The 125514-nt window shown below is 41.2% G+C and overlaps 11 protein-coding genes across 11 annotated transcripts; 3 read left to right on the top strand and 8 right to left on the bottom strand.

The window, feature by feature from the left end:
• Window positions 1–4372: 4372 nt before the first annotated feature.
• On the bottom strand, window positions 4373–9491 carry fbxl9 (F-box and leucine rich repeat protein). The gene is made up of 11 exons (XM_079223223.1): window positions 9425–9491; window positions 8818–8919; window positions 8529–8663; window positions 7652–7831; window positions 6478–6783; window positions 5959–6175; window positions 5578–5735; window positions 5278–5493; window positions 4977–5189; window positions 4660–4877; window positions 4373–4570 (listed from the first exon to the last, which is right to left on the bottom strand). The coding sequence occupies exons 1-11, from the start codon at window positions 9473–9475 to the stop codon at window positions 4402–4404; spliced, it is 1965 nt and encodes a 654-aa protein (XP_079079349.1). The 5' UTR covers window positions 9476–9491; the 3' UTR covers window positions 4373–4401.
• A 2207-nt stretch (window positions 9492–11698) lies between these two features.
• LOC306741796 (uncharacterized protein) lies at window positions 11699–31428 on the bottom strand (the record flags this gene model as incomplete). The annotated part of the gene is made up of 34 exons (XM_079224114.1): window positions 11699–11959; window positions 12062–12260; window positions 12464–12610; window positions 12816–12934; window positions 13063–13146; window positions 13296–13393; window positions 13483–13642; window positions 13814–13955; window positions 14333–14455; window positions 15139–15203; window positions 15449–15535; window positions 15655–15705; window positions 15928–16136; window positions 16823–17047; window positions 17953–18107; window positions 18278–18376; window positions 19938–19952; window positions 20208–20394; window positions 22256–22286; window positions 22783–23024; window positions 23311–23363; window positions 25235–25303; window positions 25410–25562; window positions 25962–26268; window positions 27848–27872; window positions 28046–28121; window positions 28352–28415; window positions 28692–28798; window positions 29115–29199; window positions 29341–29365; window positions 30372–30471; window positions 30557–30576; window positions 31099–31204; window positions 31307–31428. 34 exons carry the CDS (start codon window positions 31426–31428, stop codon window positions 11699–11701), a joined length of 4011 nt encoding a protein of 1336 aa, XP_079080240.1.
• A 5608-nt stretch (window positions 31429–37036) lies between these two features.
• Window positions 37037–49096, bottom strand: mmp15a (matrix metallopeptidase 15a; the record flags this gene model as incomplete). Its single annotated transcript, XM_079224112.1, has 10 exons — window positions 37037–38066; window positions 39109–39224; window positions 39403–39553; window positions 40829–40967; window positions 41214–41608; window positions 44719–44880; window positions 45419–45741; window positions 45832–45954; window positions 47056–47204; window positions 48974–49096. 10 exons carry the CDS (start codon window positions 49094–49096, stop codon window positions 37591–37593), a joined length of 2157 nt encoding a protein of 718 aa, XP_079080238.1. The 3' UTR covers window positions 37037–37590.
• Window positions 49097–50326: 1230 nt separating this feature from the next.
• On the bottom strand, window positions 50327–53256 carry zpd (zona pellucida glycoprotein d; the record flags this gene model as incomplete). The annotated part of the gene is made up of 10 exons (XM_079224111.1): window positions 50327–50448; window positions 50596–50701; window positions 50839–51022; window positions 51106–51233; window positions 51311–51425; window positions 51681–51787; window positions 51970–52178; window positions 52820–52927; window positions 53017–53068; window positions 53236–53256. The coding sequence occupies 10 exons, from the start codon at window positions 53254–53256 to the stop codon at window positions 50327–50329; spliced, it is 1152 nt and encodes a 383-aa protein (XP_079080237.1).
• Window positions 53257–56618: 3362 nt separating this feature from the next.
• Window positions 56619–81069, bottom strand: nup93 (nucleoporin 93; the record flags this gene model as incomplete). Its single annotated transcript, XM_079223062.1, has 21 exons — window positions 56619–56938; window positions 57217–57345; window positions 57447–57530; window positions 58026–58143; window positions 58236–58354; window positions 58490–58606; window positions 59930–59974; window positions 60454–60526; window positions 60723–60849; window positions 60943–61134; window positions 65100–65193; window positions 65351–65516; window positions 65626–65783; window positions 66067–66199; window positions 66370–66509; window positions 66670–66762; window positions 67850–67924; window positions 68992–69120; window positions 70877–70939; window positions 80090–80207; window positions 80891–81069. The coding sequence occupies 21 exons, from the start codon at window positions 81067–81069 to the stop codon at window positions 56828–56830; spliced, it is 2463 nt and encodes an 820-aa protein (XP_079079188.1). The 3' UTR covers window positions 56619–56827.
• A 5056-nt stretch (window positions 81070–86125) lies between these two features.
• On the bottom strand, window positions 86126–87496 carry steep1 (STING1 ER exit protein 1). The gene has a single exon (XM_079224204.1). It carries the CDS (start codon window positions 87392–87394, stop codon window positions 86717–86719), a length of 678 nt encoding a protein of 225 aa, XP_079080330.1. The 5' UTR covers window positions 87395–87496; the 3' UTR covers window positions 86126–86716.
• A 6005-nt stretch (window positions 87497–93501) lies between these two features.
• LOC306741606 (lathosterol oxidase-like) lies at window positions 93502–96537 on the top strand (the record flags this gene model as incomplete). Its single annotated transcript, XM_079223914.1, has 5 exons — window positions 93502–93711; window positions 93876–94008; window positions 94174–94274; window positions 95052–95180; window positions 95461–96537. The coding sequence occupies 5 exons, from the start codon at window positions 93502–93504 to the stop codon at window positions 95728–95730; spliced, it is 843 nt and encodes a 280-aa protein (XP_079080040.1). The 3' UTR covers window positions 95731–96537.
• A 56-nt stretch (window positions 96538–96593) lies between these two features.
• Window positions 96594–97486, bottom strand: anapc13 (anaphase promoting complex subunit 13; the record flags this gene model as incomplete). The annotated part of the gene is made up of 2 exons (XM_079223080.1): window positions 97351–97486; window positions 96594–96719 (listed from the first exon to the last, which is right to left on the bottom strand). Exons 1-2 carry the CDS (start codon window positions 97447–97449, stop codon window positions 96594–96596), a joined length of 225 nt encoding a protein of 74 aa, XP_079079206.1. The 5' UTR covers window positions 97450–97486.
• A 3265-nt stretch (window positions 97487–100751) lies between these two features.
• Window positions 100752–110016, top strand: rspry1 (ring finger and SPRY domain containing 1; the record flags this gene model as incomplete). The annotated part of the gene is made up of 14 exons (XM_079223906.1): window positions 100752–101149; window positions 103328–103380; window positions 104660–104772; window positions 105732–105858; window positions 106027–106085; window positions 106449–106515; window positions 107388–107519; window positions 107617–107732; window positions 107892–108035; window positions 108139–108250; window positions 108532–108634; window positions 108738–108890; window positions 109587–109691; window positions 109899–110016. The coding sequence occupies 14 exons, from the start codon at window positions 100752–100754 to the stop codon at window positions 109993–109995; spliced, it is 1779 nt and encodes a 592-aa protein (XP_079080032.1). The 3' UTR covers window positions 109996–110016.
• A 2674-nt stretch (window positions 110017–112690) lies between these two features.
• arl2bp (ADP-ribosylation factor-like 2 binding protein) lies at window positions 112691–116604 on the top strand (the record flags this gene model as incomplete). The annotated part of the gene is made up of 7 exons (XM_079224110.1): window positions 112691–112700; window positions 113204–113279; window positions 114005–114066; window positions 114606–114712; window positions 114927–115012; window positions 115266–115362; window positions 115639–116604. 7 exons carry the CDS (start codon window positions 112691–112693, stop codon window positions 115747–115749), a joined length of 549 nt encoding a protein of 182 aa, XP_079080236.1. The 3' UTR covers window positions 115750–116604.
• Window positions 116605–117993: 1389 nt separating this feature from the next.
• On the bottom strand, window positions 117994–124637 carry pllp (plasmolipin; the record flags this gene model as incomplete). The annotated part of the gene is made up of 4 exons (XM_079224109.1): window positions 117994–118101; window positions 119091–119210; window positions 119711–119884; window positions 124473–124637. 4 exons carry the CDS (start codon window positions 124635–124637, stop codon window positions 117994–117996), a joined length of 567 nt encoding a protein of 188 aa, XP_079080235.1.
• Between the last annotated feature and the right edge of the window lie 877 nt (window positions 124638–125514).

The raw sequence follows: 125514 nt of genomic DNA, 5'->3' as shown, positions 1-125514 counted from the left end.
TTCAGAAAAATAATTTCATCAAAGCCATCGCTACAGCTCACTACTTAAACAAACTCACTGTAAACATGAAGCCATGGTGAGATTTATTAGTGAGACTTTAAAGGTCAAATGTAAAACTCTGGTTTAAACTTGCACCGATGGATTCTCAGGTATTTTTGAACAAAAAAGTGACAGAAGTCTGGTTACGAAATGTAACAAGCAGGAAATGAACAGCAGCGTTCACTTCAGATCATAGTATCATTCTTAAAATAAATGAAACCAGTTTGGATCAAACTGTCAGTGAGTGAACAGTGTTGAGCTGCAACAGTCTCAGCTTCTTTCACTTTCATGTTTCCATGTTGTTCCTTTTAGAAGCTTTCTAAAGGTTTTATGAGCTGAAATGGAAGCTCAGATTCTGCAGAAAACAAAGCTTGTGTTATTTTGTGATGATGAGTTGTATAATTCTAGAAATTCATTAATTTAATTTAATGTTTGGAGAAAGATTATTCATCATATTCAATTCTCATTTATATAAATTAATAATTTAGTAAATACCTGCCGTTGCTCTCGACTATCAAACGGCTAAATAACACAGAAGTAGTCGGCACAGCCTTTTAAAAGACGTCTAATAGTGACAATGTAAATGGGTCAAATGATTGTAAAGCTGTTCTGAGGCTGTTATTAAAACGGACACCATTATAATTGTCACCGAGAAAACTGCTGCTTGATATGCTGCAAAAACTAGTCCAATCACCAAAATACAATTATCAACAGCGATAAAAGACTGCTGATCACGATGATGTCATTTTTATGTTTGTGGAGTTAAAAATGTAACAACTGTGTTGGTCCCTAGATGCTGCTACAGGCCGAGACTGCTGGGGACATCTTAGGATACACTGAGCTCCTCTCTCCTCTTCTCTCTCCTTTTATGAATGCATGTCCCATCAATGAACATCACTAACTCTGCTTCTTTCCCGCAGTCTCTGAGCTAAGTTATAGTGTTAATCTAAGTTAATGATCAGTTCAGTGACGCTTGGTAACAATTACCATAAACTCTGATTTTGAATATTAAGAAATAGGTTTGTTCACTCATCCATTTATATTTAGCTAAAGTTTAAAATAAAAAAAACACTTAATATGTTTACATTCATTTCAATAAAGTCTGAGTCATATAGAGCCGTGGTTTCCTCTTTTTATTTGACATTTGTGCATTTGAGGTTTTGTGGTCGTCAGCTCAAAGAGTGATATTCCCTTTTCAGACTTACATTTGACGAGATATATCTGAAGGCCTCAAGTGGTAAAATTAAACTAAAAATGTGGATATTCTTTTGTACTTTTTACTGGATATTATTTACTCCAGTATCTAAATTGGGCTTCGGACAGTAATTCCCAAACTGTTATAAAATAATTTAGAAAATGTAAATTATTTGATATGTATGTGTGTCTTATACATAACTACGGATATATACATATATCTTGTTTTTTCACGCATATATACAAACACTAACATACCTCAATAACACATCTTACTACTGGTAATATTGGCATATATATAATGTACATTCATAACTTACTGCTGGTACTACTGTCATCTTTCTTGTTTTGTTGTTGCTTCTGTTTGTATTTACCATGTAAAGTGCCTTGAGTACCTTTTTAAAGTGCTATACAAATAACATTTATTATTATTATTATTATTATTAGTAATATTGGCGTATACATATTGCAACGTCTTACAGCAGTAGCAGCCACACTTTCACATTTTCTAGTTCTATTTCATTATTTACAACACCAACATATTATTTACAAAGAAAACGCCACTCAAAAGGCCTCAGACTTTCTCCCTTGCAGCTCTCCTGCTCTGCTCACGTTCACCCCTCCCCCACAGGCAATCTCGGCGCTGTTTGTGACCATTATCGTTATTGGAAAGCTTCCTAAAGTTCAGAATCCGTTGGAATAATGTCGATAGCGTAAATTGACGAAGAGTTACGGTAATTAGAATTGTGCATGTTACTTCCTGTACAGGCATTTCGCCGTGTATTTATTCATGGCCCCACCTGTAATACCTCGGCGTCCCACAGTTTGAGAACCAATGATATAAGTGATGAAAAGGACAGCTTCACGATTTACTCAATTGTATTGACTGTTTTAAACGTTATGAAATTACTGCATTGAATTATACTGTGTATAATTCAACCAATTCAACACACTATAATACAGTACAGTGCACTATATTTTAAAAAGTCATAATATCTCATGTCTAATGTATGCACCTTCCGCCTAGAAAAAAAATCTTGTTTGTGTAAACATTCCTGGCAAATAAATGGTTTCTGATTCTGATTCTGATATTGCTACTATACAGACTTTTTGACACAATAAGATTACTATAGTATAACCGCTATAGTATATTGTGTCAAAAAAAGTATAATTAAGTCATAGTATAGTATGTTGAAAAAGGGATATAGTATAGTGAGAAAGTATAGTATTTACATGCATGGTTAGGTTATGCACGTCTCATAAGCTGTAGCTCTAACAATTTTGGTTTTCACCCAGGCGGACATTACTATACTAAGACATTGTATTGCAGAACACATTTCAAAAGACAAAAGTCTTGTTCATTATTGTGTTTTGTGTGATTTTAATAAATATCTGAGATTTAATTTACATTTGTTTTTTTTTGTATTTACAGTATGTTGATTGGATTCATGTTACATCACTGTAGTGTACATATTCTGATAGAGTAGTTTTCCCTGGAAAAAGAGTAAATAACATGATTGTGCATTACAGTGTTGAGATTATGCGTGTATAAAAAAGGAGACCAGATGGACGAAAAATAGGAATAATTGCTTAGACTTTTGAGGATTTTAAAAAAGTGTCTGAGTAGGGAGTCATTCTTGCCTAAGAAATAAATGAAGGTACCAAAGTGTCAATTAAACTTTTTATTTATTTATTATAGTTCTATAAATTGTAGGAAATTAAACAGAGAATGAATGGAGAGTATAGAAATGGGAAACATTTGAAAATTAAAAAGATTTTCCAAAATCTGTACTACATGGGATTCAGTATGCATCTCGGTCAAAAAAGTTGCTGAAACTAGTTGAGGACAACTATTTCACTTCATATCCATCTTAACTTCTCCTTTAGCAACACAGAACTGTCAGTTAGAAAAATATCTCTTCTGTTTTGCTGTTAAAAAAATAAATCAATCAAGAAAATCAAGTACATCCACCAGTGCTATACATAAGCCTCAAATTAAGTCTTTCCTTCCTTTAATGCTCAAAGCATTGCTCAGATATTTGCTTATGTTAAGCAATACAAAAATAATATCAGAAATTATTAAAAGGTATAATTACATTATTATAAAAAAAAATACCACAATGTAATTATTTCTTATGGGACAGCGTCTTTCATTTTTCTCTGCATAACGTTCAGCTGAGGAAGTATTTTGCTGTTTACCTTTAAGCATAGATAAAAGCACAGTGTTACTTCAAGACAATTTAAACTACGAGCAAAGTATTTAGCTTGAGCGACATCTGCCTCATAAAAACAAATGTACAAGACAACAATTCACATTCTCACTATAATGTCATACCGTGGTACTATTTCCTTCTTTTCTTTCAGGGTTTCTTTTGGTTTTAACAGATAATTGTACACATGCTTACACGTGCTCTGTGATGATGCACCACACTGAACATAAATGTAACGTTTAATCTTTTCCCTCTTGGTCCAAACAGTTGATGATCTTTGAATATTATGGTACGGGTGCATGTTTTTTCAGTCAGTAACATTTTTGTCTGCCTGCACTTTTGTTTGAATCCAAGCATAAAGAAACATGAAATGTTGACCATACAGGCAGACATGCTTCCACATTAGTTTCATACAAGTGGCATCTGCCTCACACCGAAGAGACTCATGCAGGACATCCTTACAGCATTGGTTCTCAACCTTTTGACAGTAATGTAGCCCCTGTGGAAAATAATTTCAGCCAAGTTCCCCATAACCAGTGCAAAGCATTTTTGGTTGAATAAAAGATGTAATATACAGTGCTGTGCCATCAGTGTCTGATTAAATATAGATTATATCAAATGCAGTTTATGAACTTACACTTATATTTGATTGAATATTTATTTTTAAAGGATTTTTGAATGGATGCTAATTTTAAATATATTTAAAAAAAATATCACGTACCCCCTGGAGTGCCTTCACGTACCCTCAGGGGTCCACGTCCCCCCATTTGAGAACCACTGCCTTACAGGAGGATGTATAGGTGACAGATTGCTCCTACTGTAAACTGGCAACTTTTTCAACATTTTCTTCAGTTCTTGTGCAAATTGCTGACCTGTAAAAGAGCCCAACTCACAGAGCAGGCTTTGGTCAGAAGGTGTAGTTATTAAAAAGGACCAGCAGTCATACAGCGGTGGACAATCAGAGCGTGAAGGTAGGATCAGGCCCACCGATAAATTTGTCGTGGACATTTTCCAAGAAGGGCAGCTTAGATTGAAGGAAGTCCACAGTTGTTACGGATATGTTTTTGCACCTTGAGATGTCGAGTGTTTGCAGGCGCTTACAGTGCTGCACCAGCAGCAACAAAGATCTGCAGGGTTCAAAAGGTCAAGAATTCAGGATTTTATATGCAAATCTGGAGCGACAGACACAGTAGAGGTGGAGCTGTGTGCCACTCACCTGTCGGTGATGTTATTACAACAGGAGAGGTAGAGATGCTGCAGCCTGTGTAGGTACGGTGCAGCTTGTGCCACTCCACGGTCACTGATACCCGGGCAGTGGCTGAGCGCCAGGCTGGTGAGGCTGCGGCAGTGCCAAGCTACCGACGCCAGGCTGGCGTCAGAGATGTCCGGCAGCATGGAAAGAGACAGACGGCGAAGGTCTGGGTAATGCACCACCTGAAGAGATGAGATACAGTATTAAATCCTGATCTTTTTATTTGTTATATTCTGGATTCCTACAGAACATTTCACCTTTGTCTCTCCTCAGCCTCCTACCTGTGTGATACTGCTGTCGGTGAGTTTGGGGCAGGCAGAGAGGTCCAGCTCCTGCAGCCTCTTGAGAGCTAAAAGTGAAGCTCCAGCCTGCTGTTTGAACTGCTGCAGGTCATTCTGTGTCACCAGCTTGGGTCGCTCCTCAAACGGCAAACGTGGAGGCTTGAAGAAGCCCATGTTGCCAAAGGTCCGGGTGAACCTGGGACCCTTGTCTCCCTGTGGAATGGCACTTTTATTACTTTACTACAAAAAGCACAGGTGCTGTAAACGTCTCCGACAGCCTTCACATGCCTCTGGTTCTCACCGTCTCCTGGTCAGGCTCACATTTGGTCGTTTCCACGATCCCGAGCAGACCCCAGTCGGTGACCTCTTTACACCAGCCGAGCCGCAGAACCACCAGCTTCTGCAGGTATGTGGATATTGCGCGCACAGACAAGTCAGTCACGTAGACACACGACGTCAAGTCGAGCTCATGGAGAGTTTCCCCGAGGAGCTGGGTGAGAGAGAAAACTGCAAGATCCTGAAGAGCGGAGAGAGAAGAACGTTTTTCCCATGTATTTTTTCACATGGACACACATGTAAGCACACACATATCCTGACTGACCCTGATGTAGGTGCAGCCCTTGAGGCTGAGTGTCTCCAGCTGTGCTCTGGCAGCATATGATCCCGTCAAGCCTTTCACTATCTCTGTTCCGCTCACATGCAGACACTCAGACAGATCCAGACTCCTCAGGGACGACATAGACAAAAGGTCAGCGAGGCCTGTGGATGACATGTGAATGGGTGAGTTGCAACCCCTGGCCCGAGAAAATCCCACCCCCGATTAGAAGGCTTTAACATTCTTTTATGATATACATTCGTGATTTTGCTCAGTTGTAATGAGCACAGGTTTCTAATGGCCACTAAGCAAAACTTTAAAACGTTTAGTTTCGCTATATTTATAAATTGTATGATACACCCAAAAACTAAAATATACTATCTGTACCTTTTTCAGTGATCCTCCAGTCGCGGGACAAGTAGAGGTGTGTCATTGACTTCAGGCCCCGTGATATGGCCTCTACAGACCTGCTGGTCAGCTCCGTGCAGGCACTGATGTCCAGTCTCTGGAGGCTTGGCTGGTGCTTTACCAGAACCTCCATTGAGTAGTCGGTCAGCTCCTTACAGCCATGCAGACACAGTTCTTCTAAGACCAAATCTTGAACCTGAAGCACAGCAAATAGAAGAAGAAGAAGAAAGAAAGTATCCTTTATTAATCCCCTTGGGGAAATTCTTCTCTGCATTTGACCCATCCCTGGATGGGGAACAATATAAAAATGTTAAGATATAAAAATGTTAAGACTCAAAATCCTACAATGTGCGTTTTCTCTGAGGACAAACTCTTATCTTCAAAGCAGTTAAAGAACACACTAAAAGCATGATCAGAATAAAGTAATGTCTCTGAATAAACCAGCACATAGGTACCGAGATATGAAGAACCTGTTGCAGGGACTCAAGGCAACCTGACCTGTGCAATAGAGCGTAGGGACTCAGGGGTAATAGAGGTTCTGCTGAGGTCCAGAGCTACGAGGGTGGATTTCTGCTCCGTTAACAACTTCCGCAAGTTCCTCAGTGACAGCAATGCCGAGGAATCCTTCACGTCTCCCACCGGGCAACCTCGATACGGGTCGAACTCAAAGGCGATATGGCAGCCGGCCAGCGAGAGGCGGCGGAGGCGAGGGGTACAGCCGGCGAGCCGATTGAAGGTTACGTCGGAGAGGTACCGCAGGTCGGACAGATCCAGCTCCTCCAGACCAGACAGAGCGGACCTGACCTGGAACGAGAAGATGGAGTCAGACCGGAATTTGGAGCATTACAACAGCTGGAAAAACAATGTTGTGCAATAAAAATGTACTGTGCAGAATTGGTATGAAAGGTTTGGCTACATTTATCCGATGTAATACTGTGGGGAATGCCATCTGTCACCCTTGTGATTACATTTATTATCACTAGTCATAAAATGGTTATAATGCCACTACAAGTAACAAAAACAGAATTACTGCACTCTGATAATTCAAAGACATGAAATGTAATGACTGTGTTTTGACTTCGAGGCCAGAATACATCTTTGTGTATATATATATATATATATATATATATATATATATATATATATATATATATATATATATATATATATATATATATATATATGAGGAACGTGCATTTAAAAGTAACAGGCAATTCCTTCAGTTGAGAACACAAGTCGTGTCTCGTTTATTTTACATGTCGTAACAACAACACAAGATGGCGCTGCCCTCTACCCTGACAAGCATTGGCACATACGTCATCAACCACAGTCCAACTCTTAAAGGTACCGCGATCCCGGAACAGTAATAGCTACGTGTATAACACATTACTTGAATAACTGCCTGAAACAACAGTGTATAGGACCACACTAAAAACAAGGGTGAATTATGAAATCACAGTCACTACATATATATATTTGTTCTTTGTGTCTCAGTAGCCAAAATGTCTTATGTCACAGTGTTCAAACAAGGTATACCAAAAGATAAACATGAAAGATTATGCTTGAGCAAAGAACTTTCAGGATGGCCTACACATGTCAGCTCAGGTCTTTTTTTAAACAGCGGTCTACCTCAGGCCGCCATCCCACTATTACATAATATAACGTTTAATACCTGCTGTCTGTGCTCCTCCCTGGAGAGAAAAGCTCCAGACATGAAGAGGCTGTCCAGGCCCCTGAGGTCCAGCCTGCGGAGGGAGGTGAGGCGAGGGAGGAGTGCCAGCAGAGAGGCCTCCGTCACACTGCTACCAGGCAGGGCCAAGCTCTGCAACTTAGGGCCCAAGCACAGACCCACCTAAAACAAGATTACAAAGACAAAAGAGATTGCAGGTACACTAATTCGTTAATGGGAAATTTTCACACACACACACACACACACACACACACACACACACACACACACACACACACACACACACACACACACACACATGCACACACTGATACAAGTGATAAGAGTCAATTCTGCAGAAACACCTTTAGCTGCTCTGAACTTTGGATTACAATGAGTCTTGTTATGACTGTACTATTGTCCTGGGCAGACGGGAATTCAAAATGATAAGAGTGCTACTATGCAAATACTCAACACACATGTACAATTCTTGTTTCTGGTTGACTACACTGTTAGCTTTTTCAGGAGGGAAGACCAGAAGGCAATGCGTTTCTTAAATAAAATACACTCGACTTGGGTCCGCCCAAATTTCTTCAAAAGGCTTTCATAAGCAGGTTTTATTTGGGATTCATGGGGAGCTTCAGGTGTTTTTCAGAAAAATTTGTAATATATATTGAGTATGACATTCATAATTTGAAGCTTTGACAATTAGAACATTTTACAATAGTATCTAGCGATAATCATGTAGTCAATACTAATCTCCTTAGCATTTACCTTCAGCTATAAGGCTGGAGAATATCTACATGTATGAGACAGTAACTATCAAAACTCATGCTAAACCCAGTCGTGCAATGTGTGTAATCGTAATAGCATACTGCACCTCCAGAAGCAGTGATCTGGACATACTGAACCCATCCAGTTGGCTGATAATAAGACTGCAGCGGGACTTTCTTCCCAGACCCCTGATCAGCTCCAGGGACGAGGCTGAAGCCGGGAAGCAGAAGGTGACATTCTTCTGCAGAAAGAGCGGTAGCATGGGGTTTACTTTGCCCTAGAGAACACACACTGATGCCCTTCCAACGTCAGCTGTCAAGTTACCAAAGCTGTGAGTCTACAGCATTTGAATATGTATGATGAAGAGGTATCCTGCATGCTTTGAAGCAAATCACCTGAAAGTGCGAGTCCTGGCTGGCATAGTACCAGCTGCGGCAGACCAGTGAGGCTTCCTTCCTGTCCGAAGTGTGAAGAAAGCGAAGGATGTATACTACGATCTGCAGCAAGGGATAGAAATACAGCATTGGATTACAATAAAGTGGAAAGTCCCTGGAAAAGAAAAATCCCACCCAGTGACATCTGACAGCATTTCAATAGGTCACATAACAGCATACTATATGGTGATGTATGTTTGTCCTCAACAGAGGACATGACACGAGACCTTTACTTCAAACACCAAGCATGCAGGTTATTTACTAGGAGTGTACTGTGATAACACACCCTGGGCTTTCTAGTGATGAAACACACACAGATCCCATCCCATCTCTTCAAAATGAGGGAATAGCAGCATGTTTTATGGCATAAGGGACTTACATGGTCAAATGTACTTCTTATCGATCAAATATATACATACAGTTGTGATGTGTGTGTTTTTTTTACATCCGAATCACTTAAATTATATTTTTAACAAAGTTAAAAAATATTTCTAAATAGTACAACCTGTTTTCTTCCGGGTCTCTGTTTCTGGAGAATAAACACAAAGCCAGCCCTGCAGTCACTCACCTCCAGAGGAAGCGCGGGGCTTTCCATGAAGTCCTCATTGCAGTCTTCCATCTCAGCTTCTCCTTCGTTGTGATGAACAACTCCAGACCATCACAGGTGGCTCAGGTAGACATTCACTAGCTAGCTGCACAAGTTAAGAAGCTGCAGTGACGTTTGCGTTTAAGCTAATGGCTTCTGTGCCAGAGGAAGCGGTTCATATCACTCCGAGAGGAATCGATAGCATTACCAATAGCAGATCGATGGAAGCGAGGGAGGAGCTGGTCGCCTGCTGTCATCCCACTAAGCTACTTTGCGTTGCGCGCTGCACCTCAGGCTGTACATTTCCATCGGCAGTTCAGTTGGATCAGCTGACCGCAGAGAAAACGCTGACGTCAAAGGGGCAGAGCATTGTGGGAGATGTGGTTTCCCCTCATGTCTTCCTGCTTCTGGGGGTCTAGTGGTTTTATAACACCTCCAGGAAGTCAGTTAGTACACTCTGACGTCAGTAAATGGAAAATGTATTCCACTGTGGTTATGATCCCATTTGCCTTCAAGGGGAAATTATTAAGAACTTGGTAGCTGTTATATCCAAAAAGTAAATGATAGGGCATCATCATTGCAAATGAGTATGAATACACAAGCAAACCAAAAAACATGTGCCTAGTTCATATAAAGCTGAATGAAGAAAACAGCACTATGTCCAACCGGTGATCACATTATAGCTTCAACAAACACATTATTGCAAATAGCTTTCTGTTTAGTTGTTGCTGTTTTGGTTTGTGGGTCAACTTCACAGTTGTCATGTTGTTTGTCATGTTGTTTGTCAGGCTGTTTGATTCTAAATGGGTCACTGCAGGTCAGACATAAAACTCATGACTATTTATGCTGAAACAGGTCATTTATTCACAAAAGACAGGCATACATATGTGACAAAATGTTAAGGGCATTATAATACACACATTTGAGTTCATTATGCACACGTCTCTCCCCTCTGACACACACACACACACACACACACACACACACACACACACACACACACACACACACACACAGATCGTCTGGCAGTATGGTCAGCTGGTCTATGGGCTCTTCTTCTGGGGCTCTATCGATAAAATAAACCATCTAAACAAAAATAATATATCTGACATCATAACGGAGTCCGTAACACATTTACAGCACAAATTAACTATGTACCATTGTTAGAATGAAAATGTACATGTCACGACACAACAAAGCAGGACAGTGACCTCCAATGAACGAGGAAGTGTGACTCATCTAAATTTCCAAAAAACTATTTACATTATTGTACAAAACAAACAGAAGAAAACAGGGACATACAATCGTTAACTATATATTGATATATTGACTGCATTGATTAGCATGTAAAATAGAGGTATAATAAGAGGCTAGGTGATGTTTTAGCTCGCAATGCTTAAAGCTTTGATAGTCAAAGACAGAATTTAAATCTATGTACAATAATATGGGATGACTTTACAAGGACCTGTCGACATGATTTGTAACATATCTTATGATGGAGGTACGTAAGATCATGTTACAACCTTAAATACAGGTCTACTAGGTCTGTGCTGTCGTTCAGACCCACTTGCAAATACATCAGCAGCTACTCACAGCAACAACACACAAAAGTAAATGACAAAACATGTAAGGCAAATTGTTATTTCAAGTTTACAAAAGAATCCAACAGTCAGCAGACAACAACAGCAAAAACATTTGTGTATGTTTTGGAAAGATAAGAAGTTCAATTCCATAGAAAAGACTGATCTAAGTTCACAGTTGTGGCCTAACGATGCCATCCCACACAGAATTCACTCATCGTCATCGCTACTTTTGAACTCAGTGTAGATGATGAAGATGTGCTTGAATTCTGAAGAGTTAACCAGGTGAGGAATGGCTTCTTGAGATCAATGAAGATAAACACAGTGTGGAGGTTGAAAGAACCTTCGGTGGTTAACGCAGATCATCCTACAACAGCTCATGTTATGTTGAGGATATTTGACACAAAAGGGGCAAAATATAGTGGACTACAAGAATATAAGTTACAAAATGGGTTTGTGGTCATGGGTCAGAGTGGAATACAGTACGACCTTGATATGTTTGCAATGAGATGACTTAGCAGTTTTGTACGTGTTCATGAGCAACAACTCTTCTCTCTTTCATTCCTCCATTCTGTCAATTTATAGAAGACGCATTGTTTATTCCTCTATTTTCTGATTTCCCTTCTCCTCTAAGGTATTGTCACCCATTTCTCTCGTTGTTCTTTAAAAATAATTATCACGACTTCTTTCCTTTCCTCTTCCCACCCTTGTTCCCATCAACCCCGCTGACTCCCTCCTCTCTTTGGTCCGCGGCGAGCGTTTCGTCTGCGTCACCGTGGCACCTTGATGCAGAGTGAGGCCTCCCTGAGTTGTTGTTGTTGTTGTTGGGGCAATGGGAGGTGGAGCCGGTAGAGATGGGTGATGGTGTGTCCACGTCTCTGTCAGGTCCGGAGCTGGAGGTGGGGGATGGAGGAGGCAGGGAGGAGGAGAAGGAGGGCTGAAAGATAAGATAAGAGATTAATATTACTCTTTAAAGAACATGTTCTTTCTTGTCTCTGCCACGTGTGCATATGTTTGGTCTTTGATTTGTTATGTTTACCTGTAATGAGACACTGGACTTGCTTGTCTTCCCTTTGACTTTAGACAGAGCTCCTTTAAGTCCAGAGGATTTCTTTGCCATCTCCAGGGCTGCTCTCAGCAGTTTGGGGGTTTCCGGTCTAACATGGGCTGCCGGGACCTGAGGGGGATCCTTCGCCTCTTCTTTGGGCTCAGGTTTCTTTCCCTTGGTAAGCATCTTCCTGTGAGACAGTAACAGACTTCAGTAATAATTACATACAAGCAGACCAAGGAACAAGGCTGTTGTGTGGTGGCCCTACTACATCTGTACAGGACATATATATATGTATATATATATATATATATATATATATATATATACACAAAGCAGAGAGTACAGTGATGTTTTGGGGTAATTGTTATTGTGCTTTCATTGATGTTTGACCTGGCCTTCTTGCGGAGCAGTTTCTTGGACTCGGGGTAGTGGACAAGGATCTCATTCAGGTCTTTCTTGTCGAGGATGAAGAGATTGGCAAATCCATGGGCGACTACATTAGCTGTGCGTCTGTTACCCCCGCCTACTGCGAGCAAACTGCCAATCAGAGAAATTATGGTTGAAAAATACATACACTTTTTAATTAATAATATTTGGGGATTTCATGCAAAATATTTAGAACCAAACCTTGTGAAAATCCCACTTTTTCCTGTTCTAAGATAGTTGTCAGAGATGGCAACTTAGATAGATAAGAAATCCTGTTTCTTTAATATTAATAAGAATATAAGAATAATCTCTTCACCTGATTTCTCCGAAGACGGATCCTGCTCTTAGAGTGACAAACACTGTCCTCCCATCCGGACCTCCAACCACCTGCACCTCCCCGGCCTTTATGATGTACATCTCTCGACCCACCTCGCCCTGAGCAAGAGAAAAGAGAGAGGCAGATGATGAGAGGCAGAGAGCAATACAAGTAGCAACAATTTAAAAAAGGTTGCCACAGACGGTTGTCTTCTACAAACAAATCCATAAGGGAGTTTGCCTTTTACCTTTTTGCAGACATAATCCCCAGGCAGGTAGACAACAGAGCGCAGGCTTTTCAGCATGTCAAAGATCATCTGTCTGTCACAACCCTGTCAAGAGGAAGGACACAAAATACAAGAGTAAACCGTGATCTCTTGTTGATCTCTATATGGCTGAGTGCACTAGCTTAACAACTCAGCTGGACCTCGCAGAAAGACTGTTTTCATTCGGATGAGACACTCAGAAGCTGAATTCCTACCTGAAAAAGAGGGACTTTGCTGACGATGGAGTAGTTGACGTCTATAGCAATGTCCAGACGCATTTTGTCTGGCAACTGAGTCAACAGCTCCTGCTCATCTGGAAGGTGGACAGTGATAGGAACAGTGTGACTGAAGGGTCAGATGTAAAAGATACGTATGAATGGGCACAGATAGTGCTCTCCTTACCCAGCATGCCTTGTGATTGCCAGGTGTAGTTGTACCAGGTTTTGACACGGTTCTGCACTTCTTTGGGTATGCGATAGGAGGACATATATTTGATAGTGTTGTCCATACATGTGCGGTAGTAGGTCTGACCTGCTGTAGCTGCACCAACCACGTCACGCATCTGAGAGATCAAAACACGTTTGCAAATGTAACACCACCCTTGCACAAAAGACCTTTATGACGCATGAGTGTCTTTGCTGCATGAAGTGCACGATAAAAAGAATAACACACCAGAGATGTTAAGGTTAAATGTATGTGGAAGGTGGAAGGCACAAATGTCTTCTCTACCTACCTGTCCAATCATGATAGAGAAGGCAAAGACTCCAACAAAGTAGTTGATGAGTTGAAAGACAATCTCGAACAGGGTGGTGGGGTCTGGCAGACCACCAATGGTGATCAGGGTCTTCACCGCAAAGTAGTAACAGCGAATGTAACTGAGCAGAGACAAAGACAGGCGGCATTAGAACGAGACAGAACAAGAACACGGCTAAAATTAACATGATGGGGTTTCAAATGAATGAGATGCAGAATAAAAATAAAAAGATGCAACTGAATCGACCATGGAGGTATACTGTAGAGGACTTGTGTGAATATCGCAGAGCGGAGTGAGCTTTCCCATTACATAATTTGACATCTTCCTCATTGGCCTTCACTTTGCCTCCTTTGGGTCTGAAATTTAAGTGTTTTCTGAACAGCACCTGTCAATGCCCTTTTAACCCCCATCCTGATCCTCAAAACCAAATCAAAAACAAGCTGTTGACTCGTGTGTATGTGTGTGTGGTTTGTGTGTGTATGTTTGTTTCCTACCAACCTGTTGCCTTCACCATTGTACACCCACTTGGTTGATCCAATTCCTGTGAAGGCGGAGCCCCAGTAGTAAAGACAGGCATTACAGTGGAGACAGTAAAGGAGATAGGTGGTGGTGCGGATCACCCTGAGAGACAGAGAGTGAGAGAGCAACACATTTACACAAACTGAACACCCGAAACCAGTGGTTTGTGCGTCTGAGTTAGTCTAGAGGAAGGACGGCAACATGAGGATACAGAGATAGGACACAGAGGATGCAGTGAGGCTGCATCCTCTCTTCTGTACTGAAGACACCAGTCATCCCATTCAGCCAACGTCACGCTGACGTTGACAATCATGCAACTGTCACTCAAATGGGCCATTCAAGTCAAGGGTTCTCAACCTTTTGTAACTTACGGTCTACTTCTGATTGTTCAAAAAAATCAGAGAACCACCTTCTCAAAAATAATTAAAAGCCTGACAGATATGAGGACAAAAATAAACTGGGTTGTAAATATGTGTTGACTGTTATCGACTGTTATCACCTAAATACATATTAGCTTTACATTCACCCATCACTGTCTGTCATTATCCAAATTGAATGTATTCAGGGTCATATTTAGACTCCCACATAACGTTTTCATTTAAAACATCACTGCATCTGAGGGAACGTTAGCTAACCTGTCATGCTAGCTAGCTATCATGTCCACATGATGATGTGTGGTTAAGAACAGCTTGACACTCCCACACTGCCACACAACCCAGCACTAATCAGCACAATGCTTGATTTGGTGTGAATGCAGTCTAAGATACCATCAGGCTCCAGCTGACCTGTAGATGTAGGCTTTGGTCAAGATGGCCTCCAGACGCTCATTGAACTCAAAGAAGGAGTTGATCTAGAGAGGCATTGATAGAACAGAAAGAAAAGAAAATTCATTTAAAGAGTTTGGTTTGAAAATGGTCTGAAAAAGTAAAATCTGAAAATAATTGCAACTTGATTTCCCATTGTAGGCTACAGGTGCCATCAGTGTGAAGTTGTTGTGTGTAGCAGCTTATTATATTTATGTGGGAAGATTCGTAGTGTGTTGGTCACCAGAATGCTGATACGAGAACCGATTAAATAAACTGTAATAAACCTCACCTTCAGCAGCCTGGGTAAACGAAGGAGAGGGTTGATGCCAGTTTTAAAATAGAAGAGCTCCAGGGGAACAAGACTGGCAACATCAAACTGAAAAACAAGAAGGTGCCACCTCACTCACTGAAATGCTTTCAAGACTGATTAAATAATATGTAAAATAAAGCCAAATACAATTAAAAATGCACTTTTATTCAGCTTTGGTTACTTACTTTGAATCGTTTGGTTGTCATGTAATTCTTTCTCATGTCTTTTTTGACACACTGTAATAAAGACATAACCACAGATATAAATTAAGTTCCTTAATATTGATGGTTTATTGGTTTTAAACTGACATTGTATTTGCTTAGCTAGGCCTGTCACAATAATTACGTTATTGACTTATCATAGGACATAACCTTTGTGCTTTTTGCTGACCTTGATATTCTGTCAATATAATGAACACAGCTGTTTATAACGACCAGGTTTATAACGTCACCACTCACCACTATGTCCCCTCCACGGACAAACTGCAGGCGCGGCTGGAAGATGGTGATGTCCAGGATGTAAATGAGGTCACACAGGTAGTCGGTCAGCAGCCAGTAATAAATGTTGTCTGGAGTCTGGTAGGGGAAGGCCCAGCGCACTGGGATGAACCACGCGTTCCAGTTCCACGCCAGAGCGACCAAAAACATCCAAAGCACGTACATTAGATCTGAGGAGAAAGGCAAAGAGGAGAGGATGAAGGGAGTGAGAGAGAGAGGGGAAGAAATCGAGGGAAAAAAGACAATAAGAGAATTGAAAGTAAGGAAAGGCAGGAATTACTCAGTGTTCACAGAAGAAGTGGTGGTCACTATGCAAGCACCAGCTACCATTGTATGATGTTCACTCAAATAAAAGCATTGAATCTGTATTATAAAGCTACATTTGCATAATTTGGAAGTGGTCTTTGTGCTAAAGGAGACAGGATGGTGATAGAAAAATGGACTGGCTCACAAAGTCCTTGTAAATGTGAAAAAAGGGAAGAGAAAAGGTGAAATGACAGATGAGTAGGAGGTGTATTTATAGTAACAAGATAGTGCAGCTGATTCTCCTTTACCCAAACCTCATAATGTTTAATCATTGCATTCTGTTTGCACATTAACAGAACAGGTGCAAAAAAAATAAAAATGATTGAGTGTTTCTTCAGTTGATTTTTGGATGAGCATTAGGCAGCTCAAAATATTTGAATCCATGTGTTATTTTAAACATTTCGCCAGAACTGTGTGGCCGACAAATGAGGAGCTACCAGATAAGACTCTGCGTGTTAGTCGTTCATTTCTGAGTAGTTTAGGAAAAGGAGATTCTACTGAACAGTGCAGCCCTGCAGGGGACAGCGGCGGCGCTCGGCTGGGTTCTCACTGGTGAAAGGGTCGATGCTGGCAGGGAAGCGGTAGTGCACACAAGCGTGTATCCACCGGGGAGTTTTCACCTTGCAGCAGCTGGACTGCTCCTCCTCTTCCCCACTCTCCACTCCTCCTCCTCCTCCCCCTCCTCCTCCTGATGGACCTGCTTGTGCCTCCTTCTCTCCTTCGTCCACTGGCTGAGCTCCAGGAGCAGAATGAGGAGCTGCAGCCGGAGGAGGAGCTGAAGGGAAGTGAGAGGGGAATTTCAACCAGCAATACATTTGCTTCACTCAGGAGATAGAGAAATCTAGTGTGCACGCTACCTTTTTGCAATGGTACAATGCAGATTTGTCCTAAATACTCAATTTAGATGTGCACACTTTCTCTATTACTAAATGTATACTATTGTACTATGAATGATATTAAGATAGAAACAAGGCTTAATCTTACTCTTAAATTCTTAAATTCTTAATTTAAGATTATCCTGATCTAAATCTGTGATTCACAAACTTGAAGCCACATGGCACCCTTGTCAGAAATGACACCATGTGTATGTTATAAAAAATATATATTATAATTCAATCCATTATTTGCTTTTTCTGACTGTTGTACAGGCTGAAAACATGTGCCAGAAAGCACACTGTGTTACTGGCACAAGAAGACAAGCTGTCATAATCACCAATGCATAACTGCATATTAACAAGGTTTCCTTACATTTTGATATGTTTAAAGAAGGAACAAAATTAACATTTTGTGAGAGAAAATTTGGCAGAGAGTTTTCATATGGGGAAATTATATAAACAATGCATTTACTGTGCAAATTAACAAATCTTGAGGAACCCTTTGGAACAATTTCAGGGATGAAAGCGCATGGAAAGACGCTACTACAGCTACTTCTCATCCATGTGTGTCTGTCAGTGTTGCTGATGTTTAGCTTTTTTAGTTTGGCTACGACTTCATTGAGAAGACATTTTTGGGGCTGGACAAGGCTGACTCTTTCAACCGGGAAATAAAATACACTATCTATAACCTACACTTGTACATGTTAGGATGCAAGGTTTTGAGCTGTGTGTTTCTTGCAGCACCAAAGACCAGCGCAGTAAGTTTGTGTGTAGCGGTGAAGAAGAGACACAGATGCTAACTCACAGGGGACGATGCTGTCTTCATCTGAGCTGTCCAGTTCAACGAGTTTCTCCTTCGCCTTCTCTGTTCTCTCTTTAAACATCCTGACCAGCTCCTGCAGACGCTCGTTGACCACTGTGCTGGTCTGACTGGCTGAAGATGCTGGACGTTCTTTCAGTCTTGGAAAAAAGGAAATTTAGATGAAGATGATTTTTTGTATTATTATGAATGTCCATATTACCTCATGTCAGCACTCCAGTGTGTGTGTGTGTGTGTGTGTGTGTGTGTGTGTGTGTGTGTGTGTGTGTGTGTGTGTGTGTGTGTGTGTGTGTGTGTGCACAGCGCTCACATGTCATCTGAATTGTGCAGGCTGGACTGGCTGGGCCAGGCTCTGACAGGGATGCTTCCTTCGTCATCATCATCTTCACTTTGAGAATGAAGGGTCCTACTGTTTAAGTGAAGTAGAGACAGCAACATCATTCAACTTTGAGACAGTGCTGCCGAACTTATATTATTGCTTCCTTTTGTCAAACTAGAGTCCACTGCAATGTGGCCGTATGTGTAAATGTTATTAATAAAATGATGGCTATGGATTACATCCCCTTTATATCCACTACTGGGCAGCATGTTGTGTGAATACAGAGATAGATGGACATTACATGAGTCAATACAGTTTTTAACATGGATTTATATCTTACATCTTTGTCCAGATAGTCCTATGATTCCTTCCACTACTGTCAGGGATGGTCAGAGCAGAGTGTGTGTGTTCAAGAAAAAGGGATCAGGAGAGAGAGAGAGAGAGAGAGAGAGAGAGAGAGACAGAGAGAGAGTTTGTGTGTGGAGTGTGTGCCAGGGAAGGCATGTTATTAATCCAAGAAACAGATGACAAGTGAAGATAATAACCTACAGTATTCCACAGGCATGGATGGATTATATACACGTGGAAGATTGTGATGCATCCATTTATTGATGTTTGCTATATTATGACAATATCCACACAATAGCCAAAAAGAACAAAAATCGGTGAAAACCATGCAAAAGTGAACAGGACATCACAACACAAAACAACAGAAACAATTTAGCTCCACAATGATTCACATGACAGACTGTGTTCTGCATAAACACTTTGTGCTGGTTTGCTTGTGTGTGTCATTTTGGCAGTTCTATACTACATTTTACTATGAGCTTTTCCACTAGTCCATTCTCAAAAAGTATTTTCTGTTGTGCAGGACAAACAACAACAACTACTACCACTACTACTACTACTACTACTACTACTACTACTACTACAACAACTGCTACTGCTACCGCTACTGTATCCGCCACTAATCCCAGTGGCACCAATGGTAAAGACAATACTATTATTATACTATATTATACTATGCGAAGATGGACTGTGTGGCTTTGTCGTTGTCCTAATATGGCTGACTTTTATTCAAAGAAATGTGTCGTTGGTGCTATTGTAAACAAATTTATCAATTTGTTTCACACTGTTGTTTATGTGCAGTCAAATTTTACAACCGTGGGACCAAACAGAAAGATATTTCCAATATTCCTAAGCAGCACACAATGTTTCTGCAGGACACTGAAATCCAGAGCGCACAACAGACAGTAGAGGGCAGTAGATCCATTTCAAACAGCACTAAGCAGAGGGAAAACATGAAGAATTTCAACCCAAAATGATACATTTAATGATTCATTAAAACCATAAATGATGATAAAACATAATTCTATCACTGATATTATTTTATAAGCAAATGTTTTGTAATCTATAATCTTCTTCATGTTGCATTTTGCCAGCTGCAAATATTGAATGTAATCTCATTTTGGTTGAAAACCCTTCACTTGCCAACAGAGAAGGTTGTACCTTGACTTAACACAAATCACATATCCTAATGAGGTTACTTTGCGTGTACGCTATGCGTGTGTGTGGTTTCACGGGAGAAAAAGAATAATGACTGTTGAAAGAAGAAGCACTACAACTCAAACGATCCATGCAGTTGTCTTACTCTTTATCTCCTTTACTGTAGATGAAAGCATGAAGGGAGAGGAAACAATTAAAAATAGTGTAATGCACACCCTGATTAACTGTTTTTAATATCTATATTTTACGATATGACATAAATGATCCAACACTGGTGTTTACTTAATACACAGCATAAACCGCTTGGTAAAACATTAGATGTGAAAAAGTAAATTAGATCATATTCAGTAAGTTAAAAGAAGCGTTGCTGTCCTAATAGCAGATAACAGAAGCCACTAGTGGCAGTATTTCATACCTTTGACGACCTCCGCAGGGGGTCACAGGGACTGTGAGGGTTGTAATTTTGGGGTCCTGGGGGGTGAGGATTTGGGGGGTATTGCTCTGTTCCTCCCCTCCTCCTCCTCCTGCTTCCCCTCCTTTCTCATGGTCTGAGTCGACATCCTCTACATTGACTGCTGGACGAAGGCTGAGGCTAGAGCTCTCTGGAAAGGTTGAAAAACAGGTTTTGTTGATTAATAAAGAGCTGCGCAAATGATATGTATGTGTATTTAGGACAAATGTGACGGTTATACAGCACTGCCAAGGGCGAAGCACGTGACAATACCAAGCAGAGGCGGTGCAGACAGTGTGAGAGAGAAGCAGATTTACCAGGGCCGACATCGGGCTAATGCAGGAGGATCCACCTGTGAACTAGGCCATGTATAAGAGTGCCCTGATAGCCGAGAGGACTAGCTTACTCATAGTCATTCAGTCGAGCTAATCAGGCTCATGGTACACTGGCACAATTCTATCGTACCTATGTAATGTCAGCAGTCAGAATGCTGCCTCCTCTGGTGCATTTCTACGCTTTGGTACAGACTGTAACAAAGGTATGGAAGTGGGGGGCAGTCATAGAATTTTTTTTAACCAAATGGCAACCAAATAATTTGAGCTGCTTTATTCACAACCTGCTGAGCTTATTTGAGAAATGACAGCGCGAGACAACACACAAACATACAAAATTCCACCACAACACAAAACCGCTACTCTTTTTCCCCTGACAGCGCGCTCATGATCCTGAACACACCTTCAGTAAATTCACCACGACATCTGAACTCAGTTGATCATTTACTGTTTGCACATTTCTTTGTTATATATAACCATATAGTTTAGGGGCAATCAAATGTACATTCAAATGTTAAAGCTAGTTTATCCTGATGCCACATATTACGAGCCAACTGTTTATGACATGTTCTGGCTGAGTTCAGGTATCTAGGAGAAACACATGTAACTTTCCACTCCTGCAAAGTCACCTGTGGGTCGTATTGCTGAAATGTCTGAGTCATCTTCAATGAAGAAGGCCGGGTTAGAGAGACCCGAAAGCTGGCGGGACGGTGAGTTGAGCTGCTTTGATGGGGGGCTGACAATTGGTGGCAGGCGTGGGTAGGTTGGGACATTGGGCAATTCGAGGGCGCTACCATTGGGGGAGGATGGAGACGGGGAGCGGGACGGATGGTGAGAAGGAAGGAGAGGGGAGTGTCGGACGAGCCGGTTCAGTTCAACATCTTGCTGATTCTTGTGTTGCTGCTGTTTTTGCTGTTGCTGTTGCTGTTTCTTAGGCATCTTGAGGCATAAGGCTGTTGAGGCGGTTCTGGATGTTGAGGAAGTACTGCTGCGTTCGGCTGGGGAACTGGGAGAGCTTCTGCGGGATGTTTAAAAAGCTCTGGGGAAGACTGAGGCTGACTGAACCCTCTGAGGTTTTGGGCAAGAACTCAGTCACAGTCTGGAAGAAGTTTCGGGGGATCTGCGTGAGTCGGATCTGGGAGAACTCTTGGCTCAATTCAGGAGGGAGGGAAGGCAAGAAGTTGGTAACATCAGAGAGCTGGGTGGGTAGCTTAGGCATGGAGGGTATTTTGGGAGCGGAGATGCCGTTCTCTTTGAAGAACGCGTTGATGTTGCCGAGGCACTCGGAGGTGTGAGGAATGCGCATCAGGCAGCTCTTAAATGCATCACAGCTGACGGGAGCTACAGAGGAGACAGGCAGATATACAGTCAGGCAGGATTCAAGCAAAGTGGGAGATGGCTTCAGTAGCAGCGTGGTCAGTCTGAATGACAAAGTCAGACTTCTTCTAGACAAGAAGATCACATAATGACCAGGGCCTGCAGTCGCCAGGCAACACTTACAATAACAGTAATGACATCAACATAGTGGGAGCAGCATGGATGTAGAGATGCATGCAAATCAGCAGCCAGTTAAGCAGCTTGTGAGTTAAACACAGCCGGCCAGTCTGCTAATCAGAGCAGTAATATAGCGGCTCTAACAGCAGTCATATATAGAACAAAAACAATTAGAATAGTACATACCACCACAGTCGTCCCCAGTAGCTTCTTCCTCCTACAAAAAACACAAAGTATATGAATGAATGGCAGGGGAGTGGTGAGCATCAGCTGGGTTCAGACATGACATCTGTGTATGAGGCTGAATCATTTAATTAATCAATTTCTCCCTACGGTCTTGCATGGGCTAAACAAATGAGCGTCCTATAGATTATTTGATAAGATAACGTGTGGGTAAAACAGGTGGAAAGAAGGGAAATCATTATTTACGAGAAAGCTTGAACATGTGTCTGATGTATGACTGGATGTTATCTGTTATGTTGAAGCTGATCAAGGTTGTTTCTAAAGGAAGACGTGAAAAGAAAGGACGGGGAAGGAAAATAAACAACAAATAGGCCAGTAGGGTCAAAGAACCCACACAAAAAAAGAAAAATGATATTCCTCAATAAGGTCAGGCAGTGCAAGGTCAAATGAAACGTGTCATGTGTACGATAGTCACATGGGTCATGAGCTGAAACATCCATCACCGTGCATGTTAAACTCGTGGACATTACTTTTTCACCAGCTTTGTCAGCGTCAGCGCTTTGACCGTCTTCCTTTGCTTTCTGCGGCTGCTGGGTTACAGGCTCCGCTTCTGAGTCGGCTTCCTGGGTCTTGGTCTCTGGTTCTGGTTCTGGTTCTGGTTCTGGTTCTGCTTCTGGTTCTGCTTCAGACTCTGGCTCAGAGATCTGAACCGGTTCAGGACTCGGAGGTGGAGAGGGGGAGGTCTGCTGTGGCTCTGCTTCCTCTTTTTGCTCTTCATTTGTGTTTCAATTATAGATTTCAAGAGAATTAGAATACGCAACAGTCACAAATGTACATCTTTCTGATGCAAATCCCACAGTAATATGCTATGAAATATAAGATATAGGGGTTAAAAAGAATTGAGATATTATTAAAAAAGAAAGTCTGTACTTGGAATATGTCATGCTACTTTGATTTTGTTACTCTTTATCTAAGGGGTTATTGTCAGTATGTAGGGAACTATACTGCCAATTCAAAAAAAAAGAAATTGCACTGCTGGATGTGTCCGGATTCTCTACCTGGTTCCTCAGTGTTAGGTTCCTCAGTCTCCTCAGCAAGGCCCGGTTCTGTTCTGCAGGACAGAACAGGTGACAAAAGAGTTGGACAAATCACGTTCCACTTTGTCTGGCAGTGTGAGGTTCTCCACATTGAACCCACTGCTTAGTAACTTGATCCATTAAATGACGGTTGTATTAAAAGAGGACTGCGGGTAGGATGAAAATGCTAGTATTTCTAGGGGACACCTAATACAGAATGTACATGGTACACTTTCAGCTATTTTGGAAAGTAAAACAACATTTGCAAACACAGACAGACATGTTCAGTCTATTTGCGTGGGCTCATTGAATCTTCTTTGCACACAATGTTTGGCTGCATTTGGAGAGGTTAAATCACATTGAAGTGGTTTTGAGGATGGAAACATGGAAATTGGATGTGGCGCACTTTTAAGAGTGTATGAAAAAAAAATTATGACACGAGTAAAACCGCGCTTCAAGCCCTGTGGTGGCTGCATATTACAGAAATTATATGATTTATTATCTTCAGCAGTCGCACACATAGATAATATGTGATATGTTAAATGAATGTCCCAATGTTGGCACAGAGACCCATTATTTTATAGACTGCACTTATGATGGTTATAATAGGCAGCATGTAAAGGTTTTTAAAATACATTTTGTTGTCTGCTCACTTAATATTTACTGAATAAAGGTTAGAAATAGAAGACACAGGTTACATCCTGACTCACATTGCATTTGGCAGTGGAAGCATGTGGAAGCTTAACTTTACTCAATGTCAGCTTGTTGCTGTTTTCTCCCCGTTGCTGACCATCTTTGACAGGCAAGCTTCTCGGCCTGTGACGCTCATTACGTCATGAAGTTAGGTTTAAATTACAGATCAACTTCATTCATTTCACAACATACGTTCGTCCAATATCTAAACACGATGATGGCGTCACGAGATACTCACTTTCTCTGTCAGTATTCACGTGCGTTCATCGTCAGCAGTCGAGACACAAAATGCCCACGAGCGTCGAGACACGATAAGAACCGTGAACTCTGAGGTCTCGTGAACCAGATCAGGAGGTTTTACACATTGTAGAAGAACAACAACAATGAAAAAGCCCAGTTATCTCTCCGTCCATCATTTCCCCTCGCGCGTGCGTCTCCAGACGTGAACCAGCAGCAGCAGGTGCACATTGTTACTGGGGTAACCGTGAAGAGGCGGGTGGGGGGAGATCAGCCGTTGCCAAGGGAAGCTGTGGTTGCTATGGCACGGTCGTGTGATGCTGAGGCAGCGCGTGGCGAAGATCTTATAACGAGATCCCACGGGATTTGGGGCCTGACAGCCAAATGACTGTTGGATCAGACTGGGAACTGAATTCACAGGACTGGCAGTGGAAGTTACTTGATACTTTCATGCAGCTACTTGCACTTTACTTTAGTTTCTTTCCTCAGTATTTCTTTACTCGACGCAACAAGGGAAATATTGTACTATTCACTCATTAATTGATCTGTTAGTTGGAGTTACTTTGCACATTTAAACACATGATCGTCTTATTACGATGCATTGTTCCAGTTTGAACTACCCAACAGTATATAAAGTCATTTAAATCCTCCACTAGTTGCAACAATAAATGCAGCTTGTATTCTTTCTACTACTATGATCAGGATAGTTTCTCTGTAAATGTATATATATATATATATATATATATATATATATATATATATATATATATATATATATATATATATATATATATATATATATATATATACATATATATATATATACATTTATAAACATCAATATAAAACTATTTTAAGTATCTATAGGCACAGCCCAAGAGCAAAATGTTACAAATTCTAGGTGAAAGACTAGAAGTCAGTGAAGTCAAAGGATTTCAAGGAAGTTGAGGGCGGGTGAGACGATATGCATTCTTACTCTGTGACTTTACTGTGGTCCACTTTGCTCTCCTCTTCTTCTGATCCTGATCCTTGTGACCCTGGCAGCCTGGTCACAGAGAACACACAGTGTCACATCACTTCACAAGGATGCTCGGCAAAATACAGAAATGCCGAAACAAACACTTTCTCTCTGATGGAACACCAGTTCTTACGCGACTTCAGGCTCCTCCTGCAGCAGATCTTTACTCCCCAGTGAGAGATTAATGGACTGCCCCTCACTGGCCATCTGTCTGACGGCCATCTCAGCTGTCTCTCTGGCCACCTCTTCAGCCACACGTGTCATCTCTATGCGCTCCTGCAGCAGACTAGAGAGACAGGACACACTGATGTGATTGTGCTGTGCGGGACATGTTTGTAAAATGAAAAGTGTGACATGAAAAGAGACTTATTTCTTATTGCAGTGAATTTAGATCACACAGCAACAACTCTCTGGCTCTTAATTGATGCCTATATTTAGGTTTGCAGAATTTGTTACTAAAAAGCAGCCTGTTGGCTTCACTTAAGATACTGGAAAAGTTGACTCGACAGGGTCCAGTATTGTGACTCCTCTGTAGGAGATAAAAACTCTTACCTAACTTTCAATGATTTTCATTATTATTTTACATGATAGGAGCCATTTACATTCAGCGTAAGTGACTTGAACATTGTTAAGGGCTGCAGCTCTGACCACCCTCATTCATTCCCTTGCACTCCACCCGTCTTACCGTTCCTCCATGGTAGCCATAGCAACACCTTCAGCCTCCTTTTTGATGTTGTCGATGAACGGCGTCCAGCGGCCCGTCTGGGTCTCGGCATCTTCTTGAGATCTTCCCCCGCTCTCTGGCCGTTCTGGCTCCGGGTTGGACTGTGTCTGCGGTGTGGCTTCCTGCTGCTGGTCTGCTGCCTGTGACGGTGGAGCGACGGGTGTGGATGGCGCTGCAGCGCTGGACTGGTCTTTACGTTTCTGCTGGCCCTCGTTGTCTGAGTCCACGTCTTCTAGGACCATGTCGGGTTTGAGTTTGATTGAAGCTGCTGGAGGGTGACAAGCACCGATTTCTGTGTTGACATTGGAAATGTTGGTGATGGATTTGGTTTTGGGTTTAGAAATATCAAGAAAAAAAACGGACACACATTACAGGCTGGATTTGAAATGATGACTTATATATCAGGACTGTTTATAATACAGGTGCAGTACTCAAGTACATGCTCACTCACATAATAGAATATTCAGGAGGTAAGGGAGGTGTTATTGATAAAGACAACCACATGAAATAATTTCACATTTAATCTTTATTAGTCCTGTAGTATCCTAACGTCACAGTGTGTAATTACATGAATGTGTTCCACCACCTTGTTGGTGCCAACATATTTTCAATGTGAGCAAATTATTGTTCTTTCAACTGAAGTCAAACCTTCTGAGACAACACCAGACCAAATCCCCAGGCCACAGTTCACAGTTCAACATAGAAACCAATCCAATGGATCAAATCGGCCTACTCTGTTTGCGAGTGCAACCTCTAATATACCTCTGAAACTGTGACATGATCAAGATCCAACTAAACACAACTTTCTACAAGCATAATACTTAGCAGATTCTTAATGAGTGGGACATATCAAAAATATATTAATAATATAATACATTTTAAAAAGTATAAATACCGATATAGTTTATACTTTGTCCAAAGATAACACGATCATAAATGAACATAGCTGCCATTTTATTATTAGTTACAGGTTTATGTTAATTGAATGAGGAAGACATATTGCGCTGTAATTATTCTTTTGTCTAAATGAATGACCAATGAATCATCTTATTTTTTCTCCTGTCGCTGTACCGTAAAAAGAGACAAATGAAAATGGCATCATGAATATATTGTAAAGGGTACATTGCCATAGCTTAAAGCACAATAAAGTCACTAAATGTTTCTGTTACACAGAACATGTGCAAAATTAAAACCACAGACCAAAACTCATCTAATTAGCGATTTGATATACAGTACACTTTTTAGTTTTACATCAGTGCACACATGTAAGTTGTAATACATTCATTTGAAACTGTACAAAGTACAGTAAGGTGAGTTTTTTTTACAGCTGCCTATAGATCTGTACTGAGCTGCATGCTGCACAGCGCCTGTAGCTCTCCCAACAGTACAATATGTATATTAGTATTTGTCTGTCTAGGAATCAGAGCGTCCCCCAGTCGTCTCCTCCTGCTGTTTAAGGGGCTCGCAGCGCCTTCCCCCCTGAAACAGAAGGAGAAGAGGGACTGAGTTAGGCTCCGACCGTCCGACCAAAACACCTCTTCAAAAACTATGGGGGGAAAAACAAGAGGGTGCTTCACCGGAGAACACGTGGAAAAAACTTTCCAAATATTACACAGATCCACGGGAGTTACTGAAATGGAGGAAAATAAATAATGACTTGAATAACATGCACCTCATGTTATTAAAGAGATGTTTTCTTTACTCTCCTGTGACTGAAACACACTTTGACTTGATTGAACTGTGAATTGTGGCATTCGGCAACAGCAATACTGACAAGAACATGGTCAGTACTCAGAAGGTTTGTGAATACAGGGAAGTATTATTAAGTGAATAAAGCTTAAACTCACCTTTCTGAAGAACTTCAGCTGCACCCTGAGAAAAGTAAATACAAAAAAATGTAATAAGTTGAATCGCTATAAATATAGTTCGAGAAAAATGTAAGTGACAACACAAATCAGAAAAGACAGTTGGCAAGGAAAGGTTGAAGGGGTTGAAAGACAAGAAGAGGAGAAGGAAGAACGTATTTATTTATTCCCAGAAGTTACCTCAACATTATCTTTGGATGGAAGTGCGGGCTGAGGCATCTTCAGGCCCAGTCCTGACACGAACCAGCCAACCACACTGTCAGGAGACACACTCATTAACAGCATGCACTTCAGCGGTTGCTCACTTTAGACACACGTTATACATTTAACCATGTTGCACCATCCCAGTCTCTTTACTTATGAAGGTAATTTGCAAGGAACACATGAATAAAGCCTGTCTGTGTAGACATCTCAGTGTCATTTTATCTTGGATGTTGTCTTGGATGAAGAGAGTGATAAATAATGACAATGATGGATAAAACCTACGCTGAGGCCTTGCTGTCAGTATCCAGTGAGATTCCACTGAGAGACTCGGGTGGTGGAGATAAAACTGGAAAGAACAGAAAGACATGAATTTCAGTGTACAAAGCAAGAATCCATCCAAATAAGTCAGAATAAGAACAACGGAGATTTTAGTGTGGTAGTGTGTAAGTTATGTCTTGTGTATGTCCATGCCAGAGCGTGTAGGTTTGTGCTGTGGGTAAACACATGCCCACGTGGTGTGCATTGGGACCACATTAACGTGTGTGTATGTCAGTGTGTGTGTGTGTGTGTGTGTGTGTGTGTGTGTGTGTGTGTGTGTGTGTGTGTGTGTGTGTGTATGTACTTTTGTCCAAAGAGGAACGGGATGCCTTGGTGGATGCTTCAATGGGAACAACACCAGGGGGCAGCATAACGGACTGAGGGACCATCCGCTTTATCCAGTTCACCACGCTGCAGCAGAAGAAATGAAATGTTATTCCATTACACGTTTATCGTTCTTTTAACTACCTGTATCAATGTGTGTGTGTGTGTGTGTGTGTGTGTGTGTGTGTGTGTGTGTGTGTGTGTGTGTGTGTGTGTGTGTGTGTGTGTGCGTGTGTGTGTGTGTGTGTGTGTGCATTTTATTCAGATTGTCCATTGAAATCTAGCTGATGCACTTTGGACTTCCCAAGACAAAGGACTCCATCAAACGCCAGGTGCTGTTTGGTGTGTGTGAGGGTTCAGATTTATCTTTGTGAATGTGTAGTAAAAGGTGTTTTGTACTCACTTTGGAGAGAACTGAGGACTCTCTACCTCCGACTCCTCATCTGACAAAATCTCCACCACTGGGATGTGTGGGAGGGGATCGAAATCTAGACAGACAAGCAGACATATCACACAGCAGATCAGCTCAGCAGTCGGGATTGTTCATTATTGATATTTCATTTAAACTTTCAAAACATGACTTTTGTACAAAAGGGCAAAACATGTAAACAAATGATCAAGAATCATACCTGGCATTGTTTCTACGTCATATATCTAGGACAAAGGAGATACAATGTACTTTAAATCAAGCCAACAGATTATGTTATAGCATTTTATTACATTTCTTACATTCTTCTCAGATTTATTATTATATAGTTTAATAATTAAAGAATTAAGATACATTATCTTTTTTTACTGTATGTCCAATGTTAATGTGATCCCCACAGAAGTTAATGGCTGTCTGCTATCTGTTTGTCCACACAATAGGCCAGATGTGCGTCTCCCTTGGTCAGAGTGGGCTACAAATGATGCTCATTGGAGCAATAAACCGCACACATGGGCCGCTGTTAAGACCACACTTACAGTACAGCATGTGGAGTGAAAGTCGGGCCAAGCAAGGCCCTTTATGGGCCAAAGCTCAAATATGTCATTTTCTCTTGGATTAATCCTTCATATAAATATTTAAATATTTAACTTTGGGCAACATGACATGAAATGACTGGATTATGTGATGCCTGCAGAGGAGCGAGGATCCAGGTAAGAGGGTTGCCACATGAAGAGGCTGGTTTAAAATGCAGTGAAGTTAATGGAGGAGTTTAACCTGCTAAACCCCCTGCAGATGCCTTAATAAACTTAATCCACACGATTAGCCTTCTACGCCTGTGGGACAGTATTAAGTTGCTTGAGTCAAGTGCCACACAGTTCCAAGACGGAGATTTTCTTGTTGTTGTTTGGATGAATTACTTGAGCTTTAACTAAATGAAAGACATAACACACACACACACACACACACACACACACACACACACACACACACACACACACACACACACACACACTGTTCCTATTATGTTAGAAGGACAGTGTCCTGGAGAGAAACATTCTAGTCTACTACCTTTAGTGTATTAGTTTATTCCTCAATGTGTGGATGTTAAAGGACTATTTAAATGCTTATTTTGTGTTTCGGGGCACTCATTTTGTGGCAGTACGAATGTAGTTAAGATATTAATTTGGTGTTGTGAAGTTTAATCTGTATCATGAGGAAGTCCTCGTGTCTCACCTCGGTGTGCTCATCATTGTTGTCAGTCTCTTTGTACTTTTCATCAGGCTGAGGCAACACCTTGGTCAGACTCTGAGTGACCCAGCCTATCACTCCAGACCTGGAATAATTAACAAATGTAATTTACCTTAAAGAATGTATTTAGTAAGAAACATGCACTGTTATCTAACTGTATCACACTGTACCTTTCTCCATCCTCTCCTGACTGTGGGATGGCAAAGAAAGAAATAAAGAGTGAGAAAAATGCAGAAGCGAATCTCCCTTCCTCCTATTTTGTTTTTATATCCATTATCCATAATTAAAGTAATACTGCAACATCTGCTGTCATAGTTCCTATGATCAAATGGCTTTTCAAGATAATTTGTGTCATTTACATGGCGTTATAACCCAGCACACCTTTGTTTTAAAATGAGATTAATAACTAAGAAGGCATGTGCCTGTGCTGTATTTTAAGAGTTGTATAGTGCATTGTTGTTGTCTCTATCCTCCAAAGTTTTATCAAAACGTGATCACCTCTTGTCTAAAGTGTCAACTTGACTTTGAAGTAGTTGTGTTGAAGGAGAACATGACGGGCTGGCACCTGTCATTTCATAAAAGCCATATTGACCATCAGGTTATCAGCAGGATCCTTTACTAGTATACATATTTTCTCATCGGATAACAAGGAGAAGACCTGATGTCCACCTGAACAGGCAACATGTTCACTCAAACACCGACACACACTCACCCTGACTTCAGAGTTGGACCTGCTGAGCCGAGGGGAACTAGAAGGTTGAGGCAGAGCGCTGACGAACCCATTAGACAGCCAGCCTAACACTCCAGTCTGTGTCTGGCTGTAGAGGAGGTAAAGAAAGACAGCATGTTCACACACACACACACACGCACACACACACTCATTAAGGCCTACAAAGAAACTAGTGGAAAGACACGTTTACCTGTCCTCTGAATTCTCGTCAGTGTTTTTCTGTGGAGGACGCTTCCCTGTGTGATTAGCAGCGTCATCTGTTTCAGGAGCTTCAGGGAGTTGAGGGACCACTTTCACCACCCAGTTAAACATCCTGTTCAACACACACACACACACACACACACACACACACACACACACACACACACACACACACACACACACACACACACACACACACACACACACACACACACACACACACACACACACACATAGTTAGCCTCTCAAAAGCCCTTCATCAAACATTGTTGATAATGCTGATAAATTCATAATAACTCTTTCTTAATGTCTTCATGAAAGCAGCCACTTCATCTGTCAACCACAGGAACCCTCAACTGGAGCTAATGAGCTCTGGTGAAGGACGTTCACCTGCTTCATCTCTGCTTTTATCTCAGGCAACATTTGATCCAACCTGAAATTTCTCTCTTGACTGTCGTTTCTTTCACATTTAATCAAAGAGCCTTCTTTAGTTTCTCAGAGAAGAGATAGACATCAGAAGTCAGAGGAGACCAACAGGTAGAGGGGCAGAGGTGAACTCTGCAGCAGTGCACCATAAGCTACTTTACCAACAGGCGACAGAGGGTCACAAATGTACAGGGAAAATACATGTTAACTGGCCCAGTGCACTGATTCAAGATAAGGATTGAATACAAAAAGAACAAACAGATAGATTTACAGAGTCAGCATAGAGTGCCACTTGTCCTTAATCTCAAATGTGCGTAGTCTCCGCTGTGAAAGTTCATCAACCTGTTGAGATAATCCACTTCAGCAAAGAGCCACTGAACCTGTAAGACGTCCTGTTAACTGACCGCAGTCGAGGGCAACCGGGACAGATGTCAGAAAAAAGGTTTCACAAAACATCACTTATTTTATATCCAATGGATTTAGAAAACACACCCAAAATGTCACAGTGATTTCTCTCCAATAATCCACCACTTTATTCTTGGAATAATGTCTGTTGCAGTGCAGGGGAGAAGTTTCACAGCTCTCAGGAGTTATCACATGCCTCAGCTGCAGGATTGGTTCTCTATCACACATGCACGGCTTCTTTACAGAGCGGTTTGAGCTGTTGTTGTGATCACAGTGTGTGGCACACTGTCCCAATCAGCAGAGATCAGGTCTGTTCTGGCCTAATTCCAAATGTGCAGCTCTGTCCCCCAACTAATCTAAAGCCTTCTTCACTGCTTAAGACCTGGATCAACTCCTGACATATGTCCTCTTCACACCGGATCATTCTCAGCCATCAAAAGAGCATAAATCAGTGGAAGACACCCAGAGGGGATAATTCCTTCTCCACGAATTGTGTTTTTAATTTAGGAACGAGTTGTGCATTGAAGCACAGTTTATCTGTCCTAAAATAAACTTTGGCAGGACAGATTTAGGCAAAAAGCAAATCAGAAGCTGTAAAACAACATCTAATCAGATCAACATTCATGATGAACAGCAGCTTCACCCGCTGTCTCTTTACCAAGACACCGGTCATCACAGCAAGCAGTCAGGTAATCATTTCACCACCCAAGTAATCTATCTGTTCTCTGTATAGAATGACAAAGACTTGCTTATCTTACCTGCGTGTCTACAAGTGGTTCTGCATGCCGGTGGCGTAGAGATCCAGAGTGCGGCACAGCCAGCACAGGTCTGCTGGGATTTCCACATTGGCTGCCTGGAGCTAACGGGATTACCCAGCACCTGAAGGTCAAGGCACAATCCTGGACTGTGAGCCATCTCAGATTAACAGCAGAGAAACGTATCACCAGGACATCATCCCTGTAACCTATAAACTGTTTTCACTCCCCAACAATGGAATAACAGCCACAAGCAACAAGTGCTGACTAACAGAAGAGACTGCAGGGATTCGAGATAGAAAGGGAACCCTTTTCTTCCAGTGACAGACCATGACATATGTGTTTTCATCTGGATCACAATTTGTAGTTTGTAATCACGAACCCTTTGTTACACTGAGTATTTCTCCCAAAGAAGGGATTTTTTTGGGTCTGTATACTGTCTCAAAAAGGAGATAATTAGTTGTATTGTATGCACAGAGCACTTGGTAAAGAACATGTGGCAGCTAGCGTCCCCTCCTCCCTCCTCCACCTTGTCATTTCTGTTCCCTATCATCTCCCATCCCATCCTGATTATAGTTTTATCCCCAGCAACTGACGCAGGGCCACTTGCTGACTGACCAGCAATGAGCTACATAAACCTTTTGACTAAATAGCATCCTGAGGGAGACAGCCATAGGAAGGTAAAGCTTATTAGAAAGGCTCAGGGTCAGACAAGGGCCCTGATGATCTACTTCCTCTCTTGTCCCTATAGCCTTTTGAACCCAAAGCTACACAAAGCAACACAAAGCTTTTCTTCTATTTTTGAAAATGTAGCCAACCGTGTCTCCAATATGGCATCAGCCATTTAACAGCAGGTGGAAAGCCACTAAGTCCAGGCTGTACAGCGGTGCTTTTAGCCGAATGCTAACGCTAACAGAACAATGAGGATGCTAACATGCACTTGCTTAGGTACAGCTACTGTTTACCAGTGTACATACTTTCAGTAGCTTAGGGTAATTTTTGCAGTTAATACTGCTGTAATTTTACTTAAATAGGATTTGAACACAGGAAGTGCAGACATTTTATTATCTGTAATTCTGAAAAAAGATCAAAATACTTCTTTCATGACTGTTTGACAGTGAACGTGCTTACAGGAAGACAAACAGTATGGGGTACGAAATGAGGGGAAGAAATAAGGAGTACAAATCAAGATAAAGATGGAGAGGATGGGGATGAATGGTGTTGATAATGATCAACAAGGATGCAGGACTGCATTCATTAACTGACTGTCTGGTAAACAGTATGGCACATGTCATATCAAAGGTAGAACTGTAACTATGAGAGCATAGCTGCTGTGATGGAAAGGTTCCTGTGTAAGCATCAGTTAGGGAAAATTATACATGCGGACATACGTTTGACCGACATACAGACAAACAGAAAGCCACGGACAGGTGGAAACACATTCACCAGGTCGGACCGGCGGATGGATCTCATCTCCTCTCCAGTTGGGCCTGGTGTTGTATTTGAGAACTACAGAACAATTTATGGTGCTGATGATGCAGCGGGCAGATCCCATTATCAGCTCAGCAGGGGATAAGCTGGGAGAGCAGGTCGGTGACACAGACCCTTAGCCCATGACTGGAATATGGCACCACCACCATAGTGGCCTCAATCCTAATTAAACATCTGCAATAAGACACGGGACAAGGGCGGTTTGAACACAGACTCATGGGAAAGGAAGAGAGTGAAGGTGAATGTGTGCAAACTGAACAACAGTTTCTAATTCTGAGGGAACCTTCTCAGGAAACCAAAGTTTGCACTATTCATGTTTTGGTTGTATTTGTCGATGTTTCATTTATTGTAGAAGAGATTGAAACGAACAATGAACTGCAATGGTGGCAGGAGAGAGAATTGCCATGAAGGAAGAAAAACAAAGAGAATAGACGAAAGAGAAAGATGCAGAGTAAAGCTGTAGTGGATGATCTGTGATGGAAGCTAATCCTGATTACCTCTGACATAAAGACATTCAGGAAGGTGCTTTAACTCTCTCTCTCTCTCTCTCTCTCTCTCACATTTTTTTATTGGTGCAATATGTACTCAGATCATTCACTATTTATCTATTAAAAATATGGACTGTTTTAAAAAACTATTAAATAGAGTATTAATGGAAATCACTCAACAAGTACAACTAGCTCCAATTTGTCCCTAAGTGTGTGTGCATTCCAGCCCTGCATCTGTGAACACAGACATGTTTTTACATGAGCTTTAACTTTAGTTTATCATCATTGCATGTGTATATTGTGCTGAAAGTGATGAACATTATTAAGATTTTGTTTTCAAAATTTCAGAAGAAACCATCCCCTCTTGTGGCCAAAAGTAGAATGAACTCCTTGAACTTGGCATTTGCACAGCTGATTAATGGTGTGCAGTTACAATAACATGAAGCCAAACACTGCAGCAAAGACTTGTGTTGCTTTTAGCTGTAAGTTTTATTGTGAAAACTTTAACATACTCTACACAGGAGTGCACAGGCCTTACAGAACATGCCCTGCATGCATCAGTTGTGATTATCTAATACTGTTCTTACAGAAAACCTGAACAAAAACACAATTTACATAACTACAAGTATTAAAGAGAATTAAAAAAGGAAAGGAACACATTTTTTAAAGATTTTCCCTTGTGCTATTTATAGTAAAAAAAAAAAAAAAGCCACCCTATTATTCACAGAAAAAAAGGCACAATACGGGCAAAAAAAAAATATAGGCACAATGTAAAGACACGAGTAAAAAGTAATGATTAGCATGTCAATAGTGGCTTTACACCGACACAAGCAAGGTAGAGACAGACAGATAGATAGGGAGACTCAATGAACACTTTCTGCAGATGTTTCTGTGCATTAAGTAGCTGTTAAATGCTTGAGCTAACTTTCCAGGAGAGTGGAGAAAAAAATGAATACATCTGTGAGCACATTAGTGCGGTAAGGTACAGCAATAAGACAAAAAGAGGGATTTAAAATGGAAAAACCAAAGAATAATTGGAGAGAAGGATAGATACCGGAGGGAGGAGGGGGTCATCTACAGCTCATGACAACTAATCGAGCAAAAACAAGAAGACTTGAAAAGAAGGCGTAGACTTAGTGTCCCAATCTAGGTCAGGAGGCACAACGCCAGCGCTGTTCCTCCCAGAGATCCTTCCTCCCTCTTTCCCTTGCTCCTCCTTTTCCAGAGAAACCTGGCAAGGACATTTTGGCAGAGCCCTCCCTCTCCCCTCCTCAATCTGTGCCTCCCCCCATTTTCTTTCTTTCCCTCGACATCTCATTCTCTCATTTCCCCTTTCTCCCCACCATTATATTTTATACCTCCTTCTTTTTGCATTTCCCTCCCAACTCCCCTCTCTCTCTCTTCTCTCCTCTCCTCATGCCTGACACTAATAAATCAGCAGCATGTGGGCTTAATGGAAACCAGACCCTCACCCATTCCTCTTTGGCCTGCAGGCTTTCTCCCATGTTCACTTAATTTGCTTCGACGCTATTTAGCTTTAGCATGAAAAATTTGACAGGTCGAGCTGAGATGGATATCATTTGTAATATACCACAGCACTTTTCAAATCTTCTCGTTAAGTGTGAATAAATCCCCCTCTGGCACCAGACGTATGTCAATGTGTCTCCACTGGGATTGTGTTTTAGTGGTGTAGTCAGACCAGTTATCAAGGCTCTGGTGGGAGGAGGGGAGGCTGGAGCCCTTGTGTCTGTGTGCAAAAACTATGTGCCTTTGTTTGGGTAAGTGGTCTCTATGTCTTGGTGTGTGCGTGTGTGTCTGCATATGTGGACATGCGTGCACACATGAGTGCAGTTAGAGGTTTTTTTCGAGATCATGTGATGTTGGTGCGTGAGTGTGTGAGAGGGCAGACATAATGGGCTCAGTGGGAGATCTGTGGTCATGGACGCACACAGCTGTCTGACATTCCTGCGCTGGTCGGAGGATGTGCTTCTTCTGCTAGTGTCAGTGTGTTTAATAAGCACACAAAAAAACGCACACACTCACACGTATTTGCAGTGAAGCAACCTCAGCAAAACAAAAGCGACAAAAAACAGAAGTGCAAATTATCTGTTCTCACCTAAGAGAAATTTCGTGATCGGTTGGGTCACCGTAGCCATTCATATGGAAGACTTGTTCATATTAATCCATGTGTTTGTGTCGTTAATCTTTTAGCCATAAGCACTCATGTTTGTGTGTATGTACAATATGTGTGCTTGTAATGTATGTGCATTATTGACTTCGTCTACATTTATACTACAAATAAATCACTGGTCCCTCCTCTGTACAATTAGAATGAATAGAAGTGGACCTTCCTAGAGTGTCATGTGTCTTCTATAGTACTCTGGTGGCTGACATCTTTTTTTTTTTAAAGCTGTGATGGAACAAACGTGATTTTTCTTTAGGAAATAGAAGTACTCTTTCAGACATTTGGAAGGCACAAAGGAGAATAACTTCAAGAGCCAGTAGAAGGAAACGTACACTGCAGCTCTACAGGTACCGATTTTACCACGTTTGCATTATTTCACATGAGCAATAAAAGTTCTCACAATGAATGGGGCCCAAAACGGTGACTCATCCTCTGCTTTTTTAGACTTAAGTACTGCATTCTGACGCCTGTAACGACTTTACCAAATGATGAATACCCGCTCTATCTCTTCTCATTCTGTGCCTCACACCCAGTCCTGCAACGAACGCTTGCAGTGCACCAAGGCCCTCGGGGTCTCTTTGTTCTGTAGAGTCTTGAGGATGGTGTAGACTAGGACGAGGATGCACAGGATGAGGGCCAGAGGAACAATCACCATGATCAGGGTCATGACCTTTGATTCATCGTTGGCCACCGTCACGACCACGTTCACCTCGTTGTCCTCCTCCTCCTCTGTGCTGTCAGGGTGAGAGGATTGGTCTTCCTCTTTTTTGTCTTTGTCTCGGCCCGTGTCTGGCTCTTTGTCCTGGTCTTTGCCTCGGTCTGAGGGGTCGACTGGTTTGTCTTTTGGTTCCTGCTCAGTGTCTGTATCGGGCTTGGGGTCGGAGGCTCCCGTACAGCCCATGAAATCCTTCAGGATGGAGCGAGGGTAGCCTTTCTCTGCTTCTGTCTTGCGGTTGTCAAACCTCCAGTAATTGGTGCCTTTGTAGAAGTAGGTGTGCGCTGCATGAGAGGAAAATAAAAGAGAATGAACTTATCCAACTAATGTACAATTATGATGTAAATATACTGTAGAATATGTGCAGTGTTGATATTTGGTGTCTCGGCTCTGAACTTGTCACTGAGTGACAATAAGGACTTCCATATATGGGGAGGTTTACAGGTGGGGCTTTTGAAATTACACAAAAACATATCATTTAGGGATGATAGAGCCAGGCTAGCCGTTTCCCCTTGTTTCCAGTCTGTATGCTGCCTTTGTATTGCAGACATGAGATTGATATCAATCTTCAGATCTAACTCTCGGCAAGAAAGTGAAAATGTGTATTTACCAAGATGTCAAACTGTTGCTTCAAAGCTTTTGGAGAAGTAGTGTTTGGCTGAATGCTTAAACACATACAATATGGTCACATTACTTTACCATTTGTCTTGACATGGTATATCCAAGTAAGTTTAGGGTTTTAGTGTTTTTAGTGAGAACAAAAAGCAGACGAAGGAATGTTATGGACTTGATAAGTATAATACCAGACTTTACCTAAAACGTGTTAATAGGAAACTACAAGAAGGCATAAACCAATGACATGCAAAATAACTACAAATACTCCTCTTGGTATTCTTTGGGTAAATTTATTGGAGTAGGTTTAGCTCTGTAGTGCAAACCAGACTTGCAGATCCATTCTGGGTGGAGATGAGATCTGACTGTTACGGAGTGCATTTAGAGCAGCTCTGCCACAAATCTAATTTCCAAAAGAAAGGACATGCCAACCCTCAAACCAGAGCTCTCATTCCTCCCTTCATCCCCTCACCCTTCTCTCTGCTCTGCTTGCTGCAGCCTAAAATGTAATGTTTTCCCTCTCTGTCTTTTACACACCCAATTTCACCCCTCTAACCTTTCCCTCTTTCTCTCCCTCCTCACTCACTCATGTTATTCCCCTGCTGTCAACACGGGATGTACAGCGTTTGGTGTGTGATGCAATTCTCATAAACAGAAGCGGTTTCTTTCCTACAAATAAAGGCTGTATTTGCTTAAGTGAAAGTCTTTATTTACCGCCGTCATCGCTGAGGAAGGCTCCCTTGGGTGATGGAGGTATCCTGCCCCATCTGTTGATTGGCTTGGGGAAGTCACGGTCTGTAGTGCGGGTCTCCTCATTGTATCGCCAGTATCTGCACATAGACAGTAAGATGTATTAAGACCAATAGAGATCCATACAGTTTTTAGATATGGAGAGTAATGTAATGGTGAAGGTGACACAAAGTCTTCTTCGAATCATTGTCTTAATTCATCATTAAATGTGTAAAAATCCTGTTGCATGCATCTGTGTGTGTCTGTAATATAGCAAACCTGTCTCCACTGAAGAAGTACGTGTGTCCGTTGGGCTCCCACCAGATTGCTGTGTCAATCTTGTGTGCAGGAACTCCTTGTCCGTACGCATGTAAGGGCTGCGGGTATCCCGGCAGCACATCCGCCTCTCTGAACACCCAGTATCTATCATCTGCAGGGGCAAAAGTATCGAGTTGTAATGTTTGTTACCCAGGGGGAAATATGAGAGGAGGTTAATTAGAGAGAAAAAAAGCAATGGAGCAAAGGCGATCGCCAGAAATATTGGGGGTTTACTCACTCCAGAATAGGAGCAGTAAGGATAATCAAGGTAGAAATGGTGGGCATAATACTTATTTTCCTCTTGTGGGAGCCAATTTCTTCTCTAATCCTAACCTTTGGATACACTTTTCAGCCACTTTCCACCTCCACTGCCAGGACACTGCTGAAGTGCAACATATTGTACTAAACTCTAATAGCTAAGTTTGTGTGTTAACATTTATGCAGGGTTTTGATGCATTAACTATCCGAAAATTCTTTGGAGAAGATGCAAAAATGTGTTCCTCAAAATCAGCTTGTGCAGCTTTCCTTAAACCTCTCAAGAATGTGACACAAAAAAAGAAGGAATAATGACATCATCTATGGATGTTAATTAACCTTCAATTCGGTTCAAGAAAAAGAAAAAAAACAACCCAAAAGAATAATAAATAAGCTGCGATCAAAAGCTCAAAAGATCCTGAAAAGCATGACAAATCACTGCACGATTGTAAAAGTGAAAGCTCTGCGGCTGTGAACATCTGGAGCAGTGCGCTGGGAAGGCTGATGCAATCCTCCACCACTCATGAGGCCTTTTGGGGCTCAGCTGGCGTGAGACACATATTGGGCCTGCAACAGCCGCCACGCTGCACAGGCCTCATTCAAGGCAGATACAAACACTAAAACACAAATGTAAAGTCTGGGACGCGGTTACACACACATGCAAAGGACACACAGACGCAATAGCCTCCATCTGCAGTCATATCGTCAAAACGTTGAAACAGGAAATCACTGTTTTCTTTTTCCCATAACTTCCAGAGTGACATTTCTGTGTGTTTTTCTGCCAGATACCGAGAGTTATAGCTGTGTTGAATTATCAACATATCCTCGTGAGTCACATTGCGTGGAGGACCAAAAAATGCTGAGTTTGCGCTGTTTTAATGAAAGCACAGATTTGTGTCTCACTCCCCTTTTTGTGTTTATAGAAAACAAACTGCTCCAAGTTGGCTTCAGCTTTGCATCGAGGTAAACTAGCTGAAACCATTGCAGAAACTAACCAGCTGCATGCGCTGCCCTTAACCAAAGTGCTGATCCTTTAAAAAACTCAGCATGGTCTTCTCAAAAGGTTTTGACGTAACATGTGGATGCTGTGTTTGCAAAGTGAGAGTTTAACAGTTTAACAGCTTTGGTATACCTTTAAAGAAAACAAATTTTCCATCGTGGCGCTCATAGGCCGCGTCGATGTCACTCGGCAGGCCGACCCAGAAGACAGATATCGGCATGGGGTAGTTATCCAACACCCGGTTCCTCCGCACACGCCAGAACCAACGACCCTGTACAAGCAAAATCATCTTGTTATCTTTCAGGATGATTCATTGTTCATTTCCGCCTGCATGACGGGAATGTTGTTTTGACTCTGAGCAAGGTTGTGTTAGTTCATAGATTTCTACAACTCCTGTCAAGTAGGTCATGGCTGTTAAAAACACCAGTGACATGCTCCTTGATCCAAAACAGCTGTCCAATCCAGACCCTTGAAATAAACACTCACAAACAATGTTCAATCATTCTTTACTTCTCACCTTGAAAACAAACATCTCCCCCCTCAACATGGTCACCGTATCAAAGTCCCCGTCACAGATATCGGGGGCATGGTTGTCCGGCAGCTTGGGAGGTCTGGGCGGGGCAGGGACATCCTTTCTAACATGCGGGGTGACGGGTTCCGGCTCAGGCTGTGAGTCGGTGGTGGTGGACGTGGAGAGGACAGGAGGCGAAGTAGGGCTGGGACTCGGCTCCGGGGCGGCCGGGGGATTTGGGATGCCGTCGGTCGGGTCGGGGGATTCGGGTCGGGGGATGCCGGGAGAAGAAGAGGTGGGTACATCTTCAGGAGGAGAAGGGGAGGTGAGGGAGTCATCTTTGGGTTTGTCGTCAAGGACCGGAGGAGAAGTCGGTGGAGCAACACCGAGAAGAGGGGGGCCTGAGAATGAAAAGACGGAGAGCCTCGGCTAAGAAACGTCTACAGTTAAAATCACGTCTACAGTTAAAATGCTTAGTCTTTCACTCATATTTTCACCTGAAATGCAACAACACATTGCATCTGAAATGAAATAATTCCCCTAATTGCTGTGTGGCATTAGACCCCAATCTACTTTTATACTGGCCTCCATTTTCCTCACAATGTCCTCTCTATCCCTATCTCTCCTTCACACAAAGAAAACCTAGTTTTCCATTATGTGGAGCGGCTATAAGCTCACTTGATTGACTGCGACTGCGCTGCCGCTCTTCGGAAAAATCAACCCTGCTGGTTGCTAAGAGAGGAAAACACACAGTTACAGCCAGTTATGTAATATGGACGGACAGCTGATGGACTTGAAGTCGTATTGAGTTACACTGAGCCAAAAATACTGCTCGGAATATATGAGGGCTGATGTTGGCGAGTGACTCAGCTATCGATGTGTGTTTAATCAGCAATCTGCCAGAGACTGTGAAGTCGTTTTTTGAGTCTTACAGCAGCATTAGAGGCAACATGGCAGTCTGTAAATGATGAGACAGAATTCAAATGACTTCTTGTGGTCATTTCTTCAATTGATGCAACCAGTTTCCGATGTACTTTCTTAAATCTCGGTTTGATTCTGTGTCTCATTTTCCTTTCACACATAATTATTTACTTATTAGTATACAGTATTCCAGAGCCTTGGAAAGCTCACTAGCTCGTGAAAGACTTATTAGTTGGCTACCTTCATCACAGGACCAGAAAGGGCCGTCACCAGCTGGAATAGTGTCTATGAAGGGCACCACCTTCCCAAAATGAATGCCCTGTACATTGTCAGGCAGTTCTGTTGATGCTACAGCTTTTAGCCATATTGTGCAACTCCTGAGGGAAATATTTATTTTTATGCTCCACTGTGTTCAACAGCTACTTTGTTTTAGGACTAAATGAGGTAAGATGCTGTATTATAATTGCGTGTTTAACACACGGTAAACAGAATTTGGTTTTGTCGGAATCCACTCCGCTTTGCAACATAAATCTACTAAAAATAAATAGATTTAAAATGGAAATATATATATATATATATATATATATATATATATATATATATATATATATATATATATATATATATATATATTCATAGCCATATACTGTACAGACATGGCAAATCAAATTATATTAAAAAAAGAACATAGACAGGATTGCATTGGTAATTGTTCAGCAGCCTTTCCGCGGCTCTGGGGAGCGATGAACATGAGGGTTGCCCCTTCTTAGTCTGTTGGGCAACTAATCGTTAATTTTGGTCTCAGTCAACAAAGTCAACAAAACTTATTTCCACAAGCACAATATTTAAAGTGTTGCTTTTGTGTGATTTTTTAGTAAATTAATTAAATTAACTAATTAATCAGTCGACAAAACAGTAGTGTTAGTTGACTTCTTAAGAATGTCTTTGGTCGAGGACAGCCCTGTAAACAGGGGTGCCGGAGTGTAAGGGATCACGACATCAGAGGCTGCAGGTCCTGACCGTCTGCGACGAGAGTACCAGACTGTAGTCGGGATACTCTCACTTGACTGGTCTGCTGTTTAGTGCTGTGCAGGTAGAGGGTTGTTAAAGCTAGTTAGCTGAAAACAGCTGCTTACTATTGTCGAAAAAGGGGCCGATGAGCGTGAACCAAAACACTAAAGCTGCGGGCCATAAAATAAAAACAAAAGTCATAAACAAGTTGCTGAAAGATGCAAAAATGTTGTGTAAAGCTGAGGGGAACTGCAGAGTTGTTCAATTAATTAGGTTTCATGTTAATATAAAAATATTGATAAGCACAGCTTTAAAGTTTATTTAAAAATAATTAAGAGAAAAGGGGTTTTGGTTTGACCATCTTTATCTTTATATCATTTTAAATCTTCCCTTTGGTGAAATTCTTCATTGCTGCACATCAAGAAACAGACTTAAAGCAATATCAGTGTATTAAATACTAAGTATTTAAATACTAAGAATTACTATTATTTCACAAGTTGGTTATATAACGGACTACCTTTTACTGTTGAGACTCTGTCTCTCACCTAAATAGTTAAGGCACACAAACCTCTACAAAGGAACTCAAATGTCTATTCCTACCAACAAAGTTTATGCTGCGTTGATTTCTATTTAAAGACTTCAGGTCTCTTTTCTCGTGCAATGCAGTTATTTTCTCTAAAACAGTCATTTAGATCTGTTTGATGAAAGGAATTACCGTGTAATTTCAGTCAAAACATTTACATTACAGTACTTACAGCAGCGAGATTAGTCACATCTATTTCTAAAACCTCTAGTTTACTCTGGTGCAGATGTCTAGTGTAGGCAGCTCAACAGGCCAACTTGTTTAGTTATGTGATGTCAGAGATGTGACTAGGACAACCCAATAGACAGTAAAGAAATGCATGAAAATAACAAACATATTTTTGTCTAAAGCGAAATAAATCATGAATCTTTCATTCAGTGTAAACAAGGTCTGTAATAAATCTATGTCTGCAGTTTAGGACATGAAGGAGCGTTTGGGCTGTAATTACATCTCTTAACGGCCACAGCAGAAAGAGACCAACAACTACATACAGCACCAATACCCACATGAGCCGTCCCTCTAGCCAGCACGCACACGCACACAGACGCAGACACACACACACAAATATGCCATCTGTCAATTAACAATGCCATCTATTCACGCAGGGAAGGCATGAGAACATCAGAACGACATGCTTTATATGCTGTTTTGAGGGAGGTTTCCCTGATGTCTGCGTGCGGTTGGCACAAAGCTTCCTTACAAGGCTTCTTGGTTTCATTTGACGAGTGTCCAGATGTGATAGTCTGATATAACATCACATTACAGCGGATGTTCTGCATTTAAACCTCACAGTGATTTTACACAGTTTCGTGTCCCTGCAGGTGAGTTAGCTTTCGTTTAGAAATGAGACATGTATCTTTTTAATAGCTGATGTAGAATAATACAAATTAAAAGGACTCGCTGGGTCTCCAGTTGTTCAGTCCAAATTCTGCTGGTGGTAAGTACAATACATATAGTGATTTCAACAGGTGGAGCAGTGGAGTGCGTGCTTCTTACCGTATATGTACTGTATTCCTCTGATGTCATCCTCGTGCAGCGTGAAGTTGTGTGTGTGAATCCACTGGTAGAAGGGAGCCATTATGGCACTGGGGTTATCCGAGTGCTCCAGACCCAAAGCATGACCAAGTTCATGGACCGCAACCAGGAAGAGGTCTATACCTGCAGTGACACACACAGTGTGTTGTCAAAGAATACTTGTGTAAATTAACATGCAACAAAGGAGTGTTACAGTAATGATTATAACACATAGAATATGATACGTTGTAATTTATCTTATAATTATTATATTATATATATATTATAAATATTATATAAATGAACTGAAGAGGCATTAACGGTATATCTCATTTATCCATGTTGCTGTAAAGCTCGCGATATTTCTGAAGCTCACAATATGAGCCGTTCCACCATTTTGCATCATGACAACACGATGAAGATGTGTTTACCGAGCCCACGCTGAAGAAAAACACTCAAATTAAATTGAGTTAATATATTATTGGAACAAGCTAATCAGCTGGTTAGATGTTAATATGATGGCATCACAGCACGTCATTGACATGCACCCAGTGAACCCTTTAGGCTGCAGCCCAGTTGACCAGGAGAGACAAGACCACAGATAACCGGCTAATGGTGAGAGAGACTATGCCGCTACCAGAAAGTCACAGGTTCAATTCCCACAAGAAATCCGACCGCTAACCTTTTGGGTTGTGGTTTTCCAGTGTCCAAGGCTCATCAGCATCAAAGTGTGTATCCCCACCGATTCCCGGTCCGGGGTAGTAGGCGTGGGCCAGCGACCCTCCCTCGCCGTCAAACAAAGACATGTCACCGTGGAAACCAGAGGCAAACAGCAACAGGATGTCAGCGAGCTCCGTCTTGCTGCTGTTGATGCTGATGTTGTTTTCTGCAGGTAACTCCTCAAAGGTGAGCGGCGTGACCCGCCTCCACGCGTCAAAGGCCTTGCGGATAGCGTCGTACGTCCGTTCCTCGCCAAGCGAGGAGGGGATTTGCTGGTTCATTATACTGGAGCCAGAAGAAAAAGCATGTTAGAGTCGGTGTGTTAAACATTTTGCTCTGCCGTTTGCTTTTTTTATACGTTTCAAGGCTATAAACCTGTAAGTGATGTGGTCTTTGCTCCACTGCTGTCCAGTGAGAGCGTAGCGTTTCTTCCTGGCGCCATCATCCATCTCCTCCGCTTTTCTGTCTGGGAGGCCACAGCGAGGCCGACGCATTGCCCTACACACACACACACACACACACACACACACACACACAATACAGGCTGTTAGCTGCAAAAAGTGCAGCATTTCCTCATTTCTGGTACACAGGTAGTATAATTGCCATTTTGTTGTACTGTTTGCTGTAGATTTATTTCATAACTGTAATTTCTAATAATTTTTCTTGGAAATAATTTTTCTCAGCCAAGACTTGCCTTGCAGGCAAATTTAACATTGAATTTTAGTCCTTTTTCATGACTAGTCTCTGAAAACTGAAAAAGTTGAAAGGACTAAATATCAAGTATTATATCATTTTTTGTTTAGCGTTAGATGAGAAGATTCTTACAACTCCCATAACTGTAGGCCTATTCTTATTATGAGGCTCCAGCCAGTAGCCCGTTAGCTTAGCGCAAAGGCTGGAAACAAGAAAAAAGAAATCAGCGGTGCTGATCCTAGAGGTGCTGGTAGGAAGATTTTGTAATGTTTGCACAAAACCACGGACATCCGTTTCTCCCTTTTCACAGTCTTTATGCTAAGCCAAGCTAACCTGCTGTTCTAGCTCTACAGGTACAAAGTGGGATCAATATTCGCATCTAACGCTCTAAAAACGCGTATTTCCCATTGAATGTGAGCTTATGACACAATACCCTGACTCACCTCATTAGTCAAGATGTGATATAAGCAAAATAAAACTATAATCCAAACCTTGTGGGCATAAAAAGTTATTACAAGCTGGCACTGTTTTAGCAACCACTGGTAATACGAACACATTAATCTGACAATGTTATTGTGTGATGGGGAAAAGCCATGGCTCGGAAACAAATTGCTTCACGATGCCTGGTTTGTTGAGATGAAGTTTGTTGCATAGAATTCTTAGATGACAAACTGAAATCCGTGGCCATCTCATTCCAAGTATACCACCGAATGTATAGAACGTTAGAAACTTAATACAAATTTTAAAAAGCTAATTAATGAAGAAAAAGCATTCAGGATTTTTTTCAGAGATCTTCTCTGGATTCAGTTTGTGCTGACTGCACACACATATCAAGTGATGCTGCATGTCTTTGAGACTGACATCCTGCAGAAATAGAACGTCGCTACACAACAATACAAAACTTACACAACAGTAGCCGGGTCCATGGCTCCAGTCACGTCGAGGCCATAGAAGCGCTGCATGTCGCTGATGGCTTTGGACAGAATCTGAGCCGACTGCATGGTGGACATCTGACTGCTCGCCTGGGACAGGTAGCCGAACTTACGGAGCCACGCCTGGGAGGACAAAGCGGGGAGTCAGTTTTGCATCGTCTAGCTGGGGAAAAGTGGCTTAACATGAGTCTGTTTTTATAAATGTGTGTTGCATGCTGTATGACTAAGTATGACAGCCACACTGTTGTGCTCATCCGCTGTCTATTGACTGGAAAGAGCATCTGAGGAGTTAAAAAACAAAAGAAAGAAGAGATAGAAACCAGATGGCTTCCATTAACATTACGACATTCCTGCTCTCTCATTCCTCTCGCCTTCTCCTGACTGACAGCCAAGATGAGGAGAGGAGACTAGAGGAATAACTGGAAACAGGGGAAATGAAAGGACAACAATCAAACTGTATGTCACTACTGGAGTACCCAACATGAACATGGGTGATGAACCTCTGTGAAGTTTTGAGTTTCGCCCTTTCTGAAGCCTCAACAGCAGAGCGCAAAAACAACACCTAGGCCCTCTCACACAGCTGGATCATGGGACTCACACCTTCATGCATGTACAGGATGAACACACGCCAGGAGTAAAAACACACACACACACGTCATGTATCATGTATGCACACACTCAGACCGAAAAAATCCTTTGGAGACCATGTCTGCATAGCATGACAAGTCTAAACCAAAGCACCATTAGAGTGGGATGTTTAACATGCGGGAACATGAAAGAAGAGCAGCGAAGCCTTTGTAGGAAATAGCTTAAATTAATATTGTGATATTCTGATGGCAAATATAGAAAAAGGACATACAAAATAATGGAATTGGTGTTCACTAAAACAAACTGTGTTCCACTATTATGTATTGAAACTGGAAAAAATGCTTCACGCATGTACATTTGAAAAAACATACTTTACTGATTACAATTTGCTCAGCATAATAGTAACACCCTATTAAGCATTACTCAATGTATTGACACTTAATAACATACTATAATGTAATTGTAAGCAGATATCAGGACTTTTTTAAGTGTATTAATGCAACAATACAAACGTCCATCCATCTGTAACTGGTGTATAAACAGTTTGTGAATGATTGATAGCACAGTATCTGATCAAACTGTATGCTATTCATATGAACCAATCCTGTGTGTTATAAAGCATTAGTTAACTCTTCATACACATGTACAAATATTCACAGGCCGGTTTAAGATTGATATAAACTATTAATACATACATTATATTCACCAGTATTACATAATAGTGTCGATCATTCATTATCTATACCCCAGTTATGTAAGCTTCATAAGTTACAATGTCAACAAAGACTCCAAATGTCCTTATTTCTGCTTAAACTATGTTTAAAAAAGTATGTTGCTTAAAATCTGCTCATGATTGCTAAATGTTTAAGTGTGAATTGTGTTAAATGTGATTCCAACAAAAGTCAATAAACAACAATATTCGCCTTCGCCTGACTTTTATCTTGTACTACAATCAAAGTCAAAGTCAGTTTTATTTGTAAATTCTTCCATTGTGCAAACATACATAGTCCCACAATTCAGATAGATAGATAATGTTGCTCTCTTTTCATGCTCTCTTTTTTCACCACATGTAATCTGTTACTTGGAAAAAGGTCGACAGGTCAAAGGACATCCCTGCAGTGCAACAGCCCACCTGATGCTTTGACGTTTTACCAAAACAAACATGAAGATGTGCACTCGCAACCTATGAAAAGTTATATTTCTGGAATACATTGCGTGCATCATTTCCTCTATAATATAAATATTATGACAAACACCAGAAATGGAACACATTTGGAGCATCGACATGGAAAATGAGCTCTTACCTCCGCACTGAATCCCTCCTCCTCCGGGACATCTGCCGCGGCGCTGCACAGGGCCAGCGACACCAAGGACGAGAGCGTGATGAAGGTCCGAGTCCAGGGTTGTTTGGATGCCGTCTTCCTCATGATGTGCTGCCTGTGCTTGTTGCGGGGTGATGACAGAAAACAGCCAAACAACTTCCTCCAGCAGACAGGAGTACAGGACAAAGTGCTGCGGGACTTCACAAAAACCTCCGCAACAAGTGGGCTATCCGCTCATGTCTGGGGTTCGCTCCTCAGAAGAAAACTAAAATATATTACGCAAATAAAAGATGCATTTGTAAACCCTCGGAGAAAAGAAACAAACATGAATCAAGATGAAACTAATCCATTCCCGGGTGAGGGCAGTCCGATGCGACCTGGTCCAGCAGCCTCATGGCTCATCCAAGTGCTCATGCAAACAGATCAAGCTGCAGCGGCGGAAAGAAACTAGACCGTGCCCCTTTCCGACGGCCACAATGGCTGCTGCGCTCCAGGGAGGGCACGACGACGAGACTCCTACACTTTGAGCGAGCACGGGCTCTGCAGTCACTTTACGAAAAGTGACTAACTTGCTGCGTAATATTGCACACGACAAGAGAAACAAACAAAAAATATACAACAACAAAAAAAAAATCGTGCCAAGGATCAGGTTTCACCTCCTCTGTTTAGCACCAACACACGACTTTTATCTCGGAGCGGAAACGCGTTGTGTAAATATTTGAGAGACCGCCATCTAACAGCTGAGTGGAAGGAGATCTGATAAAAGATCTGAAGAGGGTTCAAGAGCAGAGAACAGAGGGTCCTGGAGCACCGGACGGCCATAGGACCTCTGCTGTCGTTACAGGAAACTACAGGCACGCGAGCTGCTGCTCCATGAGACACGAGGAAAGTTTGTTTTTAATGTGTGCACTTTATTTGATAAACAAAAATATAATACACACACTCGATATGAATGCTAAACAAAGCTCTGGCATCTGGCTATTGTATAGTTTCAATGCTTGTTTTTTGTATACCTGTGATTTAATACATCCAACAAACTATTACCTCTATCAGACATAACCATCTACTTAGTATGCGAATCCACTGAAGCACAAAGTCAAAGAACACAATCAAACCATTGAATAAATATAATTGTGGCAGAAAATTATTCATATTGTTATTATTGTCTTACCTCTGACAAGACATTACTTAAAACCAAAGAGTGAGTAAACTTAGATTCCCCTGCTAAGACACTTGCTTTGGTTATGATTCATCAGGACAGGAATAAAAAGATGATATGAATGCTTTTTTTGCCCTAAGTTTTTATTCAAGCTGCCAACAGCAGCAACATCGTGGTCAGCGCTCCTCTTGCAGTGCGAGCCTCTTGCTGCCCGCCTTGACCACAGTGATGAGGATGATGAGGAAGAGGCCCATAATCCAGATACCTACTACGGGCAGCACCACAGTCACCAGTATGCCTGAAACAAACGCCAGAGAGATCATCGAGTTATCCACAGTGCCGAAGTATTGCTGAGTGAAAGCAAAGACAGTCAACGCTAACAGAGCAATAACCTCCGGATCATAGGGCAGAAGTGTATACAGTAGAGAGAGAAAAAGGAGTTTACTGGATTGAAGTCTCTCTGGCATTTCAACCCTGATAGGTCCATACGATAGGAGGCCTAGCGAAGGGTCTGCTCGCACTGCTTCCCTCTTACTGATGGAATTACAGTTCTGTGAAGAAAACAAAAACAAGAGACCAGATCCTTCAGGTATTTTATGTTCGTTTTCAGAGCCTTTTCTTTGAGGGTTGAAAAAAGAGGCCTCTTCAGATCACCAAAGTACGAAGTGAGAAAGAGGAGCGAGCTCACAGGCTTGCAGGACAAGTGGTCTTCCGGCACGCACAGCTCCACGGTGCAGTGCAGATAGAAGTCGTGAGGTTCCGCCGTGAAGCGAAACATGGCGAAGCTGTAGCGAACGGTGGAACTTTCTCCGTTATGACCAGACTGTCCGTCGCTCACGTTAAGAAAGGAGACGGTTTCGTCACTCACACACCTGCACGAAGAGATGGAAGTGAGGAGTAGGACTTGGGCTTGACTGGAGCGCAGAGTTAAAAGAGGACAAACAGCTCTTCTGACCCGTTCTGCAGCAGAGTGTAGACCAACCCCTCGGTCGTGTTGGGCTGGGGAGACTGTGTGGCCCAGCACTTCTCAACTCTGAGCAGGAAGAAATCAGCAGGCTCCGTGACAGCCACCTCCACATATACCTGGACACAGACACATTGTGCAAATCCCTTCACCAAAATAGGATTTATATGTGGCTAGTTGATGAGCGTTTACTGACCTTGTCTCTGAGTTCAATGGTGGGGGCACTCCTGTAGGCCTTAGAATAAGACTGGTCTGTGTACAACATCATCTGGATCTTGGCATCAAGTTCATCCATGTACATCACCATCTCACTGGACGCGTGCAGAGAAGAGGAGGGGGAGAAAAAGAAAGGTTTGGTGACTTTGAAATAACTAAGAATAATGTTTTCAGATTGCAGTGCACAGTATAACCAGGAGGCCATCAGGGGGCTCGCTGGTTTAGGGCAAATTTGCCTGAAATGGTTAATGCACCTGTTGAGTCCTGTAAGGATCCAGGGCATTGCTAAAGTATAACTAAAATGGATTAGAGCAGAAATAAATGGCATTTAAGTCAACATACTTCCTCACCTGGAAAAGTGGATGACGGGGAAAGGCAGGCTGACTGTTCTGATGGATGGATAGACGCACGTGAAGTCCATCTTAATGACTGGATTTCTGATGATGTTTCCTCTAACCTGAGGGTCTGATTGTATACTCAGGGAATAGGAGATGTGATTTTTTTTCTGTAGATGAAAAAAAATAATAGGAACAAAAATAAGAAATGCACCATTGACATTCAAATTAATAACTCTTTTTACTCTGCACAATAGTGATAGACTTGCGCTTGGCATTTAACTCATAATGCTCCAGTGTGTACCATCAGCGGCTTGCCTCCGCAGATTCGATATTCATCTTTAGATATCTTGGCCATGTAGTACGGCACCCCATCGATGACCTTCCTCTGAGGACGGCAAGATTTGTTGGGCAAGTGCAGGGACTCCAGCGGCACATTGTGATACCTGAAGTAATCTTCCTTCGCTCTGATCGCCATGAAGTCTTTGCCGCACAATACTTTGATGTCTGCATCTGTAAAAAATAAAAGGAAACCACACATTTAAGTAATTTTACTGCTTGAGATTCACACGACGACGCGTGCTGGCTGTCAGTGTAGTGCACGGAATTGGAAATGAAAAAGTATGTAATCAGATTCATTCTGTCTTTTTGTGAGAACTTACATTTATTTTAATGAATTTAATCATGTCGTATATTCAAAGCAAATGTTCTTCCTTTGTAGGCAGTTTTACTACATGCTTAACTGTGTAGAATACAGTACCTCAGTTGTGTAATGTCTCCTGTGACTGCTGATGTGAGCGAAGTTAGTCATCAGCTTATTTATCAGAGTTGGTGCAGAACAGAAAGTCTACATTACCAACTGGGGCAAAGACTTTGAAATATGTGGGATTGTGCCAGTACAGCATTGTGGGAAATGTAGGATGCAATGTTTTCAGAGTCCTAGATGAAAACTAAAAATGTTTTGACCCATCTTTTTTAAAACTGTGCTAGCTGCAATACTGAATTACAGAGTTGGGTTATTTTCCCCTTGAAAAGGTTAATAGAATATTCAGTCTTCCACCGTCTGTAACATACAGCCCCCTCGTGACAAATTCATACTTTTCAGGAGTGAATTGTGAGAACACGTCAAGTAAAACAAATAGAAATTTGCCCACTTTGGTCGCACTGGTCCGCATAATATCCGCTGGCACATTTGCATCTCCGTTGGTCTGCAGACAGAACGCACGTCGTGCTGTTCGTGCAGTGCTCCACGCGGCAGATGCCTGCAGCAACGTCAGAGACACGACTGTCAATATGTTGAGAAGCTGCGACACGTTTGACGTATTCTTTTTACACAGGTAGACGGACTTACCCGCAACATGGTGGCGCGCGAAGCCGAAGAGAAGCACGAGGGCCACGCTCAGCTAATGGGAATAATTAACAGTTTTACTTGAACTGTGTAAAGTGTTGAATAATTGATTTGACCCCTCTCAGCAGCATTAGTCTGCCACCAGCCCGCCCTAAGCTGCACACACACATTAGTTTGACATTAAAGATCAATAGTGCTCATCATATATTTATCTGCACCCACCTTTAAGCCGAGTGGGATCATTGCTGGACAGTTTTGCGTACACATATAGTTAATAAATCCTGTTTTTAAACGTGAGATTGTAAATCACCAAGACGCTCTCCTCCGTTGTCCTCGTTTTCACACCTGCTGCTCCTCAATCACGAACACCTGTCAGTTTGGGCTCTGGCTCTCGTGCGCTTCTTAACGCGATTAAAAAAACAAACACACAAGAGATTATACAATTAAAATAATTGATTAAAAAAAGTTTGAATTAATGGGTAAATTAAAACACGTGTAAGCTATTTCTAAAACAGACGAACAGATATAATAAAACTCCCTGTCACTCACATCATGTGACTTTAATATTCATCTGTTAAAATGGAAAGAACGTAAATGAACAACAGCCTTTTGTGATGCAATGTTTATTTTTGGTCTCTTATTGACAAACTTAGTGGGATAACTAAGGAAAATGCCAAACTTATTGCTAACATTATTACGAATGTACATATCTAGAGAAACCAAACTAAAAGTCTGCAAAGGGGAACAATAAACATTTACTTTACAATAATATTTACAACTGAGAATCAGAGAAAGTAACGAAAAAAACAAGCTGTACAAGAGTAAATTGACTTCCATTATGAGATCACAGAAGAATGAATACTAATTAAATATTAGAGGATAGTAAAACATAACATTCAAGAGACTTCAAGTAATCAATCATATTATTCAGAATAGATGCTACAAGTCTGGATTTCCATGTTATTTCGTAAACAGCTTTGATGCCACAGTGGACAATTTAAAAAAGCATTGTTGATGATTTCAATGATTATGTTGTGGGTGTTGGCGCTACTCTGCAACCAAATTGTTGTGCCTGATAACAAAAAAAGAGTTGATTGATAATCGTATTAATGAAAGTATCAATGCCATGTTCCTTACACTTTTGTTTGCTAATAGAAGGGAGCTTTTAATAGCCTTGTTTCATCAATAGTTGTATATAGAAACTAAATGCCAAGTATCTCCACTAGATGTCAATGATGTCAGCACAAATTGATTCAGTGCTTTGGAAAGTTTACCCCATCACCACCTCTAGTATGTGATATAATTACACAGACAATATGAAGCCTATAGAACCATAAATCAAATCACGAAGATGACTTCTTTTGGATTTCACATTAACTTAATCAAACCATATAAACACTAAAGGGGAACTAGAAAAAATATTTTGTGAGAGAAGAAATATAAATCAGGTTATTTTGTGTGAAAAATAGTCTCAGGGTCCAAACAGTGAGGGACTCAACGGTGTCTTAAGGGAAAGCCATAAGTGGGTCACTGTATTTCCAACAGTGCAACCTCGACACACCCGCAGGCCACACTCCATATTCTCAGACATCAGGCAGGCCTCCCTCCCATTTGTTAGCAGACCATCTGTCTTTGATTGAACAGATCAGAGCCAGAATAAGTTGTTGATTGATGAGGCAGGTTGAAATCAGATCCGATGGCCCGGGCATAATAACATGTTGTATTTGTTTCTTTTCTCTTAACGTGGCCCGCTCCTCAAGTCCTCCTTCTCTGATGGATCCTTCAAAGTAAAACTAATAATATGGTCTGCAGATATTCAGATGGGAAATGTTGTTTGCACAAAGGATGGAGAAATGCAACTATAGTTCATTTGAGCAACAACAAAACACTATTCTCTGTAAAGCATCCCATTAACCACAACAAAAGCATGAGGGTTTCTGTTCATACACCCCAAGACTCCACTGTCCGACAGTGCATGGCTTAAATTACCATATCAAACATTTTAATTGCTCCTCTGAAACCTCACATACATTTTATTGTGCCAATCATAAACTTCAATTTATGGCTTTTAGCTGTGGATTATTATTGTATTCTGCCGTTACAACCTAAACCTCACACATAATTTGTACCCAAACAGAAACAGAACACATCTACAGAGGGACATATTGGTAATGTTATTTATTTAGAGAGCAAAGGGGTAAGAAACATTTCACAAGTTTCTGGTTTACAAGTGTGAATGTAGCTTGGTTCACTCTCATCCTTGGCTGTGTGCGCATGTTATACCGCTGAACAGCTTTTCTCTGCAGCCGCTGCATCGTCTCCCTCAGAAGCATCGCCTCGTCATTCTTCGCCTCGTTGGAAGTGGTGCAGTGCCACCCTGGTGTTGTGAAATAGCCGGGTTATATGAGGTGTCTGTCATCGGCCTGATTCACAACACCAGCTGCGGCACACACACCTGAGAGGATGGTCTTCTGCTGCCGGATGTATCGAAACACACATACACACACACACACACACGGCAGGTTGTGTAAAATCCTCAAGAAGAGAACAACTCATGTCAGGAGTCTCTGCAGCAGCCTTGCTCCCTCCATTGTGACGGTCTAATCAGCATCCAATTTCAGTTGAGGATAGCTATGATGTCATGTGTGTGGCAGGTGTATTTCCAGGTTGTTGAGCATACTGTTAAGTGTAGGCGGGGCACTGGTGTGTCTCTGCTCCCAACACTGGGAAGGAGTACGACAGCATGAATCCCATAGAGCTTGGCTCAGTTTTGTCTCCACATCTCAGGGCAGATATGTGGAGAAGCCAAGACAGAATGAGCCTCCATCTGTGTTCTCTCAGGCCAGACTGAAGGACAGAGTGCAGGCCACAAATATAACAGAGGATGATGGGGCATTCTTTTTTTGAAGGTTGGCTTGCAAACCTCAACCGAAGTCGGTTTATGCACAACTTTTTTACCTCAAATATTGTGAAATCTGATGACTGAACAAGAGTAATGTCTCTCCCTTCGTTATCCCTTCTGATAGACAAACAGAAAAACCCCTCCAGTCGGCCTCAAGCCAGCCATCCATCTATCTGCCAGGGGAGAGGACGTGTCACAGATCCGCACTATAGCCTGTGGAGACAACATGGAGTCTGCCTTCTACACTCAGGACCAAGAACTGCAGACAGTAACATGCTCATATTAAACCAGAGGGAGTTGAAATATCTAAAACTGACAATCAATCAACACTTTACTCTGGAAAGATGAGCTCTGAGAGTTAACAGGGTACATTATATTGACGTGTGTTTCCATTATAAACTCTCCAATTTAAAAGATACATTGACTGAACATTTAAAAGACTTACGTTTCTTAATAGATGCAGAATTGTTTTGTTGTCTTACTTCAGAAAGGAACATTTTAAAACCGACTGCTCTGCACATGCAACAATTACTGTGAAAATAATGCTTTTAAAAAGTGGGGCTAAATGAAGAAAAAAAGCAAATGTAATGGACATGTAGTGGTTCAAAATAAAAAAAAGACAACTGAAAAGTACACTTATTTTTTTATTCCAAAATCATCAAAGATACAAATATTAAACAACAAAACTGAAAAAATAGCGAACAGAACAAAAAGAACGGACAACTAAGGGGAACTCAGATGGATGATATAAGGATGCATCTGTTAACACAATGATGACTGAAAAGAAAAAAGGTCACAAGGTTACCAGAGCAACAGTCTGAAAAAGCCAAAATAATTCTGTTTGTAGCTCTGTTTGTAGCTCTGTGTGTGTGTGTGTGTGTGTGTGTGTGTGTGTGCGTGTGCGTGTGCGTCTCAGTTCATCAGTAATTCCATCTGCACCAGTCTTGCATTGGTGTCTCCGGTCATGTTGAATGGGATCATACCCGCAAACGTGATCAGGGCTCTGGCTTGACTGCGAAGCTGCTGTTTGATGAAGAAGAAGAAAAAGAAGAAAAAGGGCACATAGAGATTAAAACACTGTAAGAGACTGCTTCTGTACATCCTGTCAGACTGTTTGAGCAAATATTGGCACATATGTCGGCGTACTACTAAAACGATATAGTAGCACACATTACACATTTTCTCCTACTGACAGCAATTAGATTTTTCAATAAAAGCGTTTCATCTTGCTCTAATTTATTATCCATCTCTTTCAGCCGTTTCGGTTTGCCCCTCTGCTCCATCAGAGCCCGTCTTCTCACCATGTCCCTGTCCTCTATGGTCCTCTGTGGTCGTCCAGGTGTGCCTGCGGCCGCTCCCTTCAGGCGTTTGTGCTGAATCAACAGGATGTTCATGGTGGCCAACAGCACTTCAGACAGGTTGTGGCGCACCTGGGGACACAGAGGACACGTTTAGAAAGAATAAAAGATTAATGCCGTGTATTGTGAGAAAGTCTGAAAGTCCCTTTTGAGCGTTCAGATCTTGATCTCACCTCATCACTGAAGTTCCTAAAAGCAGCCACTCTCTCCTCCACACTGTCCTGACTGAGAGGAAGCAGCTTTAAACGCTCCATCACCTGGTAGAGAAACACAAAGAGGAACGGCATTAACAGAGGAGCTCCGCATAGTCAGCGGAATTTAAAGGAGCTCCTGCTAGAAGGACCTTTATTGCTGCGTAATGTTTCAAGCACCCGGCTCTTCACCCAGATTTCTTTTGTCGCCATATGAAATACACATAATGCACCAATAAGCACACGTGACATCCCACACATGTTGCCAAGTCAATGAAATATTAAATAATATTAAGAAAATACATTGTATATCGAACACATGCACCGATAGTATATCAAGGCCACATATATGATATATAAAAGTACTGAAAGATGATATAAAAGGAACATGGCATTATATACGCGATATGTGCTTTGGTCCAGCACCCGTCTTATCAGACACTGGATTCAATAAGCGTCACATATTCAACAACATATATCACTTCAATATAGTAATCATGGTGTCCCATACTATGCGTGTGACAAACTGTTTCTGTATTGGGACAGTTGTGTTGCACTCACGTCGTAGGCTCTGTCAACGTGGCCTGCGTGGTAGTCGTCAAAGAACGTCGTCAGGTCTAACAGAAGGTAGAAAGTACTATTCAAGCACTTATCTCCTGTGGTGCCCTGAGAACGATACCTGCAGCGGAAAGAGGACATTATTCAGTTTTTCAGATTCAGATGCTCTTGATTAGATTTAAACTAGGGCGTGTGTGTGTGTGTGTGTCCTACCTCTCGGCAATAGCCACTGCAGTGTTTTTTAGCCTCTCCTTGTTGGACTGAGGAGCGCTGACCTGAGCAATGACCGGACTCAGCAGCCTGTTCATTAGCTCCAACACCTTATCTGACTTCTAGACAAAGACCAATGGAAAAAAGACAGCGAGACAGTGAGAGGACTCGAAACAAACCGCTGCAAACGACAGCAGATTTGCAGAAATACAGTTTCAGTCTGTTGACGCAGAGACCACAGAAACAAGTGTGCTTACCTTGGCCAGCTCATAGAGTTTGACCGCCTCCTCAAACAAGCCCTTGTTCTCGGCCTCCAGAGCAACTTTACTGATGATGGCTCTGGTGTCCCCGGCGAACTTATCTATGACTCCAGGCTAGAGGGAGGAGGGGAGAAGATCAGAGTGAGACTGAGAACACTACCGCTCTGATTATAGAGCAGATGGCAACTATCCTTGAGTTGTTGGTTTGAGTTCAGCAACCAAACATGAGATCAAACTAAAGCATCAAGTAAAAGCTAAAGAAGCAAGGTTAGAAAACCCAGACATCGGATCTATTAACATCTATGAAATTCCATTTCTATGACACAAATTGTTTTCTAAAGAGTGAAAAGAGATCTTGTTACATTCATAACCACCATCACCAAAACAGTAAACATGGCCCTGATCTGCTTCCAGTGACAAACCCTTCAGCACCAACAGCCACATCCTGCTGCTTCTTACCACCACAAATGCCAATTAGACTTATATCTTTGTCATAACTTCCAAAGAACAACAATCAACATTTTCATATCTAATAAGAAAAACACGTACCACGGCTTCAATATATCCGCACCGGAATAGCTTGTTCAAACTCCTTTACTAATCAAAATCTTTAAGGGTTGGGATGAATTGCTCTCGCTTGATGACAGATATATTGCAAAGAATTCACAGATTTTCCCTCTCATGTAATCCTCTAATTGTGCTGCGTTAAAAAGTGCAGCCTCGTCATTTAAGCAATTATAAACATCAAACCTAAATAACTTAAAAATATAGTTCATAATCAAAAACATTTTTAAACGCAAATTCTTAGTGACACAGCTCAGAAACCTTAAATATCAATGTTCTTCTTTTTCTATACTGATTCTGACTAAATTTGATTCTAAACAAATATCGTAGTACCACGTCGTAACTGTTTCAAGAACATGACCATAAACATATGGAAAAGGTCTCATGTACAATATATTACTTCTATGAAAAGTACAATATTAAAGATGCCTTAGTAATACTCAAATCCAGCAAACTGCAATCTTACAATCCTATACTGTAAAATATAATGTCTCCCAAAAAGTCTATTCATGTAGAGGAACTCAACATTAATGCAGCATTCCATTAGCTCAGTTAGTAAAGATACAACCCTCGATTGATCAGTAGGACTTGAGGGGACTAAAACACACTCAGACGTCACATTTTGCAGAGCGCTGCACGATGAGATATGTTGAGAACATTTGCAGACAAAGGCTTCTATGAAGCATTGTGAAAAGCTTTTAGGAGACAGAGGAACAAAGTGCTGCTAAACAGGGAGTGTCAAAGAGAGTCAGAGAAAAAGAGTGAAAGACGAGCAATGTGACAGAGTAAAAAGAAGAGAAGTCAACGCATTCATAGAAACACAACCACAGAACAGATGAGGGAGCGATAAGATCAAAGACACAATCTTCCTACCTTCCTACTGCCGTCCTTCTCTAATCTCCCCAACAGCATGTCAAACTGTAAAAAAGACAAAAATAGCATATTAAAAAAAGTGCACACTGTAAAATCAGAGAAACAGCCCTGAAATAAATCCGACAATATGACAGGTCTTTTCAAATTTATATTTTGTCTAATTATATTTACGAAGCTAAAAAAAACAATGATTTTTATAAATTCAAGTTATTGTTACCCAGACTTAAATATCCCCTCCCCCCCCCAAGATATTTAAAAAGTAAAACAATTTGAAAAACATAACACATTTATTCATTAGCTAAATGTAATAGTTTAACAAGTAGAAGAGTATTGGACAAAAGATGTCCGAGACGAGACCAGGAATAAAAGAAAAACAATTAAATATATATGCTATGTCCCTCTTTAAGACACACGACTAGGATACTTGGTATTAGTTGAGGCTGCATTAAAGGTGTTAAAGGGCATTAAACAACTGTATAGGCATTTATATCCACAGGGTCTCCGTGTAAATGTGGGCCACTCACCTCACGACTCTCAATAACAAGTTCACTGATACAACGCATGAACATGTTTTCTCCCAGGCTGTCTTTCTCATCACTGCAGAACAGAAACATACAGTAAGAATTAAAAACAGAGACATCATAGTGAACATCACGAGAAAAAAGCAATTGCTGAAATCGATTCATAATATTTGTCACACATACTCTCCCTTTACCAACTGTCAGTATGGTACACGGTCATAAAATCGCAATACAGGATGTTCATCCGACTGTGAGAGTGTAGGATTACTTACCGTAAGAAGTAGAAGTACTGCAGGGCTTCCCGCGGATCAGTGGACTCAAACTTGCGAGTGTACAGCATGAGCAGACGGATAAAGTTGAGGCGGCGAACCATGTGAGGGTCACCGGGCTCCTGGCTCACTACAGGGAAAAGGTCGCCACATTTAGTTTCACTAAAACTTGACTTTCACAAGGGCCTGCGTCACTCGACAAAGTGAAGGCGATTGCACTCACACAGCTGAGCGCTTTGGCCAGACGACTTCAGCAACAGCCGCAGCTCGTACAGGACCAGCGCCACGTGCACAGCGTGACTCCGAAGCCGCTCGACGCGAAACAAGAACGCCACGGCCGCCTCAAACTGAGCCGTCAGGAACAACACCTGGAAATACAGGAAGGGCTGCTGGCTCGCAGAGAAATGGGACTCTCCTGTTGGAAACACGACGAGAGAGAGAGAGGGAAGTGTTGAAGTATTTCTGCATTAATTAAACCAGCATATCATTTCAGGAGGAAAATAAGTCACACCTTTAATGTCAGATGTGTTCAGACATATTTCATTTTTGAGAGTCATTTGTGACCATCTTTTTATCTTTTGCTGCATTTTCACTGCATGGCTCAAATCGAGTCGCTCTTTTTTTTCTGGTGTTCGTTGTGGTTTGCACCTAGCACTTGTATTTTGGTACCAACCCTGTCGAGCCCCAAGCTATTTTACTCTTCATTCAAATGACCCACTTTTGAAAAAGAATGGCAGCATGCAAAATGACAACATGATGCAAAAGTGCCGACTGTTTGGTTGCCAATAAAAGAATTCCGCGAGAGTCGCATTGAAGACGTTGTCATGGCAGTTTCATGCGGCTTCGCTGTGATGTTCAGCCGAACCTGAGGATCTACCATCTGCAGTCGAGGAAAAGGAAACCGGCACCAAAGGTGAGTCGAATCAAGCCGAACCATGCAGTTGAAATGAGGCATAAGACTACCGAGTGCAAACATTAAGGAGGGACCTGTGCATTGAATACAGTCTGTACAAGATCAAGGTCTAATCAAGGAAAATAATTGAAATCACATGTGTGAGGTTTTCAGCGTTTATCTGACAGTTACTATAGAAACCCTTCTACAGCTATTATTGAATGTACTTAAAACACATTAAACTATAATTACCATTTAAGACAGCGGTTTAATTTCGAGGTCTATACATGCCACGTTAACGTTTGACAGTTGCTATGGTAACTAACATGTAATAATTAGAAAATGTGCAGTTAAGTGCAGGTACTTAGTCATCAAGTTTACTTTTTTAATTATAATCCTTAATCCTCTTGCTGGCTGAGGAGTAGAACAGGGTGGACCATGTCAGCCATTTTATAGCCTTATCTCAGACTTACAGCACTTTAGTTCAAAAAGGGAAAGCGAATGAGAGACGAAGAGCGGGAGAGAGCGATGAAGAGGAGAAGGACGAAGGAGGCGAGATAAGAGCGTGGGGGGGCTGCAGCAGATTGTACAAACAAGAAATGAGAAAGAAGACATGCAAGGAGAGAAAATGGGAAAAGGGGACAGAAATCAGTGGGAGGAAAGAGGGGACACGGCGGTGCAGGTGGAGGAGAAACGGGGATAAAGGATAAAAGGAGAGGACAGAGAAGCAGCGAAGGAAGGAGAGAGGAACAGACGGGGCTTTGGGCTTCACGTCCCGCTGTGAAGCAAGATGGAGTACAACTAGGAACACGAGCCAGACAACCGAAGGAGCAGAGCAGCATGAGAGAAAACAGAATGTGGCTTCAGGCTGTACTTCCCAATGAGCAGAGAGAGTTCCAGAGGGAAAATCGGTGAGGGTGAGGGAAAAGGAGAGGGAGAGCGCTACTGAGAGAGGAAGAGCGCCGTCTTATCTGAACGGAGCAGGATCGGCCCGTGGAGAAGGCAACACCCAGGGGAGAAAACTGCTTTCTCAATCTGTGGGAGAAAAGGCCTAATAACCTTATGCTCCCCCTTTTGTGTGGGAGTGTGTGTGTGTGTGTGTGTGTGTGTGTGTGTGTGTGTGTGTGTGTGTGTGTGTGTGTGTTGGAGCCAAGTGGCTGTTGGAGGCCCTGATCAGGCAGAGTGCATTTTAGCAGCCTGGGGCAGCTTTAAATAATTGTTTTCAATGAGAGTGAAGCTTTTTGCTCGCTGCTTCTGCCATCTTGTTTCTACGCTCTTCTCCAGCTCCCCTAGTGTAAAAACTTCCACTCAGAATAGAAAAGGGCCCCATGCGTTGTTCCCCCAAATTGTCCGGATGAATTAAGAAGAAAGGTGATTTGTTGGTTGCCTAGCAACAATAATTAAAAGAGAGACTTACTCTAATGTGCATGGCTAAGTAAAACATATGCAGTGTCACATTGGAGTATCTCAAACTTATCTTTGTTTATATATATATATATATATATATATATATATATATATATATATATATATATATATATATATATATATATATATATATATATACACACACACACACACACATACCAACCGCTGTGTGTGCGTCATCACAGCAAAATGTGGTCCCTGATACATTTCTGTACTAGGAAGTCTACCACAGAGGAGGTTTTGAGTACTTTTTTTGTGGACAGATTTTGTCATCGTGATAACGTCACAATCGTGTCAGACGCAGTCATGAAACTTCACATGTTTAAATCAAAATGAGGGTTTGAAGGGGCCGCTGGTGTGATCGCAATATGGGCTCTAGTATAATTACAAATAGTATATATTGTATTTTTAGATTATATACTTCAAGCACAGTGCTGGAGAAGACAAAGAAGCATTTCACCGCACAATGTAGAGATTGAGTTGAGTATGTGACAAATAAAAAAACGTAAAAACCTTTTTAGCTTATGCTAAAAATACTTCTGTCATTTTCCATGTGTCAGACCATTAATGCCTGTGGGGGGGGAGACTATCCAAAAGTGTGCCTATCGACCCTGCTTGTATTATTCATTGCGTTGAAACAGCAATGGCACAGAATTGTTGAAGAGGAGGAAGAATGGGAGTTTAAGCTGCAGCTGTTTCTTTTAACTTCACGAAAGGCATTTGATAAGACCTACGGAGAGACGAGACGGGAGGCGTAATCTAATTCTCTGCACAGGCAGCAGGTGACTGGCAGTTGTAGCGCTTTCAAACCAAAAACTCCCCTGGCTGAATCATGAATACAAAAGATGAGAAACTGTGTTACTATTTCTACATTTGGCAGTTTAAAATTCACAAACAGATTCTGGCACATTTCCCCACAAACGAATGACATTTTGTTCCTGACTACTTTGACAAAGGATTCAGAATTTGCTACAGCTCTGACTCATATTCAGGCTATCTTGTCGTCCATAGATACAGTCGCTGAGGCTCATGGGTACTGTAGTGTTTAAAGCTGTTGAAATGACAAACTGAAGGACAAACATGACTTTTCAGGAACTAAGCTGAAATATTCATAGCCGTATACTTTAGTATTGTTAAATCATCCATGCACCACCTTTACTTCCAGATCCTGCCAAGTTGCTTATTTTGCGACGCAAATTTCAGTTTATTTATATTTTTCTAAGGTGGCTTATCAGCATCTCCAAATTGAGGTTTTTGTACATACACACATCTTTTGTCTGCAACCCCCTTCAAGATTAAAGACATTTCGAAGCAAAGAGAAAGACAAGACGAGGAAAACTAGCACCGAGACGGCAGGAATTAATTAGTACAGGTCAGAATGTTTATATAAAAAAAATAATAACAGAAAGCAGGATGCAAAAGTGGTACCCACATGACATTATCATGTGTTCAAATGTGATCTTGTAAAATATAGTTTTTGGTGAAAAAACTTGAAGGAGATGTTTTCGCAGCAATATAAATTAGCGAGGAAATTGATGACCTGTTTAACTTCCTAACAGTAGCTCTAAACAGCTTATAAAACATCATTAAAACCCCTATTGCCAAGATGTTTTTTTCGTGTATTTAAATTAAAAAACAATCATTTATTTCCTAATCATTTGAATTGTATGCTTTTTTTTTTGTTGCAAATAACCACTACAGACGACAATACACCAGAAAGAGGATACTTTTTTTTGTGACAGTTTACACTGACTGAATTATTTTCTGGGATTCTGGAGCATTGCTGTCAATTATAGTTCTTAGAAAGAAAATTAGAATCGGCCGGTCAGAGTATAAAAAAATGCTAAATTGGAATCGGCCAATACAATTGCAATTTGTGCATCATCTCTACAATGAGCCAAAGGTCCACGGGGAACAGCATGTGACCCCTCTGCTTCTCAAGCACCTCTGAGGAAAACATGATGGAATGGAGGCAAAAGTGATGCATCACAATGTCGAGAAACGACAGTTTAAAGATTTGTGGTCATTTATAGAGCTGAAACAGAAACACAGTTCCATACCGTAGTCCTCCAGCAGCTGTTTCTGCAGCTGTGGCAGGGTCAGTCTGTCCTGAGGAGCGCTGCTGCCGTCATCATCAAAACACACCTGGTTTAACTGCAGGGACAAAAAACACGAGACACACTTTGTTAAACAAGCCGTGGCACTTTTAAGGATGATCATTATCTGGGCCAGCATCTCCTCTGGCTAGTGTGCTAACGTTTCAAGTTTAAATAAACCAAAAAGAAAAAGAGCTAATTGAAGTCTACTGTACCTTAAGCCAGAGGTAGTCTTCAGTCTTGTCTGCCACCTCTCCATGGTTATCACTGATGTCACATTTCCCGATCAGGCAGTAGACGGCTCTCTTGTAAGGGTCAGCGCTGTTCCTCAGCACTCTGCGGTAGTGGAGACGGAGCTTGTTTTCTAAAGTCGGAGGAAGGCTGAAGGGAAAAGACCAAGAGGCATGAATGATGATACAGTCTGACCTTCTAAGACCGCTGTGTGCATCTCAACATATACATATAAGGCAAGAATTCACGGGGTTCTCACCGTCTGTCAGGGCTGTTCATGTACTCCTGAAACCAGGTCTTAAAGTCTCCCAGCTGATGTTGCACTCTGTTCACAACCTGCATGGCTGCATTCAGATCTCCACAACGCAGACAGTAGTAGATCACAGCCCACACGGGATGGCCTTCTATCTCTCCATCCTGAAAAGACACAGATAGTGTAGAAGATATTCAATGCAGTGGTGACAATAATACACTGCCTCGTGTCAAATAAAGATTCTGTCCTCATATTAGTTTTTAACCTACACATTAATTAAGCTCGTTTGAAATGTAACATCAGTGAAGATTCGTTCACAATCAGGGTTGGTGCGATACGATTGGTAGGTTTACCAAATATAAAATAATGAATGATATTATTAATGGTTAGCAGTTATATTATTGGCAGAATAAAAAAAAGAAAACGTTGAGAATCTGCTAGTGTTACCTGCATGCCAGGCAAAGGCCCTGGTAGTTTAATGTTGAGGAAGCTGCGGACTATTTGGTATGTTCCTGGAACTCCACCTAGTCGGGCCTGATGGAGGTTCCCAAACACGGTCACCATGGTGTAGTTTTTATAACTGGAAGAGAGGAGACACACACACATATATAGTCGTCATGGTTCAGTTTGGCTTAAATTTGAACTATTGTATGCCCACTGCTAACTTGGACATCCGAGAAAGTTGAGCTCTTCAAAACACCAGCCTGACCACTGACTGCCCTTTAGAAAAACAAAAACAAACATAGTTACCTGTTCTCTAGGAAGCTGAGCGCCTGGCGCACGAAGGCCATCTGCATTTCAACAGAGGTGCGACTTTTGAGGGTGTCTTTGGCTGGAACCAGCAACACATCTGTCATCTGCTTCACCATCAGCCACATGTCTGATACATTCTGGAGGGAAGAGAGAGGGCGACAGTCAGTTACTTCAAACCTGTCGGAAAAGACTGACTGCATATTAGCCGTCAGAGTTAAACTAAGTCTAAATCTTGGCAGAGGACAAAATAATTAAATCTGAAAACAACAATTTCTTGGTGATAGCAGATGTTCTTACCTTGTCATCCAGGCTTTCTGCGACAGAAGCACATAAATCCCCCAGATTAGGCTGGATGTGACCATTCACGATCTTCTCATTGAAAATGTAAATCTGGAGGAAGACGACGTCGAGACGAAGAGAGAGAGAGAAAAAGGGTTTATTGGCAATAAGCCCCCTAAATCAGTAAAGGCAACATTTTCAGGTTAAATTCTACATTTGCAAATGAATGTTGCAAATGAAATAAACTCCGCCTACAACTCCATCCTCAGCTTCAGAAGTAAAAGCGAACACTATGCCCATCGAGTGAAATGGTTTACGACGAAAAACAAGAAAAAAAGGATCAAAATGTTTAAAAGGTCATCAAAGAGGATAAAAAAAACTAGACAAACGATGCCGCATGCAATGTGTCGACACATGGTCAGAGGAAAGGCCACACAAGTACTGCGTCGTGTAGCAGAGACAGACAGAGAAGGTCAGACAGGATGAGGGAGGGACAGTAGAGAAACAGAGAGAATTACCCAGAGGCCCCCCCTCTACCGCCCAATCAATCAATATGTTTGATCTGCCACTTCCTGTGACCCCATTTTAACTGAACAAACCGAAAGAGGGCATCACAAACAAACTCGTTCACACGTCCGTGTTCAACTCACTTTAATGAACGTTAATTAAAGGAGGTGGAGTATGAACATTTCTCTGTTCTACATCTAATTTATTTAAAAGATGAGACCGAAGCTATCACGGTCAGAAATATAATCTCTTTTAATATATACACTGTGAAAGTGTTTTCTTTAATTTGAACAAAATAATAAATACCTGCCGATGTTTGTAACAGAGCCTGACTGGTAAATGAAGGGGTAGTATGATAGATGTATCGTTTATCAGCATTTATGTCAGAAACTGTCTTATAATGAATAATGAATATCTGCAAATATATAGTTTTCAGATTTTCTGACTCTGATGCTTGCCAGTGGTAGAGTTAAAAAAAAGACCCGACGACGGCACTGAGATAAAGGGGATGGAAGGTATTTTGCATCAAGTATACATTTGCACTCCCTGACGAAACACGTCTGAGGTAGTTTGTTTTTAGGTCCAAAGATGCCATGACAATAAAATCAGTGCCTTGGAGTTTTCTGTACATTCATTTTTATCCAAAGTTTATTCCATGTACAACAAAATGATCAGTCTGACATCGACTCACCTGCTGTCCATAGGCCACCTCCACGCTGTCCAGTGCACTCCTTCCTGGAGCTGTCACTTCACTCACAAAGCTCGGCTACAATGAACAGAGAGGCAGCGGATGAATTCATAAATACGCTGCACACAGGCAAGAAGCATTTTTAATAAGGATGTTAGATAACACTAGAAAATAGATACAGCAATCATGTACCGATTACACTTTTAAATTGTATTTAATGTGACAATCAATTAGCATTTAAAATAAATCCTCTTTTTCATACTGAATATTCTGTATTTTGAGTCTTTTCAGCCCAGATAGGTTTCACTGCCGGTTGCCCAATGCATGCTGGGATTGGTTTCAGCAGGATGACACACAGGATGAAAGTATTTTATTTTGTTCAGGAGCAAGATAAAAATAATATCTATGAGACTCAGATGAAACAGTTATTCTGGTTATTTTAGATGAGTGAGTAGACAGTGAGAGACATATTTAGCACAGGATAATAAATATATTATAATATGGATGTTTGGAAACATAAATGGAAAAGAAATGACACTGTTGCTTAATTAGTTTCTTTTAACAGAATGTATGTACAATGTTATATTAATATAGCAATCTTTTACAGTCCACAACTTCAGTCACTAAAATGAGGTCACCTATTTTTGATACGACCACTATGTTGTAGACAAACTGAGAAGCAAACAGACAGGTTTAAAATAACTTAGAATTGAGTTATTTAATAGTAAACACGAGAAAGTGGAAAACAGACTCGCTCTGGAAGTAAAATCTGTAATCTCAAGTACTAAGAAATGACAAAAATAGACATTTCCTCTGGCGTCTTTGATATTAAAAAAGAAACAGTGATGGACCTGCATCTTGTTTTAGGAAACTTATTAATTATTTATGACAGATCTAGTCGAACGGCAGAGGGCCGGTGCAGAGCTGGGTCCATGGGGAAACCTAAAATTAGCTGATTTATCAAGATAACATACTCTCATCAACATAATTCATTTGAACTTTTAGCAAGGAATGAACCTCAATAGTCCCAGCAGCTCTGCAAAACTAGCTTTCCCATGAGGTAAAACAGTGTTATCTAAGTCTCTCTTTGTGGTGAAGATAGAGTGAACTGTGGAGGTCCTTCCTCTGTGTTGCATTTCCCGTACCTCCACATCTTGACTGAAGTCCAGTGCGTCCTCTCCTGCTCCGATGAGCGTGTGCAACACTCTCTGCTTCACCTGCTCCCACTGGGCCAGCATGGACTCACGGTGGTACTCTTCAGCCATCCGGAACGTCTGAAACACAGCAAAGACACATGAACCCAATTATACTCAACTTGCTACTGCACACACGTTAGTATTTACATTTTACACGTTTGGATATATCATTTAAATAACTAATATTATCACATGCTAGGTGCTAAATGTCATCGGACTAATTTATGCACCCATTTAAAAAAAAAATGCCCCTGGTTACTACCTTCATTATTATTAATCACACATCGAAAACTTTGTTTCCAATCTGAAAGTTGACATAAATTAGATTTCTTTTATAGAAATAAAATCCTGTTTGCCCCTCCAGGCAAGGATACATTTGCTTTAATACCCCCTTACCTTCATTGGATTACGGTGATCTGCTCTCTATGAATATATCTAATTAGTGCCTAAAAATGTTGGACTGTATACCATTGTGCTTTAGGTTGTGATTTTACTGGCTGGGGAAATCTCATAAACCCCTGTACGCAACTGCTAAAAGCTCATCTCGGTTTGACACTCTTGAAAAAGAGATTTTAATTGCATTGAGACTTTTACCTGATTAAATAACGAATATATATATATGACACCTACGCGCCAGATTTAGCAGCAGAGCCCTGTCATGATTGTACTACTCCATCAGGACACCGTGCCTCTATTTTAACTCTCCACAGAGACTCAAAGTGAGGTAATGGGAACGTGGGATAATTGAATCTTTCCAATCTCCAGCTCAGGGAGACACAAATGTAGACTAGCGCCAACATTTACTTGGTTAACTTGGTCACTGCCTGAATGTCAAAGCGTTTACTTTTAACATTTCTGAGTTGCCGACCTGCAGTCCGTCAAAAACTATGATGCAATAAAGTTTCAGTGCAGAAATGAGTCATTAAAAAAATAAGTGTCTTTATTACATTTCTTATTTGTGGACCAAAACGAACAGAACTATGTTTTAACTGTAAAATGTGCCACTGAGTATATTATATATATTTTTTTACCAACAATCGCATTTAAGAGATTCTTATAAAAAACCTGTTTATGAACACCTGAATCTAATTGACTGATTTATTGTTATCAGATTTTTGCATTCCTCAAAAATATTTATATAGTTATCTGCTTTAAAAAGCCAAAGGCTTTAAATTGAAATAAAATCATATTCATGTGAAGTGACAGACTGCTGAGACTAAATGTGTCATTTCGGCGGGCCAAGAGGACACATTTCCTGTGATGTGAAAGGTATAGAAGTCAAGATAGAAATCTGCAAGAACATCTTTAACATCCTCTTTCTTTCTAATCAGTGCATTTGAGTTTTCCACCCTTGCACACAAGTCCTTTTTTCGTCTCTCAGGGAGAAGAGAGATAATGGGAACGGCAGCTAATTAAACGCTGGGCCTATTAGCTCTGCACATCAGGGAAGCCATTTCAAAACCATTCCCTGAAGGTTCACACCAGAAGGACTTTTAGACCACAGCGAGGAGCAATGACTAAACATTGGGTTTTTAAGTGGTTTTATATTGTGATGTGTTAATGTTCATACACACTGCCGTGCTGAGAACCCATCTGGTTTTGTAAAACTAAATATAAGAAATAACACTACTGTATGTGACTATATAATATAATTACTGCATCTTGTCCTTTCAAATTTAAACAATTTCACTTGTAAAAAAAATATTATGAAGATCCTGCGATATTGGTTTTGTAGGACTGATCTCCTTTCCCACACTATAGGATTTAGATTCTGTCACTCATTCGCAGCTCTATTTCCACCCGCGAAGCAATCAGACACGAGGCAGATACTGACCCTGCGGCGAGACTCCTCGATGACTGACAGGAGGGCGTTGTCCCTCTCATTCTTCAAGAAGCCCTGTGGACGAGGGAGAGACAGACAGAGAGAGATGCAGAGACGTGTGACAAACACACAGAAAGAGACGAGACAAACGGAGAGAGAAAGTACGAGATATTAGCTCAAAAATTGGGGGCAAACTGAAGCAGAGATCAACTGCATGCAGAGTTCTAGGGACCGGTTTAGCAGGCGCACCATCATTTGCTCGACGGGAGACAGAAGCTGCTTTTCTATTTCCCATCCTCTCGTCATGTGCAGCCTCACGGCAGGATTGAGAAAACGTTTGGTCGCTATACACGCACACACTTGTATAGGCAAGCGTCTCTGCTTTTCACACACTAGTTTGCAGCAGTCGGCCTCCATTTTGAAGTCCTCTCAAGATGGCTGCCCCTGCATACGTACAGCCCGTTCCTCTGGTCCTTCCTATGAAAATCCTATTGATTTACATTCGACTCAACTGATAATAAAACAACTCATCTTATACACACACACACACACACACACACACACACACACAACCTGAGCTTCTGAAACAGCTGGACTATACAGGAGAGAGCACGGCAGCACTCTCCTGTCGGTGAGCGCTGACGAGCATGAAGGGGCAGACATTTTGAGAAAGCACCAAAATGGTGGCTGCAATTTGCTACTGGCAAACACCAAAGTGGGTCACTGGCAGCGTTACAGTATCAAAAAATACAAGTCGACGTAAAAAATCTCTTCTTTTCTGTGCAGAACACCATGACATGGGCAGCATTTTAACGGAGCGACAATGACAGCTCCTTAGCTGCGAATGAGTCAGAGGCAGAGCCACGGACAGAAAACGTTGCATCATCTCCTTATTCAGAGATATTGACAAAAGAGCCTTTCCTGCCATCAAGCTATTGATACGGGAATGCCTTTGGTTCTATATTTATAGGTACATTCGGTTTGCTACCAAGAGGAGACAGAATTTTACATGAAAAACCGGGCAAGATCATGTCTAACGTGAAATATAAGAAATTACGTTACAGCAAAAGTGGGAGCAAAACCATGAGCCTGAGCACATGTTGTACTGTTCACTGATTAGTATAACTTTAACAAACAGATTAACTAATCTATTCGTTTTTTTTTGCCAAATAGATCATCAAGGAACACAAGATCTAAAAAAATTAAACGTTAAGAACAATACTTGTTAAATTGAGGACACAAACTGAACACAAAGAAGTAATTTCTATGGTGCTTTGCTGTTGCTTGAACTATAATGAGCGTGGACATTATTGCAGCTAAATACTGCTGCTCCTTAAAATGCACGAAAATCCTGCGCAGGGTTGCACTCTTAGTTTATATAACTAACACAATAACCTATTTGACACATTAACCTTTTACGGTGGTGGACATTGCCGTTCCCTCAGTCAGATAATAGCATTTAAATTCACTGGTGACATTTCCAGCACCATATTGTCTTTGCGTATTAAGTACGTAGGAGCCTTTGAGCTTGTTCTCCTCTCTCCCCATCCTCCCCACCTATTCGGTGCTCTGCCCATTTAAGTCTTCTTTCTTTTCCTTTCCTCCTCCCTTCCTTTCCAAGCTCTCTTGGAAAGGAGGTCTTCACCTCTGTCTGTCATTGCATTCCTCTCCTCTTTCACTCTCATCCCTCGGTTCTGACAAATAAGAACAAATTGGAAGCAGAAAGGGTTCACTGTGAGAATGAGTAACTTCTTGAAGCAATGTCAATACCAAAGGAACCGATAATTACTGTATTGAAAGCTCATCAATGGTAGAAAAGTGTGACGTGAATGTATGATCTGTCTGGGTCAATTAACCTGCCCATAATGCATTATTCTATCAACGTGCAATTAGAAGGAGAAAATTAAGTGCCATACTGAGAAGAGAAGGAGGAAACCACAATACAGGGGTGGACCTGTATTGTGGACCACAACTCAATCTTGTTCAGCGACAGTGGACGGCAATCTGCTACAACTTGAAATGGGTCAGTGATGTGTCTTTAGAAATTAAAAGAAAAAGCAATCAATCATTCAGGTCACAAAGAAGCACTAACAGAGAACGATAAGACGACCAGTAAAGCTTCTTTACACTTTTATTTCAAAACTATAGCCAAAGACTCAAGTTTTTATGCCGTGGGACAATTCAACTGGCGTCCTCTCGCAACATTAAATCTGCAGAACTCAGAGGTTCCTTCATGTTTTTGAGGCCATTTTTACTTTTACAGTTGCATGGCATTATCTACCATTATAATGGCTAAAACTAAAAGGTCTTACTTGGTAAAATGCTTCATACTGTTAGTCTATTTGAATGAATTAAGGAGGAAACTAAGTTCCTCTCTCATCAACGTGCCCATTTACCCCTCTGGCCCAATCCCTTATACCCTCCCTCTCACATTTTCCCCCCAAGAGATGCTGAGAATAGCTCTATATATTTAACCACTCCAACTAGAGGAGCGCTCAGGTCAACACTCACTGGAGCGCTGCATGGAAAAAGGTTCTAACAGAGGCTTACAGGATATATGCACTACAAGAGAACATGAGATTGCATTACTCATTGGTGATGACTGACTGTTATCCCAGAAAATTGGAGGTGACATGCGATGTTCATCTTCTCCAGAAACATATGGGAGGGGCTTAAAGCAACACTGAATGACTGCCGGGCAGTGGCCTCAGCATTTTTGCTTCATTGCCGTCACTTAGTTGCCTGTTGCCAGCTGCACTCGCACTGGCAACAGCTTTGCCTATGCAACATTTCTTTGTGCCAAATGTAAATTAATAACTTAGCAAGGAGCTGTGGCCAACCATTCGTCAGAAATGCAAATGCTCTTCGCTTTCACCAGCAATATTAATTTCCGCCAGAAATATAATTGAACTCTTTACGAAACAAGAAATGTCGCAGATATCAGACATTACTAAAACAAAGAAATTAATCTAAATTATATATTTGTTTTTTTACTGTTACAAACTTTGTGTGTTGCCCTGTAAAGACCGTGTCCAGTTTTATTAAATTCTGAGGATTTATCACAAAAAGACATAAGAACATTGTCGTCAACGTCACAACTGCTGCGCGTGTAATTAGGATTTGCACTGAACAGCTGAAAGGCATTGGCATGTTATTTAGTCCGACACAAACTGTAACCATAATTTCACTTCGACTCAGACTTAACACTGCTGATGCTTCAATCCCGCATTTTATTCTTTCCCGTTTGGGAAAAATTACCATAGAATAGCGTTGAATCAAAGAGCCCTGAAAAAAAACAATAAATGTAAGCAGAAGACAACGGCAAGGATCAATTCAGTCCTGGGCAATAGGTGCGTCTAAAGATGTACGTTTCTAGTTGCCCCACCCCTGTATTGTGTGTCCTCAGATCTGCAGCCCACTGTGAACACCCACAGCCTGCTGGCCAGACAGCCCAGATTTAACAGGAACAGGAACAAAAAAAGTGATAAATCAGAAAACACTTCATTGCTGTGAATTAGAAATGGCAGATGTGTCAATAAAAGCTGAACTGGGTAAAGAAGGTAGAATGGAGGGCTAGTCTGCCTTTATTTGAAAAAAACAGATGAAAATTCCAAATTTGTTTCTCAATTTGTTTTTGCTATAATCTATAATGAAGATCTGAAGGCAACTCATACCTTTAAAATTTTTGGAATTCATGCAAGTGTGCGTCTTCGAGTATGCATGTTCACATGCATGTGCGCATTCTCTGTGCCGGCACACGCAGGCCCTCTTTCTATTAGCCTTCGGTCAAGATAGTCACACTGTCTGCGTCTGACTGCAATCTCACAGAATGTTCGGGGAAATCAGCAAGTCAGATTTTTCACCCTTTCGATCTGGCTCATTACACAGTATGAAATATGAGATAAATGGTCTCGAGGAATCGAAAGGCTACATAAGGACACAGTCAAAGAGCAGTTAAAGGGGAAATGGAGACTGGGAGCTTTGCTCTCTGTGCCAGTCATCGTGAAAGTACGAGTGGGAGGCTTTCTGTCCTCATTTGCCGTGACACAATGAGCCGACCAGTGTGTGTGTGAGAAACCACACCCTTCAATTTGTGTAATATAAAACATATATGTAAATACTACAGTATATATATATATATATATATATATATATATATATATATATATATATATATATATATATATATATATATATATATATATATATACATACATACATACATACATACACACACACACACAGTTGTGTGTATTGAAACAGTGATGTTTGCCCCCAATTATAAACATGCATTTTTATACAATCATCGCCATCGTCTGTGGCCTCAGACAGAACCCAGGAAAAGACAGACAGGTGAAAGGAAAAAAGTGTGACAGGCAAAACACATGTCTGTCTGTGAGTGGGTGTGAATATCTATGTGTATAGGCAATACTCACTCATGCTGAGCCCCAGACTGACAGATGAGAAGACAGGATGAGGCAAGCAAAGAGTTAAAAAAAAAAAGAAGAGCTTTTTCGTTTCTTTGTCTGTGCCCAGGTATCTGGGCTTTGACAGCCTGGCAGACCTGCTTTGCCCCTCTGTCTCTTCATCCCTCCCTGTTGCTGTGCCAGGGCAGCAGCAGTGGATGCCATGCTGGGGCGTGTTCCCTGTGCCCTGTCGAGCCGGCATGGTGCTTCGCTTGCAGCCTTTCACCGTGTCGAAGGCAGGCCAGAGACTCTTGTGCGTGTGCCGGAGCGCCGAGTGAAAGTGCCACATCAAGACTCACTGGTGGTGGTTTTATTGTCGGAGGGACGTACCAACTGAGCACTCAGACACGGGGGGGGATCCATGAGAAGGAACTATGGATTCATATAGAATCAGTTCCTACCATCCGCTGGCATCCCCCCCCCTCCCTCATCCTCCATCCTTTCTCTCTCCATCCCTCCTTCACTTCATCCCAGCATCTCTCATGGCTCTCCGCCTCCTCCCTCCCTCAAGCCCACTCATTTTCTTCCTTTTTTATCCATCTATGCATCCTTCCTTTCTTCCCTCCTTCTCCCCTCCCTCCCTCAGCTCAATGCAATTATAGTAATGGATTTTTCCCCCTCGGTTGATGGCTTCCGACATCCTGTCTTGAAATGAGGCTAATCATGCTCTTAAGGGTCATGTTTTGTTAATGAAGGGTTTGGGAGAAACATGTGGGAAGCCGAGGGGGGGCATTCCTATATGTAGGCCTACGATCAGAGCACACACACAAAGCAAGCATGTTAATACACACTTGTGTAGACCTGTGCACATGACACACACAGGCCATACAGCCGCCTTCATATGTGCAGGCCAGCACAGACAAGATGAAAATGAATGCGCCCACGTGCAGCCAGATCTACGCTACACACACACATTCATTCATGGGGAGACAGTTTATGCCAGCAATCGATCGCGACTGACACAGATACAGACACGCAAACACAGCACAAGGAGCCTGTGCACGACACACACACATCCTGTGAAGCTATGCCGGTGGTGTCCGTCTATCTCAGCAGATGCTCTGAGCTCAGCCAACTGCATCTGCTGAATGCATGCCATCACTGCTGAGGGGTGTGAGTGTGTGTGTGTGTGGCATTGGGGAGGGCAGGAGTAGAGAAAGAGAACGAGAGAAAGGATGGAAATGGGAGATGAAGGAAAAGGCAAAAAGGAGAGAAGCAAAAGTAAAAGAGAGTAAAGAGAGGGATCAGCTGAAAGAGAGAAAGAGAGAGAGAGAGCGCGAGGTGAGGAAAAAGTGAGAGAGAGCCCTGGCAGAGAAAGATGGAACAGTGAAAAGTGAGATAAGGACACAGAAAAAAATAGCAGCCGGTCGCCATTTTTTCTACCAGCACTGCTCTCAGTCTTCCACTGCTTTTTATCTCCTCTTTTCTCTTGGTTTCAGCCTCTCTATATATTTGTAATCTTCTTTTGTACATCATATTTAAATGTTGTACATCATATTTAAATGGGACGGAAAACAAAGAACCCACCCAAAAGCGATTCAGCCACGACAACTACCGACACAAAGAACATATGATGCAAAGTCCAACCTGGCAGAGCATCGAACAATGATTTAGGAAGGATGTAAAAATGTCTATGTGGTGATGAAAGCTGTTAGGACCTAGTGTGCTTCCGTCTCACTCCCTGTTTACGCATACATCCATGTGTGTGTCAGTATTGTGGAGTATCTGCTTCCTCTACATTTGAGCAGAAAAATCTGAATGGGGCGAGGCATAAATGTATCCATGTTTTAACAATACACGGAGAGAAACAGGACGAAAACCTAAATAAAAAAAACTGGCATGCACATAACTTTCCACTCCTACGTTCACGAAGCCCTGAATCAAAGACTCTGTGTCTGTATATATTTATAGTAAGTCATATAGTAAGATCCTCTCTAATTTGTGTTCAGCAATACATACAGAAACATCAGTCATGCATCAATGCCCTCAGAGTGTGTGTGTGTGTGTGTGTGTGTTCCACACAGGAACCGCAGAGGCACATGCATCAGCTCATTCATGCTAAACACGTACACACATCTGTAATGTTGCATCTTTCACGATATTTCAAGATATCTGGGAAAGTATGATACAGACATTATGTGAATTTCCTTTGATAGCTAACATTTAACGAATGGACCAAAGCCTTTAAAGTGCCATGAATCTTACAGTGTGTAAAGCATACTGTAACACTTTTGTTTTTTGAAGACAAGTTGAATGTCAACCCTGTGCTGAGTTGCCGTCTTGTAATATCTCAGCTCCAATTAACCTCTCTTTCCTCTGTGTATTTGGCGACGTAAAGTGACTGAACCTCTCCCAGCAGGATGTAAAATGGAGATCTGAAGGAGGGACCACAGTGGCCTGCTTTGCTGCTTGGTGTTGATCAGAATCACATAATTCACCACAAGCTTTCTGTGTTGATTTGTTCTTTCTTGCTGAACAGGCCTCTTGAGTATGATACATTTTTCTGTTTCCTTGTCATCGAGCCAAATACACTCCGTGAGATTAGAGTCACAATTAGTTACAATTTGCAATTAGAGTCAACTGTTTGTGTATCATCTCATGATCTTAATTAGAAAAACAAATTCCCAAAGTACCAGTGGCCAGTTTATTAGATTTATAAATCACCTCTGTTTTGGCCACCTAGTCAGAGATGTTGAGTGACCAGAAAAGTAGAAATACTATACTTTGTAACGCAATATCTTATAAATACTTTGAATGTTGTATGTTTTGCTCATCCATATGTACATGATATTACAATAATACAATATTCTGACCAAGGTTAAAATATTGTCAGGAGAAACGGCTCATTTCACCACTGAAAAGCAGATGTGATGGAGATGTTGAGGCTTTGTTAAAGCCCCATTATGAATCTAGTCTATGATCCTGGTTTAATCATAACAATATCTTGGTAGTTGTTACTGTGGTCACTGACCATGGTCTGCAATGCTATTTGTTTTAATAATCATTCACATAACATATTACTGAATATGTGGACCTTTAGGAGATGTATTTATAATACAATGCAACTCTCAACTGACCTCACGACCTTCCTGGGATTTGGTTGTTCAAATGGAGCTGTGTTTTTTTTTCCTTTTGTAACACAGCAGAGTAACTATTCTACTTAATGAGATATTACACATTTCTTTGGAAATTTAAACATTAATGTACGGACTTCTTAGAAACCAATAAGGGTAAAAGATCAAGAGTAGAGAGGGAGTGTCCGTGTGTATGTGTATGTGTGTGTGTGTGTGTGTGTGTGTGTGTGTGTGTGTCCACGTTGCCAGACGCTAAGTGCTCTTCCAGTCAATCAGTCAAACCCACCCAGGCTCGCGTACATCCGGCTGACCAAGAGGAAGGAAAAATTATTAAATGTAACAGAATGAAAGGCAAAAAGTGGTCTATCGAGAGAGGAGGAAAGAGTGAGACATAAGTATGCCATATCTATGGCTGAAGAGGTCAGAGAGAATAGAAGGGATGGAGAGAAATGAAAGAACAGATATAGGCAGAGGATTAAGTAGGGTAAAACAAAATATGAAGAAACAGATGGAGCTCAGGGAAATGCAGAGAGAGGGAGTAAGCTGTGGTGGAGAGGTAAAAAGGAAAGCCGTATCAAGTGAAAGAAAATTGTGAAGTGGGAAATATCCTTGTTGACTTGTTACAAAGTTTAGTATTGTCAGGGATTATGCATTATGCAATGTAACTAAAATGAACACCACAAATCAATAAATAACCAATTATTTCAATAACCCACTGTTAACTTCACAGAATTGGGAATGCACTTCTATAGTTTTGTTTAGTGTTTTTAAAGCATCAATATCAATACAGCAGAACTATTTTTATTCTTTTTAACCTGGGACCAACATTACCGACAATACAACTCGACCACTGACAGTTTGGCTGAAGATTAGTATTTTACGCTGGTAGCAACTAAAGTAGCCTCAAGCAGAGATGAGAAGCGAGCACAGGTCCGGCGATTCAGTCTTCAGCCCCAACCGCCACGAGAATGACCTCACTTGAGATACTGCTTCTGGACCGTTAAGCTGCCGTTTAATCCTAATGCAACACTTCCACCTGTTTCACAGTTAAGGCTGCCCACCAGCTAACCATTTTACCACTCTATTCCCTACTTACGCCTGACTTCCCATGAGAAAAGTACAAACTATATATCTACTAAAATATTTTGTTTATTCCAACACAGTTCAGGTGTGGCTCGACACAATCACAGCGTAGCCTTCAAAACCGTGGTGTCATATTTCATGTATGGAAAGGAAAGGCTCATCAGAACATCTTCCATGACCAGAATAATCTTTTTCTACTGTTCGCAAAAAATAAAGAAAAGGAAACCCGTCAGACTGGAAGCCTATTTCTCCATGGAAACAACAAACTAATTGAGATTACTGTGTGTATTGTGTTATTCCAGAAACATCCACTAACATAAACCAACATTGAGGTCAGATCTTATCAACTATAACTCATTAATGTTACGGTTATCTGGCGAATGCAATCTCCCCGCAAGCCAATGCTTAAACAACGTGTGCTCAGACAAAGATGGTTTCTTCGAGCCATTATTCTCTCTATTGCTTTGATATCTGAAACAAGCATTTCACAAAAAACACTCCATGTTGGTGAGTTTTTGCTTTAATGAAGCAATCTAGGACGGTTTCATGAGACCACAAAGCTAGCACCCAGTTGGACTTGTGTCCTAGTAGGTCATTCATACCTCTATGTCAGTGTCTTTGACCGGCTCCAGGGGCTCAAAAGTGGTGGCTGCACTCAGACTTTCCAACCTCTGAGAGATGTGGAAGATGTCTAAACCTCTGGAACCAAGGAGGATAGACCTGAGAGTAAGACAGAGGTGGTAAGAATTAATGAATGTAATGGATGGATTTAACCGAGAGAAAGACTGAGAAAAACCTGTCGTTTTGCTTGACAACCACTAGAGGTCACAAGAGGCATTGCTACTATTATTGCAGTACTACGCATTGGCTAAAGATCAAGGCAGCTCCAAACCCAACATTTCTAAGGACAATAAAACAAATTATAAAATATATGGTATTTATAAAAGACAAAATCTGTTATGCATGACTCGATGACACGTCAATTCACATTTCTTAAAACAAGAAGCCTGTATTGTGTAGATGTGTCACAGGGGATGAGTAAAAAAAACACTGTGGTATTGGCAGTTAATTGTACTAGTAATATTACATCCATGACCAATCCATTCAATGATGTAATACATATTTAGATTTCAAAGGTTAGGAGAACATTATTCAATCAGGAGAACATTATATCAAATGGCTTATATAAAATGAAATTTCAAAATGTTGCCATACATTATTACCAGAATAAAAAGGGCACATCATAGCAGCAGGTGAGTAGTCATTTTAAATGACAAACAACTGTTTACTTACAGAAGCAGATGTATTTTATTACAACCTGTGTAGGTTTTGTGAACACTATACAGGAACAACAGAGAAGTTCTGACTGTATGGCATGACTATGTGCGTAACATATTCCTTACGCTTTTACGTCAGCAGCATCTTGCGAGGTGCGGGTCAGGGTGCGAGATCGAAGCCTCTCCCCCGCCTGCTGGATCTCCTGTAGGTTCCTCTCAACATGCGGCAGCTCTGATACGGCTTCTGTCTCGGCAGCTAGCTGCTCTGCCTGCTGCAGCAGCTCTCCAAAACCCTCTGCATCCATACCTCTAAAGAGAGAGAAAGAGTGTGAGAAAAGACAAAGATTCAATATGATGTTATATTTATATTATTCTAAATATAGCTGGAAGATAGATACTGTAAAAATGAGGCGTGTAAATAGTTGGACAGTGATTCAGCTTTTCTTTCTTGTTTAACTTCTGTGATATCTCACATTTGATTTGGCATGAAACAATGACTATACGACCTAAAAATGACAACTCTCCGCTTCAATTTAAGCATTCACATAAATACTGGGTGAACAGCATTTTATGTATACAATAACAAATGTGAATTATTTGAATGAATAAAGACATTTTTTTCTGCTTCAATAGATACAACAGAAGGACTCCTAACGTTTTGAACGCGGTAACTGAAATGGCAATGACCAGTTCATCTGCCCTTAATACATGTGTATTATACTTGCTGAAAACCAGCCATAAGGCAAAAAAACAGAACCCAAAACAAGATATAACTACTGCACAAGTGTCCGCTGAAGCTTGAGGGTTGTAGACTTCAAGGACTCGTTGACTGAAGAATTCAGCAGAAAAGAGTTACTAATAGTACAAAAACAACAACTTAATATTCAAACTAAAAAGGTAGCAATTTACCCATGGTCATAGCTGCATTTCAAAATCCAACACGCTGGAGTAGAGCAAACACAATCAGAACGACCTGCTGTCACTGAGTAAATAGGGGCATTGTATAAATTGAGACTACATAAATATACATGTATACATGTACATGGACACATCAGGAACAAAACTGATCGACCTAGGATTACATTATCATACACACACACACGTTAGTTGTTGCTGCTCTATATATCTGTCCTCCAGCCCTCATAGGGTCTCTTCTGTGTTTCATTTCACCACTTGGCATATAGACTAAACTGAATACATGTAGCCCAGATAAAGGCCAATACCAGATCATATTTTGACAGCTGACACAAACATCATAACAACTGCAGCGCGCGCGCACTGAGTGGTTGTTCGCGCAACGCTAGCACCTCGGCTAGCTAGTTCAGAAACTCGCCTAACTTGTGACAACAGCAGCAACACATTCAATTGTTGTGGAGATCAAATTCGAAAGCAAAGTTACAACTATGATGACAACCTCGTGTTGAGGCAGTTTTCCTTTCCGGCCCAGCTGAGTTTGCTCCACTAGTTAGCTTCGTGTCATAATGAATGGCGCTACAGAGCTAGCTGGCAGGCTAAATGGCTAACGCTCTCTCGCGTGCTAACAGTTGCTAAATCACTTTTAAAACCCTTAACGTTTGATTACAGGCTGACTTCGTACCTGTTGTGTGGGACTGACGTAAGTATGGTACTGCCCGTACCCCTCGGGTGAATGTGTTCACAGTTGGTTCAATGTAGCTCAGCAGATGTAACGGACAACATGCATGAAAGTGTGTTAGTTGGCCCGGCACTTCTGGAGTCGATGCTGATTGGACGATGCCCAGACCGGACCGGAAGTTGCTCTTGCTCGACTTCTTCGAGGTGTGACAAGCCTCGCTGCTCCGCCAAGTGGACGGGAGGACTTGACTTGAAACTCTCATTTGTGTGGTTTCATTTCAAGGCCATTGGTTTTTAGTGCTATTACAACATGTGATTCTAGGTTTTTGTGTTGTACATTTTATAACCATCGTAAGTTATATATTTTATTGATGACTGTTTCATCGTTAAAAAAAAAGTATTATCTTGGAAATACATTTCTTTATTATATTACATATTATATTATATCACAGCCACCCAAGATTGTTGAACTTTTTTTACACTTTAAATGTTCAGGGCCAGCATGTTAAGCAACACTTCACCACTCCATTGAGGAGTTTAGTGCATTACAAGGTAGTAAATGAGTAGACTGACGTTATCTCCGTTGAACTCTGAGTGTCTGTTTGCAAACAGTGACATATGAAGATTAAAATGATTGCATCCCAATCCGCCTCCTCTTGTTTTTTTGTGTAGTAGGCGGACAGCTAAAGATTGACATCAATACAGCTTGAAAAATGGGGGAAAATGGCAATAATAATAATAATAAACGTAAGTCTGAATTATTGCTACTATCCAACATTTAAATTGTTTCACTTAAATATTTCAGTTGTAAATTATTCTAATTTCATTTGATATAGCATACAACTTTATATTTGTTCTCTGGTCAAAAAGATGTAAGTTAAATTCTTCTAAAATAAATGGATAATAGTTTTCTCAAAAGGTTTTTTGAAACATTCACATTTTAGAATGACATTGTGCATGTTGATTCTATAGCCGGTCAGTGGTTTATTTGATGAGTAAAGAGAGTATGTTTTTTTATATGTATGGAAATTTAAAATATAGTTTTTACCAAACTTCAATGACTAATCTTTTCCACTCTACATACTTTTACTTAATATAGTAGCATTTAACTCTTCAATCCAGCCCAAATGCTAAGCCTTGTTACTCTTTAAACACAACTAATACTGTAGTCAACTCTAAAAGTTGACTGTCAGTAAATACATCACTGCTAAAATTAAAAGTCAGTGTGTCTGGTGGGTCCAGAGAGTCACTGCTAATCTACTTCAGCAGTTGCCAAATGAGAGGAATTCATGGGCAGCTTGGACCACAAAGCCCAGCTGATTGATGGCAACAGTCTGTTGCTTAGTTTGAAGTCAAACCCCCAGAGCTACTTATACTCAACCGTTGTCTCCGTTAAACAGACCGATAAAAAAAAAAAAAACCATCACAACCCTGCTTGTTAAAGTTTACAAAACAGATATTTTTGGACTTAGAGACCAGTTCAGTTAACCATGCGCCTTTGGAATGCCCCGCAGCAGCAAATTACACGCTTTATTAATGTTAAAACATTTCCATATTATACTGCTGAATTAATGTATATTTTGTACATCACCTTATCTTAGCATTTCACTGCCATGTAAATGCACGTTGTAGTTGCATTTACTGTATATTAACACGTTTAAGTTTTCTTTGCAAAGAGCCAGACCGAAGAGACTTATGAGCGTCAGCCTCTAATACTTTCACATAAACTGTGGCCAGATGTGATCCATTAATTTGAGGCATCACCATGATTTAAAGAATCAAGCTGCATTTTAATTCATTGGTTTGAAATACAAGTAAATTCAGGCTTGTAAAACAAAGCAAGAGTCTGAGAACGTCCAGTCAGGTTTTGGTTAGTGTACTTTGCCTTCACTCTCTGAACAAGCTTGAACCAAAACCCCAACCAAACATTGGGCTGGCACATGGCACAATCATTTTGATGCGCCAATAAATTAACCCAATACACCGCTTGGACCTCATGAAGCTAAACCAAGACAGCACATTTACGTGAAGGAAACAAGTTTAATTAGTAAAGTCAAGTACAAAACACATTGTTCTCTGCAGACGTTTGCAACTTGAACAAGTCAAAGTTGTTCACACTGGCTCCATCCCAAGGGCAGAAGAGGGCTGATGTTACAGGCTCCTCACTGACAGCAGCTGGTGTCGCATGTCTTCCCTTTGCACACGCAGCCAGAGGCGCATTTGGTGCAGCCGGACGGGCAGCATGGGCAGCAGCCTGAAATAAAATGATGTAAACCGTCATTTAAGCAGGAAAATCCATGTGAGAGCAGAGTTTCGATAAAAAAAATAAAAGTGGCCTTTACATGTACACCTTTGTTAACATGCATTGAGCCAATTACAGCCACCTGGCAGTTGCTGCCATTTTATTTAAATAGGCAATTTTAGAGACACACGAAACTATTCAAGTGACCAATTTTGAATTATACGTTACAGAGTGCTGATGATATACACAATAGTGTAGTCAATTCAGTGAGATAAGGACAAACTGCATCCGCAGAAATTAATCAAATAAATTACTCGTCATGTAATCGACGTAAGGAGGTCATTTGACTTACTCTTCTGGCAGGTTTTGCAGGAGCAGTTTTTGCAGGTGCACGATCCTCCGCAGCTGCAGGTTCCAGCTGGAAAACAAAAATCAAGCACAAATCAGCTTCATGTTGTCTGCTGATGAAGTCAAACAAAATAGACAACTAACAGCAGGAGAAACATTCAGATCCTAAACAAAGAACACTTACTTTTGGAGCAATCGCAAGGGTCCATGTTTCAGTTGATGTCTTGTCTTGTCTTGTCTTGTCTTGTCTTGTCTTGTCTTCGCGTGGTGATTCTGTGTCAATAGTCTCAGACGAGTCTGTGTTGTGAGAATGTGAGAATGGGCGGCGCTTTTATAGCGTCCTCGAGACAACAGGGCCGGGTGCAAACTGATTTAGTCTCGCAGGCACGTAGTAGATGATTACAAAGGTTTGTGCACACGACTTCTTATTTACCAACCCAGGAGCGCGTGAGTTGTTTTGGTGTCTGAGCATTACGTAAGCGCCCCTCTCGCGACACAATGCTATATGGCAGTAGAAAATACACAGAAGTTCATAAATAGTGTTTAGTTTTCAGGTAGCCTGTATAGTGGCAGGCATGGAAATGGTAATGTCATTATGACGTTCAAGAATTCAAGATATCGAACAGTTCAATTCTCCCATTCGTGCTGCTCCCATCTGCACTCATCACTTGTCCCCATGTTGATCAGTAGGTGTGTGCACACGGTGCAGTCACACACACTGCCAAGTGTTGTGGTTTCTGCTCCCCGCGCGCTGCTCTGCACCCGGCAGTTTCACTTAGCGCTCGTGAGCAAACTAAAGTAAATAGGCTATTGTCGTATGCTGCCTTTACGTACGGCGTGCTGTAGGAAATATCTAACTCACGAGTCTTTAGGCGTTTGATAAGCTACTGCAGAGGCCATGTACACGTATAGGCACTACAACAATATCAGGGATGTTTCTGTTAAAACCATTATCACAATTTCATGATGAAACTGAAGTTAGTAGCCTTGGCTGTAAGGGTACTTCTATGTACTGTTAATTTAATATCGTCCTCTTAAATTCCTGACAGTGTGACTCAGGAAAGTGAAGCAGCTAAATGGAATGTAGCCAACACAATGTATTTTGTGAGTAAAGACCTGTTTATAAGCCTGCAACAAATCATTATTTTATTATGATTCTCTATTAATCATTTAGTCTTACATGCCAGAAACGGTAGAGATTGTTCATCTAAGAAGCCTTAGCAGATGTCTTGCAATAACTTTGTTCGTCCCAATGATCCATAACACAAATATATTCAATGTTGAACATTTGGCAATAATTCTTGATACATTACTTGAATTACTTTTTAGAATAGCTCTTTCAGGGAGTAATTTTAAGCAGTGTGCACCGATACACATTTTCAAGACCTCAGCACATTTGACAGTTTTTACAGATGGGTCACTTTGGACTCATGAGTTCCAACATCAGAAGACTTGAGCAGGACTTGGACACTGCAGTGAACATTACACACAGGACACATGTTTCAAAGAAATACCCCAAAACAGGTTGGTCTTTTAATTTTTGTACAAAATAAAACATTTCACAAAATTAAAAAAGGTCTACAATATCACCATCTTAATATGCAGCACATCATCAGTCCTGCATGGATATGTCCAAATATATGTCCTCTCCATGTACTGGAGCACTGTCCAGCACTGGCTGACAGACTACTGGCCAGTACTTTACAGTTAATATCCACTGTGGATGATGCTCTCCAGAGGATAACTCAGTGTCCTCCATTGAGCCCCCTCTACTTGAACTGATTATCAATAAGGGTGCCCTTCATCTTCGCCTTCTTGGCCTCCAGCTCAGCCAGCTCCTGCAGCCTCCTCTTGCTCATGCCCTTCCTCTCCAGCTGCTTCTCAATCACTTTGGCGTTCTGGGCGTACGAGTCCGCCACCTCCCTGGCCTCGATCTCCTCCTCCTCCTCGTCGATGGTGGACACCGTGACGGAGCTGAACTTGCCCATGTCCTTGGTCCGCTTGGTCATCATCACCCGGACTTTCTTGGGAGCCTCCGCCGGCTTCTGACTGTAGTTGCTGGCGCTGCCGAAGCCCTGGCTGAACTTGACCACGGCTCCGTCCACGACGAAGGTGGCCGGGTGGTTCTTCGCCTGGTGCTGGTAGAAGAGCAGCAGGCCGCACTTGCCGCATTTCTTGCGGTGCTGCCTCTCGATGCCCTCGGCCCGCTTGAGGTACGCGCTTTCGTCCTGCTCCACGTTGCAGAACTTGTGGGCATGTTTGGCCGCGTCGATCACCCTGGCTCGGTCCCGGGGCCTCATGGGCAGCTTCTCCAGCTGGCAGTCCAACACCAAAACCATCTGGCCGCACAGGCAGTAGTAGACGTGGAGAGGCTTTTCCCCATCGTCGTACTCCTCTCGGTCTCTGGTGTCCGAGCAAACAACACTTCTAGACACGACCTTCGGCATCTTTACTCACTTAAACTTGTTATAGTACCAGGAAGTCGCCGCCTAATTCAGTCCTATTGTTGAAACGCCATGGCGACGAAAACACTGGTTGAAATGTCTCCCAGATCTGAAACGACGCAATACTTCCGGTGTCCGTCGCTATTACTGTTCCGACTCGAAACAAAAAGCTCTCCTTATTGTTCCGCGTTATTAAAACGTTCCGCGGAGCCGCGGGTCAAATGGACCTCTCTGGTTGCTGTCACTCACTTGATAACGGCTCAACCTCAGAATATATTAATTACATGCATTACATTTGACCTAGATGAGAAAGTGATAGGTTTCACAGTTAAATTATTTAGGCTTGTAAAAAGCCTCCAAGGTAAAATCAGTTTTGGTTGGATAGGTTTACTTGCCTTTGCTTTCTGGACTGCAAGCCCAACCAAAACTTGGCTTCTACCAAACTGAATTAATTTTGCCGATCTAACAAATGACACAAGGTGTGTTATGCTCCACAACCCCTTTGGGTTAGGGAAATACTTTGTTAGAATTTTTTATAGAAAGCCTTGAAAGGTAAAAGTTTCAATGTGCACAAATGACAGCCTTTTTTAGGCAAATGTGAAATAGAGTAGATACTAAAAAGCCTTATTTGTGGCACTATTGCGCCACACGTTCCTAGTGAAGATCTTAGGACCAACCTGGACCATCCACCTAAGAAAAATTCCCCTTGATGCTTTATAAAAAAAAAGATATATATATATATATATAGAGTGTGTGACCTTTAGCAGATCAGTCACAATACCTCAGTTCATATTATACTGAGGCTTGAAACCTTATACTCTGCTTTAATCCCTTTAAGCTAAAGCAATTAGACAACACATCCACGTGAAGGAAACAAGTTTATTTAATTAAGAAAAGTACAAAACATCCGTTCTCTGCAGACATTTGCGACTGCAATTCAGTCAAAGTTGTTCACACTGGCTCCATCCCAAGGGCAGAAGAGGGCTGATGTTACAGGCTCCTCACTGACAGCAGCTGGTGTCGCATGTCTTCCCTTTGCACACGCAGCCAGAGGCGCATTTGGTGCAGCCGGACGGGCAGCATGGGCAGCAGCCTGAAATAAAATGATGTAAACCGTCATTTAAGCAGGAAAATCCATTTGAGAGCAGAGTTTCGATAAAAAAAATAAAATAAAAGTGGCCTTTACATGTACACCTTTGTTAACATGCATTGAGCCAATTACAGCCACCTGGCAGTTGCTGCCATTTAATCTAAATAGGCAATTTTAGAGACACACGGAACTATTCAAGTGACCAATTTTGAATTATACGTTACAGAGTGCTGATGATATACACAATAGTGTAGTCAATTCAGTGAGATAAGGACAAACTGCATCCGCAGAAATTAATCAAATAAATTACTCGTCATGTAATCGACGTAAGGAGGTCATTTGACTTACTCTTCTGGCAGGTTTTGCAGGAGCAGTTTTTGCAGGTGCAGGATCCTCCGCAGCTGCAGGTTCCAGCTGGAAAACAAAAATCAAGCACAAATCAGCTTCATATTGTCTGCTGATGAAGTCAAACAAAATAGACAACTAACAGCAGGAGAAACATTCAGATCCTAAACAAAGAACACTTACTCTTGGAGCAATCGCAAGGGTCCATGTTTCAGTTGATGTCTTGTCTTCGCGTGGTGATTCTGTGTCAATAGTCTCAGACGAGTCTGTGTTGTGAGAATGTGAGAATGGGCGGCGCTTTTATAGCGTCCTCGAGACAACAGGGCCGGGTGCAAACTGATTTAGTCTCGCAGGCACGTAGTAGATGATTACAAAGGTTTGTGCACACGACTTCTTATTTACCAACCCAGGAGCGCGTGAGTTGTTTTGGTGTCTAAGCATTACGTAAGCGCCCCTCTCGCGACACAATGCTATATGACAGTAGAAAATACACAGAAGTTCATAAATAGAGTGTTTAGTTTTCAGGTAGCCTGTATAGTGGCAGGCATGGAAATGGTAATGTCGTTATGACGTTCAACAATTCAAGATATCGAACAGTTCAATTCTCCCATTCGTGCTGCTCCCATCTGCACTCATCACTTGTCCCCATGTTGATCAGTAGGTGTGTGCACACGGTGCAGTCACACACACTGCCAAATGTTGTGGTTTCTGCTCCCCTCGCGCTGCTCTGCACCCGGCAGTTTCACTTAGCGCTCGTGAGCAAACTAAAGTAAATAGGCTATTGTCGTATGCTGCCTTTACGTACGGCGTGCTGTAGGAAATATCTAACTCACGAGTCTTTAGGCGTTTGATAAGCTACTGCAGAGGCCATGTACACGTATAGGCACTACAACAATATCAGGGATGTTTCTGTTAAAACCACTATCACAATTTCATGATGAAACTGAAGTTAGTAGCCTCGACTAAGGGCACTTCTCCTGTTGTTTTGAATCCTAAAAAGATCACACGTGTACTAACTTCACAAAATAACACTACTATAGCTTCTATCATGTGGCTGGCTGCATCTTTACTATTCCTTCGCTATGTTTAGCTGGAAGACATTAACGCAGGTGGGTGAGCGTTTTCCTCCAAAGCTCTCGGATGAAGGAGCTTGGAGCGGGAACCTGAAGGCAGCATTGACCCTTTTTTGCGCTCGCCACCATTCCTGTGTTTTTCCACTGAGTGCATGAGTAATGAGGTGTCATTTTGGGATGATGTGACCATGTGAATCTTCACGAGAGAAAAGTTTTAGAGTTGAGTGCAACTTTTTTTTTAAATAAGATAAGATAAGATAAAATAAGATAATCCTGTATTAGTCCCTCAGTGGGGAAATTACAGGATTACAGCAGCAGCATTGCTCACAGTGAATAAAATAATAATAAAATAGAAACAAGTAATGTGTTTTAATGAACAAGTACTATCAATGAATAGAAAATAGTCACATAACATGAATTCCAGTCTACATAGCGTTAGAGAAACGTGCCTCTTGGGAGGAGATGTTTAAAAATTGGATCCCACATTCTGCAAATATACTAAAATGACACAGAAAATGAATAAATGGAACACGTCGTTCAACCATATCAACTGGGTTTGAATATTTAACTCAATTTAAGTGAATTAGCCTACTTTCAATGGAAATAGAGAAGGTGCGATGCTGTGATGAAACATTGTTTGTAACTTTGAGGATGATTTAGGGAAAACACAACAAATACCGAAACATATAAGCACCACTGTGGTGTAAAAATAAATGTTAGGAACAATTATGTGACAGTTACATGTTAGTTTACAGCAGCCTGGGCTTTATTGTGAAACTCAGTTTCAGATTGCACAATCAGCGGAACAAAAGTATTGTCACACAATGAGTGGACGTTAGAGTAGGGGATTAGTGACGTTTATTAACCTCAGTGAGTGATCTTTCATTTTGTCTGTTCAGACTCAGTTTGGATTCTGCTTTAGTAACTTGGACACAAAGGTATGATTGTGTCATTCAAACTTTGTTCATGACTCCCATGTCACTGGTTGGAAAGACATGAAGACACAGCACAGACAGGTGCTGTTTGTGTCAGACAGCTCTAGAGGGAGACATCTACACATTTATATTCACAGAGAAGGTGTTTTCTCCTCCTTGTGGGACAGTTAAGAACTACATTCCCTCGTTAGGTATTTATGCCGTTTGTATTTCAGGTACACATAAAACCAAATGCAGTCTTGATTTAATTTGGCTGCAGAATTATTTTTACTGAATCAGCTAAGCCATGTGAATGAAATCAATCAACCTTTACATTTCCTAAAATAATGAGAAGTTATTGAATGGGAAAGTGAAGGATGACACACACTTATGACATGCAGTACTTTCACACTGAAGGAGCAAATAACCGAAATATGATCACTGTATATTGTCACCTCTTATCAAACTATATAAGAGATACTTGTGTGGATATAGGTTCAGTAATATAAGTGTAAATAAACAAAACAATAACATCAACTACAAAAAGCATAGAGTGGAAAGAGGAGCTCCTTGCATGAGATCATTCACCATCTTGTTCAGATTCTCTGTGCTAGCGTCGAGATCACATACAGCCCACTGGTGTTTCTTGCTCAATGACAGTGTACTGTGTGTGACAGGTTGAAAGTGTTGACATACAGACCAGCCACAAGTCAGGTGAATATATGTTTGTTTTTCTCCTGATAAACTCACACTTCTTGATTTTGCTGTGTGCATGTGTGTGTGGGACGTGTGTGTCGTGTAAAGGGCAGAGTTCAGGTGACAGCTCAGGGGTAATTGGATCCCCAGTATGGGGCAGGGAACATGCACAGCTTGGATGTATTGAACACCATAAGTATAATACAATTGAAATATTTGGTTTTGTACCTGAGAAAATTCAAATGTCCTGGAAGTGATTTTTTTTGTCCTGGAAGTGATTTTTTTCTAGGCGGACCTGAAACCTTTTCATTTTTGCTGTGTTTCATCTTCATTTACTCTTAACCAGTAACATATAGATGGATTTTACACATCTGAACAAAATCTCACATGTCTTTCATTATAACACCAACATTATTCAAATAGCCCTAGTGGTTGCAGAGATACACCCTTTTTAGTTTGGGTATGCAATTTTTGAGCAGAGGCCTAAAAATAGGTTGGTTTTAAGCATGTTTTCAAAAGATCATGTCACCCAAACTCAGAGAAGAGCAGATCTGACTGTAAGATCGAGTCTCGCTGTCACTGCTTGTTATTTGCTGAGCATGTCGTGAATCTGGTTTCACCAGGACCAACGCTTATTTCAGTTTTCCTCTGAATCTCTTCCACCTTCTAAGAAAACCTATTCTTCTTGGAATGCATGGTGAATTCAAATAAACAATTTGCTCCATTAAGCCACATGCTTTCTGTTGCAAATGAAATGCTGCTGGACATGCGCACATGTGTGAAGGAAGGAGGATCCAATTGCAGGAAGGCTCACACACTTCTGATGTCCTAAAGCAGGTCAGTTCAGCAGCCGTAACCAAATTCACCATGCAAGCTCTTTTGAAAGTCCTGAAAAAGTAATCCATGAGAAGCATGAAACAGCTTTTTGAGATTTCTTAGAGATTTTCAGTTTAATAACGCTGCCAACAAGGTGAAAATGCGTGTGTGATATTTGGCTTTGAATGAAGGCAGAAAACCTTTGTTTTGCAGTGCATGCTCATGGTGATTATTCCTGATTCATCCATTTGGGTGAAACAAAACTAAGTCATCCGGTATCTGAAGCCTATGAGATGAAGAGTCATAAACAGTTAATATATAATATATAAAGAATTTAAAAAAAGGTGAAGCTGAGAACTTTCGAGAACTATTACTTGGGTAACTACTTTGCAGAGAGAGAGAGAAGCTCTATCCTGCATGTGGATCCTGCACTTTTACTCATTGCATGAACGTTGCATGTATCTGGCTGCTTAAGTAACTCTGTTTTAGAGTTACTCTGTATTACTCTGTATTTAGAGAGATAGTTCAACCAGGAAAGACCAGTTGGATGAAGACAAGATAATTGTTTATTGTTAACATGTGATATGTGAAGATAAAGTCTCAGAGTCATTGGCGCTTGGACTTGGGAAGATTGTAATTGAGGGCCGTCTGCCCCGATCAGCAGCAAGATAAATCCCCCTGTGGAGTCTAGACACTGGTGGTGCTGATGAGGCTGGTAGGATGATGAGTTGATGAAGCTGATTGATCTGTGAAGACTGGGCGGAGATGGGGAGGTAGTCTTTGACTAGTTGTTTTGTTTTGTCATGTTGCCTTGCTTGGTCTAACTTCATAGTGTCTTGCACATTTACAATACCTGATATCATTCAATTTACCTTTTAATTTGGTTTAAATTAAAAATATCTTTTCTTGAAACTTTATCATGGTGTGTCTCTTATATGTGCCTCAGGAGTAGTTGGACGTTTTTTTTAATAAACCATAAGCTCAAAGCATGGACAAAGTACCCGCAGCTTCTTTTAATTTTCAAAGCCATCCAGTTCTGATTGGGATCTACAAGCCTTTACAGAGTCCTCACTAAGAAACAGAACATCTTACACACTCATTAGTAGGCTGTCATGGTGGTTAAGCGCAATATTGATCATACAGTACATTTCGCTCTCTTCACAGACTGTGCAGATCATGGATCAAGTGCTAAACATTGCTGATAGTTACATCTTCACTCCGTATGTTTACCCGGCCTCATGGCCTGAGGACGGGCCTCTGCGTCAGATCCTCAGCCTGTGGCTGGTGACCAACCTGGGAGCGGTGCTCATTTACCTGGGCTTTGGCGCTCTTAACTTCTACTATGTTTTTGACCATAAGCTCATGAAACATCCACAGTTTATCAAGGTAAGTTGTTTTATGTGGAGACCAGTTGAAGGTCAAGGGATTGATTGGGGTGTGTAAACTATTAGTGGCTGGGGCTGTTTTTTTAATTATTTAAATAAACATCCGACAAATATTCCAAAGCAAACTTGTCCCAGATCCTAACTTTGTGTGTGATCCAACGACAGAACCAGGTAAGAAAGGAGATTCGACTTTCAACCGTCTCCATCTTCTGGATGAGCTTCCCCACTGTGGCCCTTTTCTTCCTGGAGATCAAGGGAAACAGCAAACTGTATGACAACATCAGCGACTCTTCTCTGGGTGAGACAACAGTTATCTGAAACATTAAAACCCTGGGTTCAACTCACAATTGACTGACTGAAGGTTAGCTGATTATAACCACCAATCAAGTATTTCTTCTTCTGCTGAAACAGGTTATAAAACAATCAGTCCGACTGAGATCCATGAGGTTTGTTTCTGTTTCAGGCTGGCCTGGGATGTTCCTGAGCATTGCTGGTTTCTTGTTCTTTACTGACATGTGTATCTACTGGATACACCGCTGCATGCACCATAAGAACATCTACAAGGTGAGCTTGAGCATGTTCATGGCTAGTTTAATGCTGCTCCAAAACAATATTCTTTTATAAAAACAATGAACCAAATGACCGAATTTGAGAGGGATCACTCGTAGTCGCAAAAACACAGAAAATTATCACCTAACTCTGCAGTTCCCCTCAGCTCAGCAGATCACTGTAACTTCTTTCACTTCATTGTTTTTCATCATCAACTTGTTTTTCAGCAGCGGTTTTCGGCAAAAAAGCTTTACACTACTTGCTAAAGAGCAAAGTTAGCAGCTAGCAGATCAAAAGAAGTGGAGCATCCAGCTGCGAAAGAGCCAGATGTTTCCTTCAGTTGTTGGTGGAGATCAAAGCAGAGCTAAAAGGAGAGTTAATATAACATTCTTTAGGTGGGAAAAATCATAACGCCATTATTAAATATGACTAATGTTTATGTGATAATGTAATGTTGTGCTCCCACATGGTCTAAGGTTAGGAAAGTAATGTTCTATATGACCTACGTGGTAGTGGATGAATGTGAAAATGTGACTTGTTGATTTTTGGCAAATCCGGGTTCAACTGATCTACAACCCAATATATTGAAATGAGTAACTGTTTGTCACCTAGTTTAATTTGAATAAATACAAGTATAGGCAACATCTTGCATCTGAAGGCTGTTTCATCATACTTCCTGATTCTGGATCTAATTCAAAGTAGATATTTTTGTACCTTGTCTGCCTGGTGTAGTTTTTTCACTAAAGATAGTTCTAATATTTAGACATCACCATTTGTGTTTCCATCCCTCAGCACTTACATAAGCAGCACCATATATTCAAGATCCCTACGCCTTTTGCCAGCCACGCCTTCCTCCCACTGGACGGCTTCCTGCAGAGCTTACCCTATCACGTCTACCCCTTCATCTTTCCCCTCCACAAGGTGGTGGTCTGCTTGACACTCGATGCTAAACATTTTGACGCTGACATCTGAGGAGTTACAGTATTGCAAATTAGGACTACACAAGCTTCTCTGCATATTTCATGATTTTAAAACTTGACTGATATTATTTCAGGTCCAGCTACATGTGAACACATTTTTATGACATTTGATGTAGTGTAAAAAAACAAAAAAAAAGCAATGAATTCCAAAATAGTTTATTAATTGATGTAAACTTAACTGTACAGTGGTTTTAAATGGCATTTGCATATTTACATTACAGGTGGTCTACCTCTCACTCTTTGTCTTGGTCAACATCTGGACCATTTCCATACACGATGGAGACTACCGCATCCCCAGCCCCCTGATATATCTGATCAACGGCGCTGCGCACCACGTAGACCATCATCTTTACTTCAACTACAACTACGGACAATACTTCACGCTCTGGGATCGTTTGGGAGGCTCCTACCGGCACCCGTCAGCCCTGTTGGGGAAGGGGCCACATGACCACGTTCGCAAGCTCATGGCAGAGGCTGCACACATGCAGTGACGACGGAGCTACAGTCACGATACTGGTTTAAACTTCCCCAGGGAGGTTTCCACAGAGAATATTCAGCCTGGGTCACGATGAAAGAGACAGTGCTATCAGATGCAAAAACAGCCACCGGCAACTCTTAACAGAGCTTTTCCAAACTGAAACCATTAAGTATTCAAAACAATGTAAAGCAGTTTTAGACAAAATTATATTTACCCTAAATAATTCTGCATACAATGGATACAAATCCAAATGCACTGCCTAGAGATAAGTAGGCTGGAAATAACACTATCTTGCTAATTTGAGGTGTAAGTCATAAGTATATAAACGTAAGTATATAAACAAGCAAGTATATGAACAAGCAAGCCTCCCAAATGACTATCAAGTTAAAATAACCGCTCAAGATAACAGTTTAACATTCAATGAAGTATGATTCCTTGCAGGGTTGAAATAAAACAAAATTGTACTGCAGTTTCTTTACAAATTGAGCTCAAAAGAACTTTGTGAGAGTCTGAGAAAACTTTGAGACTTTGATCTGACTTGTGGGAATACTTGTCATATTTACATCCAGAATTGTATTTATCCAACTTGATGCTGATTTATGACCACCACTTTGTAAAATGAGGCCAAATGTTTCTATGACAGGAGTGGTGAAAAGCTTACAGACGACCAGTACGAGCAAATACGAATGCACAAAATAAGAAATTATGTTATTATGAAGATGTTATTTTACATTCTTATTTATCACGACTAGAATACAAACCCAATAACGAAGCAAAAGTACATTTTCGATCATTATGTTGGAACATAATTAAAATCATTCAAAACACACAATACAATGCAAAAAGACTCAATCAAGTGTCTACTTTCTTTTTCCTTCAGCTTCCAGTGCTGGGTGTGTTTTCGTGCAGGCTCTGCAGGGCGAGGTCGGTCCACTTCATCTCTTGTTCTTTCACAGACTCTGTGGAGCCTCCGTTGTCCTGCTCAGCCTCAGGCAATTCTGTCTGACAGAACAGAGAGGGAAAAGATGCCATGAAAAAGAGCAGCATCTCACTCTACTTCATATCAACAAGGCATTAACTGAATATTTGAGGAGAGCAACAGTTGAACCTATAAATACAAATGAAACCGGAATATTTTCTGTCAGATATTTAGACAGGGCCGGAGCTTTCGGGTTGTTAATTATTGACACAACTACTATGCAGTTAGGATTAGGAACTAGTATGTCAGCCTTTGAAAGCATGCATGGGCAAATTTTTAAATTCAGCATGACTTATGAAAGTATGCAAGGCCTGATTCAAGTGTCACATGACTTGAGCCTGAAAGAGGACGACTGTCACTTTGAGCAGGAAAGTGGAGCTTTCTATTCTTACCATTGTCAAAGCGGCTTTCTCTCAGTTTTGAAAGTCTGTGAGCCTCTCAAAACAATTCTCTGAGAGCAGATCAAATTGACTGGATTTCACCTGAGGTTTCAGTGTCACCCAATCTGAGCGAACATTAACATGAGGCTGCTTCCCAGCAAGCTTCTATTGATTTGTCATTTGCCTAACATGCTGTGCTATGCCCTGTTTTAAGACTGAGTGCCCTGTCATGACCTCCACTAGGGGAGTAACAACAATGTCGGTAAGGACTTACCAGAGGGATGGTGACGTCTTCATATGGCAGTCGGTCTTCCCTCCAGGCGTCATCAGTGAGGTCCAGGACTCTCCCATCTCGTTGGATTTCACTGTCCATCCTCTGAGCTCCTGGCCGAGTTAGTCGCAAGCAAACAGCAACACTTTTCAAAACTGTGGTGGAAGTTGAAGATAGCCAGTCAAAGTCCACTGCATAGAAGCTAGTGATACACAATTCAGCAAAGGTTGTGATTAATTGGATGTGAGAAAGGTTCAGTTAGCAGCAAGCGAATTTCAGTTTCTAGTTTTTAGCTTCGCCGTTTGAGCAAAGCAGACGCGGTAATTGTACGAGACAGCGGACGCGTGATGATATCGTCACCATGATGCCTTCATGTGCAGCGGAAAATTGACTTATGAGCAATATATAATCTGCTTAATTGCCAATTCAGTCACAGTCAATTCATAATAACTATGATAATAATAATAATAATAAAATATTAATTTAAATAATAATAACATATGACATAGAACAAGATTGCATTAATAATGATGATAGTACTAATAATAGTAATACTAATAATAATTATGCGGTTTTAAGATCTAGAAAACTCTAATAAACGGACATTTGGTGAGAAGTTTACTTAATTTAGTCAGACTACAGTTTCCAATTATTTATTTATTTAATGACTATAATTACAATAACAGCCATGTCGGGTAATGTTTTGTGGTTTCCATGGTAACCAGACGTCTCTTCTCTGAAGAAGACATTGTAAATCGTTGTGTTGGTTCCCAGCATTTAAAGGTAACTATGTTAACTATATTATCACACCATTCTATCACTAATATTGTCATTATCACCAAACACTATTATGTAGCGTTATTTCATCCACTTGATGTTGACGTCACTGTTTGTACTCGGTAAACAAAACGAGAGAAAACCGTCGAGTCATGTGTACATATTATTGATTTAATCTGGTACTAAAGATGTGGTTTGTGGATTCTGATGTCAGTTTATCTACTCTCTGTAGGCATTGCAATGATGTCAGCCTCCCAAGAACATCAGGTGGAAAATAAAAAAACATGTGTCAACCCTGGAAACCCAGTTTACTGCCCGATGACTGCAGCAGTCAAAGATGTCCTGCCAGCGCTCCGGGCAAAGCCCCAGAATCTACTGTACAGGACCTCCTCCAGTGAATATGGACGTCTCCCTCCAACCTTTGAGAGCTCACCGTCTACTTTCCACCCGAAGTCAAACAGATTCACCAAAGGCCTGATCAAGAGCGGGATGTATCGTGACAACTCCTTCAATACTGCCTTGGACCGAAGCAGGGTGTACGACTGTCCCCATTTACGACACACCATATAAATGCATGATTAACTTATTGAAGTGGTATTTTTTATTTCATGATACGTTTTAGTTTAGAATATGGAGAACACAGTGAATCAGTGGAAGTAGAAACATAATGCCTCACTGCGTGCACAACCATCCTCTTTGATAACAAGGCCTCTTTTTATTACAACATTATATTAGGTTATCAGGTCAGAGCCCTGAGGTTATTTATTATTCATTCTCATCAATAAATTATGAATTTCAGACATCAGGTACTTCTTAAACGGATATCAGTGAATTCAGTGTTTAGTCCCTCTGACATATTGACCTTATTCCCCGATACTGTGTACACGTGTTAATACATGTTGTTTTACATTTACAATTTAGAGTCACCTGGGATATTTAACCTCTTGATCCCTAGCTCTCCCATTCAATGTCCTATAGCTGTAAAGTTATCAGAACTGCAAGATAATACCACATGTATTCTGTATTGTATTGTTCTAGCGCGTCAATGTGATTTAATTATTCGTATAGAATATAGACTCAAATATTCAAAGGTGACATATTCAAAGGTATTCATAGGTGCCCTTTAAAATGGAAATATTCTACTTGTTTTTCTTGAAATTATGACTTATGGTGAGCGTTCACGTACTCTTGGAAAGATCTTTCACACAATGTATGTTCTTGCTGGTTTACTTTCCTACATTAAAAACAATTCTAGGATCGGACTTGTTTGGTGCTGTTCTCTAATGTAGTTAACGTTACTTTATGAACTTTATTTAGCGCATTTCCCTCTGATGTCACATTTTATTGTGATAACTCTCTGTCGTAAAACATATGCCATTGGTACACAGATCAAATACACAAAACAAAATACAATGATGTCTGAAGCAACTCCCCTGGGACGATGAAAGGAAGAGAGAAAGGAAGATTGAAAAAAAAGGTGGGAACCGTGGTCTGTTGACGTTGTCTTCCCCAGAAACCCTCCTCCAGCCGCGCCTCCGCAGCCACAGCTGATGATGGACAAGCTTTTAGCTGCAAACGCTACGGAACTTAGCAGACAGCTAACCCTCGTAAAAATGTGTGTAAGCTTTTAGCCGGTGGTCACATGAATGCGCTGTTTTCAGAGCTCAGTGGCGGCGTGTTAAGGAACGCGGACGGGTCATGTGAACGTGCCGCTGTACCGAACCCGCGTGAGAGCTCCACGCGCAGACCGACGCTCCTCGCGTAGTTTGACAGGAGCACCGAGCAACCCGGGCTAGCAACCGATAGCCGGTTAGCCGCAGTACGGAGCGTTAGCTGCTAGTTAGCGCTCTGTTTTATGAACTACTTGGGTCGACCGAGTTTGACTGAGTGCTGCTGTTTCTCGAGTGTAAGTATGCGTTTGGGTTCAAATTGGACTCTTTTAGTTTACTGACGAAATTATGAGTTTGTAGGACTTGGGGTCTTCAAAAGGAACTGCTAATGATACAATGCCTGGTGGGTGGGTGGCTAGCTTGCTAGCCAGCTAACCTAAATGAAAATAGCTTGTTTATCAACAATACTAGATAAATGTCTCGGTGATTCAGGACACGCTGTCTCCGCACACAGCACAACGACAAATAGCTCATGTTAGACGTAGTGTTGTGGCTGCTTTGCTTGAAAGATGCACTTGGCTAATGTTTATTATTATTTTTTATTTATTCTAATTTTCACTATTTTATTTCTTCCAGGCTTCACATTTATATTACGGGGTGTGTATTATCGGCTAGTTTACAGCTTTGGTGCTGGTAGAACACGACTAGCTGCTAAACATTACATATACTGCTCTAACAGACTTGACTTATAATTTAACTCTTTTCTTTGTGTTTTGTTTTGTGTTGCTTACACAGTCATGCGAGCCCTGGTTGAGAACTGGACCGGAGCCTTGGGCTGTCTATGATGTTCAAAGCTTTTTTTTGTTGCATCACCTGACCCCTCCTGGTCTATTTGACTCGCCATTATTACTCCAAAGCCAATCCCACATCTCTGCTTGGCAACAGTATGATCGTTCACGTTGACCCCACCCAGCCCACTGGGACAAGAATACCCCAAAACCAAGCTCGCCAAATGATATGATAGTAGCCACCTGGATCACTTTTTGTGCTTGCAGGAGCCTCGCAAGGGTTCTGCTCTTCCTTTCTTCCTCAAACTCCCTCTCTCCATTCTGGGAGACCCTTGCCAGTGTGGTCTCCGGCACTGGAACCATGGGTAACAGCTGTGTGTGCCGGGAGGATAGTGACTTGGAAGATCATCACCACGGGTCTTCGAGGGCAACCCGGGGTCAAGCTCGGCGGGTGGACCACGGTCCAGGCGTAGGTGTTGATGCCGGAGAGGCGCGGAGCAGTAGACCCAGGGACCCAGTCAGGCCGCCACGCCGAGGGCGAGGGCCCCATGAGCCGAGACGGAAGAAGCAGAACGTGGATGGCCTGGTGCTAGACACATTGGCTGTCATCAGGACACTGGTGGACAAGTAAGTCTTCATAAGAGTAATGAGATTATAGAGATAAAGAGGATGGGTGGAAGGGTCGGAGCCATCTGTACAGTTTTATGAAGAGTTTTCTATAGTTTTCAATGAGACAAACAGCCAAAAAATCCTATTGCCATTTACGTTTAGATACTTTAGTAGTAGTAATTAAATGTGGCTATAAGGCACAAGTGCTCTGGAAAATAAATCAAGGTGTACTAGCATATTTATTATGCTAGTACATAGTTTTCATAAATTGAGATTATCATGAGGATCAACTAGATCACTGGCTCCACAGAAGCTACTCACGACACTGGAGCTCAGTCAAACTCATGCCCTCTAGAGCCAGAAAAGTCATAGACGTGGCTGTCTTCCAGCAGACACATCACACAAGGTTGTTAAGTTGTCATGCAAACACATCGCATTCATGACCTTTTGAAGGAGTACATGGTAAAGTCACGCCTGATTTAAATCTTGTGTCCTTTATTTGGAACAAATGGCACAGTATTTCACTCAATAGCCTGCTTGAAACAGAGACATTTTAAGGCTACAACTTTGACAAAACAACACTGTGGCCCAAACTGACAAAAGTAACTTTTTTTAATGTAACAAAATGCTTATCTTTACATTTTATTTTTTTAAATGTGCTCTGAAGTTAGCCGGTTCTGTATATTTATGATATATTGTCAGCAGACTGAAAAACCTTGCGCATCCTCCACAGAGAGCACTTTTTGCAATTCAGTTTCCTTTATATACTGCGTTCCCTCTCTTGATGTAGAGGTATTTGTGTGGCCTGCGTAGATGTTGAAGGACTTTTTTTTTATCCTCCTGTTCCCTTAAGCTATCATTACCTTCAGAGAAAAGCTGTTCAGCATGACCCATTGGGATTTTCAGCTATTTTATCAGCACAGGTTTTGGTGGCTTTGAGAACAAAATATGGGAAGGATGAATGTTGAGTGTGTCCAGCGAAGAGATGCCTATTGATATGAAAAATGAAATAATGACTGTTAAAATAGACCCATGTAAATTGCAGGTAGTGTAGTCTGGTCCTATCGTAGCAGCAGCTAGTATTTTCCCTTATTTTTTCCGTCTACCTTTTAATGAGAAACCATTTTCAGCCACTTGAACACCTGCATATTTTATCTACAGTAAAATGTACAGATTTACTCCACTTCATTGACATTTATTCTTGCACAGTTTGTCTACACAGATTAACTTTAGGCTACCATTTTAGCAAGACTAGTACATAAACAAGTTCACCCAACTTTGTTAATCAATAACTGCATTTCAAGCTTGAGGTTCAGTATTTATGGCAGTTGTAACACAATATGGTGGAGATTGTGTACATCTGTGCTTTTCAGTTTTGGTTGATTTGATATGAAACAATATTAAGTTTACATTTTATGGTCTAAATAATTATTCTATCAAGTAACCAGATGATTTATTGTTGGTAAATACACTTTTCAGTTTCACCTCCTAATAGAACTGCATTATTTGGAAGCTGGTGCCCTTATATTGTACACCATCTGTTTGTCAAGAAACTAAAGTAATACAACATTGGTTGCAGGATGAAGCGAAACAAATCACTTAAGAGAATACTGCTAAATACTGCAACTTGAACCACTGTCTTTTGAATACTTTTCCAACCCTGTATGAAATGTGCATGCACATTTCCAAGAATGCGTTCACATTTGACTCCTAGATGAAAGAAAACTGAGTCACAGTAATTCTTAGTTGTGTTAGGAATCTTGAGGCTCGGCTTGAGGAGTTGGCTGAAGTCATGGCTGCAATAATGAAAGCAGTTTTCAGCTTGGGACGAGCCATGACAAGCAACAGCATTGGCAGCATCAAAACAACAACCACTGAAGTAAATCTTTTACGCTTGCCTTCCTCTCTCTCCATGGGATAACATTACTGTCCATAGCCATGAATGCTATCAGAGGAGCACACAGAGGCATGGGTCGTTTGATTGATAATGTTTCATATGCGGTGATCACAATGTCGTAAAGACGCGTCCTGTAGCCACCTTCATTTGTGGCAAGTTTGCACATAAAGAAACTCTCATATTTAAAAAAAAAAATAAAAAATAGAGCAGAGTTTGTTATGTCTACAGCATTCATGTGAAATGAAAAAGATCTGAGAAACAGGTTGTTATCACATTCTGTCCAAACTTCTGTTTTTCAGTGACCAAGAACCCCCTTACTCCATGATCACTTTACACGAGATGGCAGAGACCGGTAAGGAAAAAAAAAACCACTCTTTCCCTCTCTGGGCATGGACTTATTAAACAGCCCTTTATCCAGTTAAAATAATACAGATATGGTAAGCAATGTGACGTAATGTAAATGTTCCTGTGTTTTGTAATGAGACTGAGGTTATTAAATGGGGAAATGTAGGAACATTAGCTCTCCTCAGAAACGGTAATTTAACGAAGTGGCTAATGTCTCAACCGACAAAAAGATTTCATGGTAGATCCTTAGTCTTGTGCACAATACGTCAGAGTTTCTTCAGGTTGAAATGAAACCATCCGCTGGACTGTAGGAATTTCTACTGACTCGTGAGGAGTCCCAGGAATTTAGACAGGTCTGTATGTATATATGCCATTGATACGTGTTGTTCAAAAAGCTGGTCCTGCAGTAAGCATAATTGGTTTGGGTTTAGCTGTGTTCTGTTGTCAAGAAGAAACACAGTTTTGAAGATCAAAATGTTAAAAACCTACTTTAAGAAGATGGGTGGGTTTGAATGAGGTGTAAAATGGGTCATTCATGTCCATCTGTAGTGTTTTCTGCTTACAATCCTGCAGTTATATTCTTGCCTCAGCATTTCTCCAACACATCACATCACTTGGGACAGGGATGCAGTCACAAGCCTAAACACTGCAGCATCATGTGTTGCTCACTACTTACTTATTGGGCTGATTTTCATTGGTGTTTGTGTCTATTCAAACTTTGCGTTGATGTTGGTGCGTGTTTTTGGTGCTTTCTTGTGCTTATGGTGAATGATGCTCTCATGATGTGTGTGTTTGTGCGTTTGCGGTACCCTTTTGAATTCTTGTGTTTGCACATATGGTGTTTGATGCTCACATGGTGTTTTCGTGGAGTTGGGTCTTAGCTTGCAGACACTGAACCCTGAAGGCAGCCAAGCAGCAAGCCAGTCACTTTCTGTTTGACATGTGCCACGATGTTACATTATTCATCAGCCAGTTGGCAGGGGCTTTCATAAGTGTTAGAGAGTTTCTTATTGAGTCATCTAATGGACAGGAAATGGATGTTCTAGTATTTATGCTGCAGCTGATAGTCATAATCTAAATCTAAATAAAAAAAAAAACCTGTCTCACAAAGTGATTTCTGCACAGTTCAGTTACCTGTTTTTGTGTGTTTTCATTGGGACTAATAGTGCTAATTCCTTTTTTTTAAGTGTATGTGTTATAATGAAAGAACAGGAGAACCATCTGAATGGTCGCATCAATTTAATCTGTTGAGTCTCAATTCAATAATTTGCTCTCTTCTCCCTCAGATGATGGTTGGCTGGAGGTTGTCCAGTCTCTGATTCGAGTGATCCCATTGGACGATCCGCTTGGCCCTGCAGTGATAACCCTTCTGTTGGATGAGTGTCCCCTGCCCACCAAGGTAAGTGGCAAAAAACTGTGTATGACACAGGAGGAGTCGTTTGGGGTAATAACTTTAAATTGATATGACCTATAACCTAGAAATGTCTAATCCCAACTTTGACCAAAGCCTGAGGTGGAAAAGATGAAATCTCAAAACTAACCCAGGTCTAATAAACACAAAATCTTTGTCTTCCACTTGCCCATGGCCCTTTCTGTATTTTGGTGGTAGCTCATGATCAGCTGTTTTGTATGCCTCGAGGAACTGGCTTGTAACTTCATCACATGTATTGTTTTCATTTGGCCTCTGCTCCACCTCCCCCTCTTCCCCACACCACCTAATTTGTCCCCTTTGGACAAATACAATCTGTTTTGGACCCCCTGCCTCCTGGTCCAAAGTAACCTGAGGACAAAGGACATACTATGGCACTCTGAACAGTATGAACTTTGTAGTCATTCCAGTATTTGAACAGAATTATGCTCCACCTAACAAAACATATTTGCAGGTTTCAAATGTACAATGCAAAGCCTCAAACACACCAGCAGCTACAAAAACGAAATAAAAACTTGCCTGCATGTGGTGTGTATAATAGCACAGGCTGGACTCAAACTGCTAGTATGAAAGTGCTGGCACTGCAGCTCTGCAGCTGGATGATATTGTCTGATGGAGGTTTCTGCTGCATCAGTAACACTTAGTCTCTGTTAAGAAAGTCGATTTGATTTACTTTTGGTGTTTCTCCAGCTGTAGGTCCAGAAAATCACTGCGTCTGTGTGTGTGTGCTTTTACCCCCACTTGAATTTAAGACTCTGTAACTTTACCTTTTTAGGGGAATTCCCATCACAATCATGTATGTCTTTGGTAAAATTGTGACTGAAATTGTACCGTTTGATCTCTCCATCCTCAGGAGCGTTTAGATTGTTTTGTAGAAACTGTGTGTATCTGACTTTCATCAGAGTAACTGCTCCATCTCCTCCCCTCAGGATGCTCTCCAGAAACTGTCAGACATGTTGAGTCTGAGTTCGGCTGTAGCGCGACAGGACGCTCTCAACCCTGCTAAACACAGAAACACCACAGCTGTCCTGGGATGCCTGGCAGAGAAACTGGCTGGTAAAGTCCACATTTACTCGCGTGATACTTTAAATCCTTGAGTTAATATTCTTTGCTCTGCACCACTTCCATTGGCAAGTTACTTCCTCGCTATGGACTTGTAGACATTCAAACATATTTTTCCCTTGTGATTTTCACTCATTGACGCAATTTCTTTACGCTCTTTAGGTCCGGCTAGTATTGGATTGTTGAGCCCTGGAACCCTTGACTACCTTCTCGAGAGCCTGGTGAGCACGCGCAAGCATGTATAACTGTCATTGAACTAAGTCATGAGCTAACAGATGTATGCAGGTCGATGCTCTTCATAGAGTTTATCCTGAAAGGAAGACAAAGTGAAGGTTACACAGTCAATAAAGTGAAGTGGCTTTGTGTCATTTGTCAGTTACAAAAATGCTCAACCACCTTGGTTTCATTCAAAATCTGTCCCTGGAAGCATGCTCACTGTGAAGTAATGACAGAAGGCCTAGTTATACGAGACATCTGTTGTTATTATTATTATTATTATTATTATTATTATTATTATTATTATTACTACTATTGTAGTGTCATGAAAGAAAAACTGATGATCATTTCTGTACATCTTCCTCCAGAGCTCTGAAGCCCACCCTACTGTCATGCTGTTTGCTCTCATCGCTTTGGAGAAGTTCTCCCAGACCAGTGAGTTCAGGCCAGTTCATATGGAAGATTCATGATGAGTCAGTTGAAATCTTGTGACTTTCTTACAAAACAAAACACAGAGATGAACAGAAAGTGCCTTTATCAGAGGAATGCCATGACAACGGGCAAGTCTCAACTTGCTTTCTACAGCTTCCCTTTTGTTAGTTGGTTTACTTTTGTTTTTTAATACAATTATGCTGTGAGGTAGAGACACAGATGTTCAGTTCATCAGCAGTTTTTTCCTGTTCATTTTCAAACAAATATGTAAATTGCTCGCTGGTACAAATGCAAAATTAAAGCATTTTAATACTCTTAAATACAATTCTCCACATATTTGAAGTCCCCACAATGAGTGTAGGGGTGGGAGAAAAATGTATTCTTGGATGCATCGCGTGAATGCATTCTCTCATGAAAGATTATGACTCTATGCAGAAAACTCAATAATCGAAAATTTCCAACTCAATTCTCAACGTTATAAATTTGTCTGTAACAATTCTGTGACGCCTGTCCGGTCCTGACTGTTGATGGATGGAAGCATTTTGCTTCTTCTTCCGCCCAACTCGGAAAGGATGAAATGAATTACGAAGTAGATTCAAACCTTTTATTTGCCAAAATTTGCAGCCCTTCTCAGTCATTGAGAATCAGAGCAACTTTGGAACCGAGATACATTCATTCAACATTCAGCTTGACGTTTTTACGGACAACAACACCAAAGCTAAAGTCATTGAGTCACTGAGGAAAGCAGGGAGGATGGTAGTAACACACTGTGTGGACATCCATTGCCGCAGAATCTAGTGTCAACGAGCACTTTATCACTGTATGTATAGCTGTGACTGTTTTAACACACGTGCCTGGTGCATCTCCTTGCCCAGGTGAGAACAAGCTGACGGTGTCGGAGTCGTGCATCAGCAATCGACTCGCTGTCCTGGAGTCGTGGGCAGAGCACCCTGACTACCTGAAGAGGCAGGTCGGATTCTGCTCACAATGGAGCCTCGACAACCTGTGTGAGTACAAGTAGCCGCGTTGCTTTATTGACATTGTATGTTTGGAGTCACTGAAGAAAGAAATGTGAGAATGCTTCCTCTGTCGTCCTCCGTCCAGTCTTAAAGGACGGCCGTCAGTTCACTTACGAGAAGGTCAACCTCACCAACATCAACGCCATGCTCAACAGCAATGATGTCAGCGAGTACCTCAAGATCTCCCCGACTGGACTAGAGGTCAGTCTGCGTTTGCGTGTGATCTATGAGATGGATCATGGATGCACAACAGATCCACTCCATAGGAAATTATATAATTATTATTATTTTGAACCTGCATATTTAAAATGTAAATGATTTATGAATGTTCTCTCTCTCTCTCTCTGCTCTCATCCTCAGGCACGATGCGATGCCTCGTCCTTTGAGAGCGTGCGTTGCACATTCTGCGTGGATTCGGGCATTTGGTACTACGAGGTGACGGTCATTACATCAGGCGTGATGCAAATCGGATGGGCCACCAAGGACAGCAAGTTCCTCAACCATGTATGCCTCTTCAGTGTCTGTACTGTTCAGCTCTTCCACATCCAGTTTTTCTGCAGCCCCATAATGTGGCGTTTTTTTGTGTGTGTGTGTGTGTTTTTTACAGGAGGGCTATGGAATAGGTGACGATGAATACTCGTGTGCGTATGATGGCTGCAGGCAGCTCATCTGGTACAACGCTCGCAGTAAACCTCACTCTCACCCCTGCTGGAAGGAGGGTATGCAGTGTACACACACAGACTGACGTTTTTCAACCATGTACTTAAAGTCACTTGTCTGACTGAACATCAGAAAGTGAAGGGACACCCCGCTTAAAATATTATTTATTTGTTTAGAAATTGCTTCATCGTATTTAGTTTTTCTCGGGTGTTTTTTTGATTTTTAGCACCCACACGCTGCTGTCAGCGCCAGGCTCTGATTAACCTCCCACACGGAGTATCAGATAATAGTAATAACAGCGCGCCAAGACTTTATTTGTCTGCGTGTGTGGCCTGTTTAGGAGATGCCATCGGCTTCCTGTTGGACCTCAGCAAGAAGCAGATGATTTTCTATCTGAACGGACATCAGCTGCCACCGGAGAAACAGGTCTTCTCCTCAGCCACGTAAGCACACGCACACGCACCCGCACCCTGATATCTGTCTTTCCATTTTCTGTCTCCTCTCTCAAATTCCTCCCTGTCTTTCCTTCACTTCTGTGTCAATCAGGTCCGGTTTCTTTGCAGCAGCCAGCTTCATGTCTTACCAGCAGTGTGAGTTTAACTTTGGGGCCAAGCCTTTCCGTCACCCACCTTCTGTGAAGTTCAGCACCTTCAACGATTTTGCCTCACTGCTGCCCAGTGAAAAGATCATCCTACCCAGGTAAAACATTGTAACTGGTCCTTTTTTAGTGTCTAAAATCAACTTGGAATACGGGAAGGCTGTTGTCTTACCCAACTGTCTGCTGGCTAGTGAATCATTTGTCTGCACACGGCGTCTAACCCTTTTGGGGTTGCTCCAGAGGACATGGATAATTTGGATCTCTCATTAGTTTGATGGCTGCATTAAAGCAGCTCTTTAGACTAATTTTAGAAATGTAATGACTAGTTAAAGGACGACTTGAAGGAGTATAACAATATTTATACAAGAGACAGTCACTCATCATCTTTACAGTCTGATGTGTACAATGCAACCGAGCCGTCTTTTGACAGGCACTTGGTTATGGCTCTTTTAGTTTAGGGTTTCCAGTAAATCCTGGCAGTGACCCAGCATCCACAATACTCTGGCAGTGGAACACTGCAATTGAATGCACTATTAATTTGACTTATTACAACAGAATTTGACAAGACACATTGTCTGCCATTTGAAGGGTCTACCAGCCTGTATTATATGACATCTTTTGTGAAACAAGCACAAGAAAAAATAGCCTCAACATATATTCACTTTGTAAGCTTGAGTATACAATGAGAGCAAACTAGTTGAACTGGAATAAGTATTAGACTAAGTATATATGCACAGAAGACAACAGCTTTAAAATACATGTCTGTTAATGTAAATGTGTGTGTGTGTGTTTCACAGACACCGGCGTCTGGCCTTACTAAAGCAGGTTAGCATTCGAGACAACTGCTGCACGCTGTGTTGTGACGTCATGGCTGACACGGAGCTGCGGCCCTGTGGGCATGGGTACGTATGCATCTGGTGGTGATGGTCAAACTGTTTAAATTCAAAATATTCTCGGTCCAACAAGTTGGATAGAATATCATTGACAGCAGCTTGTTTTGTAAATAATAATATTTTAGACTAATACCCAATTTTCTTCTGTTTTTATTATTTTCTATGAATGGATAATAAAATCTTCCTTTATGTCCCGCCCCCTCTTCTATCCTCCAGTGGTATGTGTATGGAGTGTGCCTTACAGTTAGAGACGTGCCCGCTGTGCCGCCAGGACATCCAGACCCGCGTCAGACTCATTGCACATATCTCCTGACAAACCTCCTGCTCCTTCTCCAGCAAGAAGAGACACACAAGCCCGACAGCCTCGCCCCCCTCCTCTAGTCCCCTCCCACCCAGCAGGGCTACGAGCACGGTGCCACAGTGTTGTGATGATGCCAGAACGGAAACTTCTGGTACGAGGAAGCGACGATGGAGGGGTGGAGCGAAGAAAATGAGGAGATGAGAAAAGGGGGATTTAAACCTAAAATGAATCCCCAGGAGCTTTCTCCCATTTGCCTACATTTCCTCTTTTGTATCCTTCTGACATCTCACTGCAGAAGCTGGGGCCAAGAATTGTCAACTTTCTATAAACTGCGTTTATTTCAGAAATGAGGAGCAGAAAGAATTTAACGAGATTACAGACGGAACCAATCTCTCATCTGCAAGCCCTGCGTAGAGTTATCAGACATCCTTTCTATGATATGAGGATCCCACTGCGCTTTTAGCCCACAGGCTACTACTATTTAATCCCATCATCGTCATGCACACGTCTGCCGATCCGAAAGGGCTGGGTAACAGAAAGGATCACAGCCTGTCGTACAGTATTAAACCCACGGTACAGATACATTTGCGATGAATCTCACTTTCATGTTTTGGGGTGTAGATATGCGAATTGTGGTGTTCTCGAGGTAGCATTTTAATTCTCTTTTCTCAAGGTTATACCAACACCTATCCTTTCTCTGTCTTTACTGGTTGATTTCCCACTGGTAGGGTTTTCCATTTGGAAAAAAGACATTGAATTGTAAAATGTCAGATTTTACTCTTGATGTCAGAAATCTTTAGAGTTGCTGAAACTATTCCAATATTTTAGTTTTCTGATTCGGTTTACAAATGATAGAAATGTAACTAGCACAGAGAACGTTAACGGAAAAATTCTTGTTTGACAACCAGAGAAAAAAACAACAACTTGAATCTATATTGTAAGTGATTTGTCACGCATCTGACCCTGCTGCTTTTTGTGCTTTATTGTCTCTTCTCAGATGTTGATATTTCCTCACTCTCGGTCATGTATGCAACAAACGCAGCTTAAAAGACAGAGATAAGAATTGACAGAAAGTTAATCTGTAAATGAAATCATGTTTTCTCCCCAATTATAAGTGCTTATATTTGAAGAGCCACTGAGGGAGAAGTATACAAGTGAATTCCCACCATAGTCAGAATTTATCTGGGATTGTTTGATTGGTGCTAAAAATTTGGCAACAACTTTTAACGCCGCGCCACCGTGAGTCGTGCTTTACTGAGTACATACGTCTTCATTTTTTGTTTGTTATGACAGACAACAGTCGTATTAAGATGACTATTTTGAATCCTCCAAGATGTGATTTGATTTTGTTTTATTAATGATGGTGAACGCTGATGTAAAAACTTGAGAAGCACAACAGGTTTTGTTGATTGACAGTGTTGTATTAGCAGATGGGTAAATTGCTTTAAACAAATGTGAAATGTTTAAGTGAATTGTTTTTCTTAAATATCAGTCAACTAAATATCCCAGGGTCATTCTTAAGATGTTGTCTTTTTGGGTCTGATTTGGCAGTGAAACATTTGACATGAATTGGCAAACAAACACTTGCTACCAATCGCAGCATACAGAATAGACTTAGTCAAAACACGTTTTAGATTGGAAGGATATCTTCCAATGTATCTTTCAGCCTGATTAAAATGTGGTGACCCTAATTGTGCTTTTTATAACATAACAGTACATCTCTCTGCTCTCATTTAGCCATTTCTCCATCTTTCTCCCTCTGTCTTTATAATAACCTCTTTTTTTCTTTCTGTCCATCCTTTACTTGAAGCATCTCTGGGTTGACTGAATTACAATTGTATTTTGGAAACAGGTGATGAGAGATTGCGATTGAAGGAAAACTTAGATTTGTACAATTAGAGAAAAGAAATCTAGTAACAATTCCAACTATCACAATGGATAATTTAGAATTTAATTTGGTCAAATTGTTTATGAATACTTACTACTCCACCAAATTGCATGAACAGGATCTGTAAAATCATTTAGACTATACTGGAATGATTTCTAAAAGGTTACATGCATCTCTCAGTAGGAGACTAAAGACTGGTCCAGTCACTGTTTGCTGTCTTGTATCTCCTGGAGCACCTAGTACTGTACATGCAGGTGAGAGAAATTATATGTTTGTCTCTACGGCTAGAGATGAAGTTCAGGATTGTAAAGAATAAGTTGTGGATCGTATTTAAAACATCTAAAGGAATTTTGCCCCAGAGTTCCCAAAGATGTGATTGAAGAATTATTGTTTCCTGGATTGTGGTATTTGTAATAAATGTATGTCCATGTGATATTTTTTTTTTGTCCGACTGAGTGGTGTTTATTTACATCTCAAATCTTCTTTTTTCTCAATAACCGGAGTGATAATCTGATTATTTATCCCCAATTTAGGGTTTTTACAGAACACTTTGCATTAACATGTGTGTGACTAAACAAAATACTATTATATACATTTATTTTCACAGACAATAATTATTGGAAGAACAGTCGATTACAACTAAGGAAGATGCAAATACTTAAAACTGTTGATACGAATGCTAGTAATAATCAGATTATTATTTACTATCTACTTCATTTGTGTACAATTCACTAATCTCTAAATCTCACTAATGTCCGTCCAATATAAATAAATGGAGACAATTGTCCCACACAATTTAATTTCTATAATCCCGTAGAAATGTCTCGAGGTAGGAACCAACGTGCTCAGATCTCGTTCTGCCGGACTGGACTCGGTTGCGCACATACGTTCGCCGTTTCCTTGGTAACAACGTTACCTTCGCTATTTACCACAAGTTAATGATATATGTAGCTATCAACATGGACGTTCAGAAACTAGCGTTAAGTAAGTACATTCAATTCCTTTAACTATCGTTAATTTATCTGAAGGGGGTGTACAGTGCAAAATACAGCAAACAAACTCCGACGGCTGCAGACGTAATAATTCAAGGCTAACGTTGAATAGCGCTAGCCGTTAGCTTACCGAGACAGCTAGCGTTAACTAGCTAGCTAATGTTATCATTCAGTGAAGACAACACCTGCAGGGCAGCCTTGTGAGGGAATTCAATATTGCGTTTGTTGGGGAAAAGGCCTTTTCTAACGTCAGGTGTTTTGTAGCTCACAGTTTCGCTTTAAGCCAACGTCAATTCACCAAAACACGCGTATTCAGGTGGAGCCTGTCTTCCTTTTCCAGATGCCCGAGGCTGCGGTGATGAAGAAAACATCGTAGACATGGTGGACTTGGAAGAAGAAAACTTTGCTATTTCCAGGTGGGCTTCCAGAGTCAAGTCACATGGCACTGCCTTTGAAAGTTTCCCATTTAGCGCTGTGTAACTAGCGTTAACACAGTCCAACTATTGTTTTCTAACTTTAGAGACCAAGCGCTTTAGTGAAATGCAAAAACCAAATCATTAGATTTTCATGTTAGCATATGTGGATTGTAGAGCGTGTATATCCAGTGTTAACTCGAATATACTAATGGAGAAATAAGACCACGTGGGGCATCCCTTCAGTTTGAGTGGAACTCAGTTATCCAAAAGTAAAACTTTATTGTCACATGTCAACTTGTCAAGCACTTCTAATTGGCTGTTCTATTTGTCCATCAAACAGTATCTTAATTAGCCCTACAAAGCCTGCATATGACAATACATTATATATATATATAATTGAGAACACATTTCCTTCTGTATGTTAACAGTTCAAGCTGTGTGCACAATGCAAGGCTTGTATGTCACTGTCTTTAGTTTTTACTTATTTGTATTGGGACTTTACCAGGTCAAAACTTAATTTGTTTACAAGCATTTACTTAAAAGGCTCAAAAGAAGCCAGAGGGCAGTGCCACGCCATTGTGAGTCATACCTTAATGTCTCATTTTGAGACTCATGTCTACAGCTATAGACAGCAGACTTAATACATAGCTCTAATATTGTAAAAACTGCACTTAAAGTCTCCCTTCAAGCGATATGATCTTTATCTCTTGTTTTTCTCCCTCCAGCTCCTCAGCTGCAGATGCTGCTTTTGATGGCATTATTGGCTGCATAGAGGACATCATCATGGGTAGGAGACTGCTCTTGTTAGTCTTTTCTAATTAAATATTTAAATCTCACCATTTGTAAATATACATTTTTCAGTAACCTGACATTTAGAAGCGAATTGTCATCGTCTTATGTTGTAAAAACGCATCTCAGCAGTCTTTCGGCTTAGAAAACAAATAGATAGATCTACTGAATGAGAGAAAAGTGGCCTTTTTCTTTTTTAAATGAAGGCCTCTGTGACTTTATGAGCCATACCATTTTGCAAGTATTCCTCACTGTGGGACTAATAAAATATGATCTGATCTTAACTTTAACTTTTGTTAACCTTAAAAATGCATTGGGCTTTAGGTTCTTAAAGTCAGGCAATCTGGTCTTTTTTTGTTCTGTTAGCATGGTGAAAAGTACATGAAGTTTACAGAGGTAAAACATTTCCATATTTTATCTTTAGATTATTTTTGAAAGGCCAATATGCAAAACCAGCTGAGGAGATATACAAATGTTTCACCAGTTAATGGTGAAGATCTGTGTTGTTCTACATGTCATACTTTTCAATACTTTCAGAGGAGGAGTTCCAGCAGCTCCAGCAGAGCTTCATGGAGAAACACTACCTGGAGTTTGAGGACTTTGACGAGAACAAGCTCATTTACACACCCATCTTCAATGAATATGTGAGTTGCTTGACATCTCGCTCTGCTCTAATGCAACTCTCACACCCTTTCTTCAAGGAATTTGACGATGACGATACAGTTACCTTCAGTAGCGTGACCACTATATCACCTTGTGTATAATTTCAACCTTCAGCTCTATCACAGATTAAGATTGACTGAGTAGTCAGGAAAGTAAACTAAGACCTTATTCATTCAAATACTCAACCTTGTGTAGGTTGACCTGCTGGAGAAACATCTGGAGCAGCAGCTGATGGAGAGGATCCCCGCCTTCAACATGAATACTTTCATAAAGAGGCTCATGTAAGATGTGACATCATAACTCTCCCCTGAGTACATCGTATTCTGTCTGTTTTCCTCCTACAACAACTAGACCACTTAAATTAAATTATTGACATACATGGTGACATTGAAAGCAACCAGCCAGCTCATATGGTAGTTTGTTTGATGCACCTGTTGCGCCTAAAAAATATGATTTTGTAGCCAGCCACTAGGTGGCACAAACGTACATTGCAAATGTGATTGGATTCCCTCGGATACTCTCTTCCACCCACAGGCAACACAAAGAGGAGGTGCCAGGTGACATCTTTGACATGCTGCTGACGTTCACTGACTTCATGGCTTTTAAGGAGATGTTTCTGGAATACAGAGCTGTGAGTTGTCTGCAAACATCTTTAAACCTCTTTTCACTGATAATCTCAACAAGATAGACATGTGGTGAATTGTGCAATTCACCACATGTCTATCTTCTAGTATATTGACAGTCGGTGCCATATTCTCTACTTCTCACTGTAAGGCTCATGTTGCATTTAAGCACATTAATATCTTGACCTATTTCTGTGTGTTAATTGGTCAAAAACAAGTGGTGATGACTCCTGTTTGTAAATGCTTTTCTTTAATACCAGCTGTATGAATCTGTATGTTTCTAGGAAAAGGAGGGCCGAGGTCTGGACCTGAGTCAAGGACTGGTGGTCACACCTCTGATCCCTGCTGGGTCCAAACACACCGGCTCCACTGAACCGCAGCTCACAAACATTTGAATTGCCTCCTTCTCTTTATGTTTATTGAACATTTTGTTCACGGGACTTCAGAAAGTTAGGGTTCGCTTGTGGTCACTTTTTGGGGTGTTTTTTGTTCTAATGGTGAGCTGCTTGATACATTCCCCACCAATCCCCAGTCTGTCACCAAGTGACCCCCAACATACGTGCAGTCCTCTGTGTTTTATGTGTTTGCTGGGATGGCATGTTTGTTCAAGAGGTTCTTTGTAGTTAAAGAGTGAAGATGAAAGGCGTCGGCTTCTTTCCACTACCCCAACCACTGCACTGTACATAACGACTACTTGAAATATTCAACGTTTTTTCATTGAAATTTGCTGGTGAGAAGCTAAATCCTGAGATTACGAATCAATTTATTTATGTTTGCATCCATTAGAGCTGTCTGGTTGGGGAGAAGGAACCCAGTTCTGGGTCTGGTACTAGATTTGTGTTTTTCAGTTCATCCTACTGGATCTTATGTAAAATGCATCAACACATCTCCTTATAAGCAATGTAATATGATTTAATATTTGACTCTGCTCCCTTTGCCTGGTATGTGTTTTTCATAAGAAAAGATTATAGCAGAACTAATATGTTTTATAAAGTTTTAAATTATTTGGTCAGTTTGAAAACTCATTGAGTTCTGTGCCTGTGAAAGTGTTTTTGTATGTATTAAGTGATTGTGTGACGTGTGCATGTGTCTGCAATTGAAAATAAGACCGACAGTATAGTTTTCAGTCCAATGTCAAAAGTATTTTCTACTCGTCTTTACATGACAGCTTTTACTTGTAAACATGCACTTGTGTCACTGTTGAAATACTGTTGTAATTTGTTAGTAAAGAGATATTTTCAATAAATGGGTACGAGCCTTACAATGACTTCACCTAGTGCTTTATTTGAACACATGCAGGCTTAAGCTCCAGCACTCACCACAAGTATTCAAATTATTGGTACAAAAAGACACATTATGTCATAAAGGCACATACAAAAGGAGTTGAGCACTTCATCATATAAATCAAAGGAAATATTTTACACACTTTTTCCCACAGCGCCATGGGTACAAGATTTGAAACATTAAAGAGTCATTAATGTCCTGCATCTTTACAACGTGTGTGATTAAGAGAGTATATTTTCCCATGTACATGTTTCAAACGTTATTAGTGCTTTGGCTTGGTCTATGGAGAACTTAAGTTTCAATATGAGCCTCTCTACATCCAGGAGGGTAAATCGGATTTCTGCAGGACGGAGATACTAAGTACATGGTCATTCTTCACACCTTCTGCACGGCCATGTTATGGTATGAGAGCAACTTCCTAATATTAGCGTCACAGAATGCACAAGCAGGAGTCGACCAGCCTTACCAATGCAACAACAACCACTCTCTGTAAACAAGATATACTAAACAAACAACTTCAATAGTTATGGATCTGAATGTTTCTCCTTGATACATGTTACATAATAATACCACTCAGTGGAGGAAATGTTTACCATCAAAGTTTGGCCAGGCTGTCAAATTTGGAGTAAGTTGTGACCGACCTCTCAAAGCCGACCTTGGTGGCCGTTGACACCGAAATTGATATTTTGAGGTCATCAAAATGGGTACCATTGAATAAAACATGTTTTCTAATGTTCTTATATTTGTTTGAATGACAGTGTATGTCATAATCTTATATGAACAAAAAAAGGCATTACAAAATTATTCTGATGTTTTGCAGAAACCAGCTGGCCGTTTCCCCTTGTGTCCAGTCTTCATGCTAGCCTCAATAGCTAAAATGTATTGCTCATACCTGAGAGTGGTATCAATCTGTCTCAGAAGGTAAGAGTTAGAAATTTCCTAAAATGTCAAAATATCGCTTAAAGTGCACAGTGATGCATCTTTTTTTGTATTCTAAATGCAACCCGGAGGTGTTAGTGACTTAATGATGCTAATAGGTGGTGTGATTACCAATAATTTAAGGCACTGTCTGCTTTATTTGGGTATTTACAATAATATTACTACATTTAATATTTCAAAAACGCCTGAATTTGAGGCCTCAGTGCAGGCGACCAGCGCAGAAAGAAATGTGTTGTAGTAGTAAGTTGGACAAAGAAAACTAATATCATAGAAGATATTTAAGGTTTCATCTTATTGTTAATACTGGGGTTGGGAAGAGGTCAGGATTTGTGTCACCAGTCAGCAGTAATAAGTATCAAGAGTAGACTATCCCAATAACTACAGCATCTTGAGGGAAAGAAAACAAGAGGAGAGTCCTAGGCCGGCACTGTGTCGGTGGCAGCGTTCCCTCCGTCTCCCCTCCAGTCCAGATAGGAGAAGAGTGCACTTGCAGCGTACGCCACGGTCACCACAGCACCAAAGAACTGAACGGACGGACAAAGAGAAACACAAAGAGAGGGAGACATTCAGAGAAAGTGAAAAGGGGAGAAGAGATACAATTATATATTTCTCATGACTTCAGGAAGCAAGGCAAAGGTCTCAAACCTTCAACAGCCGGCATAAATCAAACATTTACGCCTTTCTATATTTACATCTATAAACATCCCAGGTACTTGTGCTTTAATGGCTTTAACAATGTCCTAATTGGTCCATATACCTGGTGATTGCTAATTTATCAGGACCGGTGTTCCTCAGAAGCAGTAAATTGCAGCTACAAAAAAGTGTGTGTGTGTGTGTGTGTGTGTGTGTGTGTGTGTGTGTGTGTGTGTGTGAAATATTGTGTGCTAAATGCTACCGTAGCTGTAAACCAGCATGGACTTTAGCATGTGGGAAAGACTATAAAGCGGCAATATCCAGAAAGATTTTCCTGACACAGGTGATTATATATGATCACCTGACACAGTGTGTGTGCCACACAGTCTGTGTGCACAAACACACACGCTTCCCATATGATGCCCTACATTCACATTCTTTTGGGTTGAACATTGACTCAGCAGAGGGGCTGGTGACGGCTCCGGTACAAAGGTAACTGGCCTTAAAGACACGCCTAATCACGCGGCATGCTGCAGCCATGTGAGCACTAAGAAAGCCTCTTTTGCATCTTAATTTGAAGGTGTGTGTACCTGCCATACCCTCATAAGTAAACATGCTATCAGAAACACACCTAGCCAAACAGTGATGCCAAAGAGAGGGAAGGAGGGAAGGAGGACATAGAAAATGTGCAAAGTGTTCAAACGTTGGCTGACTGAATAAATGGAGGACTGCAGGCGTAGATTTGTATCTGTTGACCAAACTTGTGTTTCTTTTAACTGCCTTTGCAGACACATTATCAGCAAATAATGTCAGACTGTTTCCTGCATATTCAACCAGGTCTTTGCATGTGAGTCGGTGTTAGTGGTGTCAGGCGTCTTACGGCGGCAGCTGCCATAACTCCGTAGTAATAGGGAAAGCGGTAGAAGGGGGACACAGACGCTGCGTTGGCCAGGAAGGCGGCCAGGTAGAGGACTGTGGCTATGCCGTGATACGCCATCACCTAGCAAAAGAGGAGAAACATTAGCCACACTTCATCTGAAAGCTTCTGTCCCTCTGTCCCCTTTTGTTTATTGGCCCCTCCCTTTCTATTGTCATTGTCCCTTGACGGCTTTTCTTAATCTTGTCTCCTCTTCCACTGATCTGGCATTCTCCTTTCATCACCTACTTCACTGTCCTATTTTGTCAGCCAGGTGACAGGTGACAGCAGAGAGAGTGTGCCTTATCGGTCAGTCTGCATCTGAATATAACTAATCAACTGGTCAGTGGTGTCAATGGTATCATTTGAACATGATTTTATGAAAAGATGTACTCTTCCCATCACTGTTTAATGTTAACAAGGGGGCCTTAATGCCAGAAACTGATAATAAATGAAAAATAAAAGCACATTTAATCTAGTTTCTGCACACCCTGGAATAACACTCTCAAAACCTTTCATTCCACTTGTCTCTCTTTCCCTTCCTTTCCTCTCCCCTCCCCTCTCCTCCCATCGTTTCATCCTACCGCCAGGGGCCAGGGGACGAAGGTGAGTTTTTGCTGGGCGCCGAACAGGATCATGAAGAAGAGGATGGTGGTGAGGATCCACAGGGTGACGGCCACAAACATCACAAAGCCATACGCTGGCAACAATGTGTAGGGGGCGCTGGCTATCAACGCCCACTGGAGCAGCCCCAGAACCTAGAAAGGTGAGAGAGAGAAAACAAGCCAGATCAACTAAGAAGAGAGCTGAAGTGTGACAGCGACTGAAATGTGCTGACATTAAAAGACATTAACTGTTAATATATGAAAAGTAGTCATTCTAAAATGAATAATAGATGTGTTAATGAGACCACGTCGAGGAAAACTTGTATAGCCTCTCCCTCACAGAACTGTTGAAGGACAGGTGAGCATTCCCCCCCCAATAATGATAATATTCACATGTGCATTAGAAGTGTTTTTCTCTCTGGCTAGGAGGATATATCACCATTACACCATTAAGCCATTATATCTTTACATATTAGCTATTTTAATAAGCTGGTAAAGAAGGCCAGCAGCGTGCTGGGGTGTCCACTGGATGCGGTGGAGGTGGTGGGAGACAGCAGGATGATGGACAAGCTATCGTCCCTGATGAACAACACCTCCCACCCCATGCAGGCCACCCTGACAGCTCTGCACAGCCTTCCTTCCTGCTGCTGTCAGGCTGCACAACCAGCTGAGCTCGCAGTCAACCACAGAAACACACTATTCACTTTAATCACTTCAACCGGTGCAATATACCGTAAACATATTTTATTCTGTCTGTATACATAATATTGTGGATTCTTACTCTTTTTTATTACTGTTTATTTACATTACTTGTTTTTAGATTTTTACTATATGTCTCTTGTGTGCACTTTACCAATCTGCCGCTGTAATCCTGAACATTTCCCCACTGCGGGACTAATAAAAGAATATCTTATCTTATCAAACAAAACATGAACTATTACCTCATTACATCAGTGGTGGGCCGTGCATTTCCTACCTAGGCCTGCTGTCTGGTATCGTATAAAAAAATACGTGCATGACGGGATGCTGTTCGTCGAAAAACATTTGCCATTTTTTGGTGTATCAAATTTGCTGACATTTGTCACCTGATGAAGTCCAATATTCACTCTCTTTTATTTATGCTTTTTCCTGAGGAAAATATATGTTTCTTTAGCTGATATATTCAGTTTGACCTACCTGTTTACTTCATGAACAAAATGCTGAATTTGCAAACATCGGTAAAAATGTGTTAATTGTTTTGACAGTAACAATAACTTTATTCTAACGTGATAATGCTGATTTTCTTTTTCTACAGCCATCTGAAGGTATCTGTTATATCTGCACTCTCTTGATGATGTTACACACTGTCAAGTTTACACAAGGCAGATCCACTGTTTACATTTTGTGCAACCAACATCAGACTGTAAAATAACAGAACCTCCGATGCTTGTGAGCCAATAAAGCTGTTTTGAATCATTATTTTACAAAGCTGTTGGAAACTGACCCATTGAAAACCAACACGCCGGCTGATGTGGAGAAGAAACTGTGCAGAATAAGAAGTCAAAACGACTTGGTTGGTGTGCACATAAGCACGGAGGAGGTCTGCCGTTATTTTACAACAGTCTGATGCCGGTTGCACAAAATGTAACCAGCGGATCTATCTTGCGTAAACTTGCACAACATCTTTCCAGCAAGAGAGTGCAGATGGAACTTCAGATGGCTGTAAAGAATCACCAGAGTAAAGGAGAGACTATATGTATAGTAGTGCTAACTGTCATAGCAGACAGCTATATTCTGCTTTAGCTGGCTGCCATAACCGCTGGTTGAAAAAAGCATTAGAAAAGCATTTGTCATGTCAAAAATATTGTTGCTGTCACAACAATTAACAAAAATATACATATCCCAAAATAAATTCATGTTTTTGTTCATGCAACAAATGGACATTAATCAAATATACGTATTCACTATTAACTATGAATGATTAATGATTCGGCTTTCATCTATAAATGTTTTAAATTGGTGAATTTGATTGCAGAACTTTTAAACTAAAATTGTCTTCAAAAGTCATTAAAATTCATCTGAGGCGAGCATGACCATCCATCCAATATAGAGACTTTTCAGTCAAAACCACAAATGTTAACCTGCTGGTGGCAGTCAGGGGATCACCACAGTCGGTAGGATTCATCCTCTGGAGAACATGAATGTCTGTAAATAATTCTCAGCAAGCCATTCACCAAATAGATTCACAAAAATTTAAAGCTATTTTTTTGTTTGTTGACAAAACCACATCTCCCATAAACCACGGTCAATGTAATATATAGAGTGATCGATGCTACCAGCATCGTTGGTCAGGGTTCTTTATAGTTCACGGTATGTATCTGAAATTCAAGCTTATAAAATTCATCACATAGACTCTTTAAAACGGAGATGTCATCCAGACAGAAACCACACCAGGTTCCTCTCTTTGCCTCTGTGTCTCTCTGCTTCTGTCCCACGAGAAGGGACATGAAAGACCAGTCTATTATGTATGCAAAGATCAAGTTGCACTTTTTACACACCTGATACACACACACACACACACACACACACACACACACACACACACACACACACACACACACACACACACACACACACACACACATTGACCTTTACAAAGTGCTCTATTCTGAACTAGAGGAACAGCAAATCATTTCTTGACTCAAACTGTAAAATGTTCCCACCAAGATCCACAGTATATCTATTACATGATTAACATCATCACACTGCCGGGGCAAACCTTTTTAATACTTGAATGATAATTTTGAACAACACAGTCTCATGATGATGCTGAAATAATGTTTAATTGTGTGATAAGGACGACTTCATCATTTCATTGTCTGCTTAAGCATCTATCAAGTTAAACCATGCATACTACAACCTATTCTATTATTATTATGCAGATGTCTTTTATACCGCCGAATGCATTGGGCATATTATTTATCAATATTGCATTAGGAGCTCGAGGTTTGAAAAAGGAAACCATCTCTTCTATGCATGTAACACACACTGCAGTTAAATTAATGCAGGGGCGTAGAAAAGGGAGACGTTTGCTTTTGAAACATTTTGAAACAACTTTCCTGTTACTTCCCTTTCCCCATTTCATTATTGTGTAATTATGGTGTCATCATTTAGAAACCAGGTAAATACTCTTCTGACTCATTCTGGGTAAGACTTAATTTGCAATTTAGTTTGACAAGTCAGCAAAATTAAACATTTTAACACCGTTCAGTCCGGTGCAGCTCAAATGATAGCTAACACAAGCTACTTAAAACAAAGCACCTGCAACCAAAAGTGCCATACAGGTAATCAACACACTTGTATAGACGATGCTCCTGTTTGTGTAAATCTGGCCACGATTTACTGTCAAGTTAGTTTAGTATGCTGTATTCACATTGGAATAAGCCTGTTTTTCCGTACACACTCACACACTACCAGAAACATTATAGGTCAAGGTTGCTGTTGATTTTCATGAATAGTTGGGCTGAAACAATGTTTCCTATACATGTCATTTGCAAGGGAAATGTTCAAATGTACCTGCCACAGAAAATAAAACATAACCAGAGTTAATAAACCCTTTGAAGCTGCCAGATCCCTGGCCCTATACTACTACAATGCCATCAAAAGCCAGTAAAAGCTTGCCAGCTGACCATGTTTACCGGTCACATCATTTACAGAAGGAACATTGTCGCTCGGTGCAGAAAGACGAAGCAGGGGTGAAACAGGAGGGGACAGGGCCCTCAGGGGACAAAGATCCCCTGTCACATGTCCTCTGTGTGGACAGAGATTAGTGCAAATACATCACCGGAGAGGGAAAATTAGTTTTCCTCTGTGCTCCATTCAATCTTCCAACCCTGCATTAGAGAAACCATAACAACAGTCCCGCTGACTCTGACGATCACAGTTGATCTCGGAAATGACTCGTCAATTTCATTTTGACCACTTGCCAGTTTCAAACTTGAGCAGACATGTCCGTGTGTGCACACCGCCAAACAACCCAGCAGAGGCTTTGATCACTGAAAGTCATGTGTTTTGTTGATAGACACTGAGACAGTCAGGGATATTTATCACACATTCAAATTCCTGTGGCACTAGCAAAAAGCTGTCCAAATGCTACTGTAATGTTGACTGCATGTTCGACAGCTCATCATGTCGTGTGGTTTGCCTTGAACTCATCCTCAGTAATGACAGGTAAAACAGGTTTCCTAGAAAACCCTATTTACACATTGGCTCATCAACACATTGGTGCTGCCGTTATATAAGAGAGCAAAAAAATGGACTGCCAGTTTTTAGTTGGCTATCGTCTGGACATATTATTTACACACATTCAACAAAGACCAAAACCAACAATGAAATCTATTGCTTGTATGCCCAAAGTCTGATATATTTTGAAATTGCCTCGTTATCATCTAAAATCTATTAAAAGCACACCAATGAGCCGCACAGGTGCACAGGGCTACATGTTCCTTCATTATCTTTCACCTTTATAACTGTTTCTTTGAATGATGTCTGCCACAGACGGGGCCAGGAAGACAGAAAGAATTGGGAGACTAAAGCATTGGTTTTGGTCTTTGGTTCATCAGATTTGGACAATAAGAAAAATAAAGAGTATCCCCAGCATTATTCTTTGATAACAAGGAAATTAGTCCACTAATGGCTTCAGCCATAATGAAACCAAACAGAAGAAGTTAAAAAATAGAACCGCTCTGCGTCTGTTACATACTATTTCAGCCATCATGAGGAGGGCCGGGATGCTTCGGATAAAGGACATGTCCAGCATGGTGGTGATGTTGGCGCTCAGCGCTCGGAGGCTGTTGCCCCCGGGCTGAGAGCTCTGGGAGTTGGGGGCGCTGGTTTCCGTGGTAACCTTGGACGGGAAGTCGGCCATGATCACGCAGCTCAGCTGAAGACGTCTCAGAAACAGCAGCACCAACAACAAACTACTCGAGGATGGGATTCGGTCGCAGGATAAACGTCTGTGATGAGCCTAAAAAAAATACCTGAATGTTGGGGTTCAGTAATCTTTGACTACATCCATTGATGGCCTACCGCAAGACTGAACCTTCAGTTTAAAGTTAAGTTATGCCCAAAACACAAACAATACATAAAACATAAATCTACAAAGTCCCTATAGCCTGAAAGAGTAAAGGAAGAGCCCTCCAGTGAAACCTCCAGGCTCCGATATCAAGCAGCAGTAACTCTCTCCAAGGCACTGACAGGTGTCTAATGGTGGTGGTGTGTGAGTCTCTGTACACCTTGTTCTCTCTTTCTCTCTCTCTCTCTCTCTCTCTCTCTCTCTCTCTCTCTCTCTTTTTCTCTCTCTCTCTCTCTCACACACACGCACACACAGAGCATTTCGTCATCCTCTCTCTATGTGCTTTAGTCTCTCCCTCTTTTATCGTCTTCATCTCCTCCCATGTAGCTCCCAGAGCTCTCTCACCAGAGTGATTCATTAATGTGTTTGCAAACAAGGAGTCAGTGACACCCTCTTGGTGTTTGTTGCATATTTGTTCTCCGTATGTATCGTGTTAAGACAAAAGGGTGATGTACTGCTTCACTGAGTACATTACACATAGGACCAGGATGCTGTAAATGTGTAACTCAAAATACCCAAAAACATCCAACAAGGAATGTAGCACAAAACAACAGTGAAGAAGACTACATTAAAACTGGTTCAGTGATTTTTAGGCTACTGGTTAAATGTTTCATCTCATTTCTCACATTGAAAGTCCAAAATAAAGAAAAATAATTGTATTATAGTAACC

This window comes from Taurulus bubalis (assembly GCF_910589615.1).
Source record: "Taurulus bubalis genome assembly, chromosome: 9".
Taxonomy (NCBI): Eukaryota; Metazoa; Chordata; class Actinopteri; order Perciformes; family Cottidae; genus Taurulus; species Taurulus bubalis.
This window is presented reverse-complemented; position numbering and strand designations above follow the sequence as displayed.

Excerpts from the sequence above, each read along its gene's own strand:
- fbxl9 (XM_079223223.1), bottom strand. The coding sequence starts at position 9,475 with ATGGAAGACTGCAATGAGGACTTCATGGAAAGCCCCGCGCTTCCTCTG. Across the intron at positions 6,176-6,477 it reads CCCTACGCTCTATTGCACAG|GTTCAAGATTTGGTCTTAGA; the intron begins GTCAGGTTGCCT and ends GCTGTGCTTCAG. Across the intron at positions 4,878-4,976 it reads CCGACAGCAGTATCACACAG|GTGGTGCATTACCCAGACCT; the intron begins GTAGGAGGCTGA and ends TCATCTCTTCAG.
- steep1 (XM_079224204.1), bottom strand. The coding sequence starts at position 87,394 with ATGCCGAAGGTCGTGTCTAGAAGTGTTGTTTGCTCGGACACCAGAGAC.